At 51.5% G+C, this 141677-nt stretch overlaps 1 protein-coding gene across 1 annotated transcript; it reads left to right on the forward strand.

The window, feature by feature from the left end:
* The first annotated feature begins 28976 nt into the window (after nt 1-28976).
* Nucleotides 28977-103685, forward strand: ZMAT4 (zinc finger matrin-type 4). The gene is given in 8 exon segments (XM_075724173.1): nt 28977-29087; nt 29090-29230; nt 48632-48733; nt 64824-64913; nt 73910-74066; nt 82949-83188; nt 94247-94347; nt 103560-103685. Coding segments are annotated over 8 exon segments (1068 nt in total).
* The last annotated feature ends 37992 nt before the right edge of the window (nt 103686-141677 follow it).

The following is a 141677-nucleotide window of genomic DNA, read 5'->3' on the forward strand; positions in this document are numbered from 1 at the left end:
TCTACAGGCTGAAAGGAAAGTCAGGAGGGATTCAGCCCTAACCCAAAATACAGCCAAGCCCTCCCTTTTTTTTTTTTTTTTTTTTTTTCCTTTCCCAGCAGGATCTCTGGCTTTGCTTGGCTTGTAGTAGATGCAAATGTCATTGTTTATCTCGACGGGAGGTTAAGCACAAAAGAACTGGTTTAATGTATTTCACTGTGGCTGTCTGGGCTGGCGTGTTGTGCAGACAACACGTCGTTCCCAAGTCAGCACCTCGGCCTGCAGAGCCCACCTGGCTCTCCAGGCTGCTGTCCTGGTGTCTCAGCTCAGTGGCTTACTTGGTTGGCCCAAGGAAGAGACTTTTCAACCCCCAGGTGGTTTTCCTTGGTCAATGTCTGATCTGTGCTTGCTTTTCTAGTGCACTGGAGACGTTAAACTGACGTGCTTGCTGCTGGTGCCAAGGCTACTAGCTGAGATGCCCCCATGCTCTCTGCTGACGTGCCCTCCCTCACAGGATGCTCTGCTGCCAGCAGCTGTGCTCGAGGCAGAGATGTGCTGCAGGGGATGCGGAGAGAGATGCCAGATGGCTGGACATCGACTGGGCAGCTGGTGGCACTCTGTCAGCCTTTCCCTGAGAATGTACGTGGCTGTCCTGTTGTCACCCTCCCCAGTTTGGTCAGGAAACTCCCAGTGCCTCGGCTGTTGCAGGCACCTGGTGCAGAAACTCCTCATTTTCTCTGCTTCCTAAAGGAGGAAAAATCTCCTCCAGCAGGAGGGCTAGGAAAGTAGAACAAAGTCACTCAAAGGTTAAAAGGCAAAGGATTAATTTAAAATACAGAGGATCCAGGATTTTAAGTCAGTTTTTTGAGTCTGGATGTCCTGGTTTGTGTTCTCCAAGCACCTGGATTCAACATATGGGACAAGCAGGAGCAGAGATGCTCCCAGTTTCCCTAAGCTGTTTCTTGGCTCCCAGAAACGCAGTTTAATAGCTTGGGTGCCTGCTGCCAGTGGACTATGCCTGGCATTGAACGCATGTGCTGGTTTTTTGGGGTTTGTAGATTGGGTTTTTTCCTTTGAGTTACAGGAGATTCACACAAGCCCCCTCAAAGGTAACTCAAGCAGAGGAGAGAGGAACTTCTGAGCTTTGTGCAGTTGCTCTCATTATGATCATAGAATCATAGAATCATGGAATGCTTTGGGTTGGAAGGGACCTTTAGAGGCCATCCAGCCCAACCCCCCCTGCAGTGCCAGGGACAGCTTTAACCAGATCAGGGTGCTCAGAGCCCCGTCCAACCTGACCGGGAATGTTTCCAGGGATGGGGCCTCTACCACCTCTCTGGGCAACCTGTGCCAGTGCCTCACCACCCTCATTGTCAAAAATTTCTTTCTAATGTCTAGTCTAAATCTATTCTTCTTTAGTTTAAATCCGTTATTCCTTGTCCTGTCACAACAGGCCTTGTTAAAAAGATTCTCCCCATCTTTCCTGTAGGCCCCCTTTAAGTACTGGAAGATTGCAATAAGGTCTCCTCGCAGCCTTCTCTTCTCCAGGCTGAACAACCCCGACTCCCTCAGCCTGGCCTCGTAGGAGAGGTGCTCCAGCCCCCTGATCATTTTGGTGGCCCTCCTCTGGCCCCGCTCCAGCAGCTCCGTGTCCTTGTGCTGAGGGCCCCAGAGCTGGACGCAGGGCTCCAGGTGAGGTCTCACCAGAGCGGAGCAGAGGGGCAGAATCCCCTCCCTCGCCCCGCTGCCCACGCTGCTGGGGATGCAGCCCAGGACACGGTTGGCCTTCTGGGCTGCCAGCGCACATTGCCGGCTCGTGTCCAGCTTTTCACCCCCCAGCACCCCCAAGTCCTTCTCCGCAGGGCTGCTCTCCATCCCTCCATCCCCCGGCCTGTGCTGATACCGGGGGCTGCCCCGTCCCAGGTGCAGGACCTTGCCCTTGGCCTTGTTGCACCTCATGAGGGTCACACAGGCCCATCTCTCCAGCTTGTCCAGGTCTCTCTGGGTGACATCTCATCCTCCTGGCGTGTCAACGGCACCGCTCAGCTTGGTGTCATCTGCAAACTTGCTGAGGGTGCACTCGATCCCACTGTCTGTGTCATTGATGAAGATGTTGAACAGCACCGGTCCCAGTACGGGCCCCCGAACAGATTCAGGAGCCAGAAGGGGCAGATTCCCACCAGCTTTAACCAGGGGAAGCATGAGCGAGGGGATCAGGCTGTCCTGCGTGGGTGCCGGGGAGGGGGCAGCGGCAGCCGCCTGGGGTCCCAGCAAGGCCGCGCTGCGGCTGAGGCGGCCGGGCCGGCGCTGCTCGGCGGGAGGCGGCCGCCATCTCACGGCGGCGGCGGGGAAGGGGCCGGGGCGCGGGCGGGGGCCGGCGGGCGCAGCGAGGCCTCCCCGGGCAGCGGCTCCCCTCGGCCCCGCACAACGACGCGCGGTGCGGCCGTGCCCTGCGGGTCCCTTGAGCCGATCGCTCCGTTGCTTCTCAAGAGCAGACGGCCCTGCCCGCAGCTCCTCTGCCGCGCCGGGCCCGCCGCTGGCCCTGGCCCTGCTGCTGCCACCATGACGGCTGGAAGGGACGCTGTCTCTAGCAGACCGGCTGCTCCGAGCACAAGCGCACAAAGCGCTGCCCTGAGCCGCATTAATGGCTGCTCTGTCCCCCGAGGACGGAGGTGCACCCTCCAGTGCATCGGGGGATGACTGCAGATGCCCTCCGCAGCGAGTCTTGCGGTGAGGACAGGGCTTGGGTGGTCGGCGTTGTTTAGCAGCTGAACCTCTAAACGGCTCAGCAGCAACAATCAGGATTTCAGCCGTGCAATTCCAAGTCAGCCAAAGGGTTAATCTGAAAATCTCCTCCCTATCCATTCCTGCAAAATGACCTCTGCAGGGCTCTCCCAGAGATGTAGCTATCTTGTCTCCATGCTCCAGGAGACAGTACTTATCCTGAGCCTGACAGTTTGCTGCTGTCTCCAGACACTGCCTCGGCAGCTGGTTTTCATTATCGTCACTATGTGGTACCTCACCTGCTCTTGCAAACTTGGCACCATAAGCTACCGAGAGATTGAAGGAGTATCGCATGGTGTCCCCACCAGGTTGGACAGGAGTTACTGCACTGGGTGTCAGCGTGGGAGGCTCTAATACGGCTCCTCTGTGCATTGCTCCGGCTTATGCCAGGTCTAGATTTGGCCCAGGGAATGGGAAACATCTGCAGCAAATGCTAGTGCTGCAGGAGGGGGAAAAAGAGAAGTGCACACCGTTGTGCAGTTCATTTCTGTGGATTTTAAAGCTGGCTTGTGTAGCTCAGCTGGCAAGACTGCTTGGTCCAAAGCAAGGAGACTCGCTGATGGATGTGCGCAGCTCCTTCCCTCTGCCCTGCAGCATGGCTTGCAGAAGCTAGGCTCAAAATAAGCTCCAGTCTGGAGGAGAAGGCCCTTAACCAAGCAGTGCCGGGCGTACCAGGTCCCCTGTTCATGGGCTTTCCCCAGGACCTGCGGATCAGCCTTTTTCGTGGTGCCAGAAGCCTTTCCAGTGACGGTGCGGTGCTGCAGCCACCGCTGAGGTTGGACCTGGCTGGGGAGGTGGGGACCACAGGGCAGTGGTCAGAAGGCAAAGCTGCCCATGGCTCATTTTGCAGGCCCAGAGGCCACTTGTTTCCCAGGCAAGCCCATGCCAGAGCTGCAATCCAGAGCCCCGCTCCTTCCTCCCCGCCTGGATGCTGGAGCCACTGACTGGGGCACACGACAAATCATCACTGATCTCTGCTGCAGAGACGCACGAGTGCTGCGTGTGCAGTGCAGAGAGGCACTGCTGTCTGCTAGTGCCTTTCCAAATGTGTGTTTACACTGTCAGTTAATAATGGCCCTGAAATAAAGCAAAAGAATCCCAAGGAGAGGAAGGAAAGGACCAATTCAGTGAAGTTCACATTGGTTCCACTCCCTAGAAAAGAAACAAAGCCCTAAGCCACAACCAGCGCACTTGGAGCCTCTTGGTGACAGAATCCAGACTGTGTTTGTTTGGGAGCAGAAAACACACTGACAGGTTAAAACAAATATTACAAGAAGGAAACTACTCATCACAGGCTCTCAGACTGCTGAAGGTTTCTTCCCACTGCTGAAGGTTTCTTCCCACTGCTGAGAGCATCTTTCTTCCCTGGAGTCCTAGGCTGGACCAAGCACCTCTTTCCTGGAAACCTTTTCCATGGGCTGCAGGGTCCACACAGGCACAGCGTTTCCAAGCTGCGTGGGATTTGCCCTGCTGCAAGGATCTGGCCTGAGCAGCTCCATCTGCATCCTCTGAGCTCTGTCCCAGGGCTACTTCTCTGGTCTTCCTCACTAGCAAGTCCCACCAGTCTCACCTCTACCTGCAAAAGAAGGGTCACTGGTGTGTGCCTCCAGTCAAACTTGGTTTTTTAGCTGCAGAGAGCAGCAAGTGCAGCAGCTTTCCCACCTCCATGCCCAGGGGCTGCAGCTGGAAAGGGCTCTGCTGTCCAAGTGAAAGCTGGATGCAAGCTGAGGAAAACCAGATGGTTTCAAGATCAAGCCCATCATATGAATGAGAAGCCAAACTGCTGATGGATGGGGCAGTGTTTAGCTCAGGCATGGAGCCAAATGTAATGTTGTCCTTCCCAAACTGTAGGGTTGCTGATGACCGAGAACACATAAGGTCCAGAAGAGCCTGGCTATAAGCAGAGCGTGACCTGGCTGGAGCGCGTGCTGCATCTCTGCATTTCAGCTCTGCTGCAGCATCGTTTCACAGCACAGACTCTCAATGTATGTTTACGTTGCAGTCAAGCGGTAGCCGCTGGCGCTGGCCCATTCGAGGGTGGTTTTAGCTGCCCAGTTATGGCACTGTGCTACACTCTGGGTCATGTGTTGTTCTCCCCCCCCCCCCCCCCCAAAAAAAAAAAAAGGCTGAGTTATTGGCCCGTGGTGAGTTCTTGGTAGCAGCATTGGGTAGTCTGATGGCAGCAGAGATAGGCCCTCACTTTGTCTTCCTTTAGCCCGAGTCCCACTGCAGCCCCGGCCACTGGCAAAGCATCCTCCTTGGCAGCAGAGCCAAGAGGTGGATGAAGGTCAGTACCGTAGTCTCCCTGAGACTTGGGGTGTGCCTCCAGCACTAGAGTTACTGACTTGGCTCCTGTGGTCAGAAGGACTAGAAGGAGAAGGCTCTAGAAGGAGGCCTGTCACCTCCTGGGATGGGATGCGTTCCTGCTGTTTAGTTTTGGAGGGCTAGCAAAACTTGCTAGGAGCTGAGCTGTGGCTTTCTGGAGGCTGCCATGACCTTGCTGTCCAGATGCAGCCTCCTGTATTTACAGGTGTCAGCGTTCAAAGCCTCTTGTACTGTGCAAACTAAAGGGAGCAGAAGGGGTGGTGTGGTTTCAGCAGCCTGCCAACGGGCATTGCAGCCTTTTGTGGGCCAAGGAAAAGGCTGACTGCGTCATGGCTGTTTAAAAAGGCTGAGAAAGATGCTCAAAGATGCAAATAGGCACTGTGACCAGCCTAGACCCTTCCAGCCCCAGGCTGCTGATCAGCAGCTGTATTGCCACACCAAGGCCCTGGCTTATACTGTGACCTCCAGGAACAGGGAAGCTGGCTCCGTTTTGGTGAACACCAGACACTGCACTCGGGATATACCATGCAGCGGTGAATCCTTTGTGCATTGCTGCAGAAAGACCACTGTGAAGGCACAGAGACAGGAAGGTGATTCCAAGGAGAGAAGAGTAATGGTTTAATTCAATACAGAGCCTGGCTGTTCTCCCACTGCCCACATGCCAAAGCAATTCGTGGGCACAAGGCTGTGGGAGAGCGTGTGAGAGACATGCAATGTTGGTTGGGAGGCAGGTGCCCGAACGGCTGGTGTATCTCCTTTGCAAGAGCAAAGAGAATTGCAGCACGTTGTAATGGATCTGGCAGTTACGGTGATGGCAGACGGGCTGAAACGGAGCTGCAGGGAAGCAGCGGCGGACCAAACCAAGGCAAGCAGAGGACAGCATGCCCCATCTGCCACGCTGCTGCCCCGGGAGCTTCCCTGGTCCCTGTTCGCAGGCCACTGGCAGGGCCAGTCCCTGGTGCATCGCTCTGTCTCTGCGGTGCTGCGGACAGTTTGCTCCTGAGCAGTAGAGTGGCTGTGGAGGTGCAGGGCTCTTGCCTTTTGCTCTGCATCGGCCCTGTGCCAACAGCGTGGTGATGGTGGCCAACCCTGCTCTTTGATAAAGAGCGTGACACCAGAAAGCCCTGAGCCTGTGTGCCCTGGGAAAACACGCAAGGCCCTGGGTTGGTGGTGGGGTTGGGATTTGAAACGGGGGCAGAAATGCCATTCCACTGCTGTGCGTCGCTGTCCTGTGTGGTGACAGACACTTGGATTAGGCGGGGAGGCTGCAATGCGGAGCCAGGACTTGTGCTTGCTCAGCAGCGCGCTTCACCCCCAGTCTCAGAAAATCTGTAAGAGGAAATTGGATTTAACATTGTTCTGCCTGACTCCCAGGAGAAGGCCCAGGAGTGAAGGAGGGCCAAGGGAGGGGTCACTCATCACCAGCTCATTAAAGGCAGAAACCCAAAACACCGGGGAGCGCCGTGCTCCGAGACAGCCCGCTGCGATGGGTCATCTGCACAAACTCCTCCACAGTTGCGATTTGGCAGTTGTGAATGCACATTGTGCTGTGCCCCGAAACCATGTCCAAATTGGGACTTTTTATTATTTTTAGCATTACTTACAAAGTATCCCCTATGTTCATCCGGTAGGACCAAATCCGAGGTGGTATTTACTTTTGGAGATGTAAATGCTTTGTTTCTGTAAGATCTCTTGATAGAGTTATGTTGTATTTTCATTTGCATTTTTTGTGTATAACTCTCTATGTGAGTCATAGAGAAAATGAGCTTTGTGTTTGAGAGTGTGCATGGCCTGGGGGGAGGAATGTCCCTCACCGCTGTTCCTGTGGCCTGGATGGGATCAGAGCGGGGCTGGCAGCTCCATGGAGCACCGGCCTGGCAGAGGGGGCTGACGGGATGGCTGGGCACAGCCCATGCCAGTGGGGCTGTGTCCTGCTGACTGCTCGGGCGCGAGGGAGGCACGAGGGAAGGGGCAGAGCGTGCACCTGGCAGTTTTCCCTAAGCATCCTCTCCCAGCAGCGTCAGCATCCCGCACCTGCAGGCACGCTGCCCTGGGGAGTCGTTCAGCTGAGGAGTTGCCTCTGGTAAAGGATTCCCCTTTCCACCAGCGAGCATCGTCCCCTTGCTCTGCCCCATGGTGCAGCTGCTTATTTTCGAAAAGGAAGAGGGAATAAGCCATTTGCACCCTCATCCCTTCTCCCCACTGTCCTGATTTGCACATCAATGTGCTCTTCCTTGTGGTGTGAATTCAGAAAAGCGCCATTTGCACTTGAATATCCAAATAACATATGGGCAAGCAGTTGATGTCTCAATCCATTTCCAAGGCTCGCTACTATAAGCACTTAACTTTACCCTTGCCCAGATGTGCGTGCGTTTTATGTGCTGTGCATAAAAAGGCAGAAATTGCACGGGGTGGAATGTGTTGGAATTGGCACTTTGGAAAATGCACACTCTGCTGGAATGTGCTAACATCCAGCTCGCACAGAAGGGCAATTAACTCTATTTATGTTCATGAGACTGAATCTAAAACTGGCTTCAGAAAGCAGTTCACTCACATTAAAGGGCTTTATAATCATTATGCTAAAGTATTTCTTTTGAAAACATTTTCAGTTTCTTAAACAGTTAGGATATTTATAAAATATGGCATCAATTACTACATATTTCTTTATTCACACTGATTATACAACCTGTAATTATACTTAAGCCTCTTATTTGTATATCATGGCAGCATTAAGAAAAGCTCTGTGATTTGTCTGCATGTTATTCTTTCCAAATAGCAGAGGGCTGCAGTCTCTCCCCTCCTTTGGAGAATTAATGTGGTTGTGTTGCCCAAACAACAGCACGCCAGGTGTCTGCTCCCCCCAGCCAGTTCCTCGCAGAACATGCAGGCTGAGGCTGACAATTTATCGTGACAGGTAACATTCGGCTTTGTGGTGTTTGGGCTCCAAGCGCTCTGTTTACGGCCAGCTTCTCGCAATCATTTACTCACAGGAAAAACATTTTCCTGGATCCCTTTTGCTCGCTGTAAAACAGTCAGCGTTGGAATAATTAAACTCTCTCTCGCAGTCCGTCATCAGTAAAGGCAGCGCGGACTCCTGCTGCTGTTAGCTCTGCTGCAGTGCCCGGGACCCTGCGCGCTCCCCTGGCACGCTGCTCCCTTAGCCCCCGTCACAGGGATGCGAGGTGGAGCTGGGGTCCAGCTGCGAGGCAGGGATGGTGGGAGTGTCCTGGCTGCTGAAGTATCGCTGGTGATCGCTTTGCAGTCCTTGTAGTAAGTGGCTGACCGTAAAGGCCCTGCTGGAATTAGCAGAACTGACTGTGCCCTTTGGGAAGCAGCGCTGGCCTGGTTTGGAATAGCTCAGCTCTTGTTGTGGTTCTTGTTAACTTCTGTTAGGGTTTCACTCGATCTTGAAGTCTTACTGCTTGTACATAATTCCCTCCTTGAAAACCGCTTATTATAGATGAGACAGTTCCCCCGGCTCCTTCTGAGCCGGAGCAGCCGATTGCACAAGTTCATCTCTGGCATTGCGGCGATTTGCAGGGGCCCGGGAACATGGTGGTTAAACCACAGGCGGAGCCTGGGGCTGACTTGAGGGAACTCTCTGCAGTGGGAAACTCGTCAAGAACCTGCTCTCCTGCACTCCGCTCCCTCAGCAGCAGTTGATGTTTCCTGGCAAGCAGTTTACTGGGTCTCCTTGCAGACTGGGGTCCTGGCAGACTTTTCTTTTTGAGCCACCAAAGGTCCCCACCCTTTTGGGCAGCACAAGCAGGGCATGAAACTAGACTCTGGCAGAGGAAAACAACTCTGAATGCACAACATAAACAAGAGAGCCATAATGACTGAACTTGTGGTTTCTTTTTGACAAGGTAAATGGGAGAAGAAAATGAGCATTTTGGAAAGGCGAAGCAGTTGGGTTTGGAGCATCATTTGTGACAAGGCGAATGCTCTGGACAGATTTCAGATTGATTCTGTGCAAAGATGGGAGACAAATTGCTCTCTGAAGGATGGTCACCTTCCATGCACTAATGTCTGCAGCTACATTAGAGCCAGTATGTTTCTGCAGGAGAAAGTACTTGCTAAGCCTATTTTCAACTACTGAAATACAGTCTCTTCAGAAAGGTCTGGAAATAAATTTTTGTGTTGTGGCGCTGCAGTGTTTGTCATACCCTTCCGCAGCCAAATAAGTGCTTTGGGCTCTAAGTCTAGCATCACCTCTCTGCAGACATGTAGCCAAATCCCCCCATCTTTTGGGGGTGGGATCCTTGCAATGAGATCTCACTGGCTGCAAGCAAGGTCTGGAAACCCAGTGTGCACTGGAGAGGAGGTGGCTCCTAATTCTCATGGTGCAAGTGGGAGAAAAGTCAGCAGCGGTGAAATTATACTTGGTAGTTGTCAGAAAACATAGGTACTGTATGAGAATCTCCTGGAGTGCTGTTGGGAAATGGTGCAGTTACCAGCTCACCACATAAAACTTTGTATGAACAAAGTGATTGAGATAAACTAGCTAAGGAGGAAGGATGGTCCTGTGGGCCTTGGTTATTCTAGCTTAATTTCTGATTTGTTGCATGACCATGGGTAAGAACTGCGTGCTGCAAGGAGGGGAATGACAAGGCTCTTTCTGTACTGCAGTTTCCCTGTACCACAGTGAAGCGAGCCTGGTTTGCCTGAATAGACTGAGACTACGAGCCCTCTGTAGAGCTCAACAGGGCCCCGACACCCCTGGGAGAGACCTGTTTCTGAAACAAACCCAGGGGCAGAGGGTCCTAAAGATACAGCACCAGCACTGAGCCCTGTTCCCAGGCTGGGCTGCGAAAGCCTTGCTGAAGCCAGTCACTGCTGAAGCCTAAGGCTTTACAGCTCGCGCTATGTGGTCCTTCCCCGGTAGGACAGAAAGTGCAGGGCAGTGGGGAAAATACAGAGTCAAGGGTTGAAAGCACAAATATTAAAATATTTCTGCCTAGGAATAGTGACAAGCTTTTTCTGAGACGTACAAAGAAACAATCATGAGAAGTCTACTGTAATAATTATATGAACTGTGCCCATAAATGATACTAATAAATCCATTGAGGTCCCTAGCTTGTTCCTAGAACTATGGGAGTAAGTTGGTGTTTAATCAAATGTCAAACAAAGCTGTGGTCGGGATTAGTAAAAGGTGTGGCAAGCTGCAGCAGATGCCGTGTTTGATGCGTTCAGAGTACGGGATCAGACCAGACAGGGGTCTCCGCTCAGACGGACACCAGGGGGAATCTGTCCCTGTAGATGCACTGCACTCCGTCACGGTGTTCCAGTTAAGCTGGTGCTGTGGTGTATGAGCACATTAATGCCTTTTAAGGGATTTTACCTTTAAGCAAGGACTGTGGAAAGGAGACAAACGTCTACTTGCCCTAGTTCAGTTCTCACCACGATTTTCCTATGCATATGCATGGCACCGTAGGGGTTAAAAGAGCAGAGCACTGAAATTTCAGTGCATGGAGAAACTCCCTTGCAGTGGATGAGGCGTGTACACAGCTTTCCTTGTTATGCTTGACAGATGTGCAACAATAGACAATGAGTCAAAGTGGGGAGCCAGAAAAAAAGCTCAGGAAAAAGCTGCTGAGAATTACTGGCGTGGCTGGGAGACCAAAGCCCTCCTGTAATGGAGCATTGTTCTCCTGGATATAAATCTCAACTGAAATATGAACACCAGGCTTCCAAGGACTTCCCAAAGCTGGAATGTGCATCATCAATAACCAAACCCAACGTGCCCTGCGCAGAATCCTATTTATCACCTTATGCCGAGGCGTGAAATCCCCACCCTGCAAGGCTGGGGTGACAGACTGACTTCCAGCTGGTGGTAAAATCAGGGTCAAGCAACAGGAAGGGCTGGAGGAGGAGGCAGTGGGCTTTTCTTTGTAGAGCAATGGCCGGGGCGTGTGCCTGCAGCTTTCCTGCAGCTCACAAAGGCCCCGACAAGCACATCCTACACAAAGCTGGTGCAGCAATGCTGTGAGTCGGGGCTCGGTTAAGTTCACCAGATCCTGAGCGTTTTGGGACAGGATTGTCTGAAAGCACGACGCAGCATCACCTCTAAACCTTCAGTGGTGGCTCTGCCTTTTATCTTGGATGGAAGCAGGAGCTGTGCTCAACTCCATTTCTGCTAAGATCTTCCTTCCTGTCCAGCACGGAGCCAGTCGCTAATCTTGCTGCGAATGCATCTTTCTCACGCCCTTTGACACATCTGTGTAGCATGCAGGGTCCCCAGGACAGCGGTATTTCTGTACTTAGCCAGGACAATGAAGCCATGGCTTGTTTACTTGGATAGCAGCATCCGCTGAGATAAGAATGGCAGAGATAAGTATGTAAGGTGCAACGCAAAGCGCACCCTCCTCGCTTTAGCTGAGGAGAAATTCCCATGTTGTCCCAGTACGGTTCCTGCAACCTGGAACGTATGACTGGAGATTACTGAACAACAAAGCAAATTAAAACGGGCGTTATCTTCGCTCCTTCCCTCACACAGTAAGAAGCTATGCATTGTGCTTGTTCTCCCAGATGGCTGGTGAAAGTTTTCAGCGGATAAGCCTCGCTCCGTAGCTGTTTACAGTCGGCGGCACAGTGACCGTTCCCAGGTGGTAGTCTGGAATTCGTACTGTGCTGGCAAGTTATAAGCTATTGTTTCTCTCCTTGACAGAATGGCTGTGCAAGTCCCAGCACAGCACGGGCTATGGATTTTCTTGTTCTGTTTATGACTCTAAAGTTTTGCATTGTTTCTGCTGACCTCTGTGCTCGCAATACTTTTCCACTCTTGTGAAACTGGTGCTTGCCTTCTCAGAAAATCTGCAAGATCGAGAAGGCTGTACAATGGGAGAGCTGAAACCCAGTTTTATTTTTCCACCCTATTTTTCTTCAGTGGTTGTTTTCTTCCACTCAGTGATGAAACAGTAAGTCTGATAATGGATATATAGCAGGAGCAGACAGATTGGTCCAACTGAGAACTTGAGTCACTTCCAAAATCCCTATAGCGTATTTCCCAAGGCACATCTGATCCTTGAAGCTCTTCATTCTCTGTGATCACACCTTCTCCGTTGTCTGTAGTCATCCTGTCTTATCTGGGGCTTCTCCTAAGCACCCCTGTACTGCTCTTCTGCCTCCTGCTGCGCCTGCTTGGTGCAGGCTGAGATACTTCTGGAAAGGAGAAAGGCATCCTCTGCTTACCCAGGCAGGCACGCAAATGCCCTTCCCCAGCTGAACAAGGTCCTTGCTCCTTCGGGCAGAGCAGCTTAGCTCTAGCTGGGAACCCAGAGGTCCTGCTCTTTGATAAGCATCTCATAATACCTGAACTGTTTCCTCAAAGTAAAAGAGACTTAATGGCAGGGTAGTTGTATCACCTTTGTGTAAATATCAGATTACAGTCTAGAAACCAAATTGTCTGCAATTACATGACTGAATTAAAGGGAAGACAGACAGCAGCATGTAAAATATGAACGAGGTTCATTGTTTGCCTGCAGATACTAAAATTTCTTCAGTTCGGTCTCAGAAAAGCACTGTTGTGTCTTCCAGAGGGGTACAAAATTTGATCTGCTCTGGCTTTCAGCTTTGGGATGCAGTCCAAAATTAATTCCCTGCAGATCACCTTACTTTATGAATTAGAGGGGCTCCTCCAGCAGTACCTGTGCTGAGAAAAAAACAGGTGGGAAAGCTGCTGGAGCCGCGTCCCGGGGCTGAGAGCGATCCTGGAGCGCGGGGGACGCTTCCCCCAGGCCGGCAGCAGGTGCTGGGTTGGGGGTGAGCTGCCAGGGGAGCGGGCAGCACGCCATGCTGGACTGCGCTCGAGCACAACGCCCCAGACTCTCTGCTTTACGCCTGACCCTCCAAAACGTCATCTTCCCTGTTTAAGGCACGGAGGGGGAGGAATGCTGGAACAGCAGGAAAGCATCCGAGCAGTCCAATGTGGTTTGCCTTTAATTCCACTGCAGCTTTTGACTCGGGTCCCTCGTGCAGCTGCCACCGCGACGCTCAGGCCTCTGGCCAGCCCCGGCCCCTCCCGAATCCCCCTGGAATGATCGGTTCCAGGACTTCAGGCGGGGGGCCGGGCGCTGGGTTTGTCACCGCGAGCTGCCGCGCCGCCCCGCTGCCGCCGAACCGGCGGAGGGCGAAGGCGCCCGGCCGGCCCCGGGCCGCTGCAGCGCCGAGCGGGAGCCGCGACCGCCCGTGCCGCTCCTTGCGGCTCCGGTGCCTCCTGCGGACAGGGCTGCGCCCGCGGCCGGGCCGCCTCCAGCCGCCCTCTCCCCCCGGGGCCGCGGGGCTCCGCAGGCGGCCGGTGCTGCCCGAGGGACCCGCTCCCGGGGGGGGCGGCGAGGCCTCGGCCGAGCGCCGGCGGCCTGCGGGGCCCGGCAGCGACCCTGCCCCGCCCCTGCCCCCCCTGGGCCGCCCCTGCCCCCCCCCCGCCCTCCCTGCCCCCCCCGGGGCCGCCCCTGCCCCGCCCCCGCCCCGCCCAGGACTGCCCCCCTGCCCCGCCCCTGCCCCCCCTGGGCCGCCCCTGCCCCCCCTGCTCCCCCTGCCCCGCCCCTGCCCGTCCCTGCCCCGCCCGGGGCCGCCCCTGCCTCCCCCTGCCCCCCCCGCCCTCCCTACCCCGCCCAGGACTGCCCCCTGCCCTGCCCCCGCCCCGCCCCTGCCCCCCTGCCCCGCCCCTGCCCCGCCCAGGCCCCCCCGCCCCGCCCGGGGCTGCCCCCGCCCCGCCCCTCCCCCGCCCCTGCCCCCCCGCCCCGCCCCGCCCCTCCCCCGCCCCGCCCCGCCCCCCCCCGTTCTGGCCGCCGGTGCGCGCCGCGGGGTGGCGCCTTTGTCCCGGAGACGCGCCTCGCGCCGCGGCCCCCCCCCTCCCCCCCCCCCCCCGTGCCCCGTTATTGTCGGGGCGCTGCCGGCGCGGCTCTGCCCGCCCGGGGGGTGCGGGTGCTTCCGCGGGGGGCGGGGGCGTCCTCGGCCCCGCAGAGCCTCTGAGCCCAGCTTGCGGCCTCTCACTTTTCATTTTTTTCATTCTTTTTAATTGTAGCTCTTGAGGGACTCTTCGCAGGAGTCATTTGCCCCATCCTATATTTTTTATAAAGAATAAGCCAAAATGCTAGAAGCGCGCCTTGCGTGTCCCCTGCCCAGCTAGCAGTGATTTACGCCGAGCGCGCCGTGACGCTGGTGGGGAATCGGTGCTGATGAACTCTGCACATCTCCTGCTCCCAGTACCGGGTGCAGCAGCCAAAAGCTTCCATTGCGGTCCAGTTAGGATGGTGCCTCTTCACGGCGTACCAATCTGGACATTCAAGCTGCTGCTTTATTCATTTCGCTAATTGCGGCTGTTACAGCTTTTCATATGTTTTTTTTTTAAAAAAAAAAAAGTAAAAGTCAACCCACAGAAAATTCAGAAATTGGTAAGTTTCTATGCTGGAAGGAATGGAGGTGAGAAGACTTTGATTCGTCATTTGTAGTCTGATAAACTAATTAGGAAGGAACAAAAAATAATGGAAGCTTTGTGGTTTTATTTAACATCTAACAGAAAATCCCGGTGGGTTAATTTTTGCTAGGTGGCTTTAAACGGTAACGGCATGGGAACCGCAGACCTCCCCACCGCAGCCGGGGGGAGGAGGAGGGCGAGGCCTGGGGGTCCAGCCGGGAGCCCCGGGAAGCGTCGCGCCCGTCGGCCGGGCTGTAGGCGCGGGAGAGAGGAGCGGCACGGATGAGGAGCGGCGGAGTGACGCCCTGCTGGCATCAAGGGGCCTGCCCCAAAGAGCAGGATGCTCATGGGGAAACCAGCTCCTTTGGGAAAAGGGGAATGGCGCAGCCAGGGGCACGTCTCGCCCGCAGCCTGGCCAGCCCGGGAGCGACTCAGGGTAGCGCCTTGGGCGTTTGCCGGGAAGCACGTGAAGGACCTGCAAGCTCTATGCCGTTTTACGTCTCGATCTCCCCTAAAAGTACAAGCAACGACTGGTGCCGTCTGTGTGAGTCTGTGGGTTTCCGCTCCGGGCTGTTAGGAAATGAGCTGCGATGGGAGCCCCGGGCTGGGAGCGGGGCTGTGTCCCGGTGGGTCGTGTCTGCAAACACCCGGCCCGTCGGGGCTCTGCAGCAGCCGGCCAGGGAGCGTTGCCCGCGCCCAGGGCGGGCGGAGGACGGGCGGTGGCCCGGCAGCACGGAGCCGGGGAGCGGGCGGTGGACAACCTCTGCTGAGCTCGTCTGCTGCAGGCGAGTCGAGCGCCCGCCTGCCCTGCGGTCTCTTGCTTTTGCACGTGGCGTAAGGGGAAATCACAGTCCCCACCCAAGGCCACCGCACCCCCGTGGCTGTTGTCCCGCTGTGGATGACCTCTTTGGAGCGGTCTCCAGCACCTACCCAAAGCCGGGCAGGATCAGGCCTTCCATCCCCTGAGGCTTGACGGGTAGCTGCGGCAATGTCCCCGAACACCCGTGCTCTTCCAACGTCCCTGGGGAGGCCATGAGTGCAGATAAGAAAAAAAGCTCGTCGTGTGGGCATGGCGCATTGAATGAAGACCCTGTGAAAAGGGGAGGGCAGCCCCTGAGACGCGTTGTGATTTTGATCCTTATTTAGCTCCGTGCGTTGTTTCTCCTCACCCCGTCTCTGTACAGATGTGCTCTTCATCTCCTTGCTGGAGAACAGGCTAGCATGCCCAAAGTCATTAAGTTATGGGGCCTGCAGCAAGGCTTAATGACAATTTAAATTAGGAACCTGAGTTGTGGCGTGGTAACACTAGAGCGAATGCTATAATTAGGAAGGCAGTGGTTTCCCTGTGACCTTTTACTTTTAAAGTGTTTTAAATGGCCCAGTCTTGCCTGCAAAGCTCCTTCCCTCTGTCAGAAGTTTCTCTCTAATGTGGGTCGTGCCTCTGCTGTTCGCAGGTGGCACAGTACAGAATCTGCATTTTGTTTTTTCAAAGTTAGCGTGTCTTTGAAATACGATTTTGCACCTAACGCATAATGTAATGAAAAGACTTTAAAGAGCTCCCGATGCCTTGTGGAAAACTGAAAAACATTCTGTTGAGAAACAATTCTGCCGGGCTGTCTTATCTGCTGTTCCCTTTGCTAATTTTTGATAGCAAGGGGCACTATAAATATACATAGTTATACATAAAAATGAGAAACCTTGGCAACCAAATACAAGGTTAGTTGTTTTCTCGTGCTCATTCACGATGGGCAGGTGGGTGAGGGGAGACGGCGTTCATCGGCTGGCATTTCATCCTTGCAGCTACTGGACCGACGCTGTGGCAGTTCGTCGAGTGTTGGACTGCAAGGGAGTCACGTACCAGTGGATTATTTTTTCCTAGAGGTATTTGTGAACCCTCTAAAAATAGCGGCAGTGGTTTCTGGGGCACTCTGACAAGGTTGGCGGTGGCACAGAAACGAAGTGGCGCTTTGGGGCCGGAGGGCAGGAGCTGCCATACGGTGACGGGGGCCAAGCCCCTCTCGGTGGCCGCGCGCCGCAGCTTCCCGGCCGGGCACAAGGCAGGCGGTGGTGCGCGGCCGTGGGATGGCTGGCCCTTGCGCTTGCTCGTCTTGAAGCCCGAGCAGCGCAGCTCTCCCGGGCTGCCTTGGCCCTCCCCGGCAGCGCGCTGGGCTGCTCTGACCCGGCGGCGGCGCCCGCAGGGTGCTGGCAGGATGGTGGAGGAGCAGGGAGGTGATTGTGCCCCTGTGCTCGGCGCTGGGGAGGCTGCACCTGGAATGCTGTGCCCAGTCTTGGGCCCCTCAGCACAAGAAGGACATTGGGGTGCTGGAGCGTGGCCAGGGAAGGGCAGCGGAGCACAGGGAGCACAGGGCTGGTGGGGAGCGGCTGAGGGAGCTGGGGGTGTTCAGCCTGGAGAAGAGGAGACTGAGGGGAGACCTGATCGCTCTGCAGCTCCTGGCAGGAGGGGGCAGGGAGGGGGTGTTGGGCTCTTCTCCCAAGGAACAGCGATGGGACAAGAGGAAATGGGCTCAAGCTGTGCCAGGGGAGGTTTAGGTTGGAAATTAGGAAAAATTTCTTTACGGAAAGGGTGGTCAAGCATTGGAACAGGCTGCCCAGAGCGGTGGTGGAGTCCCCATCCCTGGAAGCGTTCAAAAAATGGGTAGATGTGGCACTTGGGGACATGGTTCAGTCTAGTCTACCCTTGATTGGTTTAGTGTGGACTTGGTAGTGTAGGTTACTCGTTGGACTGGATGACCTTAAAGGGCTTTTCCACCCTAAACTATTCTATGATTCTATGATGCCCCACGGGAGCCAGGTGTGCGGACCACAGGGACCGCTCCTCTGTGCTGACATCCAAACCCCACAGCAATTCCTTTAAGCTGAGCTGCGGGACCTCAGGTATTGCCCTGTGGAACTGCTAGAGTTGTTACTGCCTTCAGTTAGACCGGACAAAGGGCGGGATCTCTGCTGCAAGGAGTGACTTGTGTTGTTTCCAAATGACTGGGCAAAATAACTTGCCTGATCCCTTCCCTTCTGATAGCTCTTGCAAAGGAATGCTATTTCAGAGTCTGCTGAGCAGTGCTTAGCCTCTGTTACGGTGGATAGAAAACCTCGCTCTTGGGAGAGCAGGCGGCAGAGGGGAGCTGGGCTTCTCTGCCCCTGCCACGTTGCTGGGGACCTGCAGATTGCAACTTTCCCGGCTGCAGTTGCTGAACAAAGTGCTCCTTGGCTGTTAGGTTTTCCACTAATTTTCCCAGGCAAATTATGCACCTGCCACGGCCTCAGGAGAAAACATCTTTTGCCACAGCCATCAACCATTCAGAAAATGGAGAGTTATTTTGGCACCGAAATACTATACTCCCCTCTGAAACGGCATCTTGTTCATGCTGCCATAAAATAGGAAAACTTAAGACGCAGAAGGTGGACTGAAACTACCATCAGGTGTTGCAAGATGTGCTTTCCTATTATTAGCATTTTTTGAAGTAACAGCCCTTCTGCAGACATTCTGCGTGCACTATTAGCAACTCATGTGGAAAAGGAATGTTCGGACAAAGGACAGCTGGTTTTACAGCTCCGGTCTGCAAGGGCTGCTACAAACTGGTGAAACGTGAGCAGCTGTGTGACGGTGTAGGGATCAGCTTGCTGCGGCCTGGGCAGGGCAGGCATGTGAAAAATGCTCCTTTTCAACAGGATAAAGCAAGCGGTTACCTAGTAAATAAAGCGAGCTAATTTAAAATCAAGGGTTAATTGGGAAGCTGATATGAAACAGGTCTTCTGTATACTCAGGAGCGATACTCTGAGGTGGTAGAAGTCACAGACAATGTTTACATGGAAATGCAGCTCTGTGAGATGCTACCCAAAACTGATAGGATTCCTTTTAGTAATTTGGAGTAGATATGGTTTCCAGATGTGTCTTATTTAATACTAAAATAACTTTGTTTTGCTTTGCTGCACTCGTGACTTGATATTCCTTGGAATTATGACATGATGTACGGGTACATTCTGCACAGAGCAATCCAGCCATGCACTGGGTGAGTGGGCTCAGGCATCTGCACAGTATCATCCCCCTGTCACCAACTGATGGTGGTATAATTAGAAAAGTTATTAATCCTTGCTCAGCAGTGCTAGAAACTATTTATAGCAAGGCAAACAGTACCCTGCATATTGGGCTAGGGTGGGTATGGAAATTACTCCTGGTGTCCTATGTATTGTGGGGCCCAAATCAGAGAAAGTAATTTGCTTCTGGGAGGGAAATTCCCTTTCTGGCCATATGCAGATGCGAACTGTCTACTCTGACCAAGGTGTCACCCTCTGGACTTGCCCCAGGGGATCACCTTGGCCATCCTCTGTAGGCTGTCACCATCCTAGGCCTTGAGGTCCTGGGGGAAGTCCTGTCCTGTCAGGGTCCCCAGGGCCCCTCTGCCGCTCAGACCCACCAGCAACCAGTGCAGAGCGCAGGGCTGGAGCAGGTCTCGGTCAAGGAACAATAACGAATCGACTCAGCTCTCCTTTTCCTCAGCATCCCTGGGGAAAGGCATTGAAACCAATCAAAATGGCCCTTCTGATAAATTAGCAGTGACAAACAGTATCTGACAGCCTGTTGTTAATACTTACGCCTTGGGACTGGGCTGGCTGCTTGCTGATACACGTTCATCTCTTGTCCATGGCGCTGGAGAGCCCTGATCCACTGGTTTAAATAGTGTTAGCAGCCAGCACCCTTAGCAGCTGATACACAGAGACAAACTTGGTAAATGCTTGAGCCTGCCTGGGGAGGATAACGGAGCAAGTGTTCATGAGGCTGCTTGTAAAGCAAGCCCAACGTGCTGTGCCACAGCGACGGAGGTCCAGGCAAGCCTTGTTCGGTGCTAGGAAAATACCGATACTGATAACGTGGTGGCAGAAGGGGCCTCTGCAGCAGCGCAGTGCATGCGGAGCTGATGTCAGGTTTTGCACAGAAGGATCTGTGGGCAGAGTTCCGTGTTGCGACGTGCTCCCTTCCTAACCAGGTTGCCCCATCTCCCTGCTGAGCCAGCTCTGCCTGTCTGTTGTGGGGTGATCCTCCAGCAGTGCTGCAGCCTGTGTAGGGTAACCAGTTACAGGGTAACTGGAATCCATTTAAGCAATTAGCACCCAGGCTTCCCTCTCCTCTGCAGTTCTGAGCACCCGGGTGCATCCAGGATGAACCAGCACAGGCATGCTGTCAGCTGGGCTTTCTCAGGAGGAAGGCTCATGCGGGTGCCTGCCCAGCTGCTCTGCGTCTCCCATCGCTGTGGGCTGTCCTGGCAGACTGCTGGTAGTGACTGGCCCGATTCCCCCCAGCCCCAGCTGCTCCTTGTGCCAGCAGTGCTGCAGCAATGGAGGGCAGGGGAAAAAAGAGCAGGGAGCGCAAGCTGGGATCTCATCTCTGCATCTGGGCTTGGGGCTGGCAGCTTGTGCCCAGCTTCTACCCACTGTCTCCTCACGCCGAGTCTCAGCCATCAGGGAGTTTTCAGGATGCTTTGGCAGGTAAGGGTTTGTTACTCACTCTCTTCCCACTCAGGGACTCCTGTGACAGCCGTATCTGTTCCGCTCTGTGTTATCACTCTAACTCTGGATTAATGCTAGTGGTGCGGGCAGAGAAATTGGTCCCCATGTCTCTAAGCCAGAGGGAAAACTGGGGCGTTAGCAATGCTTGGTGAGCTATAGGCCAAGCAAAGCTGTTATTTACAGGCTTCCGAGAGGCCGCTCAGCCTGGGCTAAGGTCCACATTTTCCCTGTGCAAGAGCCAATCTTTGTGCCAGGCTTTCCGCTTGAGGGGGTCCATCTCCGCGCTGTCTCCCAGTGCCTGGGCTTTGCCCTCTGTGCCAGACCTTGGCTGCCCACTCGACAGCTCCCCGCACAAGGGAGTGTGCCAGTCTGCTGCAAGATGGGGTGGGAGAAACTCCAAGCTTTCTGGAGCAGCAAAAAGAGGGTGCAGCAAAGGGCTGCTGGATGTCAAATAGTGCACAGGGAGCCTGAAGAACTGGCATAGAGGTAACAGTTGCTGGAAGTGGGGTGTTGCAGGCAGCTGCAGGAGTGGGTGTTGGCAAGGCGCTGGGGGAGCGTGTGATATTGTGCTGGGGTCAGCCGAGGTGGCAGTGTTCGGAGAAATGCTCCTGTTGTCAAGTTAAACACTTCACTGGCTTTTGCCTAGTGAGGCACAAATTGCATGTCTGTGTGCTGGCAGTCAGGCATCAGGGTAACCACAGGGGAAATATGTTTCTGTCTGGGCTCGCTGCATCTTCCAGGCTTTGCTGTGAGGATTTCTCAGAAGAAAGCGTAAAATTATTTTAGCCTCTGAGATTAGCAGACCAAGCCTTTCCGTCCTCAGGGACAGGACTGAAATCCCTCGCAAAGAGTCTGGTGGGCAGCTGGCTCCCCTCTGCCGCGTCTGGGGTTCAGCTGCTGGGGCGTGCGCCGGGGGGGGACCTGTTGAAAATGTGGTGACCGCTGTTTTGTAATTGCGGGAAGTCCCCAGTGCTGGCTCTACACTGTGCCTATGGTTTGCCTGGATGATAAAAGGTGACCTCGGAAATTGCATTTCCAAACATCTTCCCCTATCTGTGAACGATGGCATTGTTCCCAGCGTTTCAGGCCGGGACTGCCTGGGGCTCTTTGTTTAAGCTCCCTGGGTGCTGCAATTCTTATGCACAGAGCTCTGCCAGAGTCTGAGATCCTGGAAGGCGGCTACAGTTCAGCCTTTTGTTATCCTGAGGATTAAGAACTGCAGTTGAGGATGAGCTCACGGAATCAAAGTAACCTATCTAGGGACATCCAGCCGGCATGTTTAACAGTGCGATGGAGCCAGGGTCAGCCACGAGTTCAGGCTGTTCCAAACCGCACGAGCTGGCAGAAGGGCCCACAAACCTCGGTGAAGAAGCACGCAGTACTTTCAACACGCTTAGCAAACTTTGTTTTGCAAAAAACCTGCTGCTGCCTGCTCTAATTTCGCTGCTGGATGTCAGGAAAGGGGAAGCCTAAAGGGTGTCATGCCTTAGGAGAGAATCTGAGTTGTTACCACCTCAAAGGAATAGGGACTGCCCAGGTCCAAGGAGGGCTGCTTGCTGCTGCTCTCGGTGCACGGAGGGTGGGCTCCTCGCTGCGTGTGAGGCAGCCGGGCGAGACCGCAGGCTGTGGCAGTGCTGCTCTGCCAGGCAAAAGCCGGAGAGCGTCTGCAGGCGGCTGTGGAGCAGCAGTGCAGGCAAGGCGGAGCAGAAAGAGCCTTGCCTGGGGCAAGCGTAAAGCATCTGGTCAAGGCACTGCCCTTCCTGATGGGAACTGCAGAGGCTTGTCTGGAGAGCCTGAGAGTGCTGTCATGGAGCCTGAGCCTCGTGCTGTCATGGCAAATAGCGCTTTCTCCCAGGGCAGATCCTCCGCTGCTGAAGGAGATGGACAATAGGGGCAGCACAATTGGGGTAACATTTTGTCCTGCTTTAGCTTTGCACACTGGCCTTGCTAGAAGAACTCCCTCACATTGCATGCACATGGCCATAGGGTTTGCGAACTACGGTATGAAGCTTTGCTTGCGCCTGTGTCTCCTTTCTCCACATACGCTGAGCAGCTGCCGCTCCCTGAGCCAGTGCTACTTTGGGCTCCGCATTAATCTGCGATCTCTGCTCTAATCGGAAAAGGGAATTAGATTTGGGAGAGGAGTGGCAGCAGAGCTGGAGGCTGCTCTGGCGAGCAGCTTTCACCTGCCTGCAGCCTCCTGTGCCGGTGGCACACCAGGGAGGGGGGAGCGCCAGGCGCTGTGTTTGTCCCACGTCTCGTTGGCAGCGAGGTCCCAGGTCAGGCAGAGTTTGCTGCAAGGATGTCTCATAAACGATGCACAGGTAACTGTGCCTTTGCCTGTGGTTTCCTCTCCTCCTTACTCCCCATGCCTGCCAGCTCAGAACATGGAACGTGGATAGCACAGTATAGCCTGAGGGAAGGGAAATAGCAAACGCCGAGAGGAATGCCAGATGTTGCAGCATCATCTGTGCGCTCTCCAGAATTCACTCTGAATCCACAGGCTGACATCTGACTAGTGGTGTTTCAGGGGAAGGCCTGCAACGATGCCCTTTGCTGTCCCCCAGAAAGCGTGGCATTCACCACGTGGCAATTGTTTTTGGAATGAGATAAAAGGTAGATTTTTAACGTGCAAAATGCGGCTATTTCCAGCAATCCCCCTTCTGTCTGACAAGGTGACCTACACCTAGCTAGTCCTGGTTATGATGTGCTTGGGCAGATTTTGCAGTGTCCTTTGCCGTGCTCTGATGTGCAGGCACCGAGCTGTGAATGCACGCTGCAGCTGGGCCTGCCTGTGCTTTGTGAAAAACCCAAGTACTAATTTTACTTTGCTTATTTCCCTTCCACCAGTGCCTTTGCCGTGCCCCTTGACCTATGCAGTGACTGCGAATTAAGAAAATGGCTTTGAAGACAGAGGATTTCTTTTTTACCTCCCTTGGGGAACGGGGGGTAAACTGAGCTTTTACACCAAGGGCAGATCAATAGTCCTGCAGGGCCTGCTTCTCATTTATCCTCCGGCCACATCGTGCCACAAGTTGCACTTCCACACTTGCCATAGTGCTGATGTGAGGTCTTGGCACTGTCCTGGTTTCGGCTGGGATAGAGTTAACTTTCTTCCTAGTAGCAGGCATAGTGCTGTGTTTTGGATTTAGTAGGAGAATAACGTTGATAACACGCTGATGGTTTAGCTGTTGCTCAGCACTGCTTATGCCAGTCAAGGACTTTCCAGCTTCCCATGCTCTGCCAGGGGCACAAGAAGCTGGGAGGGGGCACAGCCAGAAGAGTTGATCCCAACTGCCCCAAGGGCCATTCCATACCATACGGCATCATGGGCAGTATAGAAACTGGGGGGGTTGGCCGGGGAGCAGCGATCGCTGCTTGGGAACTGGCTGGGCATCGGTCGGCGGGTGGTGAGCGATTGCATTGTGCATCACTTGCTTTGTATATTGTTATTATCATTATTGTATTGTTACTATTATCATTACTATTTTACTTTATTTCAATTATTAAACTGTTCTTATCTCAGCCCAGGAGTGTTTCTCACTCTCACTCCTCCGATTCTCTCCCCCATCCCATCGGGGCAGGGGCAGTGAGCGATGGCTGCGTGGTGCTGAGCTGCTGCCTGGGGCTGAACCACGACAGGCACGAAGGAGAACCAAAGCAATGGTGCGTCCTCCCCCGGCAGCAAAGCAACGTGGAGCTGTGCTTACAGCTGTCACAAAAATCTTGTTTATTTCTGGAGATTTTTATAATTATTCACTGAGCTATGGAACTGGATGTCACGGCGAAGCAGTAGATCAGTAGCAGACGTTCAGACCCGAGGTTTCATTGGGGAAAATCTGGTTTCCATCTTTGGCAGGTCACAAGTCTAGCAGCAGCGCTGGGAGCAGAGCATCCAGGTGCCCAGCCTGCCAGCCACGGGTGCTCACGTCGGTGTAGAAGGCACCCTGCCTCGCGGCACTGGGCTTTGGGGTGACCCTCACGCCCTCCCATACGGGCACTGCCCCTTGTCGCTCCCTGCGTGAGAGAGATCTGCTCAGAGGTGTTTGAAGGAGCAAGGGGCTCGCCTTCTCTGGTGAGGAGGAAGGTGAAGGGTAGGGGGTTTATTCAGACACCTCAAGGCTGTACCTCTCCCTTCTCTGGGGCTTTTGTGTTTGTGTTGTCCGTCTCTTTAGCCTGCTTCAGCACTTCAAATATTGCTGCAGGACTCCAGGTAATTACACCAGTCCGGAAGCATGAAATGCCATGTAAATGAAATGCCAAGTATTCATTAAGGATGGCTTAGCCTGGACCAGCATGACCATGTTTGACATGCCTAAGCAAGTGAGAACATTCAGGAGCTGAGCGACTGCATCTTGGGTGCAGTGATGTGGAGAGGAATCCACCTGGAAAGAGGCATTCCTGTTGCCAGCGCGGAGGTGAATGCACGGATGCAAGTTCAAAGCCTCCGGGTAGCAGGGCGGGTGTGTTTAATTGTCCTTGCTGCTGTACAATTGTCCTTGCTGCTGTACAATTGTCCTCGTTCAGCGCGTGGTGTTGGTCTGTTGGCTCCCCATGCAGCTGGACCCGCGCGGTGCTGCAGCTGCGTGCCGCACCAGGGCGGTCCCCTTAGCACCGCTGTGGGGGGCTTGGTTCCCCACGCACCCTGATGTTTATGCCAATTAATTGCTGACTGGATAACAGCTCTGTATTTAATTGGTGGTTGAAAAATATTTCGCTGAACAGCCCTGTGGGCTGATGGTTACTGTTCCACGTGCTTGCTATGGACAGCGCTTAGCTTGGCCTTTGGGAGGAAGCAGGGCTGGTGGAAGAGGCAAATTAATCAATGTGACTGCCCACCAGAGTCAAATTAGAGAGAAATAGATTTTTTTTCTTTCTGGAAGGGAAAAATGTAATGTTCCCCTAAACATAAAAGGAATCTGAAATATTTCATAGCCGTAATGTGTGTGAGAGGAAGGGTAAGCTTCCTCTGGGCGAGGAGGTTGGATGGGAAATTCAATTATTCACTCGGCTGCAAGGCTGTCGGCATCTACCTGCAAGCGAAGGAAGGTTTGTGCCTCCTTCTCGAGGCAGAGAGTTACTGATGCCCTTTGTGGGTTGGGATTTTTAGTGGGGGCTGTGCGTGCTCTGGTCCCGGGCAGCCTTCCGGCAGCGAGGATGAGGTGTGAGAGCACAGGGGTCTCCCAGACAGTGCCCGCCGGCAGAAAGGCTGGACCTGCCTGACTGGGCTACTCCCAGGGGGAAAAATGCCCTTGCTGGCTCAGGGCATGTAAACGGCGGCTGAAGGCTTGCAGCCCGTGCCGGATCGGGCTGCGTGCTGTCCAGAGGCCTCCCGGTGCAGGTGGCATGCGCGCATCGCAAGACCCCGGCCCAAGACGTCAGTCAAACCGTTTCCTTCCCAGCCAGCGGCAGCTCGGCGACTCCGCTCGTCTTTCTTCATCTCCTGCTTCCCGGAGGCGCCGGACAAGGCAGCACAGCCTGTCCAGAGCCTCTCCCGCGAGGAGACAGCCCTGGTTTGTGCTCTGCTTTGTTCCGTGGCTGCGGTAACCTCTCCTTCTTTGGAGAATAAGACGTTAAAGAGCTTTTGAAAATGATCAAACCCTTCAGCTTCGCTACTGTGATTAATCAATCACAGCTGCTGCTTTACAGCTCCACGTTTTGATGCGTTTCAGGTTGTTCCAAAGTTAGCCCAGCTCGGAGCTAGTAAACACATTCCTGAGCCCTGGCAGGGTGCTGGGACGGAGCAAAAGCTGAATTTTCCAGTGCTGCACTTTGAACAAAGCCGAGGCTGCCCAAGTCTATTGGGGAGAGCCACGGGGCAGCCTGCTTGTTTGGCACAAAGGAGGTCAGTAACAAATTACTCATTCTCACCATTATTTTCTGCAAAAGAGAGTTCTGCTCGGAGGCGTTTTTGTCCAGGGAGCCTTGCGTGGCCCCCCCGGAGCTCGGCACGCCGAGCTGGTGCCATGGGGACGCTGCCAGGCTCTCGGGGGCACCTCGGGGAGCGTTTGGGGCTTTGCAGCCCCAGGGAGAGGAAAGGTTCCTGGTGCCCACGTGGTCGGAGCAGCCTGCGCACGGCAGGCGTGCTCTCTCCGGGCCGGTGGGGACCGGGCAGTGGGGAGCCGTGCACCCTGCTCCGCCGGGCTTTGGTGAGCTCCCCTCGTTTCTCTGCCGAGTGCAGAGCTCGGTCTCCGGACTGGCCTGGGGCTTCCCCAGCTGCCTGTGTTTGGGGCGACAGGGTGGTTTGGCCCCGCAGCCGTATCGGCAAGGCAGCTGAGTGCCCCCAGAGCTGCTGCTGGACACTGGCACAGAGCTTCTTCCAGCAACGCTGCGGTGCAAGAACACCCTCGTGTCCCTTTCTGGTGGCTGGGGAACAGGCAGCGTCCTGAAACGCTCACCGGGTCAAGGAGCCGCAGGCGAACGTGAAGAAAGGCAGCTAGTGCAACGGGTGAGAGGGTGCACCTTGACAAACTTTAAAGGATTTATTAATTTGTAAGTTATTTCCAACATTTCTTGTGCTGATGCCGCCATTACAAGGAAGCATGGGATGCTCCTGGGAATTATATAAGCCTAAAAAAACAAGTGAGGAAGAGATTTAAGAAATATCTCTTCCCTGGATGGCAGCTGCATCACTGCAAATATTGTCTGATCTGCCCTTCTTAGCCCTGAAGTATCTGAGGCTCCAGGTGGCAGCTCTAAGGAGTTTGTGTCAATTTTGGAGGCTTAGATGTATGGCTTAAATGCTCCTTAGCAGGTTTTGGGGTTTTTTTGGTTTTTGGTTTTTCTTTTTTTTACAGCTAAAGAGCCAAGCAGGATCATGAAGCGCCACAGCTCAGATAGTTTGTAAAACTGCTGTCAAGCAGATTAAGCTGGAAATGGAAAAAATTGCTGGTGGTTTTTTTTTCGAACATTTGTCTGATAGAGGCTGATTTCAAGCCCATTTCACCACCTCAGTGAGGCTCCAGATACCTGGTAGCAAAAGTGCAGCAGTGTGGCTCAGCCAGCTACTTTGCACAAACAAAACCTCTGAGACTGTCTGCAAAGTATATTTAATAGAAACAAATCAAACTAAATAGACTCACTTAAAGGCACTCCAGTCACACCCCCTTAGTCACCGTCAGCTGTAGCTGACCTGTAAGTGCCAGGAGACCTCTCACCCAGGGTACCAGGCAGATTTTGCTATTACTCTGTTAGGGATGCAACATGTGCTTTCCAATAAGGTGTGTTGCTTAAGATACAGCATTTTTAGCAGGCTCTGGCAAAGGTGATACCTAGACAGCAGAGCCCTTTCATGAGAAAAGGGGGAGGCCTGTAATGGCTTTGATTAGCCAAATGTTCAGAAGGAGGACTGTCGTGGCTCAGCCCCAGGCAGCAGCTCAGCACCACGCAGCCATCGCTCGCTCCCCCGCTGGGATGGGGGAGAGAATCGGAGGAGTGAGAGTGAGAAACACTCCTGGGCTGAGATAAGAACAGTTTCATAATTGAAATAAAGTAAAATAGTAATGATAATATTATTATCATTATTCTATTGTTATTAATATACAAAGCCCTACTAGGAAGAAAATTAACTTTATCCCAGCTGAAACCAGGATGGGAATGAAGCATGCTTGGTTTTACCTGGCTTTGAAAGTGAAGGCATAAAGGAGCCTTTCCACATCTCAGCGTGCAAGACGAGCATCCCCCAGTGCCTGCAGGGTGCAACCGCCTATGGCCTTGCGCTGCAAAGACCTTTGAGACATCTCCCCTCCCCTGCAGAGACCCAGCACTCTCACCCCCACTGAGAGGCGTCAGGGGAATGGAGGGAGGCGGAGCAGAGCTGGATGAACTGCCTTTCGCCTTGTTGTTTGCATATGCATAACAGGCTGGAAATGTCACCTTGCAAGGCTCGGAGCACAACCTCTCTCTGCTCCATTGCATCCCCATTTCTTACCTAACCTGCAAGCAGTGAGGCTTATGTGCTGGCAGATGAGGTGCCTGCCAGTTCCCCAAAGCTGGGACAGGAACCCTGCGCGGTACCAAGCCGGTCCTCGCCCTCCTTCTTTTGTTATAAGCAGAAAGGAGAGCAGCGAGATGACGTTGCCTCTGAAGTTTTGCATTGGCAGAGGGAAGGCGTATGGGACTGTGCTGGTCTGCACCCTGGTTTTCAGGACTTTCAGTCTGAACTCTGAAGTGGCTTTGCCTGGAGGATGTTGTGCACAAAAAATAAGGAAAGGCCACTCTCTCTCTAGATTCAGCTGTTGCTGGATTTCAGAGTGGGGAGATGGGTTTGGTTTGAGCCTGGCTGTTGCATTACAGACTCCTGGGCACGTGTGCGTGGTGCTGTATTAGGGACTGTCTCCTCATCGCGAATGGTTTGCAGGGGCCTGCATCCCCCCAATTTCTCCTTTCCCTGTTTATTGCCTTGCCCTCCTCTGCTCTGCCCCTGGCCTTGGGCACTTGTTCATTGGCTTCTGCGTCCCAGCAGCCCTGCCTAAGGGAGGCCGTGACTGCCCTTTGGCTGCAGATGAACCCGTCCCATTCCCTTTGCTATCTGCTCTCCTCTGGCCACTGCTTTGAGAAAGCTGTTCCTGCCCTTCATCCCCGCACGGGGGGCTTGCCTCCTGCTGTCCCTTGGTGCTGCGTGTGGCGGGTGCCTGCAGCACGAGGCGCGCTCGCTCCATAAATCCAGGGTACTAAAATAAGTGCGTCATCTGCAAAAGTGTGAATCTGGAAGTAAATACGTTCCCCCTGGAGCCTGTGATATCCTTCACAGCCTCTGCCCTGCAAATCAGATTTGCACTTCCTTATATTTTCCCGGTGACGAAAATCCCTCTCAGGTGCTGCTCTGATCTAGGCTGTGTTGGGCAGCTCTGCCTCTCCCTGACCTGCCAAGCCTGCCCAAGGCCAGGGCCCGTCTGGGGCCGTGGGAATCGCTCCTGGGGAAGCTCTCGCTGATAGTAGGAGCTGGATGTGGAGGGAGGCTGCTGGGACCAGTGCAGCCTTGCAGAGCGCGGCGGAGCCAATCGCGGCTGCTAGGGGTGGAGCTGGAGCGCCAGCGGAGAATCGCCCAGCGCCTTCCCAGCACAGTTGGCTTGGGCTGCTGGAAGAGCTGGTCGGGGGAGAGGAGAGCCCTGCTCGCAGCTCCAGTGGGCGCCTTCCCTGGCAGCATCGCTGGAGCAGCCCCGCCGTCCTCGGCGCATCGGCCCAGCCGGCGACACGAAGGTACCGACCCATCCCTGCCGGCTTGCGCGTTGCTTGTTGCTTGAATCTGTTGATTAGAGTTGGAGGAAAGTTTACGGGGAAATCGGAGCTGTTTGATAACAGCGTTCGTGGGAGAGCGGTGGGAGGTGATCTGTTACGCTTGCTGGGATCAGCTGCCAGGTGCGGTGAGGCTGCCGGAGCGGTGCTGGTACCAAAGCGCCGCGGCGGAGGGGCAGCCCGTGCTCGGGGGTCTGACCCGGCGCCCGCTCTGCCACCCCCGGACCTGCGGCAGCAGGTCAGAAGTGACCAGCGTACGCGCTGCCAGCGCTCCAGCCCCGTGCCAGGCGTTAGAATATTTTCCCGGTGCAGTTTTTACTGAACGCTGCATCCACCTGTGAGCCGGTGGGCGCAGCCGGGCAGGCCTCTTGGTGCAGGCACCCCCTGAGAGGCAGCCCCTGTGCCGGACGGTCAGTGGAAACGCGGGGTGCTTTTGCTGAGTGGACTCTCTGCAGGCATCCCCACAGTCCAGCGTGGGAACGGGAGCTCCTAGGGCTGCGGGGTGCGAGCAGGGATGTCTGCAGGTGCAGGAAAACAAGCCTGCTCTCTCTGTCGTTGGGGAAGTTTGGAGAACTTCCCAAGTCAGCACCGCTTAGAGAGCAAAAGCGCGTTTCCAGGGAGGCAGCTGAGCACAGGGGGCTGGGGCTGCCGTCCCCGGGGCAGCCCTGACCCCACTCGCTGCAGCACCCGTGGGGAAGGCAGCTGCAGCCTGCATGGCTGCTCGTTGCTGGCGAAGGGGGGTCGGTCTGTGCGTCTCCGTGGGGTTGGCTGACCCCATGACGCTGGAGTCGTCCATAGGTCCGAGAGCCCAGGGAAAAGCCGTCCCTTATGCAGCACGAGCGAGGTGGCTGCTGGTTTGGGCTGCGTGAAAGATATGGAGTAACTGACCCCTGAGCCGCCTGAATTGCTGGTGATCCGCATCCATTGATTCCAGAGCTGGGCAGTGTCCCCTCAGTTCCTGATGTTAAACGTGCTCCGATTGCTGCCCTTCAGGCAGCCACACGCTCCTTTTGCCCTCCTCTGATGTTGGAGTGACCTTAGTGTGCAGTACTGGGTGAAGAACAAGGTTTGCAAAGCCTTGAGGAGACAGTTAAAAATCGCCAGTTTGCATTTTCTCCGTGAGATTGTGCTGTTGGCTCTCACATGAGCACGTGCAATCCATCTGCAAAACACAAACAAGTGGCTCTGGAATGTAAGAGGTGAGCCCAGGGAGCAGGGGGATGCTGCTGGAGAGGGGCAACGTGGAAGGGGAGACGCTGGGCAGAGGAGTTTCAGCTTCGGGGCTCCCGTCATTCCACAGGACAAGGACAGTGACCTGGAGCATCTCCTGCCACTTCTCCTTGCACTGTGCTGTGGGGCAGGGAATGGCAAGGACTTGATAAACAATTTTGTAAGGGGTATTTTGATAAAGGTTGCTAGACAGTGACTCATCTACTGTAGGAAGGGGCAGGAGGGAGGCGCAGCACAGGAGCTTTCTAGAGTAAAAATGGGTCTTTCCCCCTGATTTTAACAGAAACAGGAGGGCAGAAATCCTTTATTACTCCTGGAGCAGCGTAAACCTGTCAATTATAAACCTCCTAATCCCAGTGCCCCTGCTCCGGCACCTCCTGCATCCCTTTCCTGGGGAGGATCCTACCTCTGGCCACATCCCAGGGTGGGACTGTTCCAAAATTCGGATTGATTTCCACCCCCCGCCCTCCACTTGATTTTATCTGATCATTCTTAGTCACTTCTGAGTCACTCCAAGTAATTCATCCTTGTCCCTACGTACAGTTTGCACCTCATTTCTGTGTGTGTACCCGGCCGACTTGGGTGTGCGCGCTTCAGAATTCACTTCCCTTGGCTCCGAGTTGCGCTGTCTTAACTTTCCTCCTGCATCCAGCCTTCCTCCCTCAGGCTCTTCTGCCCTGCTCTGCTCTCTCCTGTGCTGAGAAGCCCGGAGGAGGTGGAGTGCTGCTGCATGTCCTTTCCCAGGTGTGCTGTAGAGCACATACTACACCCAACAGGCCTCCCCAGCTCTTCACAGCACTGCTGACTAACCCTTCTTGAAAAGGTGGTGTCTATGTATGCAGATGTTTTGCGGATGTTTGCCTGGATCTGGTTGATTTGCTGCTTGCAGTTTGCAAAAGAATTGGTGCAGCCAGTTGATCCTTGCTGACTTAGCACCTTACTCCCAGTGAGCCGCCCAGCTTTCCCTCTCTGGGCAGCTTTATGGCTTGCTGTGTGGTGTGGTGCATGGCACTGCACAACCTGACTCCCCCTCTTCATGCCCAGGTGCTTACCCGGGAATGCTGATGGCCAGTCTGGTCCAGCTATGGATTTATCACCCCTCCTTGCAGGGGTTTTGCTGTTGAGGGGAGGAAAAATCCCCAAACCCACCAACAAACAGCCCTCCTGTCCCACATCAGTGATCAATTGTAGACAATAATGGGATTTTTTGAGAATTATTCTTTTGCAAGAAGCAACTTTTGACCAAAAGTTGGCATCTTTTTCAGACCCGTGACTCTGTAATCAGGCTCCCTTTCATTGCAAGGTGTTCTTCAGAGTCAGGAGGGCTCCCAGAAACCCCTCAGAAATCGCTGCAGGGTCTGAGATGGCCAGGCAAGGCTGGGGCTCCTGGGGCTGGTCCTGGCTGATCCCTGCACCAGGTGGCCAGGGCACGGTCAGATCTGGGTGTCTCGCTTTATCTGGGTTAAGCTCCCAAGGAAGGAGGTGTGACTTGAGATCCAGAACTGGTTTGAGAGATCAGAACTGGGCCAATTTATAGGCCAAAACAGGGCCGCTGGTGTTCCCAAGGGTGGATTTGGGTACAGAAACAGATGAAGGTCAAGGCTCCCACCTCCCTCCATTGCACAGGTGCCTTCCTCCCCTGAATGCTGAGGGAGTCATCTCCCTGACGGCTGCCAGGCAGGTAGCAGGGCATATGGAAGCTTTATTATTCCTTACAAAGTGTGAAAAACAGCTCTTGCTGAAGAGCACCGGAGTTGCATAGTGCAGACGGGGCTGCCCCCAGGAATAGAGCAGCTTCAGGAAACGAGGGGGAAGGCTTTCCTCCACACCATGCCACCTTCTCTGCAGAGAGCGTTTACTGTGTTTGCATCCACCGAAGGAAGGTTTAACAGAGCCGGGCTTTGCTGTATTGGGTTTGCAGCTGTGATCTTCAGGCAGCTTGTGGGTGAGACCGGAGAGGCGCTGGCTTAATGGGACAGTGCAGCTTTGCCCCTTTGTTTCAGTTCTTCTGTAATTTCGTGGGCACTTTGGCACCACGCTCAATGTCCCCTGCCCTCCAGGGAAGGACGTGCCAGACGCTCCTTTGCGGACCCGCAGGGGTGGCGGAGAGGCGAGCCCAGGCAGCGCGGGGGTCGTGGGGCACCCGTGCCACCGTGGGCTGCTGAAGGCTCCTTGTGCCCTGGCCAGGACGCAGCAGAACCGATGCCCAAAGGGCATCCAGCTCCTTTCCGCAGCGTACTTGAGCAATTTGGTTAAGTGGGTGCTTATCTATAGGCATACACGTGGGTAAGTTTAAAAAGTCAAGAGGAATTAAATACATATTTTTCTGGGCTGTGGCTTTTGTGGGAGCTGTGTATAGGAAAAGAAAGGGGTTTCCAGGGTTGCTCATGCTCCGCTGTCTGCTTGTGCCTGCTCAGCCTGGCTCTTGCACAAAAGCATTTGGGTCTTTGTGTTTCTGGTCACCTTGCAACAGACACGGGCGGTGACTTCTGTTCTCCCTGCCTTTGCGCCTCGCTCTGCTGACAGCTGCATTTCGCCTCAGCTCGGAGGTGTGAACGCTTCTACCTGCCACCACCTTCTGCTCCTGCAGAGCGGGGAGATGGCATTGTGCAGGGGATTAGGCGGGAGCCATGCCATTCACGTCTTCATTTATTAATTAGAAAGAAATAAAGTTGCAGAGAGATCAGATTTTGAGAAAGACCCAGAGTTCCAAAATGCTCCCAGAGGATAGATCCCTAATTGCTCCCTAATTGCATTAGAGTTTAATTTGTTGTTGTTTTTACTGTAATGTTCCCATTTTTCTCGATAGTTTGCTTTGTTCCATTAACTAGAAATGGCTGGAGATGAATATTCTCAATATTAAAACTTGCCTGTTGTGCAATGCTTGACAGCTTTTAGGCCTTTAATGTGCTGGCAGGGGACAGCGGTGGCTTAGCCTGCGTTGGCTGTCAGATTCCGTGCAGGGAGAATTCACGCGTGCAGCGCAGCGTTTGTCCCATGACAGCATTTTGCCCGTATGCGCCAGGTTTGGCCCTGGGAGTTCTTGCAAGGCTGCGCAGATCTGGTGATGCCAAGTCAAGGGGCTGTTGGCCCGGGAGTGGGGTAGGGTCGGTCCCCCCGCGCTGCGCTACTGCAGGCGCCTGTGCCGGTGGGCGCTGGCTGCACCGCCGCGGGCTCCCGGGCGGACGGGACGGCTTGCAGGGTGCTGCCCTCGTGCCGAGCAGGGCGTGGGGTGCGCGCCAGGCTTGCTCTTGAGCTGGCTGTTGCTTTCGGAGGGAGGCAGTGGGTGCACGGGGGGTGCACGGGGAGCGGTGAGGGCTGCCGTGCGGGAGCGCTGTGTCCCACCTGGGGTGTGCTTTGGCTCCAGCCCTGTCGCCCCTTGGCATCTGCGGGATGAGGGGGAAATCGGAAGGCGAGTGTTGGTTACTGTCGTCCTTCCAGGAGACGACAAAAAGCCAAGCTGAGCTCACCCCAGAGTGGCTCACGAGCAGCAGCACTTCAAAGGGCTCATTTAATCCATTTCTCCAGAGCACGGAGGGGGAGCAGGTCTGGAAATGCAACCAGGAAGCTTCAAAAAGGGCTTTCAGGAGCTTCATTTGGAAAGCGACAGGGGAGAAGAATATAGTGCCTCTTAATTCCAAAGCAGAAATATATATATTTTTGTCTTGTTAAAGGGGAAATGGGGTAGAAGGTGTAAGCCTGGACCTGCTTCTTGCCAGTACATGTTTGTTGGTGAAACAAATCCTCAAGGTGGGAGAGTATAAATTAACCTTTTCAGTGTATCAGCCTCTGCACTTGAGGCCCTAGGTGCATCACCTGTCTGCCCCTTTGATCTACTTGCTTATGTATCACATACATGCTCCTTGTGTGTATGACACAGGGTACCCGAACAAGGCCCTGAGTGTGATGCAGCTGCGTGCGTGGCTCTCAAAAAGCGGTATCAATGCTCGGAGATGCAGGGAGCTGCACTGTGAACTTAAAACTGCTCCTAAATTTGATCCAGCCACTTAAAACCAGTGGGTGGACCTGGTGGCAAAGGGAGACATTGGTATTTAAAGCTGTCTTGAAGGATACAGCCACAGCCATGACACCCAGCAGCTAGCTGCGAATATGAGGCACACACTGGTTTCAAAATTACATAAAGAAAATGGGAAAAGCTCTGAGTGCTGGATCCGCGGCACCCAGAGCAGCTTGTCGGAAACCCCAAGAACAGGATGCAATTGAACACCCACTGCTGTTGAAGCTGTAAATTAATCGGTTAAACCCCCTGTTGTATGGGATGCTGTGCAAGCCCCTCTATTGTCTGAAATATAATAAGCACTTGCGTTCTGACAGTATTAGTAAGAGAGGCACAAACTTGAGCACCGTAGCCGTGCACAGATGCCACTCAGGCTGGCACAGCGCGGGCGCAGCGTGGCCAGCCCGAGCCCCAGGATTTGATTTGGATCGCAGCGTGGAGGTGCTGCCCGTCGCACCCGTGCCTTGAAACGCTCTGGAGTCCATGGACATGCCTGCGTGCTCTTGGTGAACAAGCAGGAGACTAGAATGATCAGTGGGATTTTTTCCTTCCCGCTGGGCAAAAAAATAAGTTGAAATGTTGGCGCACGCGCCCTGGCACATCGGATGGCCGAGCAGGCTCCGCGGTCGGGTCTCGCCACAGCAGCGTGGCCGCGGAGCCGGCATGGATCTTCGCAGCCCGGGCTTGTCCCATGGCCGCGCCGGGTGCGTGGGAGGGGGTGGCCGAAGCCACGCCGGGATCGCGCCAGGCTGTGCGCGGCGCTCGTGTTCCTGCGCTCGGAGCCGGGCTGAACCCCGGGAGCATCTCGCCTGCTCTCAGCCGTAACCGCGCCTCGCGGGACACCGGTGCTTTCCACAGCCACGCTCACCTCATCTTCGAGCTTTACAGAGTCTTGGCTCCAGCGACGGCACGTGGCAGAGAGCGCCAGAGTTTAGCTTGACTTAAAATGAAAACTAGTTAATCAATTTTGTGTTCTCCACCCTACAATGTCACCGGTGACAGCATCAAGATGATAGCTGTGGATCCAACTCCTCATTTGAAAATACTGAGCGATTATACAAGTTTATGACAATATTATTTCCTGCCGCCAGAGATGCTTCATGATACTACTAATTATAGCAATAATTAATCCATCTAATTTTCAAGCACACGACTGTAGTTCACAGGAGTCTGGCAGGGACGGGAGCCATGCAGAGTGTGGGGACCTGTTATTTTCTCTCTTTAATTGTCAGACTTTTTTACTGCGATTTCCACGCGCCGTGCTGACGCGGAGAGGCACGGGCTGCAGCCCCCTGCGCTCGGCGGTGCTGCCCTCGCCCGCTCCCGGGGCGCTGGTTCCTCGCGGTGCAGGCAGGGGTTCAGGGGGATCCCCCACGTGAGGGGACGGGGTAGTGCCTGGGTGGGGCATGAAGACAGGGGGACGCGAGGAGCTGCTTTCAGTGCACGGCTCCGAAACTGGGCAAGAAATGACACTGCAAAGCAGGAAGGAGCCGAGTTCTCTGTGCCATCTACAGTTATCTTCGCTAGTTCATAGTTACGAAACTCTTCGGGAGTTTCACAGTTTCCTCCTGCAGTGCAGGCTGTTGCAGGCTTCGTCAGCTTACCGAGCGCGGTTGCTGTTTCGGGGCGAGCTCTGCTGCTGTTTGTGCTGAGGAGGTCGTGGGGCTGTTTCGTATCACCTCTACCAGTTGACAGATTTTGGTGAACCCCATTACAGTCGGTCTTCTCAGGAATAAGTCACGCTGTAATGAGTGTTTCTTTCTCATCTGGCTCTGATTGTGCCAGGTGATGCTGTACTTTGGGAATTTGGTGTTACCTGATGGATGCTTTCCTGTTTCTAGAAATCCTGTACCGCCAGGTCTTGACTTCCTTGCTTCTGGCAGGTGGTATAGCTGAGATGTCTCTTCCGTCTGCTTTGGTGGAGAAGTCCGTACTTTTTCAGAAGTTTTGGATCCGTGTGCACGTGTTGCAGAGGTATTTTCCTGCCTGTACCAAAGCACAGAGGTTTTTTTGGTTTTGTAGAATATACGAAAAGCATTTTTCAGCCTTTTTTCCTCTGCAGCCAGAAAGGAAGGCTACGACTGAAGGATAACTTACAAACCCCACTTTGAAAACTGATGTTGTATGAAACACAACTTGTTTTGATGCCTTTCTGTTGCTTCTCAGTACCACAGGGGATGCCTAATAAATATTGTAGGAATAGGAGTCCCTGGACTGTGCAGAGGGAGACCTTTCCAAATCCTGGAGTCAGAGCTGATCTCTGAGAGGAGCAGTCGCTGCCCAGCCTGGAGTGTGCCCGAATCCGGCTGTTCTGAAATGGCAGTTTAATTTCTCGCTGGTGAAAATAGACTGGTTTGCATTTCTGGAGACCCTTTCGCCCACAGAGCTGGAGTTCTACAATGGGCATTGATTAACCATTTCTCATTGCTCATCTGTTGTTAAGGGAGAGAATAGTGTTATGGTTTTCTTCCAGAGGGGAAAATGAAGCATGAATTATCCGAATGGCTTACTGAAATGCTCCCCAATGCAAGGCAGCTCTGACACAAAACTTGAAAGTCCAGCATGCTTCTGCTCCATGTGGATGAGCATGGGAGATGCTCCTGCTTCTTAGAGGAACACAAATGCAAACAAAAGAAAAGGGTTGTGTTTTTTCTTTTTTAAATCATAGATGGGCAAAGAAAAAGAAAAGGCTGTAGGAGGGATGTAAATGTTTTATGTTTTACTTAAGATAAAGCTCCTTGTTTGCTGTTGCACACAAAGCTAATTGACAGATTACATGATAATGTGAAGAAGTTTAATGAAATCTGCTGATACCCGTTAGAGGATGTGGAATTTGGATGTGCAATTAAATTAGGCCAGGGGTTTAGCTGCGGCATGCTAACTAGGGGACTTAGATATAAACCATTTGCATTCCCGGTGTCTTGTTTCTAAATCATTTCATTGATTACAAAAAGCTCTGCTATAGCAGGGGAGCTGTAGCTGAAGGGAACAGAGTCCATCAATCATTACAAGTAGGGAGGGTTCCTGGCCAGCACTGCTTGGCTGCCTCGGGGAGACCTGGACTCCTATAAATCCTCACTGGGTGGCACTCGGGGAGGCGGCTCCGGCTGGCAAATACCAGATGTGTCACGGGCGGGAGGGAAGAGGAGCTCAGCCCACCTGACAGCAAGGATAACCAGGAGCACCTCTGCTTCTGCTGTCGCGAACTTTGTGAACCTTTGCTGGGCAGGGAGCTTTTAGCTCTGTCAGCAAGCAAGCAGTGACATTAAACTGATTTGGGGTTAGTGTTGAGGCTGGAGCTGGTTCTGGTAAGAGGTGCTTTAGCTTGGCCAGCTAGACTTTTATCAAGGAATCCAGTATTAAAGCAATCCCCCATCAGTGATGGACAGATTTGTTCTCCGAAGGCTTCTTCTAAGCTTGTTGCCACCTTACATGGCTTTGCCTGTTGGGTTTCTGAGCTGAAGCTGATGGGGAATGACAAGCTCTGATTATGCAGAGTGCCAGAGGCTACGAGCTACAGGCACGGGATTCAGCTTGACTCGCTTCCTACTGTTTTGTATGTTATTAGGGAGCCACAGGAAAAAGTAGGTCCTGCTTATCCAAAAATAAACGTGGTGTCCTGATTGTAATTGCAGAGAAAGGCTGCACGGGAGCGGCTCTCCGGCGTCTCCCTCTGCCTCCGCTCCCGCTGCAGCGCAGCGCTGGCACCGACCCGCGGGGCCGGGACCGGGGCAGGCCAGCAGCCACCCCCAACTTTCAGGGTGCCAGCAGCCTGGCGGTGCGGACCACGCTCCGGGGAGGCTCGGAGCCTATTTATGCCTCTCTTTGTGAGAAACCACCGTTTCCATAGCAACCACGAGCATCACATGGTAACCCTGGCTCCGCAGCGTGCGAGCCCGCAAGGCGCCTTGCTGCACCCCGCACCCCCGGCCCCGCGACGCCCCACGCCGCCCCGACGCCTTGTGGGGTCCCCGGGGGGGTGCGGGTCCCCAGGGGGGGTGCGGGGTCCTTGGGGTGCGGGTCCTGCGGAGGCCGGGGCGGCGTGGTGCTGGCGGCACTGCGAGAGCTGCCGGGACGGCAGCCCCAGGGCGGCAGGGGGTAGGAAGCGGCGAGGGGGCGGCGGTGGGAGGATGTCGAAGGGGAGATGAGCAGCAGGGGAGGGAGCAGGCGGCAGGGCCACGGGCAGGCTGTGTCTGACCAGGCTTCCTTCCCAGCGTGGGGCTTGCCCAGGGCTTGGTCGAGGGGAGTTTGTTTCTGCGGGGAGGTGCCGGCAGCCACGATGTCCCAGGCCGGGGTACCTGGTTTTCTTGCCTGTACCAGCCCTCTGCTCGTCCCAGCGCAAGTGAGTGCCTCCCCTCTGCCATCTGACTGCATCAAGCCCTCCATCTCGGAGCGCAGCCTCTGCCGAAGCCCGCACTGGTCTGTTTTAACCCCTTCTTTAGGAGCGTTTCTGGGCCGCCCCTGCTGCTGAGGGGCCAAGCTGTGCTGCCCGGCCGTGCTGGAGTGAGTGGCAGAGCCCTGTCCTTGAAGTGTGCAGGGAGCAAAATTAACGCCCTGAGGCACGAAACGGGATTGCTCTTCGTTCATTTCCCACCAACTTTATTAAGGCAGTCACAATGCATCAGTCTCCTTTTTAAAATACATTTTTATTCAAGTCAGCACATGTTTGCAATTAAATCCCACCACACGATGTGGTGTGAATAATTAGAACAATTCATGTGTATAACTGGATACATGTATTTGTAGGGAAGGGATGGTGCCACTCTCAAAATTGCGATGTAGCTCCCTTTAAACTTGGCAGCATCCTTCCTCCATCACCCCCTGAGGCAATCTGGGGCACAGAGGGCTTGCTCCCTGCCGCACACACAGGTCTTTCCTTTGCTCTCTAAATCTCCATGCCTGTAATTTCCTCGGCTCACCCTTTTTTCCTGCCTCAGACAGGCCGCAGGTCAAAAAGGCACGGGCTGGATTGTACGGCCGTGCGTAAGCTCGCACCTCCGCCGTTTGCTCCCGTGCCCAGCACGTGCCGGGCAGTGGCATGGCGCTGGCTGGGGGGTGCAGAGCGCCGCGTGCGCCCCGAGCCTTGGCTTTGCTGCTTCTCTGCCTGGAAGGTGTCATCCGCACCTCGTGGCTTCCCTCTGCCCAGAGGGGACTGCTTTTCCTGACATGTTCATCAGTTTTTCTTGCTTCGTTCTGCTATTTATAAACAGTACCTCGGTGATGCTGGTGAGGAGGTGGGAACACCTGGCCGCTCCCCCCACTCAAGCCTCAGGGGAATTCAGTGAGACGTCCCTGGTGAGATCCTGCTCCTGTGGCTGAATCCCGCGCAGAGGAGCCTGCAACCAGTCCCTCTCTCTGCGGGCCCGCTCCCGCGGTCCAGGGGCCCTTCCCCACCCTCTGCGGGGAGCAGGGCGGTGCTGTCGCGGCACGGGGCAAGGAGCGCCGATGCAGGTGCTCTCCCCGCCACGGCGTGGGAGCTGGAGAAGACGCTATCTTAAGTGTCCCTTTCCTAGTCTTGGCAAACATCATGAAGTAGGTCCCCGCAGAGGAATTATTTGGCTGCTTAGGCTGGGGGAAGTTGTGTGAAGTTGGGCGTTTGGGGCGCTTGGGTTGAGACTCTCATCTGCACTGAGGCCCCGTCTCCTCCGTGTTGCTCTCCGCAGCCTCTCCGCTGTGTTTTGACACATGCAGCAGACACGTGCAGGATTTCTCTTGCTCCCCAGCTCATGCCACATGCAATCTTTTTCTGATTTTCAAGGCTCCAATAAAGCGTGTCAAAATGCATCAAAGGCTGAATGCAGAAGTGAAGCAAATTGACTCTGGAGAGGATTTCAGGAACGGAGGGAGTAGGGAGATGGCAGATAAACCCCAAACCAAATAAGGGCTGCAGGGAAGGCAAAGCGTGGCAGAGATGGTAGGTGTGCAGCACAGCTGGAGGGGCATGGAGCATCTTTGGTTTGGCAGGAGAAGAGGAAAAGCTGAAAATAGCACACGCGTCTTCTGAGGATGCAGCTCGTAGCGAGCTCCTCGTGGGTAGGGACCCCACCAGCATCACCTCTGGGACGCAGGATTATCCGGACTCCATCAGGTCACTCCCTGGCGAGGGCCGTGTCCCACCTCCGCTGCGGCTGCAGAGGAGGGCAAGCGAATTCAGGTGCCGGTACAGGCGGAGGCCACAGACCCCACGGCTGCGGAATCGGCCTCTTGCACCGGGCTCAGGAGGGGCTGCCCGGGGTCCCCCGGCCCATCCTGTCTGCTGCTTGATGCTCTTCCCCGGGGAGAGCCGGCAGCGCGGTGCTGCTCTGCTGAGCTGCCCCTGCCCTCTTCTCTCGGCAGCCGGCGGTGCTCTCTGCGCTGGGAGCCTGTTGTGGCCTCCGGCGCCCAGAGCACTCCTTTCTCAAGGCGATAAAAGCGGAAGGAGAATGGAACTTGTGTTCCATGATGGAACGGGCTCGACCATCCATCATGCTGATAGTGCTGGGAAATAAGGCACTTCAAAAGGCAGTATTTTGCATTTCTTCAGATGCCTTGTTGTAAGTGCAGTGACAGAGTTGCTGAAAGCACATTAATTATTAGTAAAGACTTTTTTTCTTTTTATTGCAAGACAAATTAAACAACAGAAGAAAACAGGAAGTGTTACACGAGATGTTAATCCATGGGAGAGTGACAGCAGCAAAAGCCACAAATAATTCATAACGTGAAAATCAGGACATTTAATTTCTGGCTTGTTGTTTGCATTTGGCATTCATGCACATGCTCAGTTGCCACTTTTTTTAGTGTTCCCATACGGAGGTTTTGGAAGCTGTTAATTCTGGGAAAGGTGATTAAGGCCCTTGAGAGTAAATTGGATAAGGGACCACAATTTTTTTCTTTCCTCTTGACTGGAAGAAACAGAGTTGCTGAAGTCGGTGCTTTATCGTATAGCGCTCCTTATCCTTGATTGTACAATAGGAAAAGCGAACCCGTGCAGAAATTCCTGGTGCATCCCCACAAGCAGGTGATTGAACGAGCACCTCGGTGGCAAGGCTCAGGACAAGGCGTTAGAATCCCCGCACGGGGCAGCCCTGGCGCAGGGCGAAGCACGCTGGCATCTGCTGACGTGCCCCAAGGTCTCCGATGCCCGTTGGTTAAACGATGGTGCAAAGGCAGTTTTCTTGGTATCAGCTGATGATCTCGTGTGGCTGCTCTGGGTCCATGCACGTGTTGAGTGAATTTGCCCCAGCGTCGTTGCAGGCAGGGAGGTGGGTCCGAGCTGTCTTGGGCAGAGCAGCCCTGTGCAGAGCGTGGCTTGGGGGATGCTCCCCTACACCTGGTAGCAGTGTTTGGGGCTGGGTTGGGGGCGGAAACTTGGCACTGAGAAGCAGTGATTTAAAAAATTTTTTAAAAAGTTCAATCAGAAAGGCAGAAATGTAGCTGGAAGCAACCAGCGAGAGGCATGGCCAGTGGGGACGGTGGGAAGCAGTTTCCTTCTTGTTGGTGCCGGTGCTTTTGGCGGAGCACAGCGAGGCAGTGCCCGGAGCAGGGCGGACGGGCTCACCTCTCCTGCTTGCATTTGGACGTGTTGCACGGGTCATTGCCGCCTTCTGCTCAGTCCTCCGAGTCTGTGGGGCCTCGGCTGGGTGAGGAGGAGGTTGGGTGTGCGGGTCTGCGGTGGCAGCAGCTAAGTCAGCAACTTCTGGGATGTCTGCTCGTAACTTTTATCCTTATACCTGAGGCACATGTTGTAAAGTTTAGATGACGGTTACCCAGGGACTTGGCTCTGATCTCAGGTTTAGATCCTTCATTTGCTGTCTCTATTTAACACATCCCCTCCTGAGCCGTTGCTCTAAGTGCCGTGGGATCTGCTGGTGTGAGCGCTTGCGAGTGGTGCAGGAGGAGCGTTTGGAAAAGCTGCAAGCCGTCTGCTTCTGACCATGGGCTGGTTAGGTGAGGGGTGATGCTGTGTTTTCAAACTCCCTACCCTGAAATGATGTGAAGTCGACTGCAGCGTCTCAAGGTTTTCATGGTTTTCTGCTTATTATTTTCGAAAACGGAAATAATTGATAGTGAAAAATATCAAGGGTAGCCTGCGAAGTGATATAAAAGGCAAAACTTGGAATTAGAAAAACTCTGTCTTGTTCATGTTTGTCATGTTACTCTGGAACTTTTATTACCGGTCGTGAATTTCCTGTTATTAAAAGAACTGCTTTTCCTATTCACTGAGCTCATCGCTCGATAAAAGGGGGTGATGAACTTGATAAGAGGGGGTATACAATAAAAATAGAAGCAGCTTGCTGAGGGGAGGTTGCTGGAAAGGCGATTACAACAGTATTTATCAGAAACACGATGGGAAGTATTTGCTAGCAGTGACTGCAGATTGCTTCTGCTCCTGCCTTGTGGGCGAGGACCCCGAGGGCTGTCGCAACAGCAAAGGGCTGCTGCAGCGCGCACCCATGCAGCTGGCGCTCTAGACCTAAATGAGGTCCTGTAGCAGTTTTACTGTGCTGGCTGGGTCTGGATTGCAAAAGCATTTATTGCAGGGGCACTTCTATCGCCCTCCTTTGTGACAGGTACACACGCCCAGTGGGATTCAGAGGGTGCAAAGCATATCCTTAAAAAGGAATTTGGCTTTGAATATGTCTCTGATGTCAATATGTGGGTCGCTGTCCTCTAAAATTTAACGCGACTTAGTTAGCATCTTTCTAGTAGTTGTGAAAAACTGGAGTCAGCCCCCTCAAACGGATTTTCATTAAGCTGTTATAGTCACTGAAACTGCTGAGAAGAATTGTAGCCATATGGCACAAGGTGTTTCAGATGAAGTCTCTTGTGACACGGTCTGCCATTCCCGGAGATGCTGTGCTGACGTGCAGAGGTTACTGACCTGAAGTGGGGAGGGGGGACGTCAGCACTTGAGTGCCAGCACAAGAGGCCATAAGAAGCCCCACTGAAAGGAGGCAAAGCCGTCGGCGTTTGTGCTGGAGACCCCGCTGTTCATGTCCCCACCTGAGGAGGAGACCACGAGTTTTAGACACTTAGACCTTGGTGTGCAGACCAAGGGCTTTGGCTCAGCTGAATGGTTTGAGGCCAGCTGGCAAGGCTGTGAATGGCGCGTTAATTCTTCAACTCTCAGCAAGAAAAGCCTCTGAGAGTGTGCAGGCAACATGTCCCTCCTTGCTCAGCATCTGCGGTTCTCGAGCGTCTCGGGGGCACGCGGTGCTTTGCAGCCATGATAAGCTGGAGGCTGATGGTGGAGAAAAGCCCCCCTTTTCACTCTGCTTTCTGACAAAGATGGGCTGTGTAGTGAGGATCAGCCAAAGGCTAGGCAGTTCTAGGAGCTGTTAGGCACTTGTAAGCATGGAGAGTCAGGGTGGAATTAAGTGATTAGAAATATATAAATATTAATTGCTTATGAACTCCCTTTATGATACTTGGAGGTGGAAGAAGTTAATAAATCACTGCTGGGATTGACACACAATACAATAATGCAGAGTGGATCTGAGGCAAGACAAAAGGGGGGAAGGGAGCTTTTCTGGAGCAGGAGAAAGCACTGTTTTTAGGTCAGGTACCCACACAACAAAGCTGTTTTCTTTTTCTCAGCGCTTCATGTCTAGAGTCTGCATCTTGCTGCAGAGGGGAGCCCTTGCCGTTATGCACAGATGCCATCAGCTGGGCAGACAGGTCCCTCGTTTGGTTTGTACGTTGTAACAGGGTCTCTGTGCAGATCCCCAGGGAACTATTTAGCCCCGGACCTTCCCTATGGTCTGCAGGCAGCGGCACCCTGGGGACCGTGGCAGTGAGAGCCTGCTTTAAAACGCATGGGGTGGAGAGATGCATGTTCATGCATTCATTTCACTGCATATTACCTTGACATCTTGTTGAGGTACTGCTCTAGCATGTTATCATAGAAAGGAAAATAGAAGAGAACAGAAAAAAATATATTTTAAGAAAAGTAAAGGAGCCAGCTAACAGCCACCAAACATAAAAGCTTTATTCAGAGCCAGCAGGTTGCAGCAGCCGAGTTTAAAGTGTCAGTCCTCGGGAAGGGACGCTGGGAAGTGAGGCTGTATGGAGGCTCTCCAGCAGCAGAGACACAATTAGGAGGCTACTGAGGAGAGACTTTTGCTCTTCTATTGCATTCCTGTGGGATGGGTAGAAGTCCGTTTTCTCAAGTCAATAGCTGGTACTTGAGTTTAAACTTGTTCTCAGGCTGGGGTTTGCTGCCTGGGTAAGTGTCGTGGTTCAGCCCCAGGCAGCAGCTCAGCACCACGCAGCCATCGCCCACTGCCCCTGCCCCGCTGGGATGGGGGAGAGAATCGGAGGAGTGAGAGTGAGAAACACTCCTGGGCTGAGATAAGAACAGGTTAATAATTGAAATAAAGTAAAATAGTAATGATAATAGTAATGGTATAATAATGATAATAATAATAACAATATCCAAAGCAAGTGATGCCCAATGCAATTGCTCACCACCCGCCGACCGATGCCCAGACAGTTCCCAGCAGCGATCGCTGCTCCCCGGCCAAACCCCCCAGTTTCTATACTGCCCATGACGCCGTATGGTATGGAATGGCCCTTGGGGCAGTTGGGATCAACTCTTCTGGCTGTGCCCCCTCCCAGCTTCTTGTGCCCCTGGCAGAGCCTGGGAAGCTGAAAAGTCCTTGACTGGCATAAGCAGTGCTGAGCAACAGCTAAACCATCAGCGTGTTATCAACATTCTTCTCATCCTAAATCCAAACCACAGCACTGTGCCAGCTGCTAAGGAGAAAATTAACTCTGTTCCAGCAAAACCAGGACAGTAAGGGAAGGGATGTGGCGAGACACAGCTCTTCCTTCGGGAGATGTGCTCGGGGCACCGGGCACGCGTGGCTGAACGCTGGTCCTGTGTGAAAGGTGTGGGTTGGGTCAGGCCGTGTGCGGTGGTAGGAAAAGGCAGTTGCAGTAAAAAAGAGCCTGAGCCAAAGCGAGCGAGGGACTGAGCCAGCCCTTGGTGGCACCCTGCGGGCGCTGGCGTTTCAGTGAGCGCCGCTTGTGCTCCCTGGCCAGGGCAGCGTCATTGCCAGGTGCCGGCGCTGGCTGAGAGCTGCCGAGCGACCTCAGCCAAGGGCCGTGGCTGCCCCGAGTGGGGCAGAGCTCGGGTGCTGTGGCCGGAGGGGCTGAGCTGCATGGCGGTGAGGATTTACTGTTCATTAAAGCTCTGCTTTCCAGGGCCTTGTACGGCAGGCTGGGACCTGCTGGTCCTCGAGTCACCCGCAGGGGCGGCACGCTGGGGATGGTCCTGTCCCGGGTAGTCTGTGACTGTGCTTTTGAGGCGTTACTTGAAGGTCTGCCATTCCAGAGAGACTTTGTTAGGTAACTTGAAGAGTTATACATGAATTGTGCTGCATAACATTCACATTGCCAGCACAGTAACTGTAGTCACCTGTTGCAATGTGTTACATCCTTGTGCAGTAACAATGGCATATAAAACTGAACAGGCAATATTGAGGCTAACAAATCCTATACCTTCATCAGAAGTTACTGCTTAGAGAAAAGACATTAAATCCTGTTCCAGGATAATCCTGTTTAGCCCCCGCTCCTATAAAGGGGGGACAGACAGCTCCATTCGTATGCACGTATGTTAGAGGCAGAGTAGACTTGGGATCTGTTATCAGAGCATGAAGGGCTAAACTAGTACTGAGCAGCTTTTGATTTACTCTGATTTTCGCAATGAGAGTTTATACTGCGAGCATTGCAGACTGCATGCAAATGAGGGCAGTATTACCTGCCTCTGTCTTGGTTGCTGGATTGAGGTTTAATGAGATTCTTTGGTTTGCCTTGTGTGAATCTGTTGTATTTAAGTGACATTTCTTCCACCCACTTTATTTTGCCTTTGATGCAATTTTGCAACACTTCTTGTACTTCTAAAAGGGTCTTTTGGGGTCTTTGAAAGTTTCTCGATGCAGCATTTCTCTAGACAGTAAATGAAGATTAAACCTAGGCAGATAGCAAGAGAAAACAAGCAAGAGTCTTTGCAGAGTCAGGGAGCAAGGGCACCAGCAGAGGAGCTCTGAGAGTTGTGTCTTTTGTCTGGTCGACCTCAAACACACGAATAAACCTTTTCCTGGAGCTGGGGGTAAGTCGGTCGCTCCAGGCTGGGAGCCTCTGGTGTCGACTCAGCTGCTTGTTTTTATAAAATGTGCAGGGATCTTCCTACTTGTGAGACTGCAATGCGTTTGGGGGCTCAGTGCGACCACCTCCAGCTCAGCAGCTCTTGCCACAGAAAGCCTCGCTCCCCGAGCCCGAGGGAGCAGGCACGGTTGGCCCAGGACGGCGTCCGGGGGGGTCTGGGAGGTCCCCAGCCCCGAGGCGGAGCGAGCGCTGCCCGGAGCAGCGCTGCACAGCCCAGCAGCGACAGAGCTGTCTCCACCTGATTGTTTCTCTGCTAACGAGATCTCATAACTTCTTCATTTCCTTGTTGTTTGTCTTCCCAATCAGTGGAATAAACTCTGTAAAAACTGTATTATCAGTCTTCATTATGCCCAGGTTTGTTATGATTGTGATTTAATAGACTTTATCTTGGCATTAGTCAGAAGGCATCGGCCTCTATTTCCCTCTTGAATTGCACTGGGGTTTTTTGGTTTTAAATATCCTGTCTGTGAAGCTACTTCTGGTGGTTTTGCCTCTGCCTGGGTTCAGTCTTTTATAAGCCTCTACCCTCCTGATGTGCACTCTTGTTATCAGTTCAGAGTTGGATACCTGCGATTGCTTGCATAACGAGGAAGGTGTGAACAGAGAACTGAAGTCTTCCTGTGAACCAGATCACTCAGCGAGCTGGTATTGTAAGTGCAAGTGTCCTTGTTGGAAGTTGTGGGGAACGCGGAAATATTTAAACAGCTGCTTGAGAACAGCACAGCCTAGTAAATCACCCAAGCAATTTCCTTCCATGTCTAAATTGAGAAATATAGCAGAGCACCCTTCCAGCTTGAAAACACCTTCCTCCAGGTTGTAATGATGTTTGTGTCTTATAGAAAACTCTTTATCAGCGCCTTTGTATTCTGTAACAAATGGCTAAGTGTGTTTCGAGCCATGAGTGATATGTGCTATAGGTGGTTATATATGTGGTATTTCTAGATATGAAAGGTAACAGAGAAGAACAGCCATGTACAACTGTAGCTCACACGTGAAATATAGAATCATAGAATTATCGAATCGTTTAGGTTGGAAAAGCCCTTTAAGATCATCCAGTCCAACCATTAACCTACACTACCAAGCCCACACTAAACCAATCAAGGGTAGACTAGACTAAACCATGTCCCCAAGTGCCACCTCTGCCCGTTTTTTGAACACTTCCAGGGATGGGGACTCCCCCACCTCTCTGGGCAGCCTGTTCCAATGCTTGACCACCCTTTCCGTGAAGACATTTTTCCTAATTTCCAACCTAAACCTCCCCTGGCGCAGCTTGAGCCCATTTCCTCTCGTCCTATCACTAACTACTTGGGAGAAGAGCCCAACACCCCCTCCCTGCCCCCTCCTGCCAGGGAGTTGCAGAGAGCGATCAGGTCTCCCCTCAGCCTCCTCTTCTCCAGGCTGAACACCCCCAGCTCCCTCAGCCGCTCCCCACCAGCCCTGTGCTCCAGACCCTGCCCCAGCTCCGTTGCCCTTCCCTGGCCACGCTCCAGCACCCCAATGTCCTCCTTGTGCTGAGGGGCCCAAAACTGGACACAGCATTCCAGGTGCAGCCTCAGCACAGGAATCGTGCTGTGTCTGTGGCCGAGGGTGTTGAGCGGGTTGGATGCTCCCCGGGCACAGGCGTGTGTCCGGCTGCCCTCGCCCGCAGGCGGGGATGTGTGGCCAGGGGAAACGCCGCTGGTCTCCAGCAGTGCCCAGGAGCTGTTGCAGGCGAGGACCGAATGCTCGGCACAGGCTGGTTGTGCATCAGCTTGGGGACTCCGAATTGTAGATGTTGGGGATGTGAAGGGGACCATATGTGTTTCACATTTGCAGATTTATGAAGTTGGTTGTGTTCCCTCGTGGTGACAAGAACCGCTCGACCCAAGCGTTGCTTTGCCCGTGTCTCTGTAGGGATCCTCATCAAACCTGTCCTGTTCTGCCTGCCTTTTGTAACTGATTCTGTTGTCTCTTCTCTCTGCCATGAACAGATGAAATCATCTGACATTGACCAGGAATTATTCACTGAAAGTTACTGCAAAGTGTGCAGCGCTCAGCTAATATCCGAGTCCCAGCGCGTGGCCCACTACGAGGTAGGATGCTCTTTGGTACCTCCGCTCTGTTTGTAACTCCCCCGTCGCTGCCTCTTCCAGCTGCGTGTTTTACAGTGTGGCACCAGCTACTGCGCTCCCAGCAAGCAGCTACGCCAGCATTTAAAGCTGCGCTCTGAAAACTCAGGATTCAAAAGACCATTTGTGCTGCTGGTGTCTTACTCTGTAAACGATGTCACTGCGACGTTGCCTGCTGTGTGTCTGTTTCTTTCTTCTGTCTAAATCTGCAGAGTCAGGCTGCAATTCGAACGTGACTGAAAGCTAGTTTTCAAAGAAACATAGCAAGGAGAATCAATTAAGAGTTCAGCAAAACGAACTCAAGTTTTTATATTAAATGTGCTGCACTATGCTTTGCTGAGTAGGAATCGCTGATTGTGCAGAGAACAGATTAGTATTTGTGAATGTATTTAAGCACTTAAGAGGCAGGCAAGCAATAAACAATTAGAAAGGATCCATTATTAGAGACATGTTAGAACAGCAATTAACAGCACTGCATATCTTCAAAACAAAATTAAATAAATTCCCATTAAACAAGGGAGGAAATTACTGAGGGATATGCTGCTGTGAAATCCTTCAAGAAAGGAAACCCGCTGCCCATCCATGTCTTGGCACCTGCTCCCTGGGGCGCGGGGAACGCGCACCGAGCAGTTCTGCAGCAGCATGGCGTAAATCCTCGTCACGGTGAGGGGCTGTCTCGGTGTTAACCCGACAGGAGAACAGAAATTCTCTCGATCGTGTTCAGATGGAGAGGAGGGTGCAGGATCACTTTGCGTGATGGCCGTGCACAAGGGATTAGAGCGCAGTCGGTCACCCTTTCATGGTATTAATTGCGCAGGGAGCAGAAGACTGCCCTGGCTGCGCGGTCAGTGCCGTGGGGAGGAAGGACGTGTGACACGGTCCAGTTCTCCCGGAGCACTCCAGGAGGAGAAGTGATGGATGTGGAGAGCCTGGGGATGAGGGACTTCTGCACTTATGGGTGCTGTGTGGCTTAGCTGCGTTTTGCCCCTGCTTTTGAATGCACTGAGACTATCGGTGTCTGCAGTATTTCAACAAAACCAGAATCTGTGCTAAGAGGCCTGGAAGATGAAGTTTCCCCAAACTTTTGCTCTGATCGAGCGTTTAGCAATGGGCGTACAGGGGAGACATTTGTCTCAGTGTGGCCAGTGGACACGTACGAGAAGCTTAATCAATGTACAGTATCCAAGGATGCTGTGCTGCACTAACAAACGATGTGAGCAGTAATGCAGATTTACTTGTAAGGCACTTTACACGTCTGTTTTGGTGAATTTCTTGAGACATCTCCTGTAAACACTCCTCTGGCTGCCCTCGATGTGCAGCAGAGATCCCTGGCAGCCACCGTGAAGTCTAAGGCTGCAGTTTTAGGGACACTTTCCAGATCTTGATAATGGGTGATGCGGATGCCAAATTTTGTCTACAGGAGGCAGAAGCATTGCCGCAGAAACAGGAGTAGCGACTGGCGAGCAACGGGGTGCTCAGCCAATCTCTTTTCTTCTGTGCTTGTAATTGTAGGTATGAGCCGAATCATTAATTTGTAGCAGATGTTTTTGAAACGTGGAAAACGGCACGGTTTTCTGTTGTATGTTTCTAGTGCGAGGTGTTGTGCTCGTTTGTCATCCCCTGTGGAATCCCGGCAGACACCGTAGACGTTTGGCACGGTAATACCATTACCGAACCGTGCCTGCCGGGTTGCACGACGCAAAGCGGAGGGATGGGGAGAGCGAGCCGGGCGCGGGGACCGGCCCCAGAGCCTGACGGTGCCTCTGCCCCACAGCCGTGCTGTGCCTTGCAGTGACCCCGCAGCAGCATCTGCCCTCGACAGGGAGGCTCCGCGCTTTGGTTTACCGCTCTGGAGCGTAACACAAATTCTCCTCGTACCCCGGTCCCAAGAAACCCGCAGACACGGCGAGAGGGCTGCAAATCTGCGCCAAGGTTTTACAGGGAGGGTGGTGCTGGGCGACAGGCGTGCCCGCGAGGAGCTCTGGCTCGCCGCCGCAGAGCCGTAGCCGGGATGCTCTCCTCCATGCGGCCGATGCACGAAGCCTTTAGGCTGCCGGCAGCTCTGTGCGGCATCGAGCCTTGCAGGGGAGGTTCCTGAGGCTGTGTGCTTTGACTGCAAATGTGAACAGAAAACCGCTCTGCAGCGCTCCTGGCTCCTTCCCGATGCGAGCCGGCCAGGGTTTCGAGAGACCTGACCAAATAATTTGTAGTGAGTCACTTGTCAGGTGAACTTGGCCTCTTTTTCTAGTCAGGCATCGGACAAGCGGTATGCGATTTCCCCACGTACATTAATCATGGAAAATTATTGGAGTATAATTTCTGCAAATAATTCTTGCTCTGACACTGTTTTATGAGGAGTTTGGTCTGAGCGTCTGCCCCACGAATGGAGAAGGCTGTTCTTTCTGCCAGGCACCTGCTTATAAGGTGTTTCTCCTCCCTGGCCAGATGAGCAGATCGAGTCTGTGGTCAGAATATTCACTTTTATAACATCAGGATTCGCAACATGACTGTTGTTGCACCAAACCGTGGTGTTGAATGTACGGAGCTCCATCCTGCCTGAGAGCGCCAGCCCTTGCTGCAAGCCAATTCATTAATAGCAGGCACATGAAATTCACTGTTTCTTCCTAATTAAAAAGTAGCTGGTCACAGTTTTCACACCTCCCCCCCTTCCCTTCTTCCTTTTAAAAAGCACTCTGTGGGCAAAACTGGTTTATTTCATAGGGAAAATATCAACTTCAGAAGACAAAATTTGCTGCACATAAATTTTCATTTAATCTTCTAAAGTTGCTTTGTTTCAGCTTTGTGATTGAAAAAAAATTACTGTCAATATCAAAGCACACAATAAAAACACAATGTAAATGAACTTCTTTGCGCAGAGCAAAACTTTTTGTTTTGAATTGACTTGAACTTTATGGGGAAAAGTGAAACACTGCAAAATAGAAATTCCATACTGGTGTGGTGCATGCAGCTTAATCAAAACAGTTCAGCGTTTCCACCCGGCTCAGTGTGCTTGCTGGTGTCAGGAGAGCGGCGTGGGGAAACTTCTCCTGCAGCCTGGATCCCCGCCATGCTCCTGAGCATTGGTTTCCTTTGGTTTTCTGAAGGAGGGACCAGCTGATGGGGAGCACCCTGGTGCCCACCAGCCTGGCTGCCCACGGGCACGGGGGCACCTCGGTGCCGGTGCGGTCTGGGTGTGTGCTGGGGCTCTGCCTGCGCCAAGGAGCAGTGCAAAGGGGTGTGCGGAGCAAGCCGAGCAGTGCGTTGAGCCCACCGAGCTTCGCGCTCGGAGCGGGTGAAGGCACCTGCAGAAGACCGGACTGGAAACCAGCAATCTCAAGCTGCCGGACTGTGCTGGTAATGCATCTTCCTCCGTAGCTTGGTTTATTTTGGTCAGCAATGCCCGTACCCTTACTGAGCCAGAACTTAGAGAGAAAGGGGATTTATCTACTGCCTCTCTAGTGCAGCCGAATAAGATCTGCAGCCTTTGTGCCAGGCACTGAAATCTTGGCTCCTTTGTGCATGCAAAATAAGACATTTCTCTGTAAGAAAATAGAGGGAAACAGCGTATGAAAGGGGGGATGTTTTTATCTTGCCAAACAGGAATAGTCAGTTCCAATCGCTGTCTTGTCTCCTTCTCCAAATCATCAACCAATAACTCTTCTTTTCTTCTGCACTACTTTGCCAGGAATAAAAAACAATTTGATGTCAGTCGTGCAATATTAAGCGGTATTATTTCCAAGGGCAAGCGTAGTGGAAAAATGACAAAAGAATCAGAGTATTTGCAGCATATTTTTGCTTCCAACCTGACATACAGCAAAATACAGCCCTTATTTTATGTGCTTTGTGCAACTGTGTCTGGCTTTGTCTGCTCTGTCTGCTGCGCCTTTGCTCTCCTTTCCATCCCTGTGAAACTGCCAGGTACTGCGCTCCTGTCCAGGATTCACCTTCGGGCAGAGCTGATCTGAGCAGCCGGCCTTGGGGTATTGACTCGTAATGAAGTTGCAGGTGCTCAAATGAGAAAATGTCTTGACAAGCTCTCTGCATACTGTGATGCTGAGTATCACAGGAGGTTGCTTTAAAGATACCGGTTAGCTTCCATGCGGCGGTAAGAGGTGAGATGGATCTTACTGGTTGTTGTCAATGCCCAAAAGATCGTGCGTTTGAATATTTTAATTCTTAAAGCAAATTAATATCTTCATTTGTCCTCTGAAGTATCAGAAAACTCCCTTCCCATTTCTGCTACTGGAATAAAGCATCCAAACGTGGATGCCTGATAAAATCCCTGCTAGGTAATAGCGTGCCGTGCTGCCGTGATGTGCCAAGCGTTCCTCGTGCATTGGCTCTCCCTTTCCCCCCACAGGAGGAACACAGATGAAGCGGGGTGACCGATTAGATGAAGAATCGCAAAAAAGGGCAGGATACAGAACACTCCAGGCGATTGCTGGCTGCGTCAGGCAGGTGATGGCCAAATGTGTGGGGATTTCGAGCCTCCTCTCTTGCTCGCCTGCCGTCAGGTGTGGGGGGACGGCTGGCAGACCCCTTCCAGTCAGGATGCTTGAGCTGCGGAGGTTGGGACCAGCCTCCTCCGGATGCTCTGCGCTTGTCACCGGCATCGTACGTGGAGCAGAGGGATGCCTGGGCTGTGCCACGGCACCTCCTTCCTCGGCTGCCTGCTCCCGGCGCCGCGGGTGGCGGGGAAGGTGGGGAGGGTGGGTGCACGGCGAGGGGCACGTCTGCTGGCACTCTGCTCCTGGGGCACCTTCTGCGCTGGCCGCAGAGACGGGGAGCGTCTCGCAGACATCGACCTTTTTGCACTGCTTTGATGGCACAGACAGTCTGTGTCTTTCAAGCACAACTTTGAAATGAAGGGATTGATTTTTTTTTTTTGTTGTTTTGAAATGACATTTGTGGGTGGGAAAACCAGAAGGCAGCTACCCAGTGTCTGCACCTTCGCAGAGCCCATTTTGGGGAGATGGGAGAGCCTGCCAAAAGGCTAGGATTCAGAGCACGCCGTTTGTGCTACAGCAGCTCTATCTTGCATCAGGCTTCTGTGACTTTTATCAACAAAGCATCGCTATTCAAATGCCATTCACCCCTCCGAGGTATTGCAGAGAAATAACTGAGGCTGCTGCCCTGTGATCAGAAGCTCTTGCAGTTGTGTGGCCGCTTTACCAGCTGCTTAATATGCTCAGCAACGGCTGCTGCCCTCTGCAAGGGGAAGAGTGTAGGAGGAATCAGAGAGGGTCAGACCGCAGCAGTGATTTGGGAAGTGTCCGGTGCCACAGAGCTTGCTAAACAGGAGGAGAAGAAAAATAAAATGTACTTGCTGCAATGTGATTGAAAGCCTGCGCCCCAGAGATGAGCTTTTCCTTTTCTTTATTTCTGCATCTTACCTTCCTCCGGAGTGGGAAGCCTCTTTGCTGCTGGATACTCTCTAGATCATCCGTAATTTAACACTTGTTCCAGCTCTGTCTTTGAGAGAGGTTGCATCAGTCCCTTTAGTGAGCTGCTCTGTAAATTTAAAAAGCTAAGGTTTCTTAGCTCCAAGTCCTCATCTCTATATAGAAGTGTTCACAGCCATTAGGAAGATGTTACCATTCATTTTCAAGTTTCTCCTTGAAAATCCTGCAGGAAAATTACCAAATATGCAAAGTTGCTCTCAGATTCCACCCTGAGCTGTATATTCATCACCGCTTTTGCTCTTAAGCTGCTATAACACTTTTCGCCATTGTAATCTTTATGGCTTCAGGTGTTCAGATGGTACTTTGCTTTTTCATTTAAAATGAAGAAATACAGCATATCTGTAGGAAGAGGAGCCCAGGAAGGTGTCGTGCGAATGTTGGTTCACCTTGCGAGATGAAGGAATGATGCTTAAATGCTCGTGGTGGAGCCTGAGAGGCAGGGGGAGGGCAGAGGCAAAGTGTATTAAAATTCAAATGTAAAGGAAACTGGAGAGAACAAATAAAGTGCCGTGCCCTTTGGCTCGTCTCTGGAGCCAAGTGCTCTCTGGAATTTCTCATCCTGTCTCCGGAGCGAAGCGGGCAAGCTGTATCGACAGCCTCATCAATACTCCCTGTCTGCATGGGGCTGGAGTGGTGCTTGGGTTAATCTGCTTCCATTTGGGCCGTTCTTCTCTGGGAAACTGCGTAAAATGATGGCTTGTCTGAAGGAATAATAAACATTGTTTACTACTGGCACATTAGTGCCTTAAGGATCGAGATGTGTGTGCTCAGAAAGGCAATCCTGTGTCTGAATATTAATGCAGTGGAAGAGCATATACTCTGTTTAACAAAATAAATGCTGCACTAGAACACAAGGAGCTGGAATATTCTGTCTGGTGCCAGCTCCCTGCACGAGATGCTGCAGGCGTTTCCGGGATGGAGGAGCGGAAAGGATGCGCTTCAGCTGGAAATAAAGACTCTGCAGGGCTCTCGTGTGTCAGGGAGTCTGCTGATGTTAGCTGGGTATTATGGAAAGGAATGCTGATGGTTGCTAGCAATGCCCTCTCTCGTGTGTTCTGCCATTGCTGCTGCTTACCTGCCGAGTTTTGGCTTGCTTTATTGAGAGTAACCTGTAAATACTTCAGAGGATGGAGGAGGAGGGGATTTCATTTCCTACCTGTTGTTCCTATGTCCTTCCCCAGGACTGCTGAGAATCTGCTCTGCCGTGGTATACGCGTGCTACATAGCTTTCCGTGGCTGCTCAAACGTTGCTGTTATTCTGCAGATTGTGCTGGTGTTTGGCAGAAGAACCTTGGCTTGGGGAGAAAAAAAATCAGGCTAAAGAAAGCTTTTTTGTAGTTCAGTTGCAAAGGTGATGAAGGTACCACTCCGGTTTTTGTCTGCACATATATATAGACCTGCGGATTGCCTTGGTACCCAGTTCATGTAGTACTGTCTAACAGCAATAATTAAAATATGTTGGGGTAAACGCATCGTATATGAAAGATATATGTGGATGTCAGTGTTTTATGGTGAGGTGCTAGTGCTGCCTCTTCCCTTTTCTGCGTACAGTAAATATCTACCCAGCAGGGCGGTGTTAGCTGCTGGATCACAGTGTGCTTCAGGAAACCAATGTAGATTAAATGGTACTTTACAAGGCCTCTTGTTACTACGCTGTTGTCAACATTAATGGCTAAACATTATTTTTAATACAGTCCCAGTGTCAACATCTATTGCTAAATAGCAGCGACAGCAGAGCAGCTAAAGCCCTCGTACAGCTCCTTTCCGAGGTACCTCTGTGCAGTCTCATTTCTGGCTAAAAATAGCTGAAGTTCAAAGGTACTTTCAGAGCAGTGGTAAAATCTGCCGGGGATGGGACGCTGAGGTCAGCAGTAATGGAGAGGCACAAGGGATGTCACATCAAGCCTGTGTGGAATAAAAGCGGTGAAACGTCGCTCTGTTGCCCAAGACAAGCCCTGGCCAAGCCGTGCCCAGGAGCAGTCCCTGCAGCTCTCGCTTCCCCGCAGCAGTCCCTTTCTGCTCCTGATGCATAGGAGGGCACCTCTTTGCTCCAGGTATTCACTCTTGCTCTTCTTTAATATTTTGAACTCGCAAGCCATGTTTGGATTTGGGTTCCAGGTGTTTGAAAGCACAGTCTTTAAGTTACCGTCGTGTGTTGTGACAAACCCGCCCACGCGCCGTGCCGGGCTGAGCGGGCTCTCAGAAGTGACTGGCACTGATGCGCTTCAGAAGGGATTTGTTTCAGACACGTAAAGACACGTAAAGATAGAATGGGAACGACGGCGGTGCTGCCGGTGTGTGCCGCTCCGCAGAGCGCGGTGCTGCGTGACTCGTGCGGGGAGGAGACGTTACGTTTGCATTAACTCTTCTGTTTCCCACTTGACACCAGGATGATAGTTCTGTACCAGAAATGAAGTGCGTCCGCACCTCGAGCATCGGTACCCGGCGGCAGAGTGGCCTGAGCTGAGAAACCTGAGCTGCAGCTGCTTGACATCAGCATGCTGCGGGGAAACAGCAAGGCTTTGCTTGCTGAGCGAAGCACATTTCGGAGGTTCCTGCCCAACTCGCTCCGTCCCCCGCATCCCCTTTCCCGTGGCGTGTTCACAGGGAGGTGCACTGCCTGGGAAAAAAAATCCCTGAACACCGATGGAATAAAGTAAATCCATGGTTGCATAAGCTTAGGTGGAAGATCCACCCGCAGAAGAAATGTGAGGACGTGAAGTGAGAGGGGACTCCCAGTGTGTTTGGGGGGGAACAGAAGCCTGCGGGTGATCCTGGGGGATCCTGGGCGTGGGAGGCAGGTCTGCGGGGCACCGGCAGCCCGTGAGCCAGCTGCTGAGCCCTGCTGCTGCCGCCACGCCGCTCCGGCAACCAGCTGTAAAGAGAGTTATTTTCCTCTCTGCAGGGTACACTGCAGTGTGGAGGACAAGAGATACTTTGACTACAGTCAAAATCGATATAGGAAGCAGTAAAATTAAAGATCACATAGCTGAAACGGTGATTCCTGAGACAGAAAATTCATGCCTTGCTGTTCTGGGGCTCTGCAGGTATCTGTCAGGCAGGGAGCTGCAGCGCCAAGCCTGGGTCCGTCTGGATCTGCAGCTGTGGGAGGGCAGGGCTGGTCCCGGGGGGTACTCCAGCCGCGGGAGATGGTGCCCGTGGTGCCCACCCGCGCAGGGTAGCGGGGCCATCCACCTGCTCTGCCTGTGGGCTGGGGGCTGCACCAAGGGGAGGAAACCCAAAGGTGGTATTTTCTTTTCCGTTGAACAAGCACAGTTTGGAAACCCTTTTCTCAAGGGGCCTCTCGGGCTGGCGGCGTGAGCCCCCTCCGTCTCTCTGCAGCTTTAATATTTCAAGCGCAGCAGGAGGGAGGTGGATGGGAAAGGTGTTTCTGAGCTCTCCTGGAGGAACCAGGAGGTTTCGTGCGGCCACGGGAGCTCTGAGCTCACGCTGGAAGGATCTGGCGGCTGAGATTTTTCTCTCACAAAGGTGAATGAAGCAACAACAATGTTGATTATAATTAAAGTTGTCAGGCTTGGACTGGGCGCTGACCCGTGCGATTGCAGAGCAGCAGACACGGCAGCCCCCTTTGCCCCTTGTGCGTCGCTGCCTTTGGGTGCAGCAGGTCGCTGCTCTTTGTTTTACCTGGAGCTTCCGAAGGCTTGCTTTTGCATTTTTAAAATTGCAGTGATGAAGATTTGGGAGAGGCTGCTGGGGCCTGTGAACAGCTCCCAGCCACGTGCACCCGTCTTGCGAGGCTGTATGTGTCCCTGGCGAGGGGATCCACATTCAGGGCCAGCTCGCTGAGCGGGGAGAAATGATCACAGATTTAGGGAAAACAAAATGAGCTCGCAGTTGCTTGGCTGAAAAGATCATCAGTAGTTGCCTTTATGTGTAAGCAGATCAGTGTCCAAACTGGTAATATGTCTACCTGTTGCTCTGAAGAAGCCACTTTCATGGGGGTGAGAATTCATCTGTGTGCAATTGGGAATTACGGACACGTATCCGTGTGCCTGGAAAGTCACAAGGATGAATAGACACTTTTTAAAAAATTGACTCACAGAGGAAAAAGGGGAAGTGGATAGAAATGACCATAAATTATAAATGAGGCTTTGCAAAAATTACAAAGGGAGAAAAAGGACATTGGCACCCAGCAGTGTCTGGAATAACAGACGGGAGTTTGTCTCTGCGGTGAACAACGGGGATCTTGACAATAGTGTTTGCTGGTCGTGTGGGTAGAAGAGGCAAAAAAGGGAAGGCATTTGCTGAAAATACTTCTGTCCTCTATTTAAAAAAAAGCAGAGGATGTTGTTATATCACAGAATGAGGAATAAATTGGTCCTGTTCCAGTAGAAATTGGGAAGTTAGGCAGTGATTATGAAATGTAGAGTGCTGGTTTTAGAGTGAGCAGGTCCAGTCATTTGCAAGCAGGTGCTTGAAAAGAGCTGGCCACGTGCTCTGCATCGTCACCGCTGTTCTTCATGGGACTTGGAAAGTGGAGGAAGTTTCTAGGAGGAAGGCGAGCGTGGAGCCAGGCATGGCAGCACCGGGGGACGACCGTGGGGCGTGGAGCCCCCCAGCCTGGCACGGCTCCTGAGCAAAACAGGCGCTGGAAAGGGGCTCGAGTACGTAGCTCCAGGAGGACAATGGAATTGGTATTCTGCATGAGGTTTAGCGAGCTGGCTCTGGCCAAAATAACTTTCTCTTTTGATGAGATTACAAGCAGGGCCAATACAGATAATAAAGTTGGTGTAATCATATGACTGCATGTTTCATGGCAATTTAATTAGGAAACTGCCAGCATACAAAATAATCAACACAGTGCACACTAAAAGGATTAAAATCCAGCCAACAGGCTTCTGAAAAAGAATTTATTACAACCTAAGAGAGGCCACAGGCATTCGGGCTGCCATTACAGTTCCTTTCTTCATCTCCCACCTGTGTGTCATAGAATCATAGAATCGTTTAGGTTGGAAAAGACCTTTAAGATCATCCAGTGCAACCATTAACCTACACTACCTGCCTGTGCTCGGCACAACCGCGTGTCCTCTGGTGCGGTGGGCTTCTGGCCTTTGGCTGCAAAACAGGGTGCAGGGGAGGGAGAGCGAGCGGGGAACGGCCGGCCGACCGAAAACGCGATGCTGCCGGCAGAGGAGCGAGCAAGCAGATGATAAAGGGAGCTGCGGGGAATGGAGGAATTAGATGAGGTGCGAGCGCAGCGTGAGGAAAGCAGCGGAAATGGCTGATTTGAACCTGACGAGGTGGTTGGGGGTGCGGGAGGAGGTCCCTCGCAAGATGGTAGAATGTTTTAGACTGTCAGGTCAGCTTAAGTCAGGGGTGCAAAGCGGGAGCGGATCCCGGGGCCGCTGCCGGCTGCTGAGCTCCGGCTGTCGGGAGGGCTCCCCACATCCCCCGGGGCGACCGCAGGACGGAGGGATCTCGGAGCGTCCGTGCAGCCCGGCGAGCCCGGGCTAAAGCCTCCGCTGGGGACGTCTGGCCTTGTAAAGGGAGATGGGTCTCCATCCGCCACAGGGACATTGTTGCTGTTGGTAAATTTACAGGGAAGCCGCTAAGTTACGACGGCAGTGAGCAAACCTCCGTCAGCCAGGGCGAGCGGGGCTGCTGCATCTGAAACCAGCTTGTCCGTGGCTCCCAGGGTCCCGCTGGGCCCCGCCAGCTTCCGCCGCTCCCGCAGAGACGTAACCGTCTCCTCTCACCGCACTGCCGCTCGCTCTGGGCAGACGTGCGCTGCAAAACTTGATTTATGCAAAATCAAATTGCATTCATTTCATAGCACAATTCAGCTCTGCCTTGCCCTTTTATGTTTTAGGGTTGAATTGCCAGAACTCTGCTGCCTCTGCCACAGTCCTCTGTATTAAAGTAGATTTGATATAGATAGAAATGATCCGTTTATTTACTTTTATTGATGAGCCTTCTTACAATAGCACATGAGCTTGCATGCAGAAGTCTGCAAAACATGCTTTTCTAAGCTTTGCTCCACTCCCTGCATAGACAGGGTTGTTTTTAAAGCACATAGTATTAAACTAGACTTCTTGCCTTCTGAAGGAGTCGTTTCCAGACACTAGAGACAGAGAATTTAAGTGAAAAAGCCTTTGGCGTAACACTTTGTAAAGCTACAAAAGAATATTCACAGGCACGGAAATACTATTAGTGCACCCTAAGATAAAGTTGTGGTGGCTGTTGATGAACAGGGGGGTATCTCCAAAGGCAGTGTTCTTGTTCCAGACCGTGGATTTACAGATGCGTCAAGGTTTTGTCTTCTGTAAGGCTTGTACGTGCGGTGAGACGGATCAAAATGGGAGCTGGATGTGCCCTGATCCCACTTGACCCCTGTTTCCTGACTCCGGCACGTGGTTCTTCCTTTGGCCCCTTTTTCCCCGTGCATCTGTAACAAGCTGGACGGCGGTGGCTAGCGGACGCGCCGCTGGCCAAGCCAGCCCCTGCTGCGGGCTGCCCTGCAGGGACGCGCCGCGGGGCTCTGGAGGCTGGGCGCCCGGCGGGGAGGCAGCGATGCTCCGGCAGCGCTCGCTGCCGTGCCTCTGCTGCTCTCGGACGTCCTCCCGGTGCTGCGTCCTCCGGAGCTCCTTCAAACGCGCGGGAGCGCCGGGCAGGATGGCGGAGCCCGGCTGGGGCTCAGGAGCGCGGCGAGTCCCTCCTGCGCGCCGGCGGGGCTGTGCCTCCCTCTCCCCGGCGCTTGCCCTTCTCGCGCTGCAGAGCCGCAGATTTCAAGTTGCTTTGTGGAGGGGAAAAAAATAACCCGCAGGGCTGTTTGTGAGCAGCACGCTAAGAATAATCACTTTGTTCTTGCCGTGGTGTTAGGATGATAAATACACATGTAAACGTAGAAAATAGGAGAGATAAGATGGGTGACAAATGGGCTGCGCTACCTCCGCTCCCTGGGAGGGAATGAGATGCTCACTACATACTTGCAAAGGCCAGGGATGATTTTAAGCTTCATTTTTATAACTGTAGGATAATAAGGCTGCATAAGGAGCCATGTGGTTTTAAATTATGCCAAACATAAGTTATTCCTTTACCTTAGCTTTCATAAATCCAAGCAAGTGCATAAATAAAGGTGAGAGGTGTTTTACAGAAGGTTGAAGCTTCGCTGCTTTTTAATGCTGACGTTTGGACGTCATTTACGGCACAGCTGAGTGCCACGGAAAAGAAAACTGGAAATGATTACTGTTAACATCTTGCCTTTTCATCTTCCAAAAAACCAACAAAAAACCCACAAACTTTTAAACCTCTAAATTCAGCAGGCTATGCTTGTGTGTGAGTAAGCATCGTGACGTGCTGGATTCGCTCAGCTGCGGGAAGAGCCTTGTGACTCCGGGAAGGATGACTTGAGGCTGGCGGGTTGCTCCGAGGGGTGTGAATATTCAGTAAAGGAATTCAGCTGAAAAGCTCTGGCCACATCACCTTTACGGTGCGTTTGACTCTCCTCCGACCAAAGCGCGCGTGCGAGGGAGCGCCGTGCGAAGGGGTGCAAAGGGGCCAGCCGTCGCCTGCCTCCGCACGCCCTGCCCGGGGCAGGGGCTTCGGCACGGAAACCTCCACCCGGTGAAACCAGCCCAGCGTCCCCTCGGGCAGAAAGTAGGAGTGCCACCAAACTCCGAGACTGACTCGGCACATCTGTCCTTTGCATTTCAAACGTTTCTCTTGTCGTTTCTTAATTACGCCATTGCTGTCTGGACTGCTAATCGCTGATAGCTGAAGCTTTTGGGGTTTCCTGCGCTGAGCTCTGACTGTGGCAGGTCACATTTTCTAAATGTATGCAGGAAGACGCGTTAGGGGAAGATATTTGACATTATTTATCTTGACTGATTTGCTCCATTAAAAAAAATTATTGCGTAGTCACATTTACGCATACAAATATAGCTCTCTGCAAATTTAGCTCCAAGTTCACACCGCAGGAAAAAGAATGTTCCAGAACGTGCTAATGATAATTTAATATTTTAAAATTGCAAATCTGTGATCTGAAATTATAATATTATGGTGCTGTTGTTCTGTGAGGCAATCAGAAATGGAGATTCATAGAAAACATTTGCATAATAATAGCTGCCGTGCAGGTCTGGGCTCTGGATGCAGGTATTTAGTAGTTGCAGTCTTTCCCCCCCCCTTACATCTACTGAAAGCCAAGAGCTGACTGTAAGTTAGTGTTTTGAAGGTTTATGTCTGTGCTCCTGCTGTAGAAGCTTTTAAAACTTCCTTTACATTTTGCAAATCACAAGGATTGCTTTGTCTGTTGATGCTGGCGTGGTGAGGACATCTCTCTGTCTCTCCTTACCCTCACCTGCTGGTAAGCTCCGGTCGTGCTCGAGGGCAGTGCGAAACCTGCCCGTGCTGCCCGCTCTGTGCCTCACGGGAAGAGTCTCCTCAGGCTTCCCTCCGCTCTCCCCAATTCCTCCACAAAAGTACAGGTCCCCTGAAAACTTTCCTGTGGTATAAATCACGTTTGAAAAGTATGTCCCCACTCGGTGCCTTTCTTGGGAGAAAGGACAACAAGTACCTGATCCGCTTTGCCGCGGTGTCGTGGCTCAGCCCCAGGCAGCAGCTCAGCACCACGCAGCCATCGCTCACTGCCCCTGCCCCGCTGGGATGGGGGAGAGAATCGGAGGAGTGAGAGTGAGAAACACTCCTGGGGTGAGATAAGAACAGGTTAATAATTGAAATAAAGTAAAATAGTAATGATAATAGTAAGAATAAAATAATAATAATAATAATAATGATATCCAAAGCAAGTGATGCCCAATGCAATTGCTCACCACCTGCCGACCGATGCCCAGCCAGTTCCCAGCAGTGATCGCTGCTCCCCGGCCAACCCCCCCAGTTTCCATACTGCCCATGACGCCGTATGGTATGGAATGGCCCTTGGGGCAGTTGGGATCAACTCTTCTGGCTGTGCCCCCTCCCAGCTCCTTGTGCCCCTGGCAGAGCCTGGGAAGCTGAAAAGTCCTTGCCTGGCATAAGCAGTGCTGAGCAACAACTAAACCATCAGCGTGTTATCAACATTCTTCTCATCCTAAATCCAAACCACAGCACTGTGCCAGCTACTAGGGAGAAAATTAACTCTCTCCCAGCCGAAACCAGGACAGCGGGAAGCCAGCCTTTGGCCGAACAGGAGCTGCTTCCTGGGATTTGGTATGAAGGAGCAGAGCAGGTTTTGCGACTGGTGACCGCCGCTGATGTTGGAAAGTGTGGGCGGCATCGGTGGTGGAGGGTGATGCTGGTCAGGACTCAGGAAAGCGGAACGACCTCGCCGCGGTGCCGGGGCTCCTGGGGCTGGTTTCTGCAGCAGCAAACATCAGGTCAAGCCTGGGCTTTCCCATGCTGGCACTGCTTAACCTTGAGCACAAACCCTCCTGTTTTCATGGCCATCTGGAAGGTTTTACTGTTCAACTTCCCACAGAAATGCTTGAGAGAGGAGAAGGGGTTAGGCTCGGGATCTACATTGTCCTTGTCCCCTCTCTGCAGGACCAGCACCAGCTGTGTATAAGGAAAGCATTAGATTGCATAATGCACAATTACCTGATAATTTGGGAGAAAAATCGTTCAAACCTTTCACAGGTATCAGTTGGCTTATTTCCTAGAGAGTGAGGTTTTATACCTCTTATGTATTTTATTCTACATTCTACATTCTAGTGTAGGAACTGTGGATTTCTGTTTGTGTGTGTGCATCTGATCCCTCACGATGCCATCCTGTCTCTGCCTGAAGCTAAATAACCCTGATCTTTTCAATCTCTCCTGCTATGGAAATGGTCTGATAACAAATGTTGGTCTTCTCTTGCTGCCTTTATTCCTGCTGTATCTTCAAGGGGCTGCAGGCAGCAGGACAACACAGAGCGGAGGGGGTGGACCATTTCTCCTGCTAATGGCAGATGTCATGATCATAGAGTCATAGAATCGTTTAGGTTGGAAAAGACCTTTAAGATCATCCAGTCCAACCAGTAACCTAACATTACCACGTCCAGACTAAACCAATTAAACCAGTTAAGGGTAGACTAAACCATGTCCCCAAGTGCCACCTCTGCCCGTTTTTTGAACACTTCCAGGGATGGGGACTCCCCCACCTCTCTGGGCAGCCTGTTCCAATGCTTGACCACCCTTTCCGTGAAGACATTTTTCCTAATTTCCAACCTAAACCTCCCCTGGCGCAGCTTGAGCCCATTTCCTCTCGCCCTATCGCTGTTCCTTGGGAGAAGAGCCCAACACCCCCCTCCCTGCCCCCTCCTGTCAGGAGCTGCAGAGCGATCAGGTCTCCCCTCAGCCTCCTCTTCTCCAGGCTGAACACCCCCAGCTCCCTCAGCCGCTCCCCACCAGCCCTGTGCTCCATTCCACAGTTCATTTCAGCTTGGTGGAGATCTCTGTGAAACCGCTGTGAAATGCAAATGTTCCTCACCTTTCCCCCTTTTCTCCTCCCGTGTTGGATACGTATATCAAGGGGATGTGAAATTGCAGATTGGTGTTGTATGCACAGCAATAGAGCCTCTTGCTTTTTGTAACTTCATTTCTTGCATTTTCTTTTCTTTCTTTCTTTTCTTTTTTTTTTTTTTTTTTTTTTTTTCCAGAGTCGGAAACATGCCAGCAAAGTTCGTCTCTATTACATGCTTCATCCCATAGATGGAGGCTGTCCAGCTAAAAAGCTCCGGTCAGAAAACGTGGGTATAATTTAAGTCCCTGTTTACTCAGCTGCTTTGTGAATCATTGACTCTGTGCTACAACCTTTTTTCTGTTACAGCCACAGATGATCAGGTACCCAGAGGTAACATTTAGATTAGCTGAAATGCTAAGTAACTGGAAATAATTTTCAATAAGCTATACAAGAAGTATTATGTGTATCAGCAACAGTAATTGCAGTTTTAGTTATTCGAATGTTCTTTTGTAGGAAAAAAATATTCTGGTAGCAAATAGCTAGCATTTATTCAGTTTAAGTGCAATGGCGAGTTTTCTGCTGGTGAGCTCGTGTGTGCAGGTGGAGGCGGGGCAGTGGCTGCAGGAGGCTTGCACCTTCGGGCGGTTGGGGCAATAGTGAAGGCTGCTCTGCAGCAGCTCTGGCAGAGGCTTTGGAGTTGCTCTGAAGCAGCGCTCGGGTCGCTTCCAGACAGGTTCACCCAGCTTGCAGTACGCGACTGCATTCCCAAGGGCGAGGGTCACTGGGCAGAGGGCAGGACTTGCCACCTGGCCAGCATTTGGGGAGCAGCGTGGCACGGCGGTGCCGCGTACAGAGCTGTTGGGTACACCTGGCGCGGCGGTGCCGCGTACGGAGCTGTTGGGTGCACCCAGCGCAGCAGTGCCGCGTACGGAGCTGTTGGGTACCCTTGGTGCGGTGGTGCTGCGTACGGAGCTGTTGGGTACACCCGGCGTGGCGGTGCCACGTACGGAACTGTTGGGTACACCCGGCGCAGCGGCACTGCGTACGGAGCTGTTGGGTACACCTGGGCGGCGGTGCCGTGTACGGACCTGTTGGGTACCCCCGGCGTGGTGGTGCCACGTACGGAGCTGTTGGGTACACCCGGCACGGTGGTGCTGCGTACGGAGCTGTTGGGTGCACCCGGCGCAGTGGTGCCACGTACGGAGCTGTTGGGAGCTGTTGGGTACACCCGGCACGGCGGTGCCTCGTACGGAGCTGTTGGGTGCACCCGGTGTGGCGGTGCCGCATACGGAGCTGTTGGGTACACCCGGCGTGGCGGTGCTGCGTACGGAACTGTTGGGTACACCCGCTGCGGCGGTGCCGCGTACGGAGCTGTTGGGTACACCTGGCGCGGCGGTGCCGTGTACGGAGCTGTTGGGTGCACCTGGCGCGGTGGTGCTGCATACGGAGCTGTTGGGTGCACCCGGCGCGGTGGTGCTGTGCCCTCCTGCCTGTGGGAGGCCAGGGGATGCCTGCGGCGTCACCACCGCATCATGGCTGAACCCCCCGAGAGTCCCCAGGGTGAGCGGAGAGGTCGCTGGAGGGCAGAGTCACCTCCAGACGTCTCTTCCGATCCCATTTTTTCTGGGGGTCGGTGAAAACGGAGTGCCGGATCCAAAAGGCTCCTCACAAAGATTTGCGGTCAGTCTGCAGTTTTAAAAAATTGCACTCAAGTTCCTCGATTGCATTCAAATAAACAAACAAACGTGAGGAAATTGGATCAGCTTGCAGCCATTTGTCAGGCAATAAAAGGAGACTAAATTTATAAGGGACTGATTCACAGTGAATTATTCATTCCGCTCTTTCCCGTGTTCTGGGGCCAGTGTGGGAGCTGTTGATGAGGTTCCCAGCAGACAGCATCCAAACCCTTTCAGATCTATGGGAGTGTGGCTGTGGCTCAATGCTATCAATATTTGGTGAGGCACCTTCTAATTAAAGGGAGAAGCATGCAAGTTTTGCCAAAGGAATCTGAAAGCTCCTTCACACAGTAATTAAAATGTTAGTGGAACTTTTATGTTGCACACAGGGTAATTGCAGATGCAGTCTACCCCTTAAGAACAGAATCTCACAGTATTTTTATTGAGTTATTAATTACAGAATGTGAAAGGTACAATGGACATGCACATATAGACATGGAACGTGGTCCTCTAATGAGCTTCATTACATCTAACGAGAAACCACATAGCTGCATGTGCACCTTAGCACAAGGATATGGCGGACAGAGAACCAAACAGACCTCAAATAGGTCAAAGCTGAACTACTTCCCATTTCTGTTGTGAAAGGCAGCAGTGAGAAGTAACGTAATTCTATGTTTGCTGATGCTTGTTTGTGCCAAGGACAGCCCTTGGTGGGGGATGAATTAACAAGTCCTTATGCACAAGGTGAATGATAGGCTATGCGAGACCCAAATTCTAAAATTATTTATGTTATAAAAATACAGTAGGGAAAATCTGCCAACATTTACAGCTCAAAGTAGGCCTGTTGCTGATCAGATATTAGCCAAGCCTTTGCATTTAAAGAGAACGGAAATGTTTCGGACATCTCTAATGCCGCATGATAACCATTGCCCCGTGCAGCGTGCAGCTGCATTGCCCAGTTCGGGCATCCAGTGTTAGTCCATAGCCCACCAACCTTAACGAATGTTAGAAACAGTCTGTGAAAACCAATTAAATTTCTGTGGTAGAAGCATCTGCGACTAAAAAGGGAATATTAGCCTTTTTTCATCAAAAACTGCACTGTTACGTGACTGTATGCCATTTGATTTGTACCCTTTTGGCCACAAAACTGAACACCGTGTCTGTCTTCCATATGGCAAGCGGAAGGAGAAGCCGCTGCAGTTGTAGATACTCAATGCAATAGGCTTAGAGTGAGCATTTGCTACCTGACCTTCCAGTGAGGCGAAGGGTAGCATTTGCTGTTGTTTGAGGATTATAAAAATACTCTGAGTTCCCCAAACACCCGTTATCCTTTCCTTGTAGGAAGTATACAATTAGTTTTGCACTGGATAACGACCGAGTTGTTGGGCTGTTGATTATTGTTTTAATTTTTTTGTGGGGGAGGGGAAAAACTACATGTCTTTGGTGTACTGAGGGATTGTTGACCTTTCATTTTAAATTTCCGCTTAACATTTCAGCTGAAAGTAATCTGAGAAGCTTGCAGCCTCTGTCAGGGCCCTTCTGAAATCGGGAGTCATATCCTCAAGTCCCAGGATTAGTGAATCAGTTTTAATCAGCCTTTTCTCACTACCTGTGAAAAATAGGACCCCTACTGAAGATCAGGACAGACACAATGAAAAGTTCTGGTGTGCTATGAAACACATTTTTGGGATGGGAGAAAAGCCTTCCAATTCTTTCTAGCCCTATTTGTACTATAACATAGTAAATTGCTTTAACCAGCATCATCCTCTTTAAAAAGAAAGGTGTCATAATAGCAAGGATAAATTGTTTGAGGGAAGATAGCAGGATTTTAGATTTTGTTGCTGAGGGTAACGCATGTCCTGCCAGGCAGTGCTGGAGGTGGTTAAGCTGAGAGCTGTGCCTCTCTGAGGCACAAAATGGTGCCGGCGGCTGCCTTGGGAGGCTTGGCTTCAGTTCCCAATCAGCAAGGAAATCGCAGCTTTTATAGCTTCTGGTGCAAAAGTTACTGCATGCTATAACTTAAATGTTCAGCGATTACACCGCAACTAAGATGAAACGTCTGGTTTTAGAGCCAGTGTTCTTACTGCGTGTTTTGTACCTGATCAGAGGTTTTCAACCAAAAGGTCAGGTGTTGGTTTCGATGCAAGACATTAGTGATGGAAGACTTAATTTATTCTCTGACAGAAGGCTGGGACTGGCCAAGAGCTGCTGTTGCTGCGACGGGCTCCCTGCCCCAGGCAGTGCCCTGGGGGATGCCCCATCCCGGAGCCAGGGAAGAGCCCGCTGGCAGCTCCGCTGCGCGCCCCGCGTGCGCTCCGGTCCTCCGCTCTTCTCCAGGGCTTCGTCCTGTGTGGTTTTAAACACCCACCGGGCCCCAGCCCAGCGGCGGAAGCTGGGGTCTGCAGCTGAGGGGTCACCCCTGTCCTCACCGAGCTGCCCGTGGCGCTCTCCTTGCCGGAGCGGGGGCCGCGGGACGCCTGCTTACCTTGTCACACGCACCCCTGAACTTGGGGCTGGCTTTTCCTCAGAGAACGTGTAGGTCCTAAGGTCCTCCAAGAATTAATGAGTGGTTTAGATTTAGATAGCCGTAAACTGGTGCTTGCTCTTTGCTTGTACCGCAAGAAAAACAGGCTCCAAAATGGAAGTAGTCTAAATTTTACACAGAGCATTACGGAAAATAGCTCTTTAGCAGCAACACCTCCTTCATGTGTAGAAAATTAACTCAAATTTAAAAGATACTTTGCCATGCCTTGAGTGCGATGTTTTATCTTGCCATATTTCAAGGGTTTGTATAATCTTTTCTTCTTAGTAAAACCTAGGAAATGAAGACAGCAGATTGGTATCTGTGGAATAAAAATCCTTACTTTTCCTGAGGATTGCTTAACGAACATCCAGCAAAGGACCGCAACTGCCTGGCCCTGTGTGCGGATTATGCCTTTTAGCAGCTTGTTAACAGGCATCTGAATAACTGAAGTTAATTCTGTTGGATGTACAAGACTTGCTTTGAAGTTTATACTATTACAAAAAGAAGCCCTATGAATTAGGCTGGCTTGGCACGGTTACGGAGTGGGGGGAAGATGAGCGGTGTCAGCGCTGGGAAGCGGATGCTTTATCTCTGAGGCCACGGTGTGTTTCATTGTGCTTCGGTTTATGCGAGGCCATTTGCCCCTGTCAGTGCTGCATCTCTGCAAAGGTTAGCGAGAAGAGATCGTCTGGAGAAGATCGCAAAAACAGATGGTAAAAATATTCCTTGCACATTGGCTGCCTTTATGTAGTATAGGGTTAGAGAGTTGCTTGTGTGGGTTTTACGGAAACTAAATTGAGATGTTAGTGCCTATTTACTGCTGCTGCTTTAGACTGAGCTGGGTGCGGGAGCACGAGAAGTGGCAAAGAGAGAGGGATGGGTGCATACGTAGGTGCAGAGCATCCCTGGAGGTGGATGAGGGCACACGTAGGTGCAGAGCATCCCTGGAGGTGGATGAGGGCACACGTAGGTGCAGAGCATCCCTGGAGGTGGATGAGGGCACACGTAAGTGCAGAGCATCCCTGGAGGTGGATGAGGGCACACGTAAGTGCAGAGCATCCCTGGAGGTGGATGAGGGCACATGTAAGTGCAGAGCATCCCTGGAGCTGGATGAGGGCACACGTAGGTGCAGAGCATCCCTGGAGAGCGGGTGTCTGCCCCGAGCAGGCTGCGGGCTGGCCAAGCCCTGCGCCCTGGCTCAGGCTGGGCTCGCCTGCCCATCTTGCCCGGGCATCCTGATAGGCAAGTGATGCTATTTTACCAGCTGGCTGCGCAATCCTGTCAGTGCGGTGTCATTGACAAAAGACACCCGGATTGGGTTCCCCTCAGCCCACCTGGTTACAGGTAAAACAGCCGCTGACAAACGAGAAGGCGTAATTACCCTTCAGGGCTGGACCCAGCCTCGAGCGCCTGGGTGGCTCGGTGCGGGGAGTTTGGGTGGTGGAGGAGGGGGAGGCAGGCATTTCTGCTTACGAATGCTACAGACTTGGATAAATGCTTAATAGCGCTTGGGCCCCAACATCTCCTGCATCCTGCTAACAAAAAACAGCATTTAGTGTATGAAAAATGGCTGGCTGCTGGAGAGCAAAGGTCTGTTGTGTTTTGTGCAGAGGCTGGGACTCTCGGACCGACCAGGAAACTGGGGACGCCCCTGTCCTGCGGGCGAGTGCCAGTCTGGTGGCCAGATCCCTACCCAGGCTTCGAGGTGCTTGCCCAGAGGCCTGGGCGAACTCAGATAAGCTGAGCAGTGAACCGTGGATCAGTGTAAATGGAACCTTGGGCTCTAAAGGAGGTGTTTGAGGGGGTTTAAATTTTTAAATTTTTTTTTTTTTTTTTAACTGCAGTCTGTGAAAGTAGGTTGGAAAGGAAATAATGTCACTGAGGAGCAGACCAGGCGGAGGAAGAGACCCTGGTGTGTAAACACCGAAGTGTATCAGCTTTTCAAACGAGCTCTGTTGGAGGCTCTTTATATGTTACCACCACTGATGATCAATAGAGTCTGGGAATTTTTCATTCTGCTCTTAACTTTCAAGTGATTTCCCTTTGAAGACATAAAATATCTTGCAGAAACATATTTAAAAGAAGTGCAAATTACACTCAGAACAGTACTTCTCACCTCTTGAGATTTCTCCCTAAGGTTTAAGTTGATTTATAGTTAACAACAACAGAAAAAAGTGATGAAAATCGGTCCTTTTTCTAATTGTGCTTATTTTTGGGGAGAAAATGACCTTAAATGGTGGGTCTGGTGTTGGCTGTGTGGTCGGTTCGCTCTCCCAGGTGTGGCAGAGCCCCTCTCCTGCCCCACAGCTGCTCGAGGCTGGGGGGCATCTCCAGGGCTCGGCCCCGCCGCCTTCCCCTGCTGCCGCTGCGCCCAGCGCTCCGGGGCTGCTGCCCGCTGCCGCCGAGGGCACCGCGTCGCCGGGCGCTGCCGGGGGAGCCGGCGGCTGGGCCGGGCTGCACTGGAGGTGGGAGGGCAGCAGGGAGGGTGCTCGTGCTGGAGCTCTTTCACCCGCTTACATGGGGGAGCCGAAGAGCCGGGCCCTTCGTTCCGTGTGTGGACATGTGATATTTGCAGAAGGGGACCTGGCTTTTGGACTGCATCTGACTTTCCCTTGGGCTCCGCTGTCCCTTCAGCAGTGTCATCGTTTCCAGCTGTGCGACGTGCTTCGCATGCACGGGGCGCAGTCCCGCGGGGGCACCCGGCATGCGAGCCCTCGTGTGCCCCGCGAGCGCCTGAACCTTTGCACAGGGGTGAACCACAGAATGCATTTACAGCTTGTTGTGAAGTTGTTGTGAAATGAAGATTGCAGCTTCTAAAGCAGACTATTTTCTGTTTTGACTGTGTACCAGCAGTGGGAATACTTGCTTTAAAAAAAAAAAAAAAAAAAAAAGTGCTCGACTGTCTCCAGATGGCTTGTCACTGGAGGGGGTTTTACCCTGGCACAGGGCCAGATCTGACCATCTTGTCCAGGGAATGGAGCGGGATGCTAACTACCTGCACGCAGCAGGCCATTTCCTGGCTTTGGGAAGGTCTTGCTCTGCACAGCAGGGTATTTTCAAAAGAGATCATTTATAAATTGTGCTCAGTGGCCAACACAACGCACTGAGACCTTTGCAAAAATGAGGCCACATATATACGGCCCTAAATGTGACTCCCATTTCCTTTGTGGAATGGATTGAATAATTAATTGTGACTAATAGCGCAAGCGTGCTTTTTCCCTTGCTGCTTTGTTGTTTGTACACTTGCCCTTGTATCTGTGGAAGCTGCTTGTTCGTAAACGCTGGCAGCAGCAGTCACGTTTTGCTGACAGACGTTCAGCCCAGGGGCTGTTTGTGAGCCCTTCTCCCAGACCTTCCCTGGCTGCTCAGCTCCTCGCTGAGTGCAGGGGTGCCTCCGCGCCTCCGCCTCCCCCAGTGCTGGGGGCTGAGCCCCCGTCGGAGCGGGGAGAATTACCGGCAGACGCCTCTAGACCGGGTGCTGGGAGGTGTCGGGGGTAGTGCCGGGGTGCTCCGTGCCCCCTCAGGGTAATGGGTGCCTGGGTGAGACACGGGGCGGTGCCGGGAGCTGCTGCGGGATCCAGGACGTACGGTGACACAGGCAGCAACGCGGCTCCTGCCGCAGCGTGGGAACAGACAGCCTTCAGCTACACCCGCTCCTCCTCACAGGGTTTGCTTAGAGTAGAAGGTCTAAGCTCCGCTACGCAGCTGGGCAGGGGCACGCTGGCTTTTATTTCTACAAGAATAACCGTAATGAAGGTCGGAGACAATATTCTCATTAAATTGGAATTTGCTTGTAAAAATAAAGATGCAGCGATTAGTAACTGTGAAGAATGGCCCCTTCTTGTGTCACTGCAGCCATGAGAGCCTCTTGCTGGTACTGAAATACTCAACGGCGACCTTCATAACTTCCTAAAATTTCCAGTCACCTGTTAGCTGACACCTAGGGTCTCGCAACGGAGTATCACCTTTGCACCAAGGTGTTCCGTTGCGCAGCTCCTCAAACGGGGCTACGGGCCACCGCTCCAAGTTTGATTTAGGCAGCTTTGGTTTCTGGGATGTGTTTTTTACCATTGTCTGCAAAGTGTCTTGGGCTTTTTATGATGGCCTTTTTTCATCTGGCAGCGCTCAGAGCTCAGAATCCACCTCTAGGAAAGCAGCAGAACATAGAGGGGTTTTTTAGGTGTTTTGCTCTCTTTTTCCTTTTACGCAAGCCCTGCAGCAAGCGGTTACTCCTGTCTTTGGTACGTGCCGTGAGGCTGCTCTTGCCTTCAGGTGTCTCTTGTCAGCAGCTGGTAGCACGTTGCTGCTGCGAGGTGTGAGCCCGGTTCCTCGGCAGGGGCCGGCACATGAGCAGCCCGGGCTGGCCCGGCGCCTCGGGGAGCCCCTGCCCGGTGGAGCGGACACCCGGGCTGCGGAGGGGGTGCAGCCGGCGCTCCCTGCCCCTCCGGCCGATCTCCCCTCCCCGGTCTCGGTCTCTGCACGAGGAGCGGGATTAAGGGCGTCTCCAAGGGCTGGAGGACGGCAGAGCAAAGGCAGAGGGGCAGGAGTCCAGCGCTGGTGTGTGACCCTTCTTGGGGGACCCGTGTGAGTCCCACTGCTTCATTTGCTTCTCCCACCGGCAGAGAGGGCTGCCCCCCATCCCGTCCCCCCCCGCTGCTTTGGGGTCCCTTACAGAAGCGTGGCAGGAGGAAGCGCCAGTGAATGATGGCAGGGAAAGCACTGGATTTGTATGACTCCCTCAGCAGGAGAACAGGAATAAAGACTAAAGGAAGGCGGGCTGGTGGGTGTGAAGGATGAGCTGCTGGGCCGTGGGGAACACGAAGCAACGGGACGAGCTCCCGGCACACGAATGCAAGCAGAAGCGCTGGGGGCTCGGGAGCGCCCGGGGGACGGAGGCATCCCCAGGCTGAGCAGGGCTGGGACCAGGCAGGAGCAAGTCTGGGGGATGCAAGGAAGGGACACCCTTTGGCAACCATGGCCTTGGCATGACAGCCTGGATTGCCCTCTCTCCTTTCTCCGTGACTGTGCTTGGTGGGCTTATACACCTCTTTTTTTTTTGTCTGTGTTTTTGTCTCCACCCAGGGCAGTGACGGTGACTCAGTGGATAAGAACAAATGCTGCACACTATGTAACATGTCCTTTACCTCAGCAGTGGTGGCCGAATCGCATTACCAAGGGAAAATCCATGCCAAAAGGTTAAAACTGTTGTTAGGTGAACAACCAGCATTAAAGGCCACAGGTAGGTCCCGAGCCGGCGAGCCGGAGCAGGAGGGTCCGGCGTGGGGCGGAGCGGGCTCGCTGTGCCGAGGAGGCACGGCCGAGGCGCCGGCTCGGCGCCTGCGCGGCAGCAAGTGGGTAGCTGAGTGGTGAAGGCTGGCAGAAGCAGCTATTCATTTGTGTTGCTGTCATAACAACCTTTAAAAATTGCTGCTGCTCATTATTGTCTGCTTTGTTCACATACATCAGCGGTTTATCAGCCAGGGCTGGCCTTTCTACGAGAGCCCTATCTCTGGCTCCATGCTTCTGAAATATTTTGTTCGGTGGAAGACAATCTCTCCTCTGGGCACAAATAGCCAAGCCTTGCTTTAATTATCAGAAGTTATTCGACAGCTCAGCTAATATGTTTAATAAACCTTTCGTGTTAACTGTACAGAAGAGAATATCATTTGCTTTCACCTTAGAGGGAAATCTAGTCTTTAAAAACTGTTGGATCGATTGCCTTTTGATTTTTGCCCAGATGGGCATTCATGCTTTCCTGCACGGTGATTCCGATAATGGAAGCCTATTAATGTTCATATTTAAAAAGTCAAATGTTGGAATCGGATAATTTAACCATCTTACTGTCTGCTTAACCATCAAGTCCCTGCAAACCACTAATATACTGTGAAACAAAACTTCCTCTGTGCTCATTGGGACAGAGGATACTCGAACAGAATATGTGTCATGCTAACCAGGCAGGATAACGGGGCTGCGGTCCTGCAGACAGAGGTGTTTCAGTATTACTCCCAGTGGCACTTCGGTCAGAACAGAATATACATTTAGCTGTGCGTTTTACATCCTGCCTAACACAATGTGCATAAATCCTAGATGGGATTAAATAAGGGGGGGTTGGATCTCTGTGTGTGTTTTTGTTGCTTTTTTAACTTTACAGACTGTAGATGCCGATGCATGGAATATCACTTGTCCTTTACCAGGACTGGCTTGGGAAATTGGTACCGCCTTTGAGGGAACACGGGGCATCCCGTTAGGTGGTGGCTTACTTGTTTTAACTAACGAGCGGGCACTCAGAAGGCTGGCTAAGCGAAGGTGCAGCAGAGTTCACGAGTCACCGAGGTGCATCTGGAAACTGCCTGTGCTTTGGATACCGGGGGTGAATCCCGCGGGAGCTGCGGCTGCAGCGGTGGGTGGCAGCGGGAGCCGGCAGCTCCTGGCCATCCCCGCAGCGAGCCGGCAGGATGGATCTAAGGCGAACTAACGTGATAACCTGCAGCTGACTCGCTTCAGGACTCCTCAGGCTCTTCTCTGCAGCTGGCAAATAATTACAAGGGCACTGAGGGAAGCAGTGTACTTGCTTATGGTATTTAATTGTCCAGCGCTTGCATTAGTGCTCAGAACCCCATCCCTCGTGCGCAGCCTTCCAGGGATTTATCCTCCAGCGCCAAAGGACTTGCCACAAAACCTAGTGTTTCTGGTCAAATCCAGGTGAGTTTCTGAGGGTCACAGCGGTGCTGGATTTCAGGGAATAGTGCATGGACCCATTCCCATGTCAGTTGGATTCACGCGCCAGTGGGGGAACAGTCGCTGTTTTCACCTCCAGGACCGTCGTCGCAGGCAGGACTCCGCGGGTCTGGTGCTCTTTGGGCCGGTCAGAGGGAGCAGCTGGGAGCTCGGGGTCTGCCTGTGGAGCTGGAGCCGTGCGAAGGCAGACGGCCAAACCGCGGGCAGTGGTTCTCCATCGATGGCAGGAGGGAATTGGTCATGGCACAGCAGGTGCCGGTGGAGATCGCGGGCTCTGGTGTACCAACGTTTCTGTTAGTGAATTGGAGCTGTGCTGGACTGGCAATAGGCAGGTGAGAACCAGTTGTACCCTCTCCCTCGTTAGAGACCTCTCAGAAGCGGTGCGGAGGCTGACGTGCCCGGGGTCTGTGCTAGGCGGTGCAGTGACCAGCCGTGCCGTGCTGCTCGTGGGCACAGAGGCTGTAGGGCCCTGTCACAGCAGGGCTCTCCAAGAGCTGCAACTTTGCGTTGTGTTTTTGTCTTAATCTTTTAATCATCCGGATCAGCCTTGCAGAGGCTCTAAGTGAGCTGCACCGTGTGCTCCGAGGGTAATGGGCTCTCCAGCTGTAGTAATCACTAGGAAAGAGTAACTCAAGGACTCATCAACTCTTCCAGACACTTGATCTGATGAAGCTGAGCTGCAGGAATACGTGAATAAGCACCTCCTTGCTCTCCAGTAGCTCTCGGAAATGTGCCCTTTGGACACAGCGTTTTTCTGGGCTCCCTACACAGTCACCCAGCATTTTGCCGCTGGATTTTTCTCCCAGTCCTTCATGGCTGGCACTGGGGAGCTTTTAGTCTCAGACAGAGCTTCAGAGGCTGGGGTGCTGGCGAGTCCCGGGAGCCGACCGCGCACAGCCCTGAGCGTACTGGATGCTCCCGGGGAGGAGCGTCCCATCGCCGGGGGCTTCGCACGCGTCCGCGACAGCAGCGTGGCCTGGCTGCGGTGCGGCAGGCGGCTGTGCAGCGTTTGAGCGGTGGCTGTGCCGCTTTCCACAGGCACTCATCACTGAGATTATCTAGCCATTTTTTTGCCCCAGCTCCATGGAAGGGCACTCTAGAGGTTTGGGAGGCACGAGCTTGTGCTCGCGGTGTAATTGGTTAGCGTCTTTAAAAGAGATCAAGCTGCTGTTCTGATCATAACACGGTAATCCTGGTGGTGGTGAAACGGGTTGAATGTTTTATTCGGTGCTTCCCTCAGCTCTTAAAGAGTAAAGTATTTTTTAACTTTCATGTGTGATCAAAAAAAGTGAGAAAGACTCTACACAAATACTTGAACTCTCATAATCTTTTAATTAAAAAAAAAAAAAGCTTAAAATGTTTTCAAAGTTCCCCAAGTGCTTTTATTATGCCTGAGATTAAACGTAGACAGTTAATCTGAAAAGGTATTTTAGTGGCAATAGGCAAGTAAAAATAGGTAATAACCTCCAGATTGCAATGTCTGATTTTCAGCCTTGCACAAAAATTTATTTTGCTACCCTAAATTGTTGTGAAATTCTCTGTTGACCATTTGCTTAATTAGTGGGTCTGTGTGTAAAGGGAGGAAAGAATTTGTGAAATTCTTTGCACAGCTGCCTTGGCAGGAGTCATTTCATTCACACAGACGTGCAGTTGCCTCTGCGGAGCATAGCATCATTTTAAATTGCACAGTAACAAAATTAATTTAGGGGGACAAAATGAAGACTAATGAATGCAGTTGAAACTTCAGGGGAAATTTAGGAAGGATTCTTGAGCTGTTTGAGGAGCAGCATTTTCCAGTTAAAAAAAAAAAAAAAAGCATTGAAAAATATGTAATACTCTCAGCGAAGGTAAAAATTTGTAAAATGTCTGCAACTGGAATTCTGTTCCTGGTCATCGTGGCTGGAGGCCTCAGCTCTGAAACACGCTGTGCTGCAGGGCTGCCGTGGGACCTGGAGCGACTGCTGGCGGCCAGGAATTCCCTGAGGCTTCACCTCTGCAGAGCAGCTCCTCTCCAGATACAGCGCCCGGCGCCTTCACCCTGGCCTCGCATCTGTTTCCAGCCGGAAAGCGGTAGAGGGAAGGATTTCTGCAGATACCTCCTCTGCTGCTGACATCCAACACGTCTGCTGAGCATTCGTCCCTGCAAGCAGTGTAGTGCACGGCTTAATATTATACCTGAGAGAGCTCAGGGCTTCCCAGGGAGTTTGACGCTGCAAGGTGAAATGTTCGTCTCAGCTCTGCTGAACTGGTGAAGAACAGGCTTCCCGCTCGTCACCATGGAGGTTACAGCAATCCTAAACTCTGAGCAGCCTGTGCTCTGCATGGTATATAAAGCGGTGCAAGACATTAACATATATCCTCCTCTGTGCCATGAGCGTTCTGTTCCCCCCGCATTCCTACCGGATAATCCAGATGTGCTTTCTGGTCACCTTAAGCTGCAGCATCCGTCCCCTGCCTTTGAGGGGGCTCGGATCCCTTTGGCAGATGCCCATGGGCCAGGGCTCGGATCCCTTTGGCATGCCCATGGGCCAGGGCTCGGATCCCTTTGGCAGATGCCCCTGGGGCTGGGCTCGGATCCCTTTGGCATGCCCATGGGGCTGCTGGTGACCGCGTTCTGCCTCCGAACAGACTGCTGCTTGATATTCTGGGTTTTCTGTCTCGCCAATCCCATAGAAAATTACATCTATTCTCAGTCCCCTTATGGAGTTACACCTTCCCTTTCAATTTTATCATCTTAATGAAATACAGATCTCTCGTTTCTCTGCTGGTGCCTTCAGGAGAGAGAGAAGCGCCTTAACAGTTGGGTTTTTCACAATAGGAAAGCAATGTCTCATCACTACAGTGAAATATTTGTGATCCTTTCTGTTGCTCCTGCTGTACAAGGTTGTAGCCCTCAGAGCCTTTATGTCACTGCTGTTGCTGATGAATTTCTCTAGTCATTTCCAACGTCTTCTGTCAGCTTGGATCCAGTCATCAGTCTGGGTTATAAACCAAAGGACTGTAGGGGGAAATAGCTGCTGTCTTCATTGATGCAAGTGCGGGTACCTGCAGGCACGGCTTTGGGAAGGCGGAGATCAGCCCAGCAGCGCCGGCAGCGCCACGCAGCCGCCGAGAGCCCCGCCGAGAGCCCCGGCGTCTGGAGGTGCCGCGGCTGCGGGGCTGGGGCCGGTGTGCGCCGGCTCCCGGGAGGGGAGGTGCCAGCGCTGGGGTCCCCTGCGTTTGGGGTGAGGAATAAGGGTGTGATTTTGCTGGCAGGAAGAGTTACCTTGGCTCTTCCACCTCCTTGTTCTCTAGTTCCGAGTGTGGGGGTTGCATTTCAGGTGTGCTGAAGGAGAGAGAATAAATGGCTTTCAGGTCTGGGTGCAAGGCCCATCCAGCAGCAGCTGGAGTCTACCTTAGTCCCAGATTTGTCTTCTAAAGAAACCTGAATTTCTCCTGTGCCCCGTTGTTGTGGCTCAGTTACTTTCTCATTCTCATGCTCAGTTCCTGGAGAGTGGCAATGATAAAAAGCTGGGTGCCATTTAAATACAGCTATGAATAAAAAGCTTTGCATGCAAGAAGTAAGTTAAACATTAGTTCATTGCCAGAGTGCTAAAGTGTTTCTAACTTTATATTTTGCTTCTTGCAGCAAAGTAAGACTTTCTCACTTCCCTCCCACAGCAAAAGGGAACGTAAGGCAGACTGTCATGAGCTATTTAGCATTTTGAAATACTTGAAATAGTCAAACTAGCAGCTTTTATGTTTGTGTTTTAGACGGAGAAACATTTTTAACATTTGATGTTTTGTGAGTGTTTATTATTAATTTTCATGTCGCTGCTCAGGGAATGATGATATTTTCTGTTCTGTAGTAGTAATGTAGCGCATCTCCAAATGATAAATTCACATTTGTGGAGAAGTCAACTTTCATCTATTTCTCTTCAGGAGGATTTGGAAGACACAGGATGTTGTCATTAATTGCCAGGCTGGGTTCAGCATGCCTTAGGACTATTGGTAGCTGTAAATGGAACCCGAGGAATGTGGCTTTACAAGAAAATATTTTGTATTGTGTGCGCTAAGGGGAAATGCCTGCCATGTGTGAGCAGCGGTGCGACAACGTGGGCGGGGGGTCCGGCGCTGGGTCTGGGCAGGGTCTCTGCCGGGGGGGCTGCAGCCCACAGGGTCGGGGGGAGCCAGGCGTGGTGGGCTCGGTGGGTTTGGGGGGGGTCTGGTGCAATCCCCTGAAGCAGGAGCGCCGGTCCCACTGGCAGCCTCCCTCCTGCGCTGCATTTGGGTGAGCACAAGTCACCGGCCCCATCAACAGGGGCTCGGACCTGCAGCCACGGGGCCGCCGGTCTGGCTGATGGCTGGGCAGCAGGGGAAGCTTCGGTCGTATTTCTTTAGCGAGCAGGAGATATAACTCCTGCGGACATCACCAGCTCCGTGAACTTCAGCCTCCCTGGTTCCCCTCTGGCAGCAGCTAACATATAAACAAGGAGAGAGCTGACCAAAAGATCTGATAGATTTAACGTTACAGCCTGGGGCCCGGAGAGCAGCGAGTCAAATATATGGCAGAGCTCCTGGACTGCTGTAATAACCGGTTATTTATACCGGTCCAGATGCCCAAGCGTCTCTGCAGCCCGGTCCCAGTGCCTCGCCCGTGCCCTGGCGCGGCTCAGCCCTGTCCGCGGGGAGCGGCAGGGGGCTGGGTCCCCGCAGCACCTCCACGTGCAGGGCAGCTCGTGGCACCGACGCGTTCCCGCAGGGAAGCTCCTTGGGGAGTGCCTGCGGGTAGCCGCAAAAATACATGAGGAACGGGCATGCTACGCTAGCTTTTCATGAGCCAAGCATGCGCAAGGTCTGCACAATCTTAGTTTGGACAGGCAATAGTGCTATTTCCTAATTTTCCTCTTGATCACCGTGTGCTGGCCATGGCTCTGCTCTCTGTTGTACTTGTGCTTTTGTTCACGCTGCCGGCACCTCGGAGGGGCTGGGGGTGCATGTCTCGTGCTGGAGCTGTAGGCGTTAGAAAAGATGTTGGTTTCAGGAGCAAAACACTGCCAGGTCCTTCCCGAGCCGTGCCTGCTGCCCGCCTGCTCTGTCGGGAGCAGCTTTTCAGGAGGCAGCGCAGCAGCCGCTGACCTCGCCTGCCCCAGCAGAGCCGGGACGTGGCTGAGCGCGGCCCCCGGCCCCGGCACGCTGCAAGGGGCATCGGGACCGGGGGCAAAGGGAAGCGGTTTTCCTTGTTGGCGTTGTGCTTGTTTCTGTCTAGGCTAGTTAAATGGAGGGTGCGCAGGGATTAGGCAGTGGAATCCTCTGGTGGGGTGAAATGAATCCAAAGGAGCGGGCGGGCAGTTTGTGAGACAGCAGAATGAGAAGACGTATCTTCCGCAGGAGCCAGTTGTGTCATCACTTTATTAACTAATCCCCAAAAGCTTGTTGTCGTGGTTCAGCCCCAGCCAGCAGCTCAGCACCACGCAGCCATCACTCACTGCCCCGATGGGATGTGGGAGAGAATCGGAGGAGTAAGAGTGAGAAACACTCCTGGGGTGAGATAAGAACAGGTTAATAATTGAAATAAAGTAAAATAGTAATGCTAATAGTAACAATACTATAATAATAACAATATACAAAGCAAGCGATGCACAATGCAATTGCTCACCACCCGCCGGCCGATACCCAGCCAGTTCCCAGCAGCGATCGCTGCTCCCCGGCCAACCCCCCCAGTTTCTATACTGCCCATGACGCCGTATGGTATGGAATGGCCCTTGGGGCAGTTGGGATCAACTCTTCTGGCTGTGCCCCCTCCCAGCTCCTTGTGCCCCTGGCAGAGCATGGGAAGCTGAAAAGTCCTTGACTGGCATAAGCAGTGCTGAGCAACAGCTAAACCATCAGCGTGTTATCAGCATTCTGCTCATCCTAAATCCAAACCACAGCACTGTGCCTGCTACTAGGAAGAAAATTAACTCTCTCCCAGCCGAAACCAGGACAGTTGTTTTGCTCGTGCCGCACAGAGCGCTGTGGCAGCAGCAGAAGCGAGGAAGCTCTTCTCCAGGTGTTTCTCCAGAGGCAGCCTGGCCGCCCGAGGAGGGTGACGGTGCCTCAACCAACTGTCCAGGCCATGAAACTCTGATACCTTGGCAGCTGTCATCAAAAACAAGAGAAGCTTATAAACCCCTGGCAATTGGTAAGGTTGTAAGTAACGTTGTATGTAAGATACAGTTTCCTTGATGAAAGTTAAGACATCCCTTCCCAAGCAGGTCAGCAGAAGATTTATAACAACATTAACTTTCTCAAGCCCTGGAGTCAATCACAGTGGGCTTCAGTCGTAATTATATGTCTAAATATATCCCTGGTTTGCTCACTGCTGCCATTCCTGGTGGCAGATGCCGAGGTGGGTTTGTCACTTGCCAACCCGTGCTCTCATCAGGGCTCAGCTGGAATAGCACGGAGCTTCTTGATCAAAGGAGAGCGATCGAGCTCCTCTTCACCACCTTAAAATTTGCCTATTCTTGTATCACGGAGAGAGTGGTTTGTTAATTATTTAGATAGCAGACGTTTCATCTGGAAGAGAAAAGGAAAACCACATAAAAGGGAATTTTTGAATGAGGTGTGATTAATTAAGTGCTAGTCATTGTATATTTTTGTATCCCAATGTTATCTGAACTTTATTTTACTTTAAACTGTTTTTCCATGGCTTCGTGACTTACATTGTACAAAGTAGGCAAACAAGGTGCAGCTCCATTATGTAAAGACTAATCACCCAGCTTTCTTTGAAATTATTTGGGGATCATATTTGTGTTCCCAGATGGCCTCTTGGTGAATCTGAAAGGAAATGGGATTAAATTAAGGTCGTGGGTTGCTGGTACCTGTCAATTCACAATGTGAAGACATTTGAATGAGGGGACTGACTACTGAATATGGTTTTTTTCATCTGTGACAATTTGCAGTTACTACAGCTTTCCCTATTCTTTCCGAGACCAAATTGAAAAATAAGAATCCTGAGATAATGATAAATCTGTCTCTCTATCTTGAGAAGTAGATGGCTTTGCATGTTTTGTTTATTCTCCACTGACAACTTTTCCTGGAAGTAGCAATTTAAGCAGGATAAGTTTAGTGGGCTTAGTCGGAACAGCGATAAGACGTGTAACTGTAATGACAGCATCCTCCTTTCCCAGCTAGTGAACTGCAGATAGTTGAGGAACAGTCCTGTGATATCCTTTCACGCTGCTTTTTTTATGAGAAATGGTAGATTTCCAAGCAGTACCATCCAAAATATCCAGTGGGACCCTGTAACTGCTGCTAATTATTCCCCGTGTCTAATGTGGGATCTGCCTCAGGGTCTGCTGTTACTCAGACAGCAATACTAGCCTGGGAGAGCTCATGGCTGAATGTTTCCTTTTACAGAAACGACTCTGAGCTCCCTAAAGCAGCCGCACACGGATAGTCCCCCGGTGGTACCGTCACCGCATCAGCGGAGAGACTCGGACAGATACTGCCAGCTCTGCGCAGCCTGGTTCAACAACCCCATGATGGCACAGCAGCACTACGATGGCAAAAAGCACAAGAAGAACGCAGCCAGGGCTGACCTCCTGGAGCAGCTGGGGAAGACCCTGGACCTGGGGGAGCTGAGAGGTGAGAGCAGCGGTGCGCAGCGAGCCAGGACCGGCTCCCCGTGGGGTCCAGTGACCGCAGCGACGCTGCCCCTGCCTGCCGCGGTCACTGTTGCTCTGGGCAAGTGGTGCAGGGGAGATGGTGCTCCGACTGCTTTAGGAGGTTCCCGCTACCGTGAAAGTAATCCCCTCCTCTAAGATGACAGCCTGCAGTTTCAGCAGCATCCTTTAAAAGTTGTTTCCTAGGTATTTCTTTTGCCGCTTCCTAAAATAATCCCTTCCATTAGCGCACGCTTCTGTCCTCCAGCAAACGTGGACTCTCCCTGTGAGCTGAGAGAGGGGAACACGTTCAAGCGCTCAGCCCCGCGGGGCGATGGGGACATGGGGACGGGGATGCTTGCTGCTGGAGGCAGAGCACTCCCTACATCTCCCTGATGGAGAGCAGGGCATTCGCTGTCTTTCCTGATTTAATTAGTGCTTGTAAAACTCTGCAGTGGCACTGGGTCAGCAGCAGAAAAGAGGAACCGAGCATTTGCTGTGGGGATGTTAAACCCAAGTTTTCTGTGTTCCCGCTGAAGGGAGAGCAGCCGGCCGCCCCCGTGCCGCCAGGAGGGGCTCTGGCACCCACAGGGTCCCTCCGGGGGCTGTGTCCCGGGGTCACCCGCATTTGGGCCTTGCGCCCTCCGGGAGCCCCCCTTGCAGGGAGCAGAGCTGCAGCCGCAGCCTGCCTGCTCACGGCGGCTGCCAGAGCCCCCAGTCCCCCCCGGTTCCCCTTTGGGCCCCCCCGGCTGCCCCCAGTGCCCCCCAGTTCCTCTTCAGTCCCCCCCCCGGCTCCCCCCAGTCCCCCCCGGTTCCCCTTTGGGCCCCCCCCGGCTCCCCCCAGCTCCCCCCAGTTCCCCTTTGGGCCCCCCCAGCTCCCCCCAGTTCCCCTTTGGGCCCCCCCAGCTCCCCCCAGTGCCCCTTTGGGCCCCCCCGGCTGCCCCCAGTGCCCCCCGGTTCCCCTTCGGGCCCCCCCGGCTGCCCCCAGTGCCCCCCAGTTCCCCTTCGGGCCCCCCCGGCTCCCCCCAGTGCCCCCCAGTTCCCCTTCGGGCCCCCCCAGCTGCCCCCAGTGCCCCCCAGTTCTCCTTTGGGCCCCCCCGACTGCCCCCAGTGCCCCCCAGTTCTCCTTTGGGCCCCCCTGGCTCCCCCCAGTGCCCCCCAGTTCTCCTTCGGGCCCCCCCTGGTCCCTCCCAGTGCCCCCCAGTTCTCCTTCAGGCCCCCCCGGCTGCCCCCAGTGCCCCCCAGTTCCCCTTCGGGCCCCCCCGGCTGCCCCCAGTGCCCCCCAGTTCCCCTTCGGGCTCCCCCAGCTGCCCCCAGTGCCCCCCAGTTCCCCTTTGGGCCCCCCCAGCTGCCCCCAGTGCCCCCCAGTTCCCCTTCGGGCCCCCCCAGCTGCCCCCAGTGCCCCCCGCCGCCTGGGGCTGGCGAAGGGCCGGCTCGGGCGCGCTGTGCCTCTCGATGGAGATGCGCCCGTTTGTACCGGCTGAGACTAAGTTCTGAACAAAGCGTCTTTTTAATAGAGGTGTAATTACGGGAGGAGAGGTACGAGCCTCCTGTTTTCGCTCTAGCCTCACAGCTACACCCATACAGGAGAGCATATCACACTCCTGTTTTCGCTGTGGTCTTGATTATAGTCCTGTGTGCACACAGCGTATTTGACTGAAGGAGGCTGAGGAGAAAGTGCAGGTTTGATTTTCAAAGCCATGCGGGAGAGGAAGTCTGGTTTGCCAGCAAGATGTTGCATTAACATTTTAAAATACCTTCTTTTCTCCCCCCTTGCTAAATGAAATAATTTTCCTTTAAATACTAATGACTATGCAGTACATTGTGCATTTCTTGATCTCAGATAAACCTTGTAATGGTTATCCAGCTCCTTCGTGTGCTACCTAGCGTGACTCACAATGCCATAAATGATTCATGTGGCTGAGTCACTGCCCGCTGTTGAAAATATGCGGGGAAATAAAACCTGGGACAATAACATGGAGCTGCTTAGTACTTTGAACTGTGCCAAGCTCAAGAGTGGCTGAGGATGTCATTAGCTGTAAATAAATCAATTGTGAAGTGTTTCATACATTTAGCTTGTGCCTGGGAGAGTTGGAATTGGAGGGCTTTACATACTTACCAGCCCGTGTTGGCTTTTAACTCTACGGTGGTTCTGTGCATGGTTGGGATTTACAGCTGTATCTAGTGTGGTCCTGCCAGCGTCCGTCGATGCAGGAGAGCTGTGCCGTGGCTGTACACGTCCCCAGGCACAGCGGGAAGCCAGCTTTGGTCCTCTGCTTGGACACTTCCAGGCTGTTGTTTCCGAGTCTGTAGGTGCCGGGTGTGCGGTGCTTTCTAACGCCGACGAGCTGCGCAGCCAGGCTCGGAGAGCCAAGGAAGATGTCCTTGAGCCTGCTGATGGTGTCCTGCAAAGCTTGCCTCTGCTGCTGGCATAGCAGTACGGCTGGGAAATCCTCTTTTTCTTAGTTTTTCTTAACTGGGGGGTGTGATATGCTCTCCTGTACAGGTGTAGCTGTGAGGCTAGAGCAGATCTGTACAGATGTAGAAGGCAGATCTCTGCAATAGCCAACACAGAATGACATCTGCCTTCTGTCGAAGAAAATAGCCTTACCATGGCAGAGAAAGTCATATTGACTTCAAGAGAAATGGTAACAGTGGCAGTTCAGAGATACCCGGTGGCGGTCTGTCCCAGGCTGTCAGCAAAATCTTGTCTGACCGTTGCTTTCGGTGTCCGGCAGGTTTGGTGTTCGACAGTACGCGGTAGGGCTCATAGCCCTGCGCTCTCCTTGCTCTGTGCTTGTTTTGCTGCCTCGGTGTTTGCTAGAATGCAGACTCATTTCGTTTCCACGCTACCCTCGGTGGCTTCTCCCATCACAACTTAAATATTAATTCTGTTTTGACTACTGTGGGAGACGAACATTTGATGCATTGTGCGAGCCTGGAACAAGCAGCGTCGGTTGAAGTAAAACATTCTAGCGGCCTTTGATGTTTTGATAATGGCTATAATAAAATATTTATTGATAAATATGAATGTGTATTTGGAGAAATAAGAATAGAGATATATTTTTGGACAACTGATATTTATAGGAAACAAAAGCATTGATTCTTCTTGCCAAGTGCTCATCCTGCAATTTTGAAGTCTTATTTTCTTCTCAGAAATGAGAAAGAGGAGGAAAAAAAGGAAAAAGAAACTCACTAGCAGCACCATTTCTCTAGCCTGTATTGAGTTAAAGCCGCACTACGTGCGAGCACACAGCCCCCCAGGCCACGTGCTTTGGGCGAGTGGAGGTGCTCCGCGGGTTATTTCGGCAGCGCGTACCGCTGCTCTGGGCAGCGTCCAGCCCGATCTCTTCGAGCGGCTTCGTGCGGCTTCCCAGCCTTGCCAGCACAGCTGGTCCAGGACCCCCTGCTCTGAGGGCCGGCCTGGAAACCCCTCTACTCTTACCCGTTAGGAGAGTGCATGGACATAAAGAAATCAAGAGTTTTCTTCCAGCAGAGCTGCCGCCTCTAGCTGCTGCTGCGCCCCAGCTGATCCTGGAGCAGATCATAAAAAGACAAAAAATGGTGGGTATGGTAACAAACCCTGAATTCTGGGCTCTTCCCCCGACAGCTTGCGCCCGTTCAGCACCACGGAGCAGAAGCTGCTCTGTCGGAGGCACTGGTGCGGCTCCGTCTGGCAGCTCTCGCCTTCCCACCGCCTGCACCAGGCAGAAAGCGAATTGCATTTTTGCTCCATCAGGTCACATTTCACCAGTTTTACTTCACGTCTGGTATTATCCGTCGCTGAGTTCTCTTTCATTCCTCCTCTAAGGCAGGTGGGCTCTGCGGGGGCAGAGGCCTTGCAACAGAGACTGGCAGATCTTATTCATGGGGAATTTAATTAATAATGGACTCTGCTTATTGCTGGTGCTGAGCTGAAACCCCACAGCAAAATGCTCTCTCTTTGAAGGCTGGTGCAGTGTTTGAAAGCCTGGGCTTCGTTAAGTGGATTCGGTGTGTCCTTTCTTTTCCCACCCCTTTGAATGAACACGATGAGCAGAAGACTTAGCGTGTGGACCGACCCTCTTTCGTCTCGTCCGTGTTCATAGCCTGCGCTTCAGCACCTTTTGCGTGACAGCAAACAACTTGCCAAGGCACCTTGGTCTCTCTTTGACGCCTGCCAGTAAAACTTGAATTTTATGTAGCGATGGAGACAGATTCAGGGCCAGCCTTGTGTACCTGGAGCTGGTTAGATGGGATCCCGTAAACCACAGGAACACGGGTCTTCTTCCCGGGGCGCTTGGTCCCTGGTGAACAAGAAAAGCACCAGTCCTTGGAGCAGAAACCGGAGCCTCTCAAGGGGATTATGCTGTGAATCCCTAAAATAAAACACGGCAGCCTCTGCAGTGAAGCAGAATCGGGATGGCTGCGCAGGGATGTTGTCACCTGAAGCCTTTGTATTTTCAGGTAAATTGTCATAGTTGCACATGCTATCTCAAAAAATCGGGAAAAGAGCTGAGTTTCATTTTCTTTCTCAGCTCATAATTTCTTTGTATGCCTTATAAATACTTTTTGTTCTGTGCTGTCACTTTTGGTTAGTAAAAAGCAATTTAACAAGTACTCCCCTGGAATGTGTTTTAATGCATTTTATGCAGAATGACATTAATGACTTGACTTGTTAATATTTTATTTAATGGAGAGAGGAGCACATTCAGTTTTACATGAGTGCATGTCATGATGCAGGGTAAGGAATGCTGATGTGTCACAAGGATGCAGAAGTCGATGTGAACAGAGACAGAGCCCGGCATTTCCTAACACGGCTGCTCTGGTTGGGACCACCTTCCTATTGCAGGCTGCCTGCTGAGCTAACACCACGCTTTGGTTGGATGCGTTTTATAAACCCCGTTTCAGCCAAGTTGGCAGCATGGGTAAGCTCCAGCAAGATCAAATACTGTTAATTTTGATATTCTGGAGGTGACTGTTGCCTGTGGTTTCAGCCTGCAGTTTGTATGAGGCGCGTTTCCTTTCTCCCTGTCTCGCTTTGGTGGAGTTCATGTCCCACTCAAGACTTCCTGTACAAGTCCGTCTCCGGACGCCGGATTTCAGCTGCGAGGTCCTGCAGCCCTTGTCCTGCCGCAGGAGCGATGATCCCGGGCGCTGGGACGCGAGGCAAGCGGGAGCGTGGCCGTCCTGTGGCAGCGCGGTGTTGGGGTGCAGCTTCTGGTGTCTTCCTGACCGGTCCAGCCCGGGCAATGTTTCCGCCCATCTAAAACGTACCCGTGTGCGCTGGCAGAGGTGTGATTCTGCTGAGCGCGAGTGTCGTGGTTCAGCCCCAGGCAGCAGCTCAGCACCACGCAGCCATCGCTCACTGCCCCTGCCCCAGTGGGATGGGGGAGAGAATCGGAGGAGTGAGAGTGAGAAACACTCCTGGGGTGAGATAAGAACAGGTTAATAATTGAAATAAGGTAAATAATAATAATAATAACAACAATATAATAATGATAATAACAATATCCAAAGCAAGCGATGCACAATGCAATTGCTCACCACCCGCCGACCGATGCCCAGCCAGTTCCCAGCAGCGATCGCTGCTCCCCGGCCAACCCCCCCAGTTTCTATACTGCCCGTGACGCCGTATGGTATGGAATGGCCCTTGGGGCAGTTGGGATCAACTCTTCTGGCTGTGCCCCCTCCCAGCTCCTTGTGCCCCTGGCAGAGCATGGGAAGCTGAAAAGTCCTTGACTGGCATAAGCAGTGCTGAGCAACAGCTAAACCATCAGCGTGTTATCAGCATTCTTCTCATCCTAAATCCAAACCACAGCACTGTGCCTGCTGCTAGGGAGAAAATTAACTCTATCCCAGCCGAAACCAGGACAGCGAGCAAGTTCACAGAATCAGCCCGTTCTGCGGCCACGTTTTCCAGAGGGTGGGAAGAGCTGCTGTGGTGACGCAGCACCGAGTCCCTCCCGTGCTGGAGGTGGGGAGGAGGGACAGGATTCCCCTTGTTCATCATCACGAGCAGCCTTGACATGCTGGTGGAAAAAAATCAGTCCCTCCAGTTAGGAACTGTAATCGCTGATGGCATTTCCACCTACACAAGTAATTAAGATTCAATAAGGCTGCTGTTAATGTATGCTGTTAAATTAGCTGCTGAGCATTAGAACCTTATTACCTTAATTTAAAGTATTACCAGTTTCTTGCTTGCCCAGTCCTGATCTCTGCCGTGCAGCAGTCACGGCATGGTCCGAGGGCTCGGTCTGCAGCAAGGTGCTCACGCACCGCCCTTGTCAGCCGCACGCTGCCTTTTCCATCCTTTTCCCTGCGTTGTGGCACAGACGTACGTGGTTTCTGACTCCTGTTGGCTTAATAAAAGAAACAGGAGCTGCCAGCTATGGAGAGAGGGTTTGACTAGAAAGACATTGCTGCTGTATCAAGAATAAATTCAGTAAGGAAAGCATCCATAAGCATATTGGCGACTTGATTTTTGTTCCGTGCCACATCATGACACAAAAAATATAGGTGACTATTTAAAGACTTCTGCATTATTGCTTACATGCTATTTTCAAGTGCTCATCTGAATATTTTTAAAGCATTTTTTAAAGAAGATGTTTAACTTTATGTTGGACCAGATTCCTAGGTGAGACATGTATGAGGTGTTTGAGAAAAGGGACTGTTAGTATAGCCAGTGTCTGAAGTTCAAAAAAATGAAAAGTGATTTTTTGAGAGTCTGTAGATGCAGCTGGGGAATAAGAAGTGTGTGTATAGCCTGTGCAGTTAATTATGGTAAGCATAAACTGTTCAAATTTGAGAATGCTATACGTTACTTGTTCTAAATGAATTGTTTTAACAATTTCTGCAAAGAAATAATGCTGTGGAAAGTCAAAAGAGAATGTTACATGGTACATTAAAATTGTTCCTCAGAAGCGCAGCAGCCCATGGTAGGAATTCCACAACTCTGGTATTTTTAAGCTGAGCCCTTCAATTAAGCTTGAAATGCTCTGTTCAGATCTTCATGGAAGTGAATCAGTGCAAAGCAGAAACCCGACCACAGAGACTCTAAAATTTGCAATTCCCTTTTTTTCTAGGAGGACAGGACAGAAATCACTTTAACATCAATGGTTTACTGCAATGCCAATGTACGTGTAATGTCAGTGATGCTAATGCAGTCTGCGACGCCAAGGGAATTATTAGGATGTTTAAATACAAAAGAGAGGAGGAGAGAAGAAATCACTCTCTGACACTCAACATAGTAAGGAAGACGGCAGAATCAGGGTCTGGAAACACTTAAGTCTGCATTTATATGCTTAATTCATGTCAGGTTTTGCCCTACATAGCAGGAGTAAGAGCCCTGGGATTGCTGTCCCTCTCAGGGATGTCCAGAAAGGGAAACAGGCATTTAATGTACATTCACCTGCACTCTGTCTTTTTGGGGAAAACATGTTAGATGAGGCAGAGAAGTGACTGTTTCTGTAAATGTGCTCTGAAACCGCTGTACTCTTTCCCCAAGGTAGAAGAATAATGGAGTTAAATTGTACGTACGCTGCAGGGAGGAGAGAGCCCCGTCCTGTCCCGGGGACTCTGCCACGCTTGGGTTTGTACCAGCCCTCTCTGTCTTGTTGCCAGGTTTGTTCCATTTGTAGAAACCAGAAAGCGTTTTGTTTTCCTGCCCTTCGTGCCCGCAGAGCGCGTGGGCGCTGCGGGGGGACGCGGCCGTTCCCTTGCCCCGCGCCATTACGCTGATGCCGCCGGCGCAGGGCAGGCTGCTCCTCCAGCCCCGGGTGCCGCAGCGGCTGCTGCCGGCTCTGGGCGTTCGGGGTCTGGGTTGTGACCCCTCGGGGCTGTGGTGCCACCCTGGTCCTCTGGGCCTGGCGAGGGTCCTGCTGAGGGCACACCAGCGGCCGGGATGCTGCCCCGGCACAGGGGCTGGGAACGCCAGACGCTGCAGAAGGGCAAGGAGCTGGCTTTGTTGTTGTAGTTCCTAAAAGAGGCTTCTCTTTCTCCCACAAAAAATAGATTTTGAACCCGGCTAGTGGCTGCCTCTTGGCCCAGGACACTTCCTTATGGAAGGAGAAAGAAATTTAAAAAAGAAAAAAGAGAGAAATTAATCGAATCTGCTTTTGCAGCTGTGGAGGAACTTCCCCGGCAGCATCATGTTCTTCTGCGATTGCAAAAGTCATTGAGGAATGTCTTGGGTGAAAACTTATCTAGAAGGGCAAAATAGAACACTAGTGTGTAAATAATTACTTGATCTATCGTGTGCTAAGCAGGCTAATACCCTCTCCAGAGGGAGGGAGGAGTGCACCAGGGCACTAAGAGTAAATGCATCAGAGATGGACCAAACTCTGCATTTTCCCAGGAAATCTGAACTGACACGAATCAAAAATAATATCAGCCATTTTCAGCAGCCACTGGGCAGCACCATGTCTTGGGAAGAGGCCTTTTCTCCTTCACCTCTAATTCTGATTGCTGCCTGTCTGCCGGGTTCCTATTTTTAGATTTTCAGCTTTTCAGAGGCAGCAAAGCCTTGATTTCCTTGTCCTGCTGAGAACTGAAAATACTTTCAGCCTTAAGTCATTAAATTATAATTCTGAGATGCAAACTGTTAAATGAGGAAGAAATAATTTTCCTATTTAGTACAGTAAATAGTGTTGAGAATAGTGGGTTTTGTATGTCTCTGGGCATCTCGGGTGACTGTTTTTCTCGGGCTGTGCTGTGCAGAGATTGCATCCATAACCCTGGCCTTCTTTCTTGACCTGGCCTTCTTCCCCCTTCCCTCAGACCCACCCAGGACAATTCACTTTATTAGAAGGTCTGAAATAACATGGAGTGGAAAGGATGGTATCGGAAGAAAAGCCATAATAACTGTCCCAGTCTGATTATCAATCTCCAGTAAAAAACTGAACTTTGGTAGCAATGTAAAAGCTATTACAATTTTTTAATGAGCGATTTTTGTTATATCCGTAAATCATCTCCCATCTCCTGTTTTTTTTTACCTTACATGGCGATCAGTGGAATACAGTTTGGAGACATTTCTGAGTTGCATACAGAGAAAGGTGGCTCTTCTCTTATTATCATTCTTTCGTCAGCAGTGCCTGCCATGATAATCCTACAGACTCCTGTTCGTGTTCTGTGCGTGCACACTCTTTAGGCGAATAAATGTCTTGTCTGCAGTGGATGTCTCAGAGATGTGAAGTTTGATCTTAGCTGAACAGGCGAAGCACAGCCTGATTTTGTTGGGTTTAGTTCTTCAGCTCGGGTGTTTTCCAGTGACTGTGCCGAGAGGCTTTCTGTGACTTTGCTTGTAAATCGCTTTGTAGCTTCTGTTTGAGATGTGCATGAATCTGCTTAATTGCCTGGGTTTTTTTTTTCTTCCCTGCAATCTGTGCCCAGAGGCAGAGCACTGAATTAGGAGAGAAACGCTGTTTAAACCAAGCACTTTTCCTGCTCAGGGAGCTGCGGGTGCTGCTCCTCGGGGAGGGTGTCTTTTCCGGGCGTCCAGCGGCCCCTTCTGAGGGTGCAGCTTTTGCCTTTCTGTGACCCAGAGAGCAACACACAACCCCGACAAATGGAAAGTAGCAGAGGCAGCTAAGAGATTTGTTAGAATGTAAAAGAAACCAAACCAACCCCCCCAAACCAAAACCAACAACAAAAGTTCCTAATAACATTTCTACTGTGAACCTGCTGAGATGTTATTTCTGGTTCATTGTGTTGTGGCTCAGCCCCACCAGCAGCTCAGCACCACGCAGCCATCGCTCACTGCCCCTGCCCCGCTGGGATGGGGGAGAGAATCGGAGGAGTGAGAGTGAGAAACACTCCTGGGCTGAGATAAGAACAGGTTAATAATTGAAATAAAGTAAAATAGTAATGGTAATAATAACAATATAATTATGATAATAATAATATCCAAAGCAAGTGATGCCCAATGCAATTGCTCACCACCCACCGACCGATGCCCAGCCAGTTCCCAGCAGCGATCGCTGCTCCCTGGCCAACCCCCCCAGTTTCCATACTGCCCATGACGCTGTATGGTATGGAATGGCCCTTGGGGCAGTTGGGATCAACTCTTCTGGCTGTGCCCCCTCCCAGCTTCTTGTGCCCCTGGCAGAGCCTGGGAAGCTGAAAAGTCCTTGACTGGCATAAGCAGTGCTGAGCAACAGCTAAACCATCAGCGTGTTATCAGCATTCTTCTCATCCTAAATCCAAACCACAGCACTGTGCCAGCTGCTAGGGAGAAAATTAACTCTATCCCAGCCGAAACCAGGACAAGTGGTACTCAGATGGCCACAGCAAGAGCAACAGCTTTATAAATAGTTGTTTGTTACTGCGTCTGTGAAGGGCTAAAATTAGCAAAGCAAGGGCTGCTTTGCGGGCAGGGGCTGTAGACAGGTATTGCAGCCAAGAGTAAATCCATCGGGCAAATGAGCTCCTGGCTTCCAGCTTTTGGATGGCCACCTGGTACCCGCACCAGGCTTTGACCTTCAGACGAAGGCTGCGGAGTCGCTGGCTGAACTGCGCTCGCTACCAAAAGCCCAGAGGAATAATGAGGCCTCGCGTGCTCGTTAGTCTGAGTGCAGCGATGCTTTGCAAGAAAGCCACAGGAGAGGGATGCCAGCGCTGGCGAACTGCAGGGGACCATGGTCTCCAGGAGAGATTTGCCTTTGAACCCCGCTTGGTTCTGCTTGGTCTGTGCCTCTTAAAAATAAGCCTTTAGGCTTCACTAATGCTTGGATACCCTGGCCTGGAAAAGTAAATAGATGGGTTACTGTAAAGAGAAATGTCTAGGGAACTGGAAATGAAATTTGAGATCTGAGTACCTTCTAATTATTTAGAAGTTTGTTGGGGACAAGGGTTAATGCCTATTTTTTTTTCTTTTTTTCATTTTTTTCCCCCTTTCTTCAGCCATTTTCACTGATTTGTAATTTCTAGCTGCCATTTTGATTCTGAACAGTCTGCAGCCGAGGCGCGAAGGTGTTTTCCCTCCCGGTGCAGCCCTGAGCTCGCCCTCAGCCTGCACCGAAACACGCAGCTGGTGCTGAGGGCAGCGCACAATTGATGACTCTGGGTTTTCTTGCAGGCCTGAAGCGCAGCTACACGTGCAACATCTGCAACGTCACCCTGAACTCGATAGAGCAGTACCACGCGCACCTGAAGGGCTCCAAACATCAGACCAAGTGGGTATCTTCGTGCTTTTCCCAGTGGCATCCTGTCTGTGTCTGCTTAGATGAATATATATATATTATAATGCGTTACACTCTGATAACTCTGTCATCTGAGGAGCTCTGGGTGCTTTGCAAACACAGATATCGGAGGCACCGCCAGCTTGAGACAGGCAGGGCTGAGGGCTTCCCAGAGTCCCACCGAAGCGCAGAGGGCTGTTTGCTCTTAATTTCCTGCCAGTCTTGGCATGCCCCGGTGAAATCCTGCTGGCAGCTTGTCACGCTTTCCACACAGCCTGCTGCATTTCGCTGCTGGAGGTTCGTCCTGGTTTCCTGGGTTTCTGCCTGCAGACTCTGGGATAGTCCTGGGGCTGAGCAGGTTTGCTGTCCCTGCCCACTGAAACATGTCAGAAGATGTTGGGGAACCCAAATATCTGCCCATCCTCTCCTCAAACGGAGCAGTGCCTGCTGATTTGGGATGGATGAAGAAGAAATGGGCAGCACTGACCCAAGACGTTAATGACGTCTGGTCCTTATGCCACAAGCATTCGTGTTTAACGATACCAAGTTTGCAGCTTCTTTCATGTGTTAAACCTCAGAAGAGACACTGTGAGCGTAATGGGATTAGGTGTTTCCAAGTGAAAATGTTTATGCTGTGATTTAGAGCAATTATGTATTACCCAACTTTGAGACTTGGAGGGAGTCTTCTCTGTCCGTTAGTACAAATTATTAAAATGAAGTGATAAAGATACGTGGTACCAGAGAGTAGATTAAGGACCTAATCTCTCTTAATACACTTACATGTAAGCTTTGGGAACCGTTTCAGGCTGAACCACTCGGGACTGCCCAGATTAGAAGAGGGATATAAAAGGTGTCATTAGTTACTGAAATACTTCAGGTAGCTTTACTGGCAGTCTGAAAGATGAGGCAGGATGATTAGAACCAGCAGTAAGTACTAATGTCTAATTTTGCTTAAGCTGCCAAAGGATAAATGCAGACCTTCACCAACTGATGTTAGACCTTCAAAGATTCCCAGTATTATTCACGTTAGCTCTATCCTATTTATTCATGGAGCATCTGAATGTCTTCCAAATGCTACCCTTTGTGGACCTGAGCACGTAGTCATGTTCAGGATCTCAATTAGTGGAAGGAACTGATGGCGTGAGACTTTCTGATGAGGTGGTGTTCTCCCTCCCCCTCTTTGCGAAGGATGGGTGAAGTGGAAGGAGAGGCAGCTGTTGAGTGGCCGTAGTGATCCAGCACACCTCCCCGTCTAGATGTTTTGTAGAGAAGAGGGCTGGGGTCAGGCAAGCGAGACCTGGTTTTGGGCTGTGCCACGAGCAATCTGGGACCTTCAGTAAGTCCTTTGCAGCCTCCATCTCTCTTTCTCTTTTTGTCCATCTGTCTGATGGTGCATCCCTGCTCCACGAGGTTACGTGTGCAGCGGGCAGGACAGTGCAGACGGGTCCGTGTCCATATCCGGTGCAACAAACTCCCACTGCCAGAAAATAGAGCTGAGAGCTCTTCCCGTCGGAAACCTGGAATGAGAGCAGCTGTGATGTGCTGCCCAGGCCCAGAGCTGTAATTTATCCTTCCCCTGCCAGTCCTTCTGAGTTTGTATTATTATTGCTGTTGTTACTGCAAAGGATAAAGGAGTTCATTTCAAATCAGAGCAGCCTTATGGACAGGAAATATAGATGTGCAGAAGAGATGTGCTACTTCCTTTCAGTGTTGGGAGGGTGCCTCACATCCTCTGTTTTATACACACACCTTCTGCTTTTGTTTTTCAGTCATCTGCAATTAGCAGTGTCATCTCCACACTTAGACAATTCTGCAGAAGGATAATTCCTTCTGCACCTATTGTTTTCCCAAATGTTTTCTTCTGACATACTCTGACAAAAATTGCAAAGACTAAGGATTTTTCTGCTTCATCTCTTTCTCTAGCTGGAGTAGGAGCCTAACAGGGAGTGCATTCACTGCAGAGCTCAGGATTGAAGGGAATATCTGGGTAAAGAATCAGCAGGAGTTGAGACAATAATTCACATCCCTTTATCGCTGCCCCTCGGGGAGAAGACCCTCAACTCCCCGAGTGAGCGTGCACAGCAGGAGGCCAGGCTGCATGATGGGGAAATGGAGGAATCCCCATTCTGTGGTGGAGGGGATTGCTGCTGTTTGGCAGAAGAACCTCCCGCAGTTGCTCAAATTCGCGAGAGCGTCTCCTCCAGAGCAGAAACGCTAGGGAGCGGGGCGGGTGATGATAAAGCAGCAGGGTACAGACAAATACTGTCCTGAAGACATGGGGCGGTCGGGAAGGAAGCAGCAGGTGGTGCAGGGAGGGCTGGGCTTGGTTTACGGAGGCTCCCGGTGTCCCAGCCCATCTCACTGGGGCACCAGCGAGCCAAACAGCATTGCACTATTTTAGTGTCAAGGCTTGGTGGCACTCGCAGGCGTTCCCAGAGCTTTCCGGAGCTCTGAAAGCACATGAATTATTGATAGGAAGGGCCCATTTCTCTTTCATCTTGGTGAGGATCAAGCCAGCCTGTGCAGGGAACACCAGCGTGGCGCAGAAGCCTGCAGGACTCCCACTTTTTTTTTTTAAGGCCTTTCCTCTTTTGCAAATTAATAGTCTTATCAGTCTTTCTAAATTTAGTTTCTTATCACTTATTCATAATGACTTAAATCTGGTCCCAAGAGATTTTCATGGGCATTCGGTACAAGAGGAAAGAAAGTAATAAATTCAAAAGAAAGTATGTTACAAATGTAATAATGGAACGCCAATTAGAGACATTCGTCTGCCCAATTTCTATGGGAAATTGCTCTGATTATTCTATTTCCTCCATCCATTGTTCATTCTTATACAATTTTCTTTGAGGCTAACTATCCGAGCACGGCACAGACCTCTCCAGCGCCTATGGGAAAGTGCAGAAGCATGGGAGACAATAGATTGGCAGCTTGGGTTTGTGCACAGCAAAAGCTCTCCCCACCCTGTAATTAGTATGTAACCATATTTTACTCTCCTTGTTTAAAGCTGGTTTTGCAGCTTCCTTGTCCTCTATATGGGACTGAGGGAATGAGTTACCCATAGCTTTTATCCTGAATCAGTTATCCCCCACAGTCTAAGGGGTCTGCAACAGCCATGTGCACTGCTAAATGCGGCTGGACCCAGAGACACAGCCCCAGAACGAGTCGGGGGTCTCATGACCGTAGCTCTTCTGTTTGCCACGTACACAGAGATCACCTTGTACCTGGCGTTTGTACAGAGCTGGCTGCACAGGTTGGGTGCTTGTGATAATAGCAGCTAGCAAAAGAATTCAGGAAGGTAAAACAGTTCATACCGCTCATGTTCCTGACTACAGAAATCATCTGTACTGCAGACGAAGATGAAGAAATCTTCATTTCTAGTGCTGTAAATGAATAGCTTGTGAAAAGTTATTCTACATCATGTCTTGACTATCATATGAGTGACTGAAGGTACACGTGCCCTCAGCTCAGCCCTGTTTCCAACGCAAAGGGATGCGCAGGGCAGCAGAAACCCAACAGATTTTGACAGGGCTGCATCTATGTTTTTGTAGCTTTCTACAAACAATTACGTCTTCTATACAAAGCAAGTTGATTTTTGAAATCCAGACCTGGTGCTTCTGCTGAGTTTCCACTGCCGCTTTGTCCCAGAGCAAGGCTGGGTCATTGCAGCACCTTGGCTCTCAAGTGCAGGGTGAAGCACACGTGCTCTGCGTTGGGGTGCCAGGTGAGGAAGCCGTCCCTCCTGCTGCCCTCCTGCGTACGCGGGCGAGTGTTTTCCCCACTGGTTTTTGCTGTTCTCATTACTGTTGGTTAGTGTCAAGACTGTCCTCTTCCTTATAACTCAGTCTGAAGCCAGTGGATTGCAGTTGCCAAGGCAACAAAACATTTTAGGTAGCTGTCATACTTCATATAATTTGTAAAAAAAAAAAAAAAAAAAAAAAGGGGGGGGAGCAGTTTGTAAAGGAAAGGGATTTTGCTCTGGGACAGATTAGCAGGGAAGGTGATTGCGAGCTGGAAGCTGGTAGCACCCAAAAAATACCAGGCAGATGAGTCTTCTGAAAAGCTGCTTTAGGAGAGAAGAACTTTTATGAGGAATGAGTCAAGTTGTGGATATTTATTGTAGTTCTTGAGAGGTCTCCAGAGAGCAACACACAACCGAGCCACTGCTAGAGTTGCTTTAAATAGCCCACTGTGTAGCAGCCCTTGAACTGCTTAGCAGGCCATGTTATTTGGACCTCCATCGCTCCTCAGCGCGGGCGCTAATGCTGCTGGAGCTCCGTTAGCAAAGCAGGAATCGAAGGCTGCGTACCCTGCAGCTGCCCCTTCTTCCTTCGGGGCTGTCTGGTGGGGGGAGCTTAGCTGGTTATTTACAGGAATTTCAGGGGCTCGCCTGAATGCTTCTAACTGAATTTGTTTGCCCAAAAGATGGGGGAAGTGGGGGGCTGGGGGGGGAAAGCTGAAAGTGTCTTGGCTGGTATTTTGGTGTTGAATAAAAGATGCAGGAGGAGGTAGCTAATATTGAGCTAGTCCTTATCCCTCTGGCCAATGAATATGCAAAGCAAGATAATGTCTGCTAGCTCCCAGTTTTTTCTCCAGGGTGCAGGTACTTCAAGCTGTATATTTGAAAATAAAGGAAAATTGTATCCTTTTTTTATCCTATCATGAAGTCAGGAATTTGGGCTAGAGTCAGATACAGGAGAATATTTCTTTTAAGGCATGACAAATCTGGTACCCAGTCTGTTTCCGTCAGGGGTCGGGCAGTGTTCAGCACAGCTCTGATGGGAACGTGCATTCACGCAGAGCAGCTGAGCAAGGGCTGCTTTTGAAATGTCTTAGGAAAGCAGAGCCCCAGTCCGAGGCGCTGATAAGCGACGCTGGCGGCTGCACGCACACACGCCGGCACAGAAGCAGGTTTTGAAATGTGGCTGGACTCTGGAACATCTGCAGCGGGGAGGAGCGCTAAACCTTTAATTAGAGATTTATGAACTGTGCAGAGATGATTGAGTCATTGTTTGACTTGCTTTCCAGAAATAGAAGCGTGTTTTTTTAATCTCCCCTTCTCCCTTCCTCCTCCCTGCAGCGAGCAGAAGAGCAGCAGCATGACGAGCAAGGTGCAAGGCAGGCGGCGGTGCTGGTGCCCGCTTCGGCTGGACTGCGGTCAGCACCAGCAGCCCCGTTTCTATGGGGACCGGTGGCTGCCGAAACACCGGCTCGTGAGGAGCTGCAGGAATGAGGGCACGTTATCTCTGAAACGTTGGGAGAGAATCGCATGCCAGCCTTGCTTCTTCCTGCTTGCTGTAGGCTGAAAGAAACAAAACTTCCCTCTTTTCTGGTTTATGTCAACTGGAAGGATGAAGAATCACTGCTAAAAGTGATTTGCAACAAACAACAGAGAATTAAAGTCCCGGGTAGTGGTGAAAGAAGCCAGAGGAGATTCAGATTCTGGGTCAAAGAAATGCTCGCGTGGAATATTAACTTAGGGCTTTGCAAAAAGCGCTTCCCTCCTTTAATTAGCACGTGCAGGCAGTGGGACCGGGGACAGGGTGCTGTGTTCATCGCTGCATCCAGGAGAAAATAGCTGTGTTGGGGGGAAGATGTACTGGAGAGCCCGCTTCCAGGTCAGAAGGAGCTCCTCAGGGGCTTGCGGATGAAAGGACCAAGGATGCTGTTGGCAGAGTACCAGAGCCCAGACCCACATTTGATGTAAGTGCCATCTCTGGGCCGGTTGCAAATATATCAAACGCTACAATAACGTGCCGGATAGCGAGAGCTGTGAGCTATCCTCTGCCGTTCTGGCTGTCAGCGATCAGAGGCTGAGATCCAGCCCTAGTAATTAGGAGTCTGACTATATGGGGATAATGATTCCCACTTCCATAAAGAAGAATTTTATCTTCTCGCCTTTATTTTGTCTCTTTGATCAGCCAGACCTCTCTGCCACATCTAGAGCTCACAGATGTATTCTGGGGTTTTATAACCACTCATTTACACATTCATAGATGCTAATACATGTCTAGGTTTCCCTTTCAAACTCGTGCTTTCTGATTAATTTCAGGATTTTTGCAGAGAGGGGACCCAATCCTGCAGCTGTTGTTGGGGTAAAATTGATTCTATAGGAATCTAAATGTACCGAAGGAGTGCAGTATTCAGTCAAAATGAGCGCCTGGGGGTTGAGAATGGTCGTTTGTAGTTTGGAAGGTGTGCACAGCCCTTCACCTAGTCATTGGGGTGCACCCTGTGAAAGCCCAGATGATTAACGGCCTGCTGAGGAGCAAATGACAGCAAGTTTGGTGCCTATAAGGTTTTTTGGTTTTTTTTTTTTTTTTCTGACTGAGAACACAGATGTCTAATTGGAATAGGGTATTTATTAACGTAAGCTGCTTGGCTATTCAGAAATCGGAGCTCATCAAAATGTTGTAAATATCGTGCCTGGAGAAATGTCACCCTTCACCATGATTGCATTTCCATATATTTTTTTCAATCTGTTTAAGAAAGCGTAAACAAATATTTACAGCCTGTTGTGGCTGAAACATCTTCGCGATGGCGGAATCTGATGCCGCAAAGGCACAGGCAGCAGGAGCGGCGAAGGCAGGCAGCGCCGTCCCGCCATTTCCCTGGCCGCACGCCGGCGGGCGCTGCGAAGGCAGGTCCTGGGCACGTGCCGGCCGGGTGCTCTGCCTGCCCTCGGGCACCATTTGCTCCTGCTCCTGCTCCTGGGGGCTTTGGAAGTTTGTGACCCGCCTGGTAGATGACGGAAAGGCTGTGGATGTCATCTACCTGGACTTTAGCAAAGCCTTTGACACTGTCTCCCATAATATTCTCCTTGGGAAGCTGGCAGCTCATGGCTTGGATGGGCGTAGTCTTCGCTGGGTAAAAAACTGGTTGGGTGGCCGAGCCCAGAGAGTAGTGGTGAATGGAGTTAAGTCCAGTTGGCAGCCGGTCACGAGCGGTGTTCCCCAGGGCTCTGTTTTGGGGCCAGCCTTGTTTAATATCTTTATCGATGATCTGGATGAGGGGACTGAGTGCACCCTCAGTAAGTTTGCAGATGACACCAAGTTGGGTGGGAGTGTCGATCTGCTGGAGGGTAGGATGGCCCTGCAGAGGGACCTGGACAGGCTGGACCGATGGGCCCAGGCCAGCTGTGTGAGGTTCAACAAGGCCAAGTGCCGGGTCCTGCACTTGGGTCACAACAACCCCATGCAGCAGTGCAGGCTGGGGGAAGACTGGCTGGAAAGCTGCCTGGCCGAAAAGGACCTGGGGGTGTTGGTCGACAGCGGCTGAACGTGAGCCAGCAGTGTGCCCAGGTGGCCAAGAAGGCCAACAGCATCCTGGCTTGTGTCAGGAATAGTGTGGCCAGCAGGAGCAGGGAGGTGATTGTGCCCCTGTACTCGGCGCTGGGGAGGCCGCACCTGGAATGCTGTGTCCAGTTTTGGGCCCCTCAGCACAAGGAGGACATTGGGGTGCTGGAGCGTGTCCGGAGAAGGGCAACGGAGCTGGGGCAGGGTCTGGAGCACAGGGCTGGTGGGGAGCGGCTGGGGGAGCTGGGGGTGTTCAGCCTGGAGAAGAGGAGGCTGAGGGGAGACCTCATCGCTCTGCAGCTCCTGACAGGAGGGGGCAGGGACGGGGGTGTTGGTCTCTTCTCCCAAGGAACAAGCGATAGGACGAGAGGAAATGGGCTCAAGCTGCGCTGGGGAGGTTTAGGTAGGATATTGGGAAAAACGTCTTCACGGAAAGGGTGGTCAAGCATTGGAACAGGCTGCCCAGAGAGGTGGTGGAGTCCCCATCCCTGGAAGAGTTCAAAAAACGGGCAGAGGTGGCACTTGGGGACATGGTTCAGTCTGGTCTACCCTTGATTGGTTTAGTGTGGACTTGGTAGTGTAGGTTAATGGTTGGACTGGATGATCTTAAAGGTCTTTTCCAACCTAAACAATTCTATGATTCTATGATTCTACGATTCTGTGACGTGCCAGAAAGCAGGTGACAGGACTAGAGGAAGGCTTTGGCAGCTCCTGGGCTGACTTCACTTGCGTCAGATTTTATGCAAAAAGTTATTACTCTTTCCCCTGGATTTTTCCAGGCCCGGTGCCCGGCGCTCAGAGGTTGAGCTCCGTCCTGCGCATTCTCACCCAGAATGAATGCACTCTTTGATATAAGATTTCCAATAAATTTCAGGAAATTATATTCAATGTTTGAGTTGTACCATATACTTTACAACAAAGCCAAATGATTTTGTTCTTACCTTGGTGACTGAACTTTTATTGGTAGCAGTAACAATTTCCATGTGCTTTCTGTAACATATAGTGGCTGATCTCTAAAATATAAAGAAGCCTTTAGAGTGATAATAACTCCAGAAGATGAATAGTTCTAAAAGGTAGATGGAATTGAAAGGCATTTTAATTTGTCATTATTTCAGTCCCAGAGAGCAGCTGAATAATTATACTGCCTATGAAGAGAGAGTGTGTAGTACTTTCTGTCATTATAGGATTGCCTCCCTTCCCTTTTAATGTAAGTGACAATAAAGGTGTCTCTGATATCTTCTGGTTTGATCATAATTTGCAAGCCCCAGAATGGCTGGCGCAACTTAGTTTCGTGGTCTTGGGTGTATGGATTAATTATTTTAATGTAAAGCATAAATATTGGACTGATTTCTCAAAGTGTAAAGCTGAGATTGCCAACGCTTGCTGAATGAGAAATTCCTCAGTGGCCAAAAATGCGTTGGGTTGAAAACAAGGCAAGTTTTGCAGGGTTTGCTAGGCTCTTAAACAAATTTAAATTGAAGACGTAAAGAAAGTACGCATTTGTCAAATCGTTGCATGAGTTTTCTTCCATAAAATACAAAACTATCCTTAAAATTGCAGATATGTTTTGGGTAGAAAGACTGTGTTTATATATTTTTAGAATTGAGGTCTCCTCATTGCTCACATAAAAAATTTCTTTGGTCATTACAAGAAAATTTGCAGGTTTGCCCCGGTACCGGTTCGCCTGGGATCTGCTTTCAGTGCTGGATCTCTCTGGAGCTTCGGCCGCCAAAAGAGGTGGCGGGGGGGGAGTGGGTACCGTCCGCTGGGGAAGGGGAGCAGGATGCTCCCGAGGCTGCCTGGGCAAGCCTGGAAACAAAGGCGCGTGGGCAGAGCTCAGGAGGTGCACGGAAACCGGCTCTGAACCAGGAACGGCAGGGCAGAGAATGACTTCTGCTTTGTTTCTGTCTTGCAGCCTGAAGAACCAGTAGTAGTTCGTCAGCCACGACAAGGAAAACCACTGCGGCTTCTTCAGCAGAGAGGAACTGGTCAGCAAGGAGAGGATGCTTTCTTGGACAATGATCCTGTGTGGATTCGATAATTAACATGTAACTAACCTTCGCTTTGGACAAATACGTGGATATTTTTTTTTTTTTTAATTTTGTGGTGAGTTAAAATATTTCAATGGATTTTTTTACCCTTTCAAGATAATATTTATTCAGCACAGAGTCTAGAGTATGATAACTATCCTGTAAATACAGCACTTAATCATCACTCATCTTCAGAGACAGTAGAAACAGAATATTTTACTTTTTCATATTTATTCTTAGATTTCTCCCAAGAGTATAAAATCATTCTATTACATTATCCATGATAGTGATGTAATCAGTCTTCAACCAGAAATAAACATAGTGTCTTCACCTTCTCCAGCATGGTTTGTGTCAACACATAAAGAGCAGCAAAAAATGAATCACGGGGATTGCATAACGGATGAATCTTTTCCTTTCCTCTTTGTCTTCAGAGAAACAAATGGTTCACTGAGCAAAGAAAACTAAAATGAAAGCGTACAATCCTTTTCCTGCCAGTAGGATTCCTGCAGGCTAGACGGAAGCAGTTTGCTTTATGGACTTTGCGGATGCGAACCCAAAGCCAGACGTCGCTCTGCCTGCCTGCTGTTCCTGGGAGCAGGCAGCCCTCCAGGAGAGCTGCAGGAAGGACGGCGGGACTGGACCAGCGGCCGCGGCCGAGCTTGCCGGGCCGTCCCACATGGGCAGCGCCGGCGGCGAGCGCGTTACCTGCGCGCCCGCAGGGAGAGGCGATGGGGCCGGTGGAGAGGCGGCGTGCGGAGGCTGGGTTCGGGACGCTGAGGCCGGCCGGCACGTGCCCCCGGAGCTGCCCTTGCTGCGCAGCGGGCGCTGGGCCGGGAGCCACGGCCGCGGCAGGGCGAGTCCTCGCCAGCGTCTGGGCTCGACGCCTGCTTGGCCGGCACCGCCGCACCGGTGAGTTTTGCATTAGGGCAGAAATCCTGCGTGGCTGGGGACGGAGGGCCGCGGGAGCCGCGCCCAGGGCAGACCTCTGCGAGGCACCGACTGGCACCGCGCTGCCTCCCCGTCCCCAGCCGCTCGCTGTCGGCCTGGCGCCGCCGAGCTTCGGCATTTCCCCGCCGCGTCGGCGGAGGGTTGGACCCGAAGGCTTTCCCTGCATCGGAAAACCCTGTGTGTTGCAGCTGTATTTGCAGTGCGAGAGGCAAAGCATTCAGCAGGGTCAGGTCTGCCGGGAGCGTTAGAGCTGGACGTGTTGGAGACCCTCCAGGTGCTGGGGGTCTCGGGCAGCCCCTCCTGCCGGGGTCCCAGCGCCCATGCAGGACCCCGTCTGACAGCTCCGCAGCGGGGCCCCGTGGCAGGGACTGTGGCTTGGGGGGTCCTTGCTCACAGGGGAGGAGAAAACTGAAAGGATTCAAAAGGAGAAAAAATAGACCGAAACCCAGCCTTAACTGTCTAAGCGGAACGCTGTTTGTGCAGACCCCAGCCAGGTCCCAGTCTGCAGCAGTTTGGTGCTCGGCTACAGGGAAGGTGTTTATTCCTCCCTGGCTTTGCGGGGGAGCGGAAACAGAAGTAACTCATCCACTGGAAAGAGGGAGCTCACAAGGATTTTAGTTTTTCTACTGCAGTCAGCACAACGAGACCAGGTTTCTTACCTAAGCCACTGCAATGCAAAGAGCTGCAATAAACGTGATCCAGTTTCACGTAGGTCCTACGAGCAATGCAAAACAATCCTCGCTGTGCCCTGTTACACAAGCTCGGTGAGTGCACTTTGCATGCAGAGAACCTGTCTTGTGAATGCTGCTAGAAATTAAGCGCCCTTTTTAAAGAGCAATCGGGTTGTTTTACGTATGTGTAGTAGCACAATTCTTCTGAGACTGTGGCCATTTCCCTGCTTCCGTATCTCTGAAGTAACAGGCTTTGACATTTCCTTTCTGTGCATGCTCGGCTAGAGGCTCTCTTGTGTCTTTGGAACTGAGCAGTGATGTGTACGGATCCATCAGTTCATCCACCAGGAATCCCAGCAAGGTGCAAATCCACTTCTCCAGTATCTCGAGGAAGAGCGGTGACCTGCTGCTACTGGCTCTGCATCAGGGAAACTTTTAATTTAATCCACAGCTCACCACTGTGGCCTGCAGGTTTGTGAATTATCTGCCAAGTGAACAAATCAAATCGTACATAGATGATTAATCTGTGTCCTCCACCTGCTTCTCTGCACCTTAATAAACCAAAGCAAAGCCAAGTGTATTGCTCTGCATTTTGGTGTTGAGTAGCGCTGTATGTTTCAGATGAGAGATGTTTGGGCATCTCACTTGAAAAACTGCACTTGTGATGCAAATGTCATTTTACATATTCATAGAATTATTACTATTATTGTATATTTATAATATGGTAGCCCATAAGGTAGCAAGCTCTGTAGCAGAGGATGCTGTAGGCACTGCTCGGTAACCTTGATCTGTCTCACGTTGAGCAAAGCAACACCCAAAGGGTTTGTAAAGCAGAGCAGTCTTGAGTGGCAGATGTGCATGTGAAATCAAGGCAGCCTCACTGCAAACCTGTGCTGAACCGTATTTTGGGGAAAGGCAATATTTAAAGTCATTAAGTCACAAGGCAGCACATGTTAAGAAGTAATTGTCCTGAAGCCAATGGTGGTGCCTGTAGGACTCCGTCACTACAAGCAATTCTACTTGTAAATGAGCCTGTGGGATGAAGCAGGAGCAGGCTTTTCATGGAGGGAACCTTGTGATGGCAGAGGAAGAAAAATAGTCTTGATCTGCTGCTGACAGGGTTCTGTTTTTCATATCTTCCCCTCCCGTGGGAAGAAGTTCATCTCCTGTGGCCGGCTGGAGCAGAGCGCGGACTGCAGGCAGCTTCAGGGCGTTCCTGCTGCAGCTCCGTGCCACGTGCCACAGGGAGCAGTGCCACGGGAAGCTGCTTTGGCTTTCCTTCACAGTGACAATATTGTGTAACTGGCTTCTAATTGCCATCTCATCTGGGACTCGGAAATCCCTCACTACCTTGCTGCTAGCGTCACCCTTTTAACAAAAACAAACCTATTTTTGTTGGTGGAAATGATTCTTCTACCTTGCAAAGGCAATTAAAAGCCCAAACTGAACAGATTCATTTTAAAAGACTCTTTCCAAATCTTCAGGAGAGAAGAGAAATAATTCTCCTAAATCAGGAGGAAGATCAATAATAAATGTTGCTCGACGGAAGCCCATGTTATGTTGCCTGCCAGCAGTGAAGACTAGGTAGACCCCTTCTAGGCTAAGAAGAAATGAGACTCCTGTGATTTGGGTTTGGGTTTGGTTTTTTTTTGCCATCCCATATGGATCTGTTGGCAAATACATATAATAGGCAATGTTCAGTGCTTTATCTTCATTTGGCATTTAATCAAAGGGACATGCTACATCTGTATAATAGCTGGGCTAATTGACTCGACAGGACAGAGCAATCCTACTGGCCATCTTCGTATTTGGTGAAAGGAATGTGAATATCATCATATGTGATAATAGAGGCTACAGACGATGTGGGGCAAAGTCCCTAACTCGTTTGTTTTAGCTGTGGCAGGTAGGAGATACAGACACAAAATTCACACTGGATTTTAAAATTTGCCTACCTGTCTTTATCTGCTTCAAAAGTCTTTCCTGCACTGTGCTTAGTTTAGTTCAGCTTAAGTGGTGCAGGGAAAGAGGGAGAGAAGCACCAGTCCTATTTGAAGTTAGCATTTAATGTTTTTAAAACTCTCCCTGCTCACATGTGGCGAGCAGTGGCAGCTTGTGGCCCAGGGGACACAAAGCTTTGGCCACATAACTGGTGAGAGCAGCGGGCACAGACAGAGCGGTGCTGAGGCTCGTTTCAGATAAATGTACAGGATGCTGTTACATACTTGAAGAATATCTTCTGTTTACAAAAGGGACAAATGGAGTAAGTTACGAGTGCTTCTCGTGTAGTCTGTCTGGAAGTGATTTTTCCCTTCACCTTGCTCCCTTATATTGCTGGAGGGGAGAGTGGGAACCCGTGGAGCTCATCGCAAAACCTTGTCCCTTCAGTGCTCTCACCTCTTCACTAACTCTTGCTGATTTCGTGTTACGTGTTTAAAAAATATTTCATATACAAGTCGGGTAACTTGCGTGCCTCTCTTTGTATATGCTCACACATGCAATATTTGCATTGTTTTTACGTATACTACATTGCAGGAGCGTTCAGAGGCTCCTGCACCTACAGCTTTCTCCCGTTGGAAAGCTCATGGCAGAGGGGAGGTGCCTGCAAAATGGAGTTATCCCCTGCACCGTGCTCCAGGTCTGTACTTCGCAGTACACCACCCAGCAGCATCTCACGTCCTCTTCCTCGCTAAGGGGATCTAAACAGAGAAAGAACCCAGTCGGAAGAGAGATCTTTGCTCTTCTGCATCCCGGAGGCTGCCTGGAGCTCCGCTCATCGGGAGCCTCGGCCCCGGCTGGGCTGTGTCGTGTGCTTGTGCCTTTAGTCTTGCGAAGGGAAGGGTCAGATGCACTGCAGAATCGAATTGTTTACTCTCTGGGGACAGTAAAAGATACTGAAGAAGCTCTATATGATTAATGTGTGCTCTAGCATCAATGCCTTTCATGTATGGAGGAGAATGGGTTGTTCACAGATGAGTAAGCATCTCCCTAGGTTTCATTGCTGTGGGGCTGTTCCATTTATTGTGTTTTGGGTAATAAGACGCCAGTGTTTCTGAAGCTAAACTGCCTCTTTACAGAGAGAATGATTTACAGAAATAGGGCACATCATTCATGCGTGTGCAGCCTGGCTTTTTTGAGCCTCCTTCCCCCCAAAATTCTTCCTTCCTGCAGCCTATGCGCCTTCCTCCAAGCTGCACCCAAGGGTGCTGCAGAGGCGATTTTGTCATGAGAGGAAAAAAAAATATCTAACTTGTGTGTTCGAGTAATCACTACAAGCTAATTGCAGCAAATTAATTACAGCACAAACACAATTTCTTTCCCTAGGCAGGTGTGTCAACAGCTCTGATGCGGCTGCAGTGAGCTGGGTTGAACTCAGCCTCTGCTACCCAGCCCGCACAAGTCGGTGCGCCCCTCTCCCCTGGCTGGCGTGGCCTGGAGTTGGTGGCTTGTTTGGTCTAAGAGAATGACCAAAGACAGAGGACCTGTCTCTAATTTAGAAAATCTAGCTTTTGATGCCACTCCGGCAGCTTTCAGACAGTTTGTCCCGTGACACTGCAGAGGTGGTGCAAAGATGTACGTACGCGAGAGCAGGAGGGTCAGCGCTGCAGACGAGATTGCCGTGTCCCAGGCCACCCAGCCCTGGCGAGCAAGAGGCGTGTGAGGCGAGAGTGAGATGCCCCCTCACGTCCCCCCGCTCTGCCCTGTTTCAAACTGGAGTGACTAGAGCAGCGCAATATTTGCATCTGATGCCAATATTGTCCTGGTCGAGTCAATCAGGCTTTGGTCCCTAAATCCTTCTAATCTCTTGCTTTTCCTAAGTTCATTAGGCCTTCAAAGCAAGACATAAAAAGATAAATCTCCTAGTGGGAAGTCAGTGATCCCTGCAGAAATGCCTCCAGATTGCATGCCCTTCTCTGTCGAGACGAATACACCACCCCAGGCTTAAACATCTGTGTGCAGATATATGAGAGCGCTTTGAAAATGGATGCAGTGCAACCATTGCATCCCCCCAGGTTACTTTAAATTGAAGGGTGAAAACATTTGCATATATTTTCTTCATTAAAAAAAAATCCCGGAAACATGCAGAACATCTATAGGTTACAGAATGAATTTTGTCTGCTCAGCCCAAACGTTTTGCCAGTTTAAAATTCTGTGCAAGACATTCTGTAAAGAAGGTAAATCTCCATCATTAAGTGCCAGTCTGGTTGTGTCTTGCCACACACACTTCTAAGGAGCAGTGCTAACTGGAATACTGCTGGCACTGGGAGACAGCTGGAAGTGTGATTATTACCACCAAAACTGTAATCTTTTAGACACGTTGGTAGACAGCCGGCTGACCATGAGCCAGCAGTGTGCCCAGGTGGCCAAGAAGGCCAACAGCATCCTGGCTTGTGTCAGGGGTAGTGTGGCCAGCAGGAGCAGGGAGGTGATTGTGCCCCTGTACTCGGCGCTGGTGAGGCCGCACCTGGAATGCTGTGTCCAGTTTTGGGCCCCTCAGCACAAGGAGGACATTGGGGTGCTGGAGCGTGTCCAGAGAAGGGCAGCGGAGCTGGGGCAGGGTCTGGAGCACAGGGCTGGTGGGGAGCGGCTGAGGGAGCTGGGGGTGTTCAGCCTGGAGAAGAGGAGGCTGAGGGGAGACCTGATCGCTCTGCAGCTCCTGACAGGAGGGGGCAGGGAGGGGGGTGTTGGGCTCTTCTCCCAAGCAGTTAGTGATAGGGCGAGAGGAAATGGGCTCAAGCTGCGCCGGGGGGGGTTTAGGTTGGAAATTAGGAAAAATGTCTTCACAGAAAGGGTGGTCAAGCATTGGAACAGGCTGCCCAGAGAGGTGGGGGAGTCCCCATCCCTGGAAGTGTTCAAAAAACGGGCAGAGGTGGCACTTGGGGACATGGTTCAGTCTGGTCTACCCTTGATTGGTTTAGTGTGGACTTGGTAGTGTAGGTTAATGGTTGGACTGGATGATCTTAAAGGTCTTTTCCAACCTAAACGATTCTATGATTCTATGTTTCATTAGAGTTTTGTAGCACATACTAATACCGTTCTTCAGGCTCTGGTGCAAATACGTTGGGTTATGTTCTGGGAGGCGAGATGCTAACTTTCTGTAGTGTTTTATGCCCAGACATAATACAGCACAAATCATACATGTTGCTAACTGGCTGCTTGTGCTCAGGCAATAGAGCTCTATGGCAACAGTGTGCAAAGTGACTCTACCCTGAGACACGCTACTGAACGCAAAGAAATTAATCATGGGAGAAGAATGCTCCTAGTATGTAGTGGTGCTTTCTTTGTTAGGTGCCTATTGCATCAACTTCATTAGCAAGTCCTGACCTTTAAAACCACCTTCCATAATCTTCAAATTATGTACGTGGAAGTCTGCATTCCTCCTGCTGGCTGTGCTAGCAGCTTTCTGCACTTGTCTGGATTCATTGGAACTCCTCAAGCGTGTGACCAGCTGAAAGTCCTCTCCCACCAGCGAGTGGGCACTGGGAACCCTCCAGATCTGTTGCAGATCCGTGAGATAGTGAGGACCCAGTTTGGTGGCTAAATGTTCAGGCTCTCCAGCAAGAGAAGGCAAATACCCATTAACATTGCAAAGTGTTCCCCGCTTAAATTACTGCACTGAGCTCAACTGCAAAGACTTGAGGATAAATTTTCTAGTCTCATTTCTATTTCCAGTGTCAGAATAGGGATGATGGAGCTGGTCCTGTTGACCCTGTGATGTCTGTCTTTGCAAAGTTTGTTCTTCTGGCTTTAAGGAGCTGGGTCGGGAGACAACTGCAGAACTCTTCAAGCCAGAGTAAGGCATTGCACTTTTATACCGCTTTCTTACATATTACTTGTACCCTAAGTCACAGGAGATCTAAAGCAAACTATAAAATTCCTTCTCTATATCATATCGTCATTTTCCCAGCATCTTTGTGCATCTCATAATCCTTGCCAGAACTACTGAAAATCATCTCTGAGTGCAGCTGGCTTGTACTCTTGCTAGGACCTAAATTCACATCCTTCAACAGAGGGGTTGCAGATGGGTGGTTGCTAACAGCACGGGGCAGAACATGAGCAGCTGATGCTGAACAGTTACCCCGGCCATCTTGGACCATCAAATGGTCTTGTCCATTTTCACGCGCCGCCTTGTGAAGGAGTGTGCTTGATGTCAGCAGTACAATGTGCTTGTGAGGGCCCCAGCTGCCCCAGGGTCCTTAATCGCCCTGGCCAGCCTCACCTGGATGGCCCCCCAGCCATCCCCAGCCCATCGGTCCTGCAGCTGCGTTTAAGCTCTGTCCCCCCAGCCTTTGCTCGAGCTGACTGCTGGGAGCTGCAAGAGCCGGGGGGTCCCCAGGAAAGGCAAGGAGGGAGCTGCAGGTACCCAGCTGCGCAGGGTGGATGGCATTGCCATCAGCAGAGCAGGGGCTGGTGGCTGCAGCAGGTCCTGCCAGCAGGACCTGGGATTAAATGCAGAGCTGGCTGAATTTTTATCCGTCTCTGTAAGAAGCCCAGACAGGAGGACTCTATTTGCAGATACTTTCCTGGAGGCTTTGCTTATGCTGGTGCAGCAGTGATGAGAACAACTCGCTTGCATCGATGGCGTGGGCTGGTTTGCCCGTGCCAGTGCTTGAAAGGGAGCGGTTTAAGCAGCATCCCCTCCATGGGCCACTGCTCGCTAATAGAGCCTGGTAGCGTGCTCATGGGGCTTTCACAATAGCCTTTGTCTAATATGTTTTTAATCAATGTGTGCATTTCAATTTGCATATTAATAGCAAGGAGATGTTATTATACACTGCTGTTGATGAGATGGTTGTCAAGCCTATCTTTTCAGTCTGAGGAAAGAAAGAAACTGCATCTATTGTATAAAGAATGAAATTGCAGAAAACATGTTTTAGGATCTACCATTCTCTGCTTCTCTCTTTCTTTATTTCTGCCTTTATTTTTCTCTTAATAGCTCATATGGATGCATTCATTAATCTTTTTTTTTTTTTCCTTAGAACAAGGATCATTTAACAGGAGAGTAAGACAGGATTTTGTGCCTGTTGTGACAGCTCCAAGCTAGGCTAAATATCAGATTATTGCTGGGCATTTTTGACTTGTAAAATGGCAAAAGGTTGACCCAGTCTAGGAGTCCGTTTCTTGCAGCTGACCCCAGCAGAGTAATTAAAATGCCAGTAATGAACAATAGCACTGCTCATTCTCCACGTTTCAGCGTGTCACAGCTGTCGTAGGTATTGGCTTCATCAGCCCGGTGCCGTTGACCGTCGGTACGGCAGCGATGGTGCCCGGTGGCACTGGGGGGTGGACGGAGCCCACCACTGCGGAGCACCGGGTGCATGGCTGCTGCGCAGCAGAGGCGTGCAGGGAGGAGCGTGGCAAGCCAGGGGTCGTGGAGTTGCTCAGAACAAGCCCTGAGAACAAATTCCTTGTGCTGGCAGCATTTTCCACACCTTCACCTTGTAAGACCGCAGAAGCAGCAATGCTGTTGCCCCAGGTCCTCGTGTTGAGGAAAGGGGGGAATGTTTTTATGTGTGACTAGGTGACTTAGGAGCTGAGCTCCATGGGCTTCCAACTCGCATCCCCTGCTGTCAGTGCTTAATCCCAAATCGTCCTTATGGCTTTTCTGCTGATCACAGCACGGGGAGATTGTTTATCTTGTTTTTCTGCTTTTCCTATCCCCCTCCTTCACTCTTCCCTGCTGTTTCAGATGCACAGACCTTCAGCACAGCCACTTCCCAGGGCTCTCCCCCCGTTTCAGCTTTTGGAGGTGATTTTCTGTGCTCTGGTTTTGTGCTCCACCTTCCCTCCCACATGGCTCAGCAAGAAAATGGCCTGGAGGCAAAAAGCCAAGACTGAAAGGGGAGAGATGAAAAGACAAACTAAAGAAACGGGAAACAGGGGGGGAAAAAAAAATAATCCAGAGGAAAAAGCACATCCCCACCAGCCTGACTCCACTAATTGCTGTCATAGCTCCCTGGCAGAGGAGGGGGCTGGAGGAAAAGCAAACTCTCCTGGCCAGTGCCTGTGGGTGCTGGGGAGTGCGCTGAGTGCTGCTGGGGAGGGAGGAGCGGCTTTAAGCCAAGTTCAGGTTTAGCATCACTAAATTTTAAGCATTCTCTCATAATCCAGGATCAAAGGCCACAGACAGTAAAGGGCATTTGGAAGGAAGAAATACATAATTTTTTTCTCCATTCTCCTCTGCCAGCAAAGCTGCCCTTGCTGATCCTGATGAGGAGCAAGGGGGGAGCACCAAGCTCCTGCAGCAGGAAGCAAGGTCCCCCTGCTCCCACCTCCTGTTGCTCTGGAAAGAGCAGAGCAGAAGACAGGGAAAGCCACCGTCAGTCCTCTCCGGAGAATCCCCGTTTGCTGTGCAAAATGACAGCAGCAGGCGCGTGACTGGAGACCAGAATAGGCACCGCTCATGTAAATGCTACATAAATATTGAGTGACAATATTTTGAAAGAGGAACCTCTCAGCGATCTGTGAGCAGGGAGGCAGTGCAGAATTAGGGGTTTTCAATCACACCAGCTCCAGAAGAAAAGAAACGCGGCTGCTGATCTGAAATCAGTCTGCAGCTTCTGTAGCCACCCACTCAGACTATGCGGGACAAAAGGAACAGTATGAGGTAGGAAAAAAAAACCCCATGAGCATTTGCTATAAAGAAAGTGGCTGGAGGAATGAGACCAAGCAAAGGCGTGGGATGGATGTTTCGCTCCAGAGCTTCAATCCATTTATATAATCATAGTTGTTATCATAGTAAATGTAAATAACTGAATGAGTTCAAATTTAGTATTTGACAACACTGGCTTTTGAGTACATACTGAATTCTTGTGGAAAGCCTTTATTTCATCAGGCAATCTAACAATATTTTAAACAATCCTTTGGGCATCTAGTTAGGCCCATATTTTGTGATTTTTCTCACTCCTGGAAATGAGGGCTATGGTCTCCAAAGCATAAAGCCTCCTACAAGTTCACGTGTTAAGAAATTGCTTGAATCAAACAACGTGGCCGTTTGGCAGCTTGCCTCTTACTGCATCACTATGGCCTGTGACAGTAGCAATAATGTTATGGCGAAAATACAAAAAAGCTGTTTGGCACCTTGTCAGCCCGAGGCAACAAATACGCAGGCTAACCTTAATTTATTTTTCATAGGACGTGGCAGCTCTCAACCTTCAGTGGCGTCTGAGACGGGCATCAGAGCCATGACCCACCTCACCCAGCTCGGGAAGCCTCCTTTCTAATTAGCACGGCTGGCAGGCTCCTGCCCTCCCGGGGGGACACTGCGGCATCGTGCGGCACGGTTACTAACGGAGCTTTGCCTTGGGTCTGAGTCTGACGGGGACGTCGGTCTCCACCCGGATTCCCACTCTGTGGGTGCTACAAGTGGGACCCCGCCACGGCGGAGGCTGGAGCAGCCCCGCCACATCAACCAGGGCGCCCGCAAAGCCTGCTCCAGCAGCATCTCACGGTGCCGGAGTACGACAGACCCCACGCTGTCTGTCTGTCCTGGCTGTGCCCCGTGCTCTGCCGGGATGGGGCAGCTCCCTTGGCTGGAGCAAAATGCCCATCCCACCGTGGTCTCCAGGCTCCGTGCAGGTGCGCTGTGGTAGAAAAATGCTGCTCTGTGAGGCGAGATGAACGCCTTGGGGTTGGAAGGGGATTTTCAAAGGCTTGGAGGTAGCCAGCATTCAGAAATAGATCAGAACAAGCCTTTCCATCCTGAAAGGAAGAAATAGTGAAAAGCCCGTTCAGAATAGCGTCTTCTGCAAAGTCCCGCTTGCACATACTTTTTAATGAGACTAGTGCTGGTCTTAACAGACAAATGACCTCAATTCACTCACAGCTCTGTGCTATTGATTCAATAGCTTCTCTTAATGAGGAAATTATTATCTTTGTTAGGGAATGTGGAATCTAGCAGGTGCACAGTGTTAAATAATGAAAACCCAACTTTGCTAGTGCCAGGAATATGACGGTGCAGTGCCAGGGATGAGTGGGGTCCTCAGGTGGACTCTGCAAGGATGAGTCCTTTATGTTTGGCCTTGCAGAGGACCAAGACTGAGCCGCTTGTGCCAGCGGGCAATTTGATTTAGGTTGCCAGGAGGGGGTAATAGCTACCACTGTGGATTCTTCCTTGAGCCTGCCCTTGAAAGCGGTGTGAGGCACGGACTACTCAGGTCTATGCCTTCCACTGTTCCTGCAGGTTTAAGCAGCATGCACCTTTAGAGAGGTCTGGCCTGAGTCCAGCTTAGATCATGCATCTTTAAATCACCAGGAGCGCTGTCTCGATTGCTTCCCCCCCGATATGAGTCACTTCCAAATGCAGATTTTTAGTTCATTAGTGCGGTGATGCACTAAAATGAATCTCAGTAAAAAGGCAATGCTAATTTAAAAAAGAAAAAAAAAAAAAACCACCAAGAATTCCCACCCTCCACCCACCCCCCCCCACCCCAAGCGCTCAGGGTCATTTTTGCCTTGCCTTGGGCTGAGGGAAGGGCCAATGTTCTGCAGCATTCCATCTGGATCCCGGCTGGAGCTTGCTGCAGCCAAATGGCTTCTGTACCTGGAGCCCAGCGGCTCCTGCCCAGGCTGGTCATGGGAGGGAGTCCCCCCGGTAGATGTTCGCTGTATTAGGCTGCGATTGCTCACGGCGTGTACAGTCAGCTGGTGCTCGCTGGGCAGTGCTGTACAAAGCCCTGAGGTCTGCATGTGTGGTGCGGCACTGACTTCAGCATCCGTCATCTGGAACAAGACCGAAAGGTGACTGAATGACCATCCTGGTTTGTGTCAGCACCGATGGAATTAGATGGTGATTCGTGGCATGTTACTCCACTGAGTCAAACAGGAAAAAGCAAAGGAAAAGGGAGGACAAGTGTGCTTTCTTGGCTGGCAAGAGCTAAAGCAAAGCAACTGGTAGAGGAAACCAAAATCACCACTGAGCTAAAACCTAACAGAACAGAGCTAAAAGGCGAGATGACATGCTCTTTTCTAGTGATTTTACTCAGTGGGCAGTGAAGCGCAGTTGATAAGCAGGGCAGTATAAATCAGCGAAGTCTGTGAGACAGCCCAGCATGCGCTGATGTGACCTGGAAAGCTCCTTAAGCCAAGCTATTAAATCATTTGCACAAGAAATGCAGACAAGCCTTGCTTTACCAGCATGAACCAGCACTTTGGTAACACTCATCGTCATTTTGAATGTTGTCCTGAACATTACATCTATGGCCACTTAACAGAAAGTGCCTACAAGCTCTGAAAACAAGGCAGCAAAATCACAGACTTTCTGCTCTTGTGACCAAAGGCCTGTTTATTTCCTTCTCCAAATACCCTGGCTTCAGCCTTTCCCCAGCACCTCTTGGGTAAGACCCCGCTGATATTTTCTAGGAGCGAGCTCTGCAGAGGGACGGTCTGGCAGCCCGTGTGCCCCTTGGTGCTCACCGGCGAGCTGCTGCCCCGTCCCTGCTGAGCTGACGCAGAGCAACCACCGGTCCCCGGGGCAGGGACAGGGGAGCCCGGAGCCCCTCCCAGCACATCCACACGCGCCGTGAACGCCCGGCAGGACAGTAACAGCAAGTGGTATTTTGCACTTGTGTAACACTTTCCTTTTGAAGGATGCTGGTGAATGAAGGTGTCCCAGCCTAGTCTCGGAGAACAGCTGTCGCTCCCACCACAAAAACCATACTCAGCAATAACACAGGTTGCCCAGGGAGGTGCTGGAGTCTCCATCCTTGGAGATATTCAGAAGCCCTCTGGGCAGCTGGCTCTAGGCAACCCTGCTTGAGCAAGGTGACTCCAGAGGTCCCTTCCAGCCTCAACCAGTCTGTGACCTGGCAGAGCTGGGACTGGGTTGAGGAAGCTCTCCTGGCTTCTGCGTTGCGGGGGACAGCTCTTTTGGTTTGTTTAGGAGGGCAGTACGTTAATAAAATACTGCTTGATCCAAAGATGTTGCCCACAAGATCGCTGTTATTTCACATTTTGGCTGCAGGAATTGCCCCAGGCGTTTTTGGTACCGCTCTTGGAGAAGGGCAGTGATAGAATGAAATGCAATGTGGTGAGTGCACCAGCAGTGAATTAATAACAGCATCAGATGCTTAGCGTTTCTCTCTGGGACTCAAATGTAAAACCTTCAGAGCCTGGGCTATGTGGCCAGGCAAGGGCCGGTTACTGGCAGGATGGAGTCCGGTCCCTGCGGGGAGCCCCCACTCCTCACCTGCCCGGCAGCGACGGTGCTGCCTGCCGCTGCATCCCAGCGCTCCGCCGGGCGCAGGATGGTGACAGCCAGCGGCAGGAAAGGCACCAGCTGGTGATTATTCATGCCTGTGGCACTGTGCTCGGCTGGGGAATAGGGTGCTATGCAGAAAGCCTGCTCCTCCTGCTAATTAAAAACGCTGCGTGCACTTCTGCGGCAGGGATGCTTCCAAAGACCCAGCTGCCTCCTGCTAGCTCCAGGTCAGACCTGTCTGTGCTCTCACGCTAGCTCAACCGGTGACCGGCTAGAAATGCCTCTGTGCCAGAGGCAGAGCAAACGGCCTCCGCAGCAGAGCGCAGAGATAAACCCAGCACCAGCCTTTGCGCACCCGGACGCCAGCCCGTCCCTGCGGCACAGCGAGCGGGTCGGTGCTGGCTGGGCAGACAGGCACCTGCCTTCGGGACACAGGTTGCTGTTGCAATTGCTTTCTGGCTATAATCATAGCAATAGTGATGTCTGGTAGAGTTCCTGTTGACTTCCACGCTCATAATCAATTCTATGTAATTTAGTATTAGTGTCGGTAGTGATGACCTAAGGATATAGGCTAATTAAAGTTTGTAGTTTGTAGTGCCTTTTTATTAGAGTATCCAATATAGTTAGAAACCGGACAAGCTTTAGGGCACACAGATTCTTCTTTGGGTCTGAAGTAGAAACAAGAAGCTTCAAGCTAGATGCAGACTGGAAAACAATTCAGCTTCAGTTTAACATAATTATGGCAACAAATTAATTTGGAGGAAAAAGGTAATAAGCACCCATAAAATTAAGTATTATAAACCTTATGTATTACTTCAAATTTGGGAGCTTTAAATAGTGTTACACCCATCACCTAATTTCACAGTGTTTGAAATAAATTTATTGCTGTGCACTGGACAAAAAATTGGAACTGTCACTTGACAGATGTGAATTGCACATGTTGTGGTTTGGGTTTCGGGGTTGGTTTTTTTTACAATCCTCTCTGTTGCCATTCAGTGTCATGCGTTTTGTACATAAGAATGCCCAACCTAGTAACTTCTGTTCTGAGAACAGGGTATTTGTGTATGTACCATTTCTAAAGTGAGCACAATCATAGACGTGTATTTCAAAAGGAATGTTAAAAATAAATTATTTGAAACCTATGGTATATAGTCGGACTTTTTTGAGGTTTTATTTCAGTTGCACCTTTTTTCCACCAGCCAACCTTTGTTCACCTCAGAGGCGCTCTGGGGCGATAGGATGCCTGTTTGGGGGCAAAACCACATGGCCGAACCACGACAGTCACACAAGACACCTTGTAGCCACCAGCTTTTCCCTCTCCCACCCGCATGGCTCTGATGTTTCCTCTGTGCTCAAAATGGGACCTCCACTTCTATCAGCCGCGTCTGTCCCGGCTCTGCAGGGAATACCTGATGGGAGAATGGAGAAGAGCCCTGCCCGTGGGATTTAGATCTGGCAGAGGAATGGTGCGTCCCCCATACGGTCGGGTGCCGTCATGCCCGAGGAGAGCTGTCGTGCTCCGGGCGACGTCGCACGGCGTTCCCTGCACAGGGCTGGGGTCTCAGAGCAGGGAGCAGTGCCCGGGACGGGAGGTGTGGTGGGCGGTGGCAGGGGAATGACTGGTGCTAACTGGGGCTGGCGGCTCCCTGACTGGCCCAGAGGGTTTCATCAACCAGCTCCGTGTCCATTCACCAGATGAGCCACCCCCCCTTCCCTGGGCGCTTGGTTCAGTTTTGCATTCGCACCCACTCTGTGAATGCTCCTCACCTCCTGCCAGAACAGCAAAACAAAACCGTGCTGTTCCCTCTGAACAATTCAGTGCTAACACAGGCCAAAAGAAAAGGAATTTGGAGAAGCACATTAATATTTCAGCCCCGGTTCACCCACTAATAAGGGACACCCAGCCCAGGCTCCAGTCAACCTGATCCTGCCAACAGCATCTTCATTTGGACCTGCTCACCCTGCTGGGGATTTAACATTCAGGCCTTATCAAGGGGTCCCTTTCACCACTTTAATGAACCCAGCAGTTGTTTGGAGAGAAGATGAAAGCCGTGACTAGATTATCCCCGGTGCTTCCCGTGTGGGCTGCCTTACTGGGGCACTGCCGCGGGGCACCATCAGTGCCAGGGCCGTGACGCCAGCTCCACGCTGCTGGTTTGTGCAGCGCAATGGTCTGGCCAGCTCGCTAACTCCTGCACCATCAAGCCCAGCGAGTACCTGTTGCTCCCCCAACCTGTTGTATTTTAGGTTTTGATTTTTTTTTTTTTTTTTAAACCTCCAGTGAGAACAGCAGCTCTGTGAGAACATCGGACACGGCAGCAGCTGAGGCCTGCGGTGTCAGAGAGCTGCTTTCAGCCACGGCTGCAGCTGCAGCCTCGGCTTCCCTGTGGGGAGCGGGAGCAGCGGCTCCTGCCAGCTGGAAGACCCCGCGCAGGGCTCAGCAGCGCCGTGGCACTGGCAAGCCCCAGCCAAGGGGCAGCGGTGCGTGGGGAGCTGGCAGCAGCGCAAGCAGCTCCGTGAGTCACCGTCTGGCGAGGGCAGAGCCCACAGCAGCTTTCCACTGGGAGGAGAGACGGGAAGGCAGTGCTGGGAATAACAAGTGGATCGCAGGAAATTATCCATCGCCCTCCCAGCGCTGAGGGGGCACCGTGGCAAACGCACTGAGACAGCAACCCATCTTCCCGGCCCTTCCTCCCTTCTATTTGCCAGTAGCCTCCGTATATTCATGGTGAGCAATGAAGTCATGTTTTAAATTCAAAACCGATGGCTCTGACCCATTGCTCTTTGCATAGCAACACCAGGCGCCCGGTCCCAGGAGGGTCATTTGGAAAGGGCTCAGAGAAATTCAGCAGCGTTTTCTCTTGGAAGTTGACCTACAGAACAGCTCTGGAGCCATTCCCCTGTTGGCAAGCTCCAATGTATGTGTTTTAACTAGTCAGCTGCTGTGTGATTTTAATATAAAGCACAAGTATCCTGTTTAATTAAAGATGCAGTTAAAGAATATATATAACTTGCAGAGGGATGCTCCGCAGCTCCTCTGCGCCTTAACGGGTCAGCAGGGTGTTGCTCTCCTACTTGCTGAGCAACAAGCAGGCAGTGACTGCGGTGCTGCCTGCCCTGTGGGAGCTCGCAGGCAGATCAGGCAGCACCAGCAGCGCCCTCGAGGATGGCACTGGTCCCCAGAGGGGAGGCACTCTCCCTGGCACAGCACCCGTGGGGAGCCCAGGCACAGGCGCTGCCCGCTCGCGGGCACCCGCACGCGGTCCTGCCTGGTGGCAGGTGGCCCGATGGCTTCGGGTGACCTGGGCTTTGGGACGTGGTGCAGCTCCCCAGGTCCGGCACTGTCGGGAATCAGGGAGCTGGTGATTTATGACAGAAATAATGGGAACCTGTCTTCAAAACCTTGTCACCTGCCGTGCACCACTTCAGTAGCTCTGCTTTATTACCCAGGCGGTATCCAAGTTCCCATTATTGACGTAAATATTAATGTTCTACAGAGAAACAGAATGTCAAGGGCATTTCCGCAGGAGAGTACTGGGACCCCGGCAGAGGAGAGCGGAGAGGTGGCGTCTGTAGGTAGGGCTATAAAGAGCAAAAGCCTCTGTAAGGTCAGGTGTGCAAAGGGAGGCAAAGCGAAGACGAAAGTCATAGGAGAGTAAAATTGAAAGAGCCATGGAGCAAAAGGGCAAGGTTTCAGAACCAAAAAAGCCTGGGGGGTGGGAAGGGCTCTGCACGCTTCCAGTAGAGCAGGCACAACGCCGGAGCTGCCATGGGCAGCGCCAGGACAGCACAGCCAGAGGGAAAAGCTGTGTGTGGGTGTGAGGGGGCACCTAACACCTCCCCCAGGCGGAGCGGGCACTGAGCCCTGGCTTCTGCGGAGAGGTAGAGGCAGCCCTGCAGCTGAGGCACACCCAGGCCAGCCAGGCTTTCTTCACGTCAAAACCACTTGGGTGAAATTTTTGCAAGGGTAGACGAGGGGGCCTGCACGTCTTGGCACGAGCCAAGGCTGCTCTGCAGCTGCCTGAGCTCTTTCACCCCAGGGACCCCGGCTCTCTTGCTGTGCCCCATGAACCAACTGCCTTGCAGTGAGGTACAGCCTCCTCGTGCTCCCTGGGTGCCTGGCGGGGCTGTACCAGGAGCAAAATAGCAGCCAAGTCTCTGCCATGACGCCCTCCCTGGGGGCTGGGATCCTGCCTGTAGCATTTCCAGCCAGTCTGGCTGTCCTGGGACCATAGTTTGCAAGAAAGGGGTGGCTAGATGGAAAAAAGACAGCTGGTTTCAGCATCTGGTTTTCTGCAAAGTCACCTTAAACTGTGAGGGGGCTGGCAGGTCTGCGGGCAGCCATCCGGCAGCGCTCCCTGCGATGCAGAACGTGCTGAGCTCCCTGAGGCCGCGGCTGGCGACCGCTGAGCCTGGGGGACGCGTGCCTCGCCACGTGCCTCGCTGTTGTCCTGGTTTCAGCTGGGATAGAGTTAACTTTCTTTCTAGTAGCAGGCACAGTGCTGTGTTTTAGATTTAGTAGGAGAATAACGTTGATAACACTCTGATGTTTTAGTTGTTGCTCAGCACTGCTTATGCCAGTCAAGGACTTTTCAGCTTCCCATGCTCTGCCAGGGGCACAAGAAGCTGGGAGGGGGCACAGCCAGGAGAGTTGATCCCAACTGCCCCAAGGGCCATTCCATACCATACGGCATCATGGGCAGTATGGAAACTGGGGGGGTTGGCCGGGGAGCAGCGATCACTGCTCGGGAACTGGCTGGGCATCGGTCGGCGGGTGGTGAGCAATTGCATTGGGCATCACTTGCTTTGGATATTATTATTATCATAATTATATTGTTATTATTACCATTACTATTTTACTTTATTTCAATTATTAACCTGTTCTTATCTCAGCCCAGGAGTGTTTCTCACTCTCACTCCTCCGATTCTCTCCCCCATCCCATCGGGGCAGGGGCAGTGAGCGATGGCTGCGTGGTGCTGAGCTGCTGGTGGGGCTGAACCACGACAGCTGTGCACCTCACTGCGTGCCTCGCCATCTACCTTGCCACGTGCCTCACCACACGCCTCACCGTGTGCCTCGCCGTGTGCCATCTCAGACGCGCTGGCTCCCATTGCTTTTGGTTTTGATCCTGTTTGAGCACGTGCAATATCTGCAGCTGGGACTGTGCAGCTGAAATGCAGCGTTCCAAGGCGTATTGGCACATCTTCACGCTGTTTGCGCTGGTGCAAGGCAAGGTGCGATGGATCACAGCGCCCACGTACACCACTTGTTTTCAGAAATGGCCTTGACACTCAGCAGCCAAAGAGCTGGTACAGAGAAGGACACAAGGCTTATTAAGTCATTTGGCCTTTTTGGAAAGATTTATTCCTGTGACAGAGTGCAGATGACGCACCTCTGTCTGTGTCACTAACGAGCCCTGTACCCCGGCATGGCACTTCTGTGGGCTGGATGTGCTGCATTTCTGATGCTGTATCAGACAGTCAGTCTGGGCCATTAAGCATCTCCTGGCTCTTCTCCCCTCAAACTTTACCTCATTTTTCTTGGCCGGGTAATTCTTCCTGCGGTTTCAGTTGGACACTGCGTGGTTTCTCACTTGCTGTCTTTCCTTTCTCATTTCCTCATGGAGCAGCAATGGCCACACATCAGGACCTGCTACAAACCCTGGCAGGCAGGGTAGGTGCCGTCATGATGAAAGACACTGTGGAAATTCAGCGTATTGTTGCTACTGCTTTCACGTACGCAAGATGGATGCTGGAGGTCACAGTCCCTGAAACTTCAGCACAGAATAGCACCGTGCAGGGTGACAATGAACTATGAATGGGACAGGCTAACAGGGATGGCTTTTTGCCTGCTGCAGAACTGTTTAACTCTTTGCTATCCTGCAGTCTTGCAGATTCGCTGCTCTTGCTTCTCTGCAATGTCTACCCAGTATGACCTTGGCTACTGCAAAACCGTTTGCTAATCAGTAAAGCAGAAATAGTGCTTTTATGCTTCCTACGTGTTAGCTTGAGTGACTTCGGTAAAGAAAATATTCGCCATAGAATGAATCCATCCAGAGTGCAAAATGCACTGGTTTTTACTTGTTGTCTGTGCTAGTGTTTATTCATGCCTCAACCAAAACCAGCAGACTTTGTAGATATTTAGTATTTTCCTCTTCATCAGCTCATAACATTGGTTCCTGATTGGCTAGCAGAGACTGATCTGCAGAACAGTTTCTACTACCCTTGGCAGCTGTGCTTAGTTTTCATTTTGCACAGCGAGGACTGCGTGTTGCTCGCAAGCAAAGCCAGGCTTCTGCTTGTTAGCAGGTCCCTGGCGAGGGATTGCCCACAGCTTGGAGCTCAGCTGGCCCCTGATGAACCAGCCTTGTTAGCACCAGCCCTGAGCGTGCCCATAAAGCTGCTGGGCGGGCACCTAGTTGAGGCTGGCAGGGCTCTGGCTGTTGGCATGGCTGGGTGTGGGGCAGGGAGCCTGGTAGTGCGGCAGCAGGTCATGCGGAACTGCTTGGGGGCATGTAGGGACAGTGGTGATGAGCTGTGGGTGCGGTCCTGGTCCCAGGCGGCTGCCCCAAAGCATCAGGAGCTTTGACCTGGGCTCCTCTGCTGGGAGGATGCACCCAGCTCTGGGGCTGCGGGGAGCAACTGGTACCTCTGCAGGAGGAGGGAGCGGGCTGTGCGTGGCTGGGGAGACCCCATGTGCTAGACCCTGCAGGGAGGGCAGCCAGAGCCCGTGATGCAAGGAGGGGTGAAGGACTGTGCTTAGAGCAGCTGAGCATGGAGACTCCTAAAGCTGTGGCCTTGGAGGCTCCTTCCCACCTGCAGCTCCAGGGTGCAGCGCTGCCAGCACAGGCTGTGCTGCAGGACCCCGATGGGGCAGTGGCCTGGGTCCAGTTCACAGTGCTGCATCTTCTGGGACACGCTGTCTCTGTCAGTGCGGGCTGTGGAGCTGCTGGCGGTGGCCTTGGCGCTGAGCTAAATGAGCTGGCATTGCTGTTTCAGGGGTTTATTAATAAGCAGTGGTACATAACTTTGTTGCGAGACCTGCAATCATTCTGCGCTCAGTACGAGTCAAGCTGTAAATAGCTCTTTGAGTGGTGACTCCCAGGTCTGTGTATTAAATTCCAGGTGCTGCAGCCAAATGCTTTTAGGGCTGGAAGTGCTGCCTGACCTGGACCTCAGCAACTGGGGCTGTGTGGTGCTGCAGCTCAGTGTGCACCTGACCAGAATACGCTGATGGAGCTGGGGACGGGATCGGATCATCGGCAAGGCAGGCGGTGAGAGGGATCACAGACCTGCTGGGAGAGCAGGGGGGACAGAAGCCTGGAGGTCCTGGGAAGATATGGACACAGGGGCTGTGACTGCACTTGAGCAGTTGAGGCCTGGTGAGTAATTGAAATTCCTTTTTTTTTTTTTGCTGTTGCTGTTTTTCTTATTATTCTAATGTCCACAAACAACTTGTGCTTGAGCTGGCTTACTCACAATTCACAGTTTCTCAGCAATGTTCACTCTTCAGTTTATTCAGGGACTTGCTGCACAAAAGTTGAAATCGTTGGTGTTAGTTAGGATTTTTAGCAGAGGGACAGAATATTTTGTGTCCCTCAGAACAAGACAGTTTCTCGATGGGCAGGGTGTAAGGTAGCTCTGCCATGCCAGGCCAGTGTACTGTGCAGGGCATCTGGTGAGAGCGGCTGCGAGTGCCGGCAAGCCCAGGGCTGCGGGGAGCGCTGGTCGGGGAGCGCTGGTCATGCGAGCCAGCCTCACGGCATCCTTACTGTCTGGTAGCTTCAGCGTACTAGTGCTGAAATAAAATCATGTGTGAATGGGGAAAGAGGGAAGCTGGTCTCGGTTGCAGACGGGACACTGGGAGAGTGGTGGCCTTGGCTCTGTAGTGTGGCTGGGATGCTGGGGGATGCTGTCAGTGTGCAAAGAAAAAAAAATGCCTGAAGCCCACAGTCGGTGCTTTGCTTTGCTGTCTGTGGAGGTGCTAAGGATGCTTGCCCAGGTGCCTGGGCAGCTTTTGGTTTGTGGGCTAGTGCTTGGGATAGATGTAAAGGCAGAACAGGGGTCCTCTCCACTGCTCAAGAGGGGCTTTTCTTGGTCTGCGTGCTAGCTGGCTGTACCTTGTGAGAGTGCTCCCATTTATATGACCACTGTAGTGTGCCCGAGATTCAGCCAGCATGACTGCAAAGAATAAACCACAGGCACACGCTTTCCAAGCTGCAAGCCACCTCAGAAGCTTTTGCTTTTTAAAACTGTGAAAATTATTTTGCATGTTTAACATTGCTATAATAGTTGCAATGGTGTTTACAGTCCCAGTCAGCCAAAATCTCTGCCAGAAATGTTGTAAATGGCAGTTTGATAAAGTCAGTTTCTGCTTTCATTACAGGAGATGGAAATGCAGGGTTCACAAGGGATTGCCGCAATGGTCATGGCTGGGAGAAATGCTCATTAACTTGCTTATCTCCCCTGAGTGTGCAGAACAGATTGTATGCCAGGCACTTGTAGGCACTAGTTGGCACAGGCAATTCTGCTGGGCTTGTGCTGGAAAGACACAGAATAAGCCCTTTGGAAACTCCTGTATGGTGCATTATTAATTTGTCTGTCTTCGCCATCAGTAAATGTGCTGCAGAACCTCAGACAGGCACTGCGGCTCAGCCAGGAGAGTGCAGTTGATAGCACCATGAGTTAATTAAGGAAGAATTACAGAATGGCTAGGGAAATCCTATTGCAAGAAGAGGCAGAATACCCGATTACTTCTGGTCTCTCCCAGCTCCTGCAGGTCAGTCTGTCTTGTGGGTGGCTCCTGCTGTAACCTGTGGAGTGAGCTGGCCTGCTGGGTTCCTGCTCTTTACTCAGAGCAATGCTTGCCTGTTGCTGCGCCACAGTAACATGCCTGAGCCTCCTGATGCTTGCAGTTGCCTCTCAAGAGGGAGTGTACGAAGGTGGACTGAGCTTGGACTGAAGGTTGGAAAAACTGGACTCTTTTCTCTGCGTCGGACCAGCTTAGTGTGTAGGTGAGGTGAGAAATAGGGGAAGGGAGTTTCATGTGTGCAGTGGGTGTGAGGGGAGATGGTGCAGATGGCTGAGCTGAAATTGCAAAGTCCTCTGAGCAGAAACAGCATGTTGGCTTGGGGCAGGCAGCACTGAGTAGCAGGACAAGCAGAGATCACATCTCAGCAAGCACAGGTAGAGAAACACCTGGGAGTGGGAGGAGAATCACATCAGGGAGGCTGAGCCTCATGACACTGCCCTGGTGTGCTGCTTATCCCTCTCTGGAACAACTGGGAATAACAGCCTTGTGGTAGAAGTGGGGTTTCAGAAATACTCCAGGATTCCGTCCCGCAGTCTGAAGTAGCAACTTTGCAACAGCTTTAGCCTTGGGCAAATAAAATCAAATACCTCTTTTGATTGTAAGATAGAGGACTGGTTAGCTGGAACTATCCATGCTGCCTTGCAGACAGGTTCTCTAGTGTTAATTACCTCCTGCAATAAATTAAACCAGTGGTATTTGTGTAACAAGTCAGGTGAGAGCAATGTAGCAAATTTATAAAGGTTACAGTGGCAGCCTTGGAAGGAAGCTCTGTCTGGGAGGCTCATCCAGGCAGGCACAGGGATGCAGCAGAGCTGCGCGGTGCTCTGGGCACAGCTGTCCTGTGCATGGGCTGCAGCGAGGTCGCAGTGCAGAGCTGTGGGGCAGCCCCATGGTACCCACTGTGTGGGCACGATCTAAAAGGCTGGGGCTCGCAGGGCTGCAAAGTCATCAAATCCATGTCCCTTAATGCATGTTGTCTGAAATGCCCTTAAATTTGCAATGACAGAATCTACACCACCTCTCCAGAGAGTCAGTTACAGGGCTGCTTTGTTCTTTCCCTTAAAATGCTGTTTTCCACAAGTCTAACCCGTGTTCTTTGCTGCAAATCGAATCTGTACTCTCTCCAGGATGCACATGGAGGGTAGATGCATTTGTTTGCTTCATCCTTTTATGTATTTGAGGATTTAGCATGTTTCCTATCTTCCCTTCTCCAGACGAAGCATCCCATTCAGTACAGGACAATCAGTGCAATCAGATGGGTGCAGATCTAAGGTGTGTGACTCTGTTAGCTCGAATGTATTACTCTGCTCCCTGGGGTGACAGGCGGGTGACATGATGAGCTGTAATGTGTCTGCACATGTATTTTGCAGGAAAAGTAAGTACCTTAAATGGCAAACCTGCATGTGTTTCAAATATCCTCTTTTGTTTTCTAGTTTTCTGTGTCTGGGTCTCCTGGCCTCTCCTCTGCAACTAGAAGTGTGTTGCTGAGATGTTTTTAATGTTTGCTAAATTATCTCATTTGTTTTCCTTCTGAAATGGATCTGTTTGCCAACATACTGCTTGTTGCTCCACAGTAGCAGGGGCTCTTTCTTTTGGCATGTATTTTTTCAATGATGATTGGTTTTTTACAGAAGCAGTTCTCTAGCAGTATTTCCTGCATATTGATAGTGCCTCCAATGCGGTATGAACTCAGAATATGTATTTGCACAAACTGAAAGTTGTTGGTTGCTTTTTCATTTCAGCTGAGCTGGGGTGTAAGCAAGTTACATTAATGCTTACTGGTTTCTAGGCATCGAAGTTTGCAAATCTACTGTCTAAAACTCGTCCACGCAGCAAAATTACTTTCTGCAGCCTGGTTTGGTCTGTGCCCTGCAATCCATTAAAACTAATGTCCTGCCCTTAACTTCCAGATATATTTATCCTGCTGTGCAGAAAGCTGCTGCCTTTTGTTTTACTCTTACCAAGTCTGGTGCCTCCTTTACAGCCAAGTGGTCCGAAACTAAGCCCATATGGGTGCTGGCAGTGCAGCTGCCCCGCTGGGCAGGGAGTCGGGAGGAAAGGAAAAGCGTTTAACAAATGCTCCGTGTCAAAAGCAGAAACTGAGTGAGTTTGTCTTAAGCAGCTCCTTGTGGCTTAAGCATATATTAATGGCAGCAGGAAAAAAACCAAACCCAACCCTGAGATCTCTGTTACCGGAGCGCAAATCCCCGTGATGCTTCTCGGGGCTGCCGGTGCTGCAGTGCCCGCTGTGCCCCTGCGCTCCCAGCTGCCCAGGGAGCTCCCGTGCCCCTGAGCTCCAGCTTCAGGGCCGTGCCAGCACGGTGCACCGTCCCCGGCAGCAAAATAGCTGCTGACGGCAGACAGCCGCGTTTGGAGAAGGAGCAAAGGACAAACACTGAGTCTGAGGAAAAGAGAGGGAGGTTATTGCATTAGGGAGATGTAATAAAATGGGGAAGATGTAATAAAATGGAGAGAGGCAGTGTGGAAAGCTAATGGCAATAAACCACTTCTGGCAAAATGGAGTAATAACACTTTGCAGTTATCTGGTGTCTTTCACCTCAGGCTCTCAGAGCTCCTTAGAAATATTAGCTAATTAAACTTCCTGTGTTAATTAACCACACTTTGCTAGATGAGAGCCCAGTCTGGAGAGCAGCTGTCTGCTCTCCAGACGCTGCTGATGTCCTCCTTGCAGTGAGGAAGACCCAGATGGGAGGATGCGGCTGTGTCCTGGTGTGGTGGTGCCTCCTGCTCCCACCTCACCAGCACCAGTGCTGGGATGGGTGGCTGGGGCCTGATTGCCCAGACGGCCTTTTTCTGTCTGGATGGAGCAGATCCCAAACTGCCTGCCTGCATTTCCTGGGTTTCTCCCATTTGGCCCCTTAGCAGCTTTGTTAATGCAGGAAAAACTTGAAAAACAGGCAAAGGGGATGTTCAGCGTGAGCTCGTTGACAGCAGTGTACGCTGCAAGTGGAGCAGGTCTCTGAAGGCTGGGAAGGAGCAGGGATAATGTCAGGCCCTGGGCTGTGGTGATGAGCTGCTGGTGCAGCACTGGCTGTGGGCAGGCTGGGGGAAACCTCGAGGATAAATCAAGGATGACACAAGGAAGCAGCTGTTTGTGGAATGCCAGCTCTGCCTCCAGTGGGCTCCCGGCCTCTTAGTGCTCCCTGCAGTGCTTATTGCGGGTGGTTTGGGACCTCTGAGCCTTCCCTTTGCTGTCAAGACCTTCTCCTGGAGAAGCTGGGGAGTCCTGTGCAGCTCAGCCAGCTGGAGCATGGGAAGAGCCCCATGGTTGGATGGGGGCATCCCTCCAGCTGATTGCTTTATTAGTGTGGAGAAGTCCCAAGTTAATGCTCTGAAGATATTTAATGAGAGCAAAATTGGATACAGAGCAAGGGAGTGGAGAAGGTGATTAGAAGGTCATTTGTATGAGATTACTCTCAGTCTGTGTGCGGTGACTTATTTCTCTCCACAAGGTCTAGGTTTGGGATGACATATATTATTCATATAGCAAGAATGGGTGTCTTCCCTCCTGGTTTTCTTATGAAAATATCTTCTATTCATGGCTCTGCAGAAAGCGTGATATAACTTATCTGAAGGTACAATCAGAATTTTTAAAATATTCCAGAGCTGTAGCAAGCGGGGACTGTGGTGGTTAATATTCAGGGTCACAAGCCTCCAAGATTTAGGGTTGCAATCACTTCAAGTATGAGGCGAGAGCTGTGGCCCTGAGACGAGTGCCTAGGCATGCAGGCACAGCTCACGGCTGTCACTCAGGGCACCCCAACCAGGCTAGGAAGCTTCCTCTTGCCCTGGGCTTCCTGATGGAGGGCTGATGGGATTTCACCAGATGCCTGTTCATACTCTGCCAGGAACTCCTGGCTTGCAAAGGCGTCTGGGATGGGGGCAAAGCAAACGAAGGTAACACATTTATAGGCTTGGTTCGCTGGTTATGCTTTCCACTTTGCTCTGGAAGTTAGTGGCTGAGGCAGCGGGTGCAAGAAGAGGGTGAGGCGTGTCTTTAATGGAAGGAGATGAATTATGGTGCTGTTGTCAATCTAGGAGCCCCTGTGGAGCCCCTCTGAGGCTGTCGGTGGCTGGGGAGCTGGGGGAAGAGCAGCTGGAGGGGATGGGTGATGGAAAAAGGGCTGTTGAGGGGCACACAGCAGTGGCAGCCATACATGGGAAAAGCAAACAGTAATCAGAAATCAACCTCTTGCCAAGCAAGGAGGTAGAAAGTAACTAGAGACAACCTGGAGTAAGAAGTATTTGGTATTCTACACTAAAGTCTCTGTAGATTTAATTTTCTACTGTAGAAATTTGAGGCAAGAATGAAAGTTGATGATCCCTTGGGAAATAGCAGTAGGTTATTTATTCACAGTTGGTATTAATTCATTATCTGTTATGAAGGTGTTCATTTCCGTGGCCTGGAAATATATTTCTTTCTCTTGACCACTAATGAACTCCAGTAGGTACCTATTGCTTCCTGCACAGCTGGGATGCGTGGTGCTGCAATATGTGTTCTTACAACAGCCGGTGGAGGCTGCTCGCTGTGCTGCTAGAAGCTGCAGAACCCCTCGGCAGGCGTGCGCTTGCTCAGTGCTGCTGCTCCTTCTGGGTGCCCTCGGCAGAGCCTTCCTCGCACCTCCTCTTTCTGGAGACCGGGAAGGGTGCTGGGGTGAATTTCTCCTTGCTGCCCCCGAGTCCCCCCGTGGCGTGCAGCCCCGCAGCGCCTGGCTTAGAGCCCAGCTCTCCCCCGAGGGCTAGGGCTGAGCAGCAGCCAGGAGCAGCAGTTCCCGATGGCTTCCCTTCTTCAGTGCCAGTGAAGTCATGGAGCAGAATTCCAGGGAAAGTACCCTAAAACCATTAATTTGAATTCTTCCCAGCTCAGGGTTTTCACCATTGCATCTCAGAATTTCAGGTAAAACAATGTGATCCATGAGCTCTGCAATAATCTGCAGTTTTCCCTTCTGCCTCCAATTATGGTGTGACTTCATTGTGAAAGGCTTGAAGAGCTCACGTTTGGCCCCTAGCTATAACACAGAGTGATAGTCCTTCCCTCTTTATTATATCTGTGGCAATAATTATCCTTCCTCTCCAAACATAGCATTTTCCTCTTATGAGAATTTGTTCTCATTCTCATTTCCATTCTGAAAGTGCTGGTTTCTGTTTTATTTTTAATTGAAAGGCTGGAGGGCAAATGCAATTAAATTGTGGTGCGTGAATTGTAACTTGTAATATGCTTTTTTTAAAAAAAAAAAAAATCACCTTGCCATTCACAAATTACTTGCTTTCTAATCTGGACTCCATCACTGAGGTGCTGGAGCGTGGCCAGGGAAGGGCAACGGAGCTGGGGAAGGGTCTGGAGCACAGGGCTGGTGGGGAGCGGCTGAGGGAGCTGGGGGTGCTCAGCCTGGAGAAGAGGAGGCTGAGGGGAGACCTCATCGGTCTGCAGCTCCTGACAGGGAGGGGGTGTTGGGCTCTTCTCCCATGGAGTTAGCGATAGGGCGAGAGGAAATGGGCTCAAGCTGCACCAGGGGGGGTTTAGATTGGATATTAGGAAAAATGCCTTCACGGAAAGGGTGGTCAAGCATTGGAACAGGCTGCCCAGAGAGGTGGGGGAGTCCCCATCCCTGGAAGTGTTCAAAAAATGGGCAGAGGTGGCACTCTGGGACATGGTTTAGTGGGCATGGTGGTGTTGGTTTGATGGTTGGAATGATGATCTTAGAGGTCCTTTCCAACCTTAATGATTCCTAGTTTTTACATTCATTATAAATGATCCAGCCGCCAAGCCAGGAGGCGTGGGGTTGCTACTCTCCCCTTGATTGGTTTAGTGTGGACTTGGTAATGTTAGGTTAATGGTTGGACTGGATGATCTTAAAGGTCTTTTCCAACCTAAACTATTCTATGATTCTGTGATAAGTCCAAGTTTCAGTTCTCGTGATCAGACCAAATGAGACCAAATCAGAGGACTAGGGGGGAAATAGATTGAATGTATTTGTGTTTCCTATCGAAGGGAAACAAAGCTCTGTTGTGCAGACAGCTCTGCACTGCAGTGTGTGGCTGTGCTACGATGCTCCCGGACAGCCGCCGGCAGAAGCACCCACGCGATGTGCACGTGGCCTCGTGGCAGGGGCCGGGCTGGGACCCTGGGTGTGCTGTGCAGGGACACGTGCTTGCAGCAGATTTCTGTCTGTGGAGCCCAGGCTGGGCGCAGGTCCCGTCTGCCTTTGCCCTGGCTCCGGCCAGCACTTGGCAGCGCTGCTTGGGGCAGAGGGAAGAGTTCTGGACTCCTCCAGAGAGCTGAGATCAGGTAATAAAGCAGCATTCATCTTCACTCCTTGTGGTTCTGCTGAGTGTTTTGACAGAGGAGCCCAGCTGTGCAGGAGCATGGAGAGGGTAGGGTCCCTCTTGCATCTGGCACCAAGGGTTTTAGAGATAAATGTGCTATCGCCACCTCTGCTATGGGCTTGTTATCTGTGCTCTTGGCTAAATGTGTTGACTAATAAGCATTTTGAAGTTACTCTTTAATGTAACTTGTCTTCAAAATAGTAAAAGGATTTCAGTTAAAGCTGAGACCTAGGGGAGTCCCCTTCCCAGGCCAGCTCTAGTTGCTTCCGTATTAGTTGTCAAATCATTATAATTATAGATTTGGAGGGTATTTAACTGCTCTGTTACTGGTAAGCCCCAGCTTCAGGCACCTAGACCCTTTCACTGACCCTGTTCCCTCTCCTGGTGACGCTGGGGAGAAATTGCTCCTGGCCAGCAGTGAGAAACCCTCTGGAGTAAAGCTCTGCATGCAAAAAGTGATGGCAATGATCTGCTTCGAGTCAGTCTAGCCACTGTTTGAGCCTTCTTGCAGGAGGGGGAGGCCCATTGCTTCTGGAGGGACTCACATGCCACCTGAAGTGTCCACGCTGGCACAACGAGGGCATCTTAGCATTAAACTCTCCAAGGCTGCCTGCCCTCTCCCATGCAGACCGCGTGTGCTTGTGCAGTGGGAGGGGGAGGCAGCTGGGGAGGACGGAGTGATCTGCTGTTATTGCTAATAGATAGGATCGATAATACGAAATGTATCATCCTTCTTCACTTTCTCATCATGTTGAAATCGATACCCTGCCTTGTGCAGAGGCCGCGGCTGAAGGCCGAGCTCATTTGTTATTGCACACCTCCTCCTGCACTTACACTAATGTTACATTTCTCTCATGTAAAAAATGGGCCACACGTCAGGGTTGCTGATAGCATCTTGGGCTCAGTAACCTTGGAGCAACTGCACCGAAATTATTCTATAAGAGCGTCTGCATGCATTAGCGATTTATCCAACAAATCGTGTACTCTCCCGTGATGAGTCAGTCTGGTTGCTTGTCGCTGCGGAAGGTGAGAAGAGTATGGCTGCCTCACTGAAATCGCGCATTTCCATGAAAAAAGTGTGAAAGGGGGAGGCACATTTAAATAAGAGTTACTGAGGAGTAAAAGCTCAGTAAGTGCTGGAAAAAGCGTATCCATTTAAGTTACTGTGTCAAACTCTTGCTCAGCAGAATAGCTGAGATCTAGTGGGGAAATTTCCTCTTGTGGGAATCAGGACTATGTGGATCTGTGTCTGTCAGGGACTAAAATGAGAGATCCAGCTTGCTTAGCATCTTATTAGGCAGACAGAGTCTCAGCAGTAGGGTGCAAGCCCTGAACCCTGGCAACATCTGGACACATAGAATGGGAAATACAGATCAGCTGTGCCCTTCCCATAGCGTCCTCTGGCCTTGTGTGAATGCTCTCCCGGTGTCCTTGCTTTTGCCTGAGTGAGCCTTTATCACCTTCTGTTTAACTGAATTTAGCCCCTTTATAGGTTATTAATGGGGAAAGCGATTTTGTTAAAGTCAATACACTTTAAAACAGGAAAACAAATTTGTCCATGGTCCTCTTAAAGAGGATGAAAGCAGCTTGTCACTTGGCTGGTTCATTATGGGATTTTGACACTGGAAGCTTCAGCTCTTTTATTAGCAGCAACTTTTCCACGGCTTTACTTACTCTTCAGATGTAATGCTTCTGCAGGAACAGACTCCTGCATTCCTGTCTGTCTCCCCATCACTCTATCATCTGCTTGCAAATGAGTTTATTCCCTGGAGGGATGTCTCTGGGCATGGACAAGGCACAAAACAGGGAGACAGAGAAATGTCTTGTCCATCACTTGTCTTTCCTGCTCGTGCTTTGTGTGAGAGGAGGCCAGGACGTGCATTTCCAATGAGCTGGTCCCAGGCCTGATCTCAGGACAGTTTGCTCCTGATGATTTCCAGAGCCTCCCGAGTGTAGAGGTGCGGTGCTGGCTGGTCAAATTCTGACACGTCTAGACAAAGTTAATTACCAATTGTATAAAATTGTCCACATCAAAGGTTTGAGAATTGTACTTATTTGATAAGGAGTCACTTGTAACCTTGTTACTTTCCCAGTTCTAATTATGCTTATTGGTCCAGGCCGATAATGAGCATTGCATGCAAGGCGAGTGCTAGTGTGGTGCTCAGGGAGCAGATGGAAATCTCTCACTATTAAGGCTGGAGACACGCCAGAGACAGCACGGTGACAGCCAGGTGATAGTACAGTCACGTGCCTGGGATGCTTTCTAGGCTGTCCCCAGCAAGGTCTTGGAGGACGCTTTCTGGGGTGGGTCACGCTTCTACCTGGAGCCCTGAGGCAGTGCAGAGAAGCAGCCTCAGCAACACGCTGCGTCTGCTCTGTGTGCGAGATCCTTGGCAGGCAGAGACAGAGTGAGCTGCTGTTGTGGTTTAGCCCCAGCCAGCAACTCAGTACCACGCAGCCGCTCGCTCACTCCCCCTACCCCGATGGGATGGGGGAGAGAATCGGAGGAGTAAGAGTGAGAAACACTCCTGGGTTGAGATAAGAACAGTTTAATAATTGAAATAAAGTAAAATAGTAATGCTAATAGTAACAGTATAATAATAATAACAATATACAAAGCAAGTGATGCACAATGCAATTGCTCACCACCCACCGACCGATACCCAGACAGTTCCCGAGCAGTGATCGCTGCTCCCTGGCCAACCCCCCCCAGTTTATATACTGAGCATGACGTCATATGGTATGGAATAGCCCTTTGGTCAGTTTGGATCAACTATTCTGGCTGTGCCCCCTCCCAGTTTCTTGTGTACCTGGCAGAGCATGGGAAGCTGAAAAAGTCCTTGACTAGCATAAGCAGTACTCAGCAACAACTAAAAACATCAGCATGTTATCAACATTCTTCTCCTACTAAATCCAAAACACAGCACTATGCCTGCTGCTAGGAAGAAAATTAACTCTATCCCAGCCGAAACCAGGACAGCTGCCCATCGGCCCAACCTGCCTGGTTAATTGTGCAGAAGGAGCACTTGTCCAAGGGCTCGTTACTGCTCAAAGCTAAATGTCAGTCCCTTGCATTAACACAGTCGTCTTCTAATTCCATTAAGTTATGAAGAGGTTTAAGGGCAACTTTCAAGAGCTTTTATAGCTATAAGATCTTGAGACCATTCAAGCCATCACCCAGTGTAACTGCTTCTCAGGGTGTCCAGAGTGATCCTCATCTGACCCTGTTTCTCCTGGGGAAATGCTCAGGAAGATACCTGTACCTATAGGTATAGAAGGTCTGTACTACAGCAGATGTGCTGCTGTCTGCAGAAGGGTGGTGCAGGTGAAAGGCAAAATAGCAGAAGCTAATAAATGGCACTGTTAACCAACCTATTAAACATTTTTAAAGCATGACTTGGCTACCCAACCAGCAGAAAACAGGGAAGGAAACACAGCCTGAAACAACTGCCCTATTGCCATTCTAGGTGCATTATTATAAAGTTGATGTGCTATTAATTGCCAGTGTATGGTTTTATCTTCCTGGAATATGTTTCTTTTTGCAGGTTTTTCTAATGTTTATTAGATGTCCTTTTTAACTTAAAGTTCACAGCATTTAAAAAATACATTTGAGTAGATGAAAAATAACACACTTCCAAAATGCCACCTGTCTCCAGGCTGTGGGAAAGACTTCAGTTAATAGGAAAATTTGCCTGTTCATCCTGCTGATGCCAGACTCTCCTGATGCTGTAGTTCATGCCATTTCATTTTTTTAATTAATGGCTTACTGAATTTCAAATATTGTGTTCACATGTGTTGTCACTATCAGTTAAGTGGCTCACCTTTCAGAATTCTAGTTCTCCATGGGGCAAACACAGAAGTAAATTCCAAATAATAGGTGTATGAAAAAGATACCCCTGCAACCATATACTGAAATCCTTCCAAGAAAACTGCTTTAGCGCTAAAAGCTTTAAAAAGTCATCTAGGAAAAACAGAGTAGTTTCCCAGGACAGTTCACACTTGTGTAGTAAACAAAATGATCATCTCAAGAGATGTGTTTAAAGTTGGAAGCACGCTTTCTTCTGTGGCCCTGTTTCTTTAAGATCTCAAAGAAAGCCTGAAAGGTCTACATGGAGACCTACAGCTTAGCCTGAAAAGTAGTGATATTATATATATAAATTAATTTAACAGGCAGCGTAGTTCCTCCTGTCATACCTAATAAATGATTTCTCATTGTGGACTGCCAGTCTGTTGTTCACCATCAGGAAAATATGTATATATTCCTGCCATTTATTGTGCTCGCCTCCTAAACACGCAAAAGGGGTTGTTAAAAACAAATGCTTCCAGCATTGTACTCTACAACATCATTGCATTACCCACAAAGCACGTGGTTTTACCAGTGGGGTTTGTACCTGTTTTAAGTAGGAAAGTATTACAAAAAATCTTAAAGAAGCCAGTCAGAGGCAAAGAAATCTTTGGAGTATCATCCTATTACGTCTAATACCAGGAAGATCAGCATTTCCCAGCTAGGAGTGCAGTGATCTGTTGCAACTCGTGTTTTCTCTTGCGAGTGAGCTCGCAGTTGGGTGGGAGTGAGGGGGAGCAGCCGGCTCCCCTCCGGAGGCGATTGCTTTCCACCCGAGAGCGGGACGCCGGGTGCCGAGGCTGCGGGAGGGTGTTTGCAGGGGCTGGGTGCTCGTGAGGCTTGACAAGCAAAGAGCCAGTTCTGCAGAAATGAGCTGAGCTGTTAGAATACCGCACGTGTTACAGGGGTGCCTGGCAGCGCTGGAGGATCACCCTCCTGCTCGGGCACCATTCACCTCCCTGAGATGTGTTTTTAAAAAGAAAAAAAAAAAAAAACCAAAACCAAAAACCCCACTGTCGTGGTTCAGCCCCAGGCAGCAGCTCAGCACCACGCAGCTGCTTGCTCACTGCCCCTGCCCTGATGGGATGGGGGAGAGAATCGGAGGAGTGAGAGTGAGAAACACTCCTGGGCTGAGATAAGAACAGTTTAATAACTGAAATAAAATGAAGTAAAATAATAATAATATAATAGTAATAACAACATCCAAAGCAAGTGATGCCCAATGCAATTGCTCACCACCCGCCGACTGATGCCCAGCCAGTTCCCGAGCAGTGATCGCTGCTCCCCGGCCAAACCCCCAGTTTCCATACTGCCCATGATGCCGTATGGTATGGAATGGCCCTTGGGGCAGTTGGGATCAACTCTTCTGGCTGTGCCCCCTCCCAGCTTCTTGTGCCCCTGGCAGAGCCTGGGAAGCTGAAAAGTCCTTGCCTGGCATAAGCAGTGCTGAGCAACAACTAAACCATCAGCGTGTTATCAGCATTCTTCTCATCCTAAATCCAAACCACAGCACTGTGCCTGCTACTAGGGAGAAAATTAACTCTATCCCAGCCGAAACCAGGACACCCACCAAAACCAGCAGAAGCAGCACACTCTGTCAAACGGCAGCCTCCTTCCCAGCGCTGCCCGGCTCGGGCTGCTGCTCCTCTGTGCCCGGGGGTAGCGCTGGATGCTGGCGCTGGGCTTGGTGCAGCCCAAGCCTCGTGGCATCAGGACAAGTTTTAGCAGAAAACAAATAGAGAGACCCTCCCAACACAATGCTGTATGTGGCAGAATGTCCCAGCATGGGAAGTGGGGATTAGTCATCTCTAATTGTGAACTGGTGTCCCTACTACTTCATTATTTATGTGCAATTGATGGGTTTTAATGCTGCAAAATTATTCCAAGATTACCAGCACCTGTGCTTTGTTTGATGTGAAATACTGCTTTACATTTCTGGATTGCACCTACTTACTCAAGTTTGTATTCAATAAATGCCTGACATATATGTGAAGGGAAACAAAACATTAATAACACTGTTTTGTCCTTACAGAAATGAATTATGTGAATACTTATTGTTAACAGACTACAGGAAAATGATAGGTATGTGAGCCAGAGAGAAGCAAATTATACCGGCAGAACTGCGTTCACTTGCATTCATTAAATGTCCCCAGCATCATTGTCACAGGGCTTGACCAGAATATAAATTGATGAATGAGCCACTACTCTAAATTCAGTTTTAAACCATACCATGTACCATACCTTTGTGATTATTTGGGGATGGGTGGGTGCTTGCCCCAGCTGGGGCAGGAGCCTCAGCCTGCATCAGGCACAGCGTGTGCTGCTGCCTGGGAGCAACCCCGACGACTGCACAGCCCAGGCGCTCCTGCCCTTGCGTACGTACTCAATTATTCATAGCACAAACCTAAAAATAAATATCTGCCAGTGGCCAAAAGGAGGAAGAATTCTCTTGGGTCTCCAGAGTTTGGATGCTGGAGAAATCCCCTACCCATCCCAGGTCGCTCCGCACTGAGCAGCCTCCCAAATGCGCAGGTTGCGCTCCCCGAATACCCTGAGTACCACAGGTTTTATGCTAATTGCAGCAGAAGCGGGAGCAGTCCGTGAGATGGGCCATCCATCCCACTGCCAATGGCTCCTGAGAATATGCTAATTTGTCACTTAATATCTGTGAATACTAATGCACCCTAATCAGCTGTGCTTCTGTCATAGTGGTTGTGTTCAGCACAGAGGCAAAGATAAAGCGTTGGTCTACGAGTTGTGTCTCAAGAGAACTATTGTAGTAAATTCAGTTATATTTTCTTGTCCAGATTAAATGCAAATAACCTTCTGAGTGCTGCAGGTCTTGATTATAAACTTCTCTTGCAACCTCTTTTGGCTGAACTGTATTTTACTGTCCCAAAGTCTGGAATTCACCACTTGCTTTTTCAAACCTCTTGCTGCTCTGCTTACGTAAGTAATATCACCCTTAGAGGGCTAGGCACCAGCTGCCCAAGATAACAGATTTTGATTATCACTACCAAAGATTTTAACAGCCTCAGCTTACTACATATGCAGCTCTGCAGCTAGAGATAAACTAGGGAGCAGAACCTGTTGAGTCCCAAATGATTTTCACATGCACTACTGGGTTAAGTCCCTGTTTGCTTCTACCAGGACATGACATCTTGCTGCAGAGTGAATAAGTGCAAATGTCAGGTCTTTGGCTTCCTAGATAAGAGTGCTACACGTGCTTGCGATGCAGTTGCCGTGTCCCTCGTTCTGGAGACCCCTGTGAGCGATGTGTGCAGGGAGGGGGTTAATTGATGGGCATGGAATAACAAGGGGAATGGGAAACATGAAATCTTTTTCCAGGCTCTCAGCAGCGTCTTGTTGGACAAGGCCAGCTGGTTGATGCCTGACTTCCCTCCCTGGTTTTGGTCTGGGTTTGCTGCAGGTAGCGGGCGTGTGTTTTGCTGGCACTGTGCTGCTGGTACATGGCAAAGTTGCTGGCGTTGCAGCTGCCGCTGCAGGGGCTGCTTTGCTCAGCGCTCCGTGCACGCCGCCCTTCCCTGGCGCACGCCCGTGCTGTGCGGTAGCCCCGCGCAATGCCCCTGCGGGCGGCCCTGGTTGCTGCTGCCGAACGGCTGCTGTGGGTGCAGCGTGGGAGCAGGATGCGTGCGTGCCACCCTTCTGCGGGCAGGGAACCAAGCACCAAGGACTGGGGGGGTGTGTGGCGATGCCAGACCTGGGTGTCTGCTGCTGTTTGGTGGCGATCCTGGCAGGAGGGCACGCTGGGCTGTAGCATGCTGCTATCGGTCGTCTTTTTCATTTCCAAACTTTTATCCTAGCTATCCCTGCTGTGGTGACCATTTTGGAAACCACTTGTCGATGAGTACGCAAAAAAGGCTAGTTGCCACGAGAAAGCATTGCATCCCGGATTATTGCCTGGTTTTTGAGTGTGCGACTTTCTATGGGTATTGAAGCTTTTTATTCTGCTGCTGGCATTAGGAATTTATATCCCTTACAAGTAACCTGCTAGCATTGTGTTTCAAAAAACAAGCACCCAAAACCCTCAGCCAAAAACCCAAATTTCTCATTGAAAAAGGTGATAATTAACTACACAAGGAAAAGCAGAGACAATAAAATCCAGGTTGTAAAGGCTGGGTGATGCCTTATCACAGGGTTGCAGACTGGAGTAGGAAATGGACTGAAATAAATATGTGGAAGACCGAAGAGTCACAAAATACGAGTAAGACAGGAGCTGTGCACAGCCTGGCCTCCTGCCAGAGCACAGGAGACAAGTAAATACGGGTTGCATGAGCTCGGTACCCACAAATGTGGCCAAGCTCTCAAAATTGCTCAGCTCCTACGTGCAGTCGGTTGCTCGGAAGAGCAGAGATCAGCCATGCTGAGTGCTCCCACAAATCCAGGCACTCGGCTGCAGAAAGCCACGCTTGCTCTCCCTTGGGTGCCTTGAGCGGAGGCCGTCAGCAGCCCCGCTCTGCTCCGCATCGCCTCGTCCTGCCCCTTGAGGCCGGGCAGCGCTGATGGGGCTGTTTCTGTCTGTGCAGGTGCCTGGCTCGCGGAGCGTGGGACGGCCCCAGGATCCCTCCCCTTGCGCGCAGCGTTGCCGCTGTGTCCAATGGAGCCGTCCTCGGCGCCGTTCACTTGATGCGGATCCCAGCCAGAGACCAAAGGGGTCCCTGGGGACAGTAGCTGTGTGTTGTCCCATGCCCTGAACGACTAGCTGGGAACTAAATTCATTTATTCTTGAATAAAGGCCATTTCTGATGGAGCCAAATGTCTAGGGAGGGAGGTGCTGCTGGCTGAGTGCATGGTGCTGATTTTTGAGCCAGTTCAGTCTCATTAATACATTTCTTCCCTCATTATTAGCCTTTCCTGTGGTGACTTGGGGCAGATGTATTATCAACAAACAGCAAATCCCCTATAGGGCCTGTGGGCTGAAATTGGTGTTTTCCGGCTGGTGATGCAGCTCTGCTGGAGCCTGGTTTGCAGGGGGGTGTCCCCGGGATCGGAACTGCTTGAGCTCAGCTGCAGCTGCGGGGAAAGGGGCTTGGAGGGAAGGATGTGCTGGAGGGCAACTCACACTGTCAGGTTTGGAGTCAAACAGAATAAAACTGATAGCTTTTAAAAATTTGTGGTTGTGTTAATGCACTCAGTCAGGTGTAATTAAATGTAGAGAGACTC

Source organism: Pelecanus crispus, chromosome 21 (genome assembly GCF_030463565.1).
Source record: "Pelecanus crispus isolate bPelCri1 chromosome 21, bPelCri1.pri, whole genome shotgun sequence".
Taxonomy (NCBI): Eukaryota; Metazoa; Chordata; class Aves; order Pelecaniformes; family Pelecanidae; genus Pelecanus; species Pelecanus crispus.